Genomic DNA, 144,179 nt, shown 5'->3' with positions numbered 1-144,179 from the left:
TAATCCATATTTAAAAAAAATAAATCATCCCGTAGAGCCAACATCCTCTTTATTGTTATCCAACTGTCTTCATCATTCTGAAACTATACACATCAAATGTTGAGTCAGTCACTTAATCAGAGGTGTAAAACAGAGCTTTAACAATTTCAGAATGCTTCAGAATAGTTGCTGAATTCACACTGACCTAATATCCCATCTCAACTCCTCAACTCCTCTATCAATCACTTCCTCCCAACTCCTTAAATGCGCTCGAAGGAGTTGAGGAGAAAAGAGGCCAGTGCTGCCTTTGCAGAAGTGTTATTGCTACAGATGTATAAATGCTCCTCCTCCAGCTTCACAGCTGGTTCTGTCCAAGTTCTGTGCAAGTTATTGTCAGTGATTTATTTCATAAGGGTACACCAATTATTCAAGGCAGACAAAGACTGTCGGTGTACATATTTCGTTTAAAAGATGATGTCCTATGAAGCCGTTAAACAATCTGTAGCCGGCAATGAAATGTCCCTCCTGGGCTACTGTGGAGCTGGGTAGGCCTTAGCCCCTCCTACGTCCTGGTTCCCAATTTGTTTGTTCCACCATAAATAGCGATACCATGAGCTGCATCTTTCCCTCTCTCTGACCTCCAGGCTCTCGGTAGGTGTGAACTTTAGCTTTTTAAGTGAGACATATTTGCCGTGGGTTTCACCCTTGTCTTATGTTACCCTAGGTCCAGCTCCAGCTCCAAAGAGACTCCCACTTCCCCGTCAAACCTTCCAGATGGGTGTTGTGCAGTGAGCAGGCAGGAGACGTTGACTGCCACTGCTGTTTTGTTTGAATTATCAATTTAGCTGTATTCATGGTTTTGTTTTGCATGGTTTTGTGTTGCTTGGTTTTGTTTTACATGGTTCTTTTATTATAACCTGTGTCACGGGTATATTAGATATATTTTTAACATATTAAATTGTTTGTTGTAATAAATGTCTTCATCTTGGATTATGGGGTAATCCTTGGTCTCCATATATCATTCACTGCCACATGTACCCTAAAAGATAATCTGTGGTCTTTTTTAGTGGTTTGAGCCGGTATTAAAGGTGCAGTGCACGGTAAATTGCAAACCCAATCCGGGCCTTGCTGTGGCCCGTGGTCACATTCTTGCGTTGTTGGCAGGGTACAGTGGCGGTTTAGGTAGGCTTACGAGACAAGGATTTGTTTTTATATTTAGTTAGTCCAGTGTTTGTTTGCTTTCTTTTTTTTTTTTGTGTGGTTTAAAACAAAACAGCAGTGTGCACATCGAGGGACCGGCTGAGGCACCGGTGCTGCCTTTCCTTGGGTTCTTCCGACTAAGTTAGGGTGCTTCCATTGACTGTGCCTTTACTGACTCATCCTCATTTCAGCCATGGCCAGTGAGCTACAGGAATTGACAGATTTGGTCGAACAGCTGCGGGCTGAAAAGGAGCAGCTGCTGCAGGAGCGAGCAATAGTCCATTCACCCCAGTTGGATTCAGATCTTGGTAGCCCAGTTAGTTCACAACACTCTGTTCCCAATGAGCCTCTCCCTGTTGAACATTTGCTTTATATCCCTAAGGAACGAAAATGTCCAACCTTTAGGGGAACGTCTGGGATCCCAGTGGAGGATTGGGTTGAAGAGATGAGGGCCACTCTGAGAACCAGGCAGCTGAGACCCGTTGATCAAGCTTATTTTATATATGATCATCTGGAGGGGGAAGCCAAAGATGAGATTAGGTACCGGCCTAGAGCAGACAGGGAGGACCCCAAGAAAACATTTGCTATCCTCCAAGATTTGTATGGTTGTGCTAAATCTTATGTTTCTTTGCAGCAGAGTTTCTTTGCTAGGAAGCAGCAGGAAGGAGAATCATTGCAAGAATTTTCACATGCTTTGTACTGTCTCATGGAAAAGGTTGAACGTTGTGCTCCAAGAGGAATGAGCAGCGCCCCCACCCCCCTTAGAGATCAGTTTGTTGAACATGTTCTTGACTCTGATCTTCGCAGGGAGTTAAAACGAGCAGTACGGCAACATCCTCATTACACTCCTGGATGTAAGAGCAGAGGCCATTCGCTGGGAGCGGGAGGGTTCTGTGCTTGGACCACTCTTGTTCACCTTATATATGCTTCCTTTAGGCAATATTATCAGAAAACACTCTATAAACTTTCATTGTTATGCAGATGATACTCAATTATATATATCGATCAAACCAGATGAAACCAATCAGCTTGCTAAACTGCAAGCATGTCTTAAGGACATAAAAACCTGGATGACCTGCAACTTCCTGATGTTAAACTCAGACAAAACTGAAGTTATTCTACTAGGCCCAGAACACCTCCGAAATCAGTTATCTAATGATATAGTTTCTCTAGATGGCATTGCGCTGGCATCCAACAGCACCGTAAAGAATCTTGGAGTTTCCTTTGATCAGGATTTGTCTTTTAACTCTCAGATAAAACTAATTTCTAGGACCTGTTCTACACATGACATCTATTGCACTTCCTGTCCAGCCCCCTGTCCTGAGGTGATAAGAAAGTCTACCCGTGAGACAGCCGGTAAACACTCAAATCCTCACCATTTGCCAGTGGCAATAAGGAATAGTGCAAACGGGGCTACAAATTCCCAGATACTTGGCTTTAGTAGTTCTATTCCAGTTTTAAACATTAGTACCTTATTTCACATCTTTGTTTTAATCACCTGAGTCTCTTCCTTGCGTCCTAGCTCCGCCCCCATAATGCTATGTTAATTAAACACTACGAGCAACTAAACAGTCACGCGTCCTCAGCGCTTGTGGGCCGTAGTTATGTCGTTACATAGTGACTGGCTAACGGAATTGTTTTTAGATGGAACCGAACAGGGTGGAACAAAAACATATTTGGTTAAGGCTTCATATTTGGTTGAGCTGAAACAATTTAGTTTGTAGCGCGTCATGCCTGTTACACAGTGACAGTTTGTAGCTTCATGTCACCCTGTTTCTGTGTGGCTCATACATTGAACGCAGCATAAGACGTGAGGATGAGAATCGAGGACAGAGGAATCTTCAGTTGGAAACGGGACACTTCAGTTTTAAACGACATGTTTTACTCATGGCGTGTCCACAGCTGTATCACCTGTCAAATCACCCGTTCCTTTATAATAAACTGCTTTGCATCACAGTGGTGAAATGTATTTGTAAAGCCCTAGACGATTTGTGACCACAGCAAGGCCCGGATTGGGTTTGCAATTTACCGTGCACTGCACCTTTTAATACCGGCTCAAACCACTAAAAAAGCCCACAGATTATCTTTTAGGGTACATGTGGCGGTGAATGATATACGGAGACCAAGGATTACCCCAAGATGAAGACATTTATTACAACAAACAATTTAATATGTTAAAAACAATAAAAAAGGTATATATCTAATATACCCGTGACACAGGTTATAATAAAAGAGGCAAAACCATGTAAAACAAAACCAAGCAACACAAATCCATGAATACAACTAAATTGATAATTCAAACAAAACAGCAGTGGCAGTCAATGTCTCCTGCCTGCTCACTGCACAACACCCATCTGGAAGGCTTGACGGGGAAGTGGGAGTCTCTTTGGAGCTGGACCTAGGGTAACAGAAGACAAGGGTGAAACCCACGGCAAATATATCTCACTTAAAAAGCTAAAGTTCACACCTACCGAGAGCCTGGAGGTCAGAGAGAGGGAAAGACGCAGCTCATGGTATGGCTATTTATGGTGGAACAAACAAATTGGGAACCAGGAAGTAGGAGGGGCTAAGGCCTACCCAGCTCCACAGTAGCCCAGGAGGGACATTTCATTGCCGGCTACATTCTGCCCCAGTTTTTTTTAAATTGCAATAAATATTAATATGGATTTGATCACTTTGTGTTGTGTCTATTTGCCTGTTCTGTTCAGAAAATGTGTTTTGAGGCACTGCTGGCCTTTCAATGTCATTTATAAATGCTTTGTAAGGCATAAATAGTCCTCACTTTAGATGAGGTCACACAAAATACTTAATAAATGCTTTATAAGGCATAAATAGTCGTCACTTTAGATGAGGTCACATACAACACTTTACTAACGAGTAGTAACTACCTTAATAAATCATGAATTAATCATGAATTGCAGTATTAATATGCATTTATAAAGCATATATTAACATAGTCCCTAACCATTATATATATAAATGCATGAATAATGTACATCTAAATAAGTTATTAATCATTTACTAACACTTTATAAATTATCTTATTAATCATCTACAACTCCTTAATAATTGGTTTGTAAAATATATAATACTTCATTTACAAATGGGGAATCCATCATTTATAAAGTATGAAAACGCAATAATGAAACGCATAATAGACCAGCTTATTAATCAAGAGTAAAACATGTATAACTGTTATGAACTGCATACTAATGAATTATTAATGTAGGAACAATGCTTTATAAATAATGAATTAAGTGTTTACTCATACTTAACTAATGCTTCATAGTGTGTAGTTATTATAAAGTGTTACCAAAACATGTCATTTTCCCTGCCGAAAGGCAGAAAGAGAGGCTGTGAGATCAGACAGGGCCTTGAACATGAAAGTTAAAATGGCTTCAAAATGGCCAGAAGAAACACAGCAGAGTGTTTGCTGCAGTGTTTGGTCAACAACAAGTGGTATTACAGTCCGTCTTTCTTTTCAGTGCTGTAGTGAGCCATAATAAGGTCTTTTCTCTTCATCACACTTATTTTCCTCCTCTCCTCTGATTGTCTGAAGACAATTAGCATTTAGACTTCAGTTGTGTCCTGAGGTCCTGTTAACCTCACCCACCCATGGGTGTCCAGCACCTCAGGGTGGCAGCTCCTTTCCCGAGCGTCCCCCTTCCTGTGTGGGAGTATAATGGGTAAATTGTGTGAATCACAACACTGCTAAGTCAACAAAGCAGAAACTATGGATTTTTTTTAATTTGATTTACTTTTATATGTATTGGACAGTGTTGTCTTCCTGTCTTCAATTGTGTTTTATATTTATACTGTGGAGTACACTGAACCCCAAATTGCTCCCAAAGGCTGTGCCATCGGTGTATGAATGTGACTGCGAATTAGTTTAGATGGCACCTTGCATGTTAGCCCGTCATCATTGTATGAATGTGTGTGAACGATGATGTGTTAAACCGCTTTGAGTGGTCGGAAGACTAGAAAAGAGATACAAACACAAGTCCAGCAGACATTTTTTTTGGTCTTTCAAAATAATTGGCCTCCCTAGATGAGCCTTGTCACGACCTTGCTCTGAAGCCTTGACAAAGGAGAGGGAGACGCAGACTGAAGGCAAATAATCAGTAATTTATTACAAATAAAGTGGATGGCAATAAACCCCAAAACAACTAGGGAAACGATGGCATGTGATAATCAGTCAAATCAGTGGTGTAGGTGGATGTCTACGTGAGTGCTGAGTGTGGTGTGAGAAATAGATGTTGATGGGAACAAAACAATAATGCACGGGAGCGCAGAGGATCCCGCTGCCTGAAAGGCGGAGCTTTATACGCGGAGAGCACCGGGCCCAGGTGCCTCCAACTAGGCGATCAACACCTCCAGGTACCTGTTGCATTAAAGAGACACATACTGTATATGTACAAGTATACAAGCCAGGGGACCGTCATAGCCTAGTACCGAGCTACTAAATAACTGATCCATAACCATTCAACTTTAAGATAGATTGCACTTGTTACAACTACACTGCACCATATTTTTCTCACAAGCCAATCAGAGCAGACTGGGCTTTCTCAGGAGGGGGGGCTTAAAGAGACAGGCGCTAGAATGGAGTAATTTAGACAGACGGTGAATACAGGTATATTCAGGCAGACAGTATGAGGAAAATAAAGTGTTTTTCAAACATTGAAGCTTTTAATCATGTTATACTAGAAACCAAAAACACAAGTATGAACCTAAAAACGAGCATGATATGCCCCCTTTAAAACCTACAGGGACCAGCTGTTTTAGATAATTACTGAGCTTTTAAAAAAAATGAAATTAACTCAGTATTTGTTAGCTGTAAAGATGATGAGACACACTTACACAATGGAGTAACTCAGGACAATACCAGCATTAGTCTTTAAATATAGAAAAGGTAAACACCTTCGGTCTTGTGTCACTGTTGACTTTTTCAAAGTTGAACTCAGACAACGATCTTTTCCTTGAAACACAAAAGCCTTTATCCTGCTTTATTTGCATTATTATAAGTGGATATCTAGGGGAAGATACATGAAGTATGTTGTCAGTGAATGTTTTTCAGATACAGTCCATTCAGTTGGAACATTTTGAGATTTTGCAGATGCATTCATGAAAGATGATGTTGATTAAAACATATTTAGGTTTTGGGGACTGGAAGGAGGAAGGCTTTTTTAACATATGCAACATTCAGCATTTGAATGGACATGTTATATAATGTAATGACATGTATGCTGTGGCATGTGGTGACAAACTGTGCAGCCAGTTTTGCAATTTATTTTTTCCAAACACAACTCCGAGAACTGCTCAAATCTCTTTGCCTGAGTTGTATTGTTTCTCAGTGAGCCATCTGGATGTGAAAAGTTCTTTATCACAGCAAGACTTTCACAGTTCTTCTGCATTAGAAAGGAGACAAGGACAAAGTGCCACAGACCCTTTAAACTAGGAAAAAAGACAGAAACCATTACAAGGATAACACATGAAGGACACCATCTCCAGACGGAAGTGGAGGCAATAGAAAGCTAGTTTAGAGTTTATAACACTGGCCACATAATCTTTTTTTCTCGTATCCCCATTTTTCACTTGCCAAATGGTTTCTGAACTTATCATCTCCATCCCTGACAGTAAAGAGATATTCTACCAATTCAGAATTGACTTTGGGGCCAGATAATGTAATCCACTTTTGCTCTTAGTTTCTGCCTTCCATTCTCCCAAGTAGCTTTTTGGCATTGCTTGATAATTAGTTTGAGTGGAGTTAGTGTTTGGAAGGCAGCTGTCTGATAAGCGTTTTTCTCTGAGACATCTACAGTATGTGTAGTCTGAAATATTTGTTGCCAGTTTGTGGGTATTAGTTCTTGATGAAAATCAGACTAATCCTGCCCCACCTGTCTCTTCAGGGCTTTTCCTTTGAATGTGGACGATGCATATATACATCTTTTACATGTTTTTGTCATCTCCTCTAAACCAATAGCGTGAACGTTAACCCTGAATTATGATGCTGTGAAAATTCATTTCTATGACCACTCATCACCCTTTCATTTGATTTCTGTCTTCATGCTTCCTCTTCACAGCTGTAGGCAGGTATGAATTATCAAGGAGAGGAAATAGAAGGACGCCTCATTTTCTCTTTATAGCAGAACGAAACAATGACATCGTTGGCCTATCATCATCTTGCTGCTGTCTCTAAATATGATCGTCTCTCTACCTTCAGTACGTTCATGCTGCTGTTACGCAACCCTCCACCTCCCCATCTCCTCCCAGTCTTCATCATCTTCATCAACTCATCATTCTATCAGCCTCATCAGCCACCACCAGTGTCTGGACGCGACGGGGGGGGGGGGGGGGGGGGGGCGGGTCAGGGCAGACGCCCCTCCATTACAAATCTCCCTGTAGAGTCCAAGCGCCAAAGACTGTCAAGACTTTATCATCCCACATCATCCGTTAGTAATAAACAATTATCTTTTCTTTATCTGACTTCTCTCTCCTGATTGAAATCATGATGTTTTCACGAAAGTAGTTTTGTAGCGTTAATTGTTTTGCGTTATTTCAAATTACAGCGTTAACCACGTGTTGATGCGACTTTAATCCAGGAGAAAAACATTTCCATTGAAACTTAACTAAGAGTACAGTTTAGTTGTATGGGAACATCATTTTGTTGTTTAGAAATAGTGACATGAGTCTTTTGGAACAGTCAAATGGGAAAGCATAATAAACTCCTACAGCATGAGTGTTTCTAAAGGAGGACAACATGTTATGTCTGTACCCTTCAAAACAAATCACTGTTGATAAAATAAATGAGTTACTGGATCGAGAGAGGATGAGGGGCTGAGGCATTGATCCGTCAGAATGGTCACATCTTCTAGTGTCACACACAGAAATGGATGGAGTGTATCAGGCTAGAAACCGGGGATTTAGAAAACGTCATTCATGCTTTTATCACTTCATGCTTGACTACTTTAAAACCTGTCCACCTGCCTCAGTCAGTCTGCCCCAGCTCAGCTCCAACGGGTCCAGAAAGCTGCTTTTAACAAAGAGACAGTGATCACACACCGTTTTTAGTCTTACTTCATTGGTTCCTTTTACAGCTGAACTCTTCTTTGCTTGCCTGCAGTCAACCAACGAATAGCGGTCTTTGACGATGCTGTGAGCAGCAGTGCCAAGCTATCAGCCCGCTACAAACGGCTGCTAAACAGCTACTAAAGAGCCAAGTCCCGCACCTCAAACGTAGACTGGCTAATCATAGCGTAGCATTGGACAGCTCTGACCGGGATTGTGGAGGGTTGAATCTCCCCCACCGAGAGAAGGCCGGAGAGCACGCTCCACTGTTATTTTACAGTAGAGTTGCTTCTTAATAAATCTACCCTAAACTGGTTTACAATTAAAAGTATTTAATCCTACTGAAGCTAATACAATTACAGAATGAAGTACACTACTAACAAAATATATAATAATATGATCCGCGCGGAAAAGCTATTCACTCGCGACTCAGCCTGAAAACACAGATGCTTCCACGCTGAGAGCCGAGTAAGAAGAGAGTGAATACCTTTCCAGCACTTCCTCTTACAGTTTGAAATCCCCTCCCTTTTGTCCATCTTAATTCCTATTGGCTAATTTCGGTTGCCTCCTCCTGGCGTCAGGCTTCCGAAAACCCTCGCGCGGGCACAACCTGCAAATGTCTGTCTAGAAGTCTGACTTTCCCTTGGCTATTCTTCACAGTTTAATACATTCAATGACTGTCTTTTATGGCTTAACACTTCTTTGGTAAACATTCTATATAAAAGATTAGGATTTGCAACTTTTGGCAAAAACCTTCACAAGTTTCACAAGCAAATATTAAGGTGCTACAATTCTACTAAGATACACTTCTAACTACAAATTCTAAAACACTTCTAATTATGAATCTTCTAATTATGTATTCCAACATACTTCTAATTATGATTTCTTAATTATGAATCATTAAACACTTCTATTATAATTTCTTAAAACACACTTCTAAACCCCAAATTTCCTACAGGATCCTGGTCATGGTTAAACGTGTAATAGTGATACTTGTTACCCAGAGGTTGTAAGAGATATGCGTTTCTAAATGACCTGTTGAGCTAACATTAACAGAGTACGTTAGCATATCTAGCATGTCTATGCTACTCTAGCTACTGAAGATATAATAATTTTATACACATGCTGCTTTTGCTTTCTAATCATTGTAACAGTGAATAAAGACCTACCACGCTTAACAGGAACACTGTTCCTTCATTTCATTGTCTTCTGTCTCCATCACCAGGTGATGTGTGGTTCACTTTTACACTGATCTTTTTTAACCAGTTTTCTCTGCTGAACCAGTTTGACATCCTGGATGTATATCAAACGCATGTTGTAGACCCTTCTGACCTCGTTGAAATATAAGTTTGATGTTGGAAATCCTTCTTAACTCCTCAAAAATAAGCTGCAATGGACTGCAGTAGCCTTTGTGGTGAAGCTGGCTATAATTCCTAACTTTAAAAGGTTAAAAAGAAACAAGGATGGAAACAAGTCCAACTTGCCCAGTCGTAAGCGAAAATGTTGGCAGCGTACAATTCTGCAAACCACATATGTTGAATGCAGAGCAAGTGACGTAGTTTATTGATTGACCATTATTGAAAGTTGTGGTATGTTAACAAGTACAACAACTGAGAAAGCGTTAAAGTTATTACGTTATTATGTTACGCTTTATTTGAACACAAAGCACGATTTTCTTTCTATCCTCAATCGAGTAGTTTTGTTGCCAAAACCTAACCAATCTTTTCACAACGATAACCAGGTGGCATTCTGCATTCCTACAAGCGTGATACGAGGCTGAACCTTCTCTGTGAAACGTCTTTTTGGTTCAGAAACATCAACATTCAAGGTCGTAGTTTGCGACAGGATTGATTATACTGCACCCTAGCTGCCAATACTGTGTTTGGAAACACTTGAACACAGAAACTTTGATGCAACCGACTTCACTTCGTCCCTCTGTGACTACATGGGAGTACAATATCTCAGCTACCACTTCCTCCTCAGCTTCTGAGTTTCACATCCTGAGCTCTTGGGGATGAAAAGAAACGGCAGAGGAAACATCATCTGTGGAGAAGTAAAAAGGAGACGGAGAGTAGGGAGTGAAGTCATTTTTGATGGAAGGTCTGAGGTGTGATGAAAGAGAATTCTCATCAAGGGGAATGATATTGGATGCTGGATCATTCTTTTCTCCTTCAAGGACGACATTTCTTTGTAGTCTAAACAGCTTAAACAAGTAATGTCAGCTGTTAATGAATATGTCATTGTCATCAGAAGACCTTGTTTGACTGTAGGCATGTACAGTAGCTCCCCCTGTGGCAACCTCCAGTTCTGAAAAGTGGAGCAAATGCTGAAGTGTCTTATACATGCATTCTCTCTAATGTCCATCAGGGGGCGACTCCTCTGGTTATATAGAAGTCTATGAGAAAATTACTCTACTTCTCTCTTGATTTATTTGAGTTTATGGTCTCAATCTTTAGTTTGAAGTTTTCTTTAATACAGCATGATGTTCATTTCGTAAATGATGGTCCATTTAGAGTCAAATAGACACTAAAGCAGGGAATGCCTTAGGGTGGGGCTACCCTGTGATTGACAGGTTGCTACCAAGGTGTAGTCTGGTGTGGGAGAACTTCAACCCTTTCAAAGTGTGTTTTCAGTTCATGAAAGTTAATTGTAACATTATGGTTGCCTAACAATGTCTTGTACAGCATTTGTACTTAGCTTCATTCTCTTGCGTCACTTTTGGTTCCAAAAACCAAGATGGTAACGGCCAAAATGTTTCAGGACAGTAGTCAGCAAACCAATCGGTGACCTCACAGAGACTACGTCCACTTCTTATATACAGTCTATGCTCATAGCACAAACAATCATTGGTCCGTTTGAAAAGGGGGTCTCGGGTACGGTTCGCATCAAGTGTGACAACCAACTGTGCCAAAACACGGAAGTGGATTGTTATTTAATGCGAAAAGATCTTGGGCTTTATGTTATAATTTCCCAACCGGTGTTGCGGGGAGGATCTTATTTTGTTTTTGGAGGATTTATTTTGTTTCGTTTGCTTTCTCTCTTTTTACTAAACCACACGTACATATAGAACAGAATATACCTGAATGACTGATGCGTCTCTAAGAGTAAGTGGATCGCGTAGCGTGACGGTCTTTGGATTTATTATTATTTTGCTCGACAGAGTTCGAATCCAGGTTGTTGCGATCTTTCCATAAATATATTTTCTTCAATGTATTTCTCCATACGTGGCTGTGATGTAGTGCTCACTTATACAATCGTAATCCGCGTAATGAATATGAGATGTGGTTTATACATCTCCAGCAATACGTTTGTGAATGTTTGACGAATCTGGCGACAGAGACAGAAAACAGCTGCTGCGCACGGAGGAGAAACCAGTAGGTTCAAAAACCAGTCGGGACGTAACACCAGTCGCCGGCCGGTCGCGGTCGATTCGTCCTTGAGAAGGACTTCTTACTGGAACTGAAACAATGTACTGGGATTAAACTCTTTGACTCTTTAAGTGAACATTATTCGGTAAGTGACAAACTGCATTTTTTTTTTTTTACATCTGCAGTAACTGTTCATTTGTCTATCGTATCGTTTTTATGAATAATATGAATGGCTCGAGCGCTGCAGTGTTGCTGGATTGATTTGTCATGCTTGACATTTTATGTTGTCATATAAATATATGTGACTGGTTCTTGTGAGTTTGTTCTCGTCATTGTGTTAATTACATTGATTCTGACTTGTCCATTAATGACGAAGCATCCCGTCATCGCGGGGTTAGGTTCGAACATTTGATTCTCTGTTTGAATCAGTAGGGAACAGCTAACTGCTGTTGTTTCCCCGCCAAGCTAGTTTAGCTTAGCCTCCCTGAACACAGGTGCAGGGCCTCAGCTGTTTTTTGTTATTGTTCCGGGTTCAAAAGGTCACACATCCCGTTGTCTGTTACGTGAGTGCAGTCCACCGAAAACATTATATTTCCCACAATTTAAGCTTCTGCATTTTCCAAATGCACTAGTATTATTCAAACGTACTGTAAGCCTCGTACCGAATTGTTTAATACGAATACGTGTATTATTACACCAATAGAAACAAATAACAGTAGGACAGCACAGAAGGCCCAGGTATAAAATGCACGGCCCGCCACTGTGTGAAGACAGGCTCGCTTGGTGCAACCTATATTGTGACTCTGGGTGGCTGTCATTTACAGCGGAAAACCGTCTCTCATACGCATTCATATTTGTGAATACATGTTTTACAGTTTGAATAATTAAAACTGCTGGGCATTAATCTGCTTAAGAACCCCTAAAATGTTGCAATTTAGGCTTTCAGGGTCTCAAGGGTCAATCAAGGATTCAAGGGGTTTTGAGAAATCTGTCTATTTCTATATAGTTATTCTTAGTGCTGTAGGAAATTTGGGTTTAGAACTATGTTTTAAGAAATTATAATAGAAGTGTTTAATGATTCATAAATAAGAAATCATAATTAGAAGTGTTTTGGAATACATAATTAGAAGATTCATAATTGTAGAAGTGTTTTAGAATTTGTAGTACCTCTTAAGCCCGACGCCCCCAAATTTGGGGGCTCTCGGGCTCAGAACCCCTGAAAATCATATGCGGAAAATAGCCTGATTATTAGCCAGTAGTGTGGATGCGCCCAGTTATTTTTTTGGATGAAACAGCAACGTATGGGCAACACCATCATATAAGTCACTTCTTACACACTCCAAACACAACTATAGGCTACTCATATAAGCATATATAAATCGTGGCATAAAAGCATGAAATCCTGGCCAGAAATCGCCGTTATGAGTACCGCAAATCAATGTTTGCACCCTGATGCTAACGGCTACCAAGCCATGCAATGCATTTAATAGCATTAGCACACGTGGCCAAACACGTAACTAACTTCGGTTTTCCGATCCGTGTGAGCACTGGACAGCTGTGAGTGGTCAAACGTACCTTCGTGCTGCCCTCCGCCGGAAAAAATCGTAGGTATGTGGCCAAGTTTTATGAAAAATGAGTACAATAACATCGCAGATTTTCCATTTCAAAGCTGGAGTCATTGTTGCCAACTGCATACTGTTTACTTCCGACCTGTTTCCAGAATAAGAGCGGTCAAGCCAGCTTGGGCGAGTGGTCAGACTTCCTGCGAGCAGAAATTTAAGCCCGGGGACACGCGGCACTTCTTGTAACTTTATTGGTTGAAACTTCTGTCAATCAACACCAAATTCGAGAGAGGCCTTCCTGAGACTCTGACGCGTCGAAGGAGGGCTTATTTACTGAAATCGACCGAGGATAAGCTGAGATACAGCCACATACACACACATGAACTGAGAAAATCCTATAGATGACAGCCAAAAACAGGCTCTGATGATGTTATGAATCTCAAAATGATTCCTAACATCTGTATTTGGATGTATTGAATAATATGAGTGATAAAAAAAGTGAAATATATAGTTATATAGTATATAAAAGTACAATGTAAGAGCTGCAACAGCTGGTTCGAAAATGATGACCTCGCTTGACCGCTCTCTACTAAAGCCTCTTATTCTTGACTTTATTCCACTTTAACCTTTATTCAATAACTACTGATCAGTTGTGCTATGATTTGGGAAAGTTTTAGGGAGCTGTCTGCATTATTTCAATAACCTTTTATCAATGAAAGTGCTTTTTTTCCAGGTGAGCCTGATTATTTTCAATTTGAGCTGTGTAATGTCTTCATTTACTATATTAACCAGCAACATATACACAATATTACCTATCTAAACAATCTCACACATGTTGTGATCTGATTATATCAACAAAAATTATTAAAATCGACCTTGTAGTTACAGAACTATGGTCAGTTTTGTAGGGCTATGCCATTTTCGAGACCTACAAATAGGCTCCGAGCTTAAGAGGTTTTAAAGTGTATCTTAGTAGCACCTTTATATTTGCTTGTGAAACTTGTGAAGGTTTTTGCCAAAAGTTGCAAATCTTTATCTTTATATAGAATGTTTACCATAGAAGCCATAAAAGACAGTCATTGAATGTTTTAAACTGTAAAGAATAGTATGTTGGGAGTAAGGGACAGATAGATTTCTAGACAGGCAATTACAGGTCATACCCGTGCGAGGGTCCTGCGAGGAGGAGGAGCCAACTGGATTTAGCCAATAGGAACTACGGACATTATGGGATGTTTTTTGAACTATGTAAGGCGGGAGAGAAAGAAATTCCGGCCTCTTGCTCCTGTACCACTGGGTGGGTGGTAACGATATTTGGGGTGAGCAGGTCATATTCGGTGTAACTGTAAAGCATGAGATGTATTAAATGCTTTGTTTATAATTGAAACCGGTTCTCTTTGTGTAAGAGGCTGGATTACATGCGGTTTCCCCACAGTCTAGAGGTTCCTTGAACCTAACAGTGCTCATCATCACTGCTGCCACCGAGTCGGATTCCAGTGAAATCAAATGAAAACATGCAGGTTGATCAGAACCTCCTTCAGTTCAGACTTCAGAGGGGCCTCCAGTAGCAACTAGTCCACTGGACAGACCCAGATCCGGCTTCACTGCAGAGTTGGACCTGCAGTCCGAAGCTCTGGTGGAAGGCCGTATTGCTGGGCCCGCTCGCTGTAAGAAAAGGGAGGCATGGGAGAGCCAGAACCAGGACTGAGCGGGGCAGACTGTCAGACACCTGCTGCAGTAAAATGAGAGGTTTTCTAAAAGGGGATTGTGGAGTTTGTAAACACTACTTTCACTCCAGAATCAACGCAAAATAAAAGTTCCTTGTTGTTACTTTAGACCAGGGATTCCCAAAGTGTGGTCGCGCACCCCTGGGGGTGCGCGAGCTGCCTCTAGGGGGTGCGCGAGAGGAAAAATGTAATGGTGGTCTAATGGTGTAATAATTAATATTAAATATTAATATTATTAATTTAATATTAATAATATTAATATATTTTATTTTCACAAAATAAAAACATGAATGTAACAGACTGTCTCATGTTTGTCGTTCTGGTGTTGACGATGATATGTCCCTTGAGGGTTGCCGTAGCGAAGGCGCAACCCCCGCCTCTGGCCAAAGGAGAAAACAATAATAAAGAGAGTAGCCGTGGGCTGATACAAGATGTCTAATCTCCCGACTCGTTATTACTGTATGATAAGTGCCCTTATACACGAACCCAAGACGCTCGGTTACATGAATTATAAAAATTCCCTTTGTAAGATTTCAATTTAAAAACGTACAATTTAATAAATAAATGCACTTCAGCTCCTGCCGCCAGACTGTCTTTTACGTACACTAGCTAGCCTAGCTTGTGCAGCTAACGTCAGCTAACAGCTAACTTCATTCATTCAGCAACATTCATGCAAATATGCTAAACTGGCTGAAATCGGGGAAACTGTCAGGTGGGACATCTGAAGCTATCAGTCATAAAAGAGGAGAGAGAGAGAGAGAGAGAGAGAGAGAGAGAGAGAGAGAGAGAGAGAGAGAGAGAGAGAGAGAGAGAGAGAGAGAGAGAGAGAGAGAGAGAGAGAGAGAGAGAGAGAGAGAGAGAGAGAGAGAGAGAGAGAGAGAGAGAGAGAGAGAGAGAGAGAGAGAGAGAGAGAGAGAGAGAGAGAGAGAGAGAGAGAGAGAGAGAGAGAGAGAGAGAGAGAGAGAGAGAGAGAGGTGCGTTGGGGAGAGACCGGGAGAAGAAATCGAGCAGGAGTCAGAGAAAGATGAGACGGAGGAGACCGAAAAGGAGGAAGGGATTGCACAGACAAATGGGGAGCACATAGGCCCATCGCGGAGTCAGGGTGAAAAAAAAAAGAGGAAACGAGAGTGAGCATCAGACTGGGAAAAAAGAGAGGAAATGTGATGAAAAGTATCTGGGTCTGGCTTCACTTGGATTGGCAATGCAGATTGCCCAAAGCCACAGTGCGTGGTGTGCAGTGAGGTTCTGGCTAACAGCTGTCTGAAGCCCTCTTATTTACGTCGCCACCTGAACACCAAGCATGCCAGTGCAAGTCAAAAGCCCCTTACATTTTTTATATCGAAATTGGAGGAGTTACAAAACAGCCAAAAACAGTCTCATTCTATGTATGGTTAATTGTAAATGAAATGTGATGCAATCTGCCTCTGAGCCTGTGTGTGTCCTCGCCATCCTTATTGCTCTTTAAAAGTGACGCCTTGTGTAACTGAAAGTTATTGAAACTTTGTTGCAGTGTTTCAGGGCGTTTTCACACCTGATTCAGGGATTAATATGATACAATGTTGCAGTTGCCCCTTTGTTCGGTTTGTGTTCACAATGCAACATTTAACAGCGGACTAAATATTGTAAACAAACGCAACGAGCGAGCAAACTGTTCTCTCATTGGTCCGATTTCTATGCGGCTATAAATAGGCTCTGTTGCTTCTTTTTTTTTTAAGGTGTGGGGGATAGGGGGTACGTGAACCCAGTCGGGATGTAGAAGGGGGTGCGTGGCCTAAAAAGTTTGGGAACCGCTGCTTTAGACAACTGACTGCTGCACTGTGAAGTGTAGAATACTGATGGAATCATAGAACACTGGTTGCATCCGGCGGAAACATTTCCCTATTGCCTTATTGGTCCAATATGACATTTCATTTTGAAACACAGACTTTCAATACTGCTGCCCTAGTGAGGCAGAGCTTGTGTGTCCTTGTTGTTTTGAAGTCATCATGAAGGCCCTCTCGATTTAAGGAGTCAATATATGCCATCTTCATTAGAAATTTAAGAGGCAAACCAATAGTTAGTGCCACAATCAATTACCCGTCTGCTGTCAGGTATGTCTGAATCCATCCACTCATTTGAAGAATGAGAGTTTCTAACTAGCAGCTAATCCTGTTAGCTTCTTGACCCCTGCAAAGGATACCTCCCCAGGGAGGGTGGACCAACAAGGGTCCCTCTTTTACTTACAACAGAATGAACCGACCAATGAAATAGCTTATTTCCGTCTTCGTTCATATTTGTTTCATATATTTGCCATCGATTTGATTTGGAGAACATTTCCTTTGATTTATCTCAGGCCATTCTGTAAATACTGCAAACAAAACTTTTGTTACCAAAGAGATGATGCTGCAAAGACATTCAAAGCACTGCAGTCATATTTGTTTGAACGTCATTTGTCTTTGTGGCATCAGTCCCCCGCGGAGAGACTGAAATGTCAAATATTTATTCCATTCAAAGGCAGAAATAAATGGAGGCTGTTCTGAGTTGAAACACAAAGTTTGGATCTATAATGCAGCAATATGCTGCCACTCCTGCAGCACAGTTTACTGAATAAACATGGCTCATTTATTGAGATGGTCAACTGTTACAAAGCAGATCTGGAAAAAACAAAAACATGTTTTGAAGGTATAATATAAAATAAAATTGAATAAAAAGAAACACACAGATCCCTTGTGTCTATTGTCCAGCAAATGAGTATGAAAATGATGATGAATCTCAAACAATAATATTTGTTTTGGATGTCGGGAATGTTAAAAAAAACCCTCAATGGTGGCCTTTTGACTTTTTAAATATTGAATGACTCATGTTTCGCTAACCTTAACCCAGGTGCTTTAGTAGCCTTAAGCTAACAACATGTAGTCAGCAGGACTTAAACTCCATTCTCTGGTGTAAAGTCCTCAGCTTTGTACAACCATCACCAACCCTAAACTCCTCCTGTGAGGGCTTCACCCTACCTGCACTGGAAAATAACCAGCCTGGTCTCCGAAAAACACAGAACGTTCACCCAGGAGACTGCTGCTCTTGTCCCATGTGAAGCCAAAGGTCAACATTCACCTATTTTACATTACATCTGTAACTTAAATAACATAACAAATACACTTATTCTAAGCCAAACCATAATGTTTTTACTAAACATTAGTAGTAGTAAAATAAATTTTAGTTTTTTTACAACTGAATTGAACTGCAACTGTTATCCGGGAGGAAATATGTTCCATCAGTCAGGGATTATCATAAGATCATATAATAGTGCGGGACTCTTGCCCCAGAAATAAAACAGGTTTGTAGGATTTTATGTCAATAATCAGCATCCCACCCCCCCCCCCCCCCCCCCCCCGTCAGTCGTTCGAAACAAACCCAAAGTGACAGCAGCTGTAAAGAAACGTACGATGTGAATGATTAATAAAGATCACTTAAAGGCTCCACCCAATTAATAAAAGATGCTGCTTGTTTTAACTTCCACCCCCTGCTGTGCCTGTTCTCCTCCAGCCCCTCCATCCTGTCCCAGCTAGACAGCCAGCACACAGTCAAATCCCCAGCTGGGACTCAGTGTTTGGGCTGGGTGCTCTGTGAGGCACTGCTAGCCATGCGGCACTGAGGAGCCCGACAGAGGGATGGAGGAGAGGGTGGGAGTGGAGGGATTGTAAAGTAGGGAGGTACGGCAGAGCGGGATTGGGGGGGAGAACAGAAGGTAGTGATTTTACTTTCAGCAAAAACCTTCCACACCTCTGTGGCACTCAGCCCCTACATCCCACTGAAGATCTTTAAAAATAGATCACAAGTACATTTTATAAAAAAAAGTCTAATTTCCTAAAGCAGCTGGTCACTGTAGTTTTTATCAAAGTTTATGAAAACAGAAAAAAATAGTGCATTTGTTGGAACTATTTTCTGCTTCGGCTTAATCCACAGTGGCTTCTTTTTTGTGTATTTGTGGCAGCAGGACGGTGTGTGTGGGTTCAAATACAACACAGTGTGTGTCTTCATGGTAGTAAGGGAACATGCAAATTCCTCAAAAGCATACAAAACAGAAGAAGAATTCTGATCAATGACATTTTGGAAACTGGTTAACTGTGAACAGGTCCAGCCTCTACAACTGACAAGAAATTAGTTCACTTTGATGATTGGATAGTCACCACAAGACTAACAAGTTCCACCTTCAGATACAAGGAGTTGCTTTTGTTGTTCATTTGGGGTTCTGCACCTTTGGACAGAATAAAGAAAACTGAGTTCAACTGCTGATTTTAAATTTTACATTTTAGAGCGAAAACAATGAATTGAAAAATGTGTTTGATCAATAATGTTGAATATTGTTGCCGGGTTATTATTTTCCTAAGTATAGGACCTTTTGATTCATTTTGTTTTTCTCCAAAGCGACATCATTTTTGTTTCACACACAAGGGAAACAGTATGAGTGAGGAAACTTTGACAATGACAGGAGACGAGGATTGAAACACCAAACTCACCATTACTGGCTGATCCACTTTCAGCCTAAAACTACAGCCACGCCTCTTTGCCTTTTTTTTTTTTTTACATCTTATTGTTTTGTTTTCTATTTCATGTATTGTTTTGTAGCTATTAGTTATTTTTTGTAATGAATTGATTGATTCATCCAGTGATTCATTAATCAGCCGGTGAAGCATCTCTCCTACACAGTAACTGCTGTGTGCTGTGTGCTTAGATTGATAATGCTGAGGGCGTTACATTTCCATGGGTTGAACAATATAACTAGGATTCTGTTCTTGTTGAAAGGAAACCGCTCTGAAAATATTTTCATCTCTCCTTATCACACATTTGTTTTTCCCTCTGATAGAAACAAAACTTCAAAAACATAATTATACTGTGTAGTGTAGAAATATCTATGGTGGTGGAGTGACGATTACATTATACTCCAGCTGGGATCATTACGACTGAATTAAAGTGTTGTGAAACTTAATTATTTATCATTTATTTACTTATTTATCAGAACCTGGGGACTGCTTCCAGGGCCCCCGAAGGTCCACTGAGGCCACTTTATGTCTCACTGACGCACACCTGTTTTAAGATATACATTTTTTTTATTTTGAGCTCCATTTGATATCAATATGGATTCTAATTTTATTCTAGACCATCGTGAGGAAATAAAACTCAGCCATAGTTAAGCTGATGTTATCTCTTGATTAACAGCTTGTCAAAGATGAGGCAGGTTTTATAAAGCTTCACCAGATCTGTGCTTCATTGCTATTTCAGCTTATCCATTGTTCTCACACACTGACAGGGGGACGGAGGAGGGAGGGATGGGGTAATGGGGCTGAGTGATGTGGGTGAGGGAGGAGGGGTGTCCCTTCCCTCTCTGTGATATGAGCTAATGGCTCTCTGCTGGCATCTGGCTACTGTGTATACATGCAGCTCATTAAAGAGTCACTGTGTAACCCCCGAGAGAGAGCCAGAGGGATGAGGGAGGGAGGGGTATAATGCAGGCTGAGGCGTAACGCCACGCTGACAGCGACATCAAATTAGCTCTGTTTCCTTCTACAGTGGGACATCATCTTCCATTGATTTTTGTCACACTGCCTTTTCAGTGAGTACTGGTGCTCCCTGTGGTGCTGATTGGGGTTGTTTGTTGTTTTCTCGTGTAGCTGGAGACCCACAGGGCCAGACAAGTGCAGGCAGCACCGTGCCACCGGAATCATCACGGGCCTTTGCACCAGGGAATTATAACCAAGTATCTATAAATGATCGGCTTGTCAATGTGAGAGGCTCTTTTTGCCAGAGCTTAACAAGTAACAACTGACAATTACTAAACCACTAAACAGGTGTCATCATCAGATTAAGAAATAAATTAAAAGTAAAATTGCTTTCATTTTTGAACAAAAATACCCATCACTTAAAGCCACAAAACTAAAAGTTCCACAAATTATTTTTCGGAAAAGAAATAAGTCACTCTTTTTTCCATGTCCAGGCATTTTATATTTGTCATTTCTATTTCTTTTGTAAAATTCTGTATCCATAACGGTGGCTTTGAGAGGTAGAGGGATGTGTCAATTTCAACCCATTCTCACTTCAAACAGCTGCCTGATGAGTGGCCCTACTCTAAACTATGTACCACAGGTACTCCTCCAGCGTCAATTTACGCTACACATACACTGCAAACACTTGTCAAAATACATCAACTTGGTTAGGTTTAGGAAAAACAACTGCTTGGTTTGCTTTAGGACACGATTGTGGTTAGGATGAAAACAAGTATGTTTGTTAGTAACACAAGTTAAGTTGCACAATGTAAGCTAAGTTATGTAGCATAAAGTTAGTCAACAGTGACTCTTGGTTTCACATGGAACACAAACACCAGAATCAGAAACAGTTTTTCGCCCAGTACGTTACACATACAAGGAATTTGGCTATAGGGGATTTGGTGCGTAACAGCTAAACCCAATAGTATGACATCATTTAAAAATAGAAAATTTACATTAAAATATGAACAAACAAATAAAGAGTATGTTTAAACAAGTATATTATTAAAGTGTCAAGTATATTAAAAGAGAAAGTCTCTTGGGCGAGATTCCTGTGTTTTCTGAAACATCCATTAACCCCAACCTCTTCTCTCCACAGACTTTAAAGCTTTTCAAACTATAGGGTCTGCAGGGGTGGACAGCCATTAGGAAGTTCAGGAAGACTCTCGAATAGCCGATCCATTGCAGGCCAATCCAGCGTGTGCTTTTATTTTTGAAGTTTCTGATGTCAGTCCAGCTGTTGGACTGGGATAGAGGAAGCATTCTAGGTCCAATTGTTATAATGAACAAAAATAACCCCCTTTGTGCATGTTAATGTGCACGTACGATACATCAACCATGCATGAGGGACAGAAAATGTAAATGTAGAGAAAGCAGACAGAGGGAGATGGATGAAGAGTGGAAGAAAGAGAACAGATGGACAACGGACAGGACAACACTGCCACAACAGAAGGAGGACCTCAGCATCCATCTAGATTTATTTTTTTTTTCAATGTGAGGATAAGCAACGAGGAGACAATGACAGAGAAAGAGGTGTAGAGAGAGAGATGGATGAGCTGAAGATGATGGATGAGACAGAAATGGGACCTGCTGCCAAAAATAAAGTGATAAGATGGCTCATGATGCGTAGCGTCTTGGTGGGAGAGGTTAAGTGCAGGACTCTGGTGGAGCCACATGGTGACAGAGAGATGAAGTGGTTTACACTTAAGATTCAACAGTTGTCGCTCGCCTTAACTACATCAACATATGCGTCGACCAATATATTCAACAGTTTAACTGTTGAGTGGAATAACATGGAACCCAACAGTTGAATTGAGGGCTACACACAGCAGGAGGCTGAGCAGGAAATACAGAGTTGACAGTGCTGAGGAGTAGAAATTTCATTTTAATTTGCAGTTTTAATACTCGCTGGAGTAATTACCAGTGCGAAGCAATAAGCAAGACAACAGCACAAACATCAGATGTAAAACGGTGCTTTTATTACTCTTTGCAAAAACAGGGTAAACATAAAGGGCTGTTGGTCCTGGTGGCAGTCCCCTTGTTGAAAGGAACATTCACTAAAGGTTGAAATGGCCTGAGCAAAACTAAAAAGGCATATGTAGCATTTTTACAAACCGTTATATGTATTTTACAGGGCTCACACGTCCAAACACATCCATGACATCCAGCCTATAGGGCCACCAGAAAACCCTGACATGGGTCATTTTGCACTCTACAAACACCCTTTTTCTTAGTGAGCCTGGAGGATCCGTTGTCCTATCCTGGAGGTCTGTTTATCTTGTTGTGGTCCGTGGAGCCAAACAGCCACTAACTGGGCCTTCCTCACTTCCCAGGAGACTGTTCTCCCAAGAAAAAAACCAGCATCACTTGTTTTACCATATGTCTACCTGGAAGTGACAAAGCCCTCCAACAGCCATATCTTGACTCTTGAAGACAACCTGAAATTAAACGGCTATTCGTTCGACTTCAACACTGGTTTCTTTATGACAACAATCCTTCCCTAGCATGAACTACCATGCAACCATGGCCATGAAGGTCAACTAATCTTAACAAAAGTGAATTTGTTCCTGAACAAAGTTGTTTTTGTGCATTAAACTAATCAAAACTTAGCCATACTGATGTCAAACCCAGTGGCGGCTGGCCAATAGAGGGCAATGGGGCCTGGCCCCACCTTGAGCCACACAAAAAAAAAATTATAATAATCATAAATTATACAAATTGTCAATATTTTTGAACTATGGAATGTATCCAGTAATATGTGTAAAATATGATATCTGCGCAAAATATATGCTTTTCCTGCTCGTCCTCTCCGCCTGTGTGCTCGTCTGCTCGTGCTCTCCGCCTGTGTACATGACACGTCTCAGAACGCGCAGCTAGGGGGGCAAAATCGTTTTGGCCCAAAAGAGGCGGGTCTATGAAGCAGTTTAGCCAATTGCTGATTAAAGATATGAGTGACATACAATTTAGCCAATCAGCACCCTCAAATAGATTCAGCGTGGGGCCAAAACGATTTGGCCCCCCTAGCTGCACGTTCTCGTCAGGACTAGTCTCTACCAGTGTTGCCAACTTGGCGACTTTCTCGCAAAATCTGGACGACTTTCCAAACCCTCATGGCGACTTTTTTTGTCAAAAGCTACTAGCGACAAATCTAGCTACTTTTTCTGGTGTTGGAGACTTTTCTGGTGTTTTGACTCTGACGTGAAAGCACGTACCGTTCGGCACGCGGGAGCTGCCGTGAGCTCCTCCGCCGCCCCAAAGCACTCAAAGGCAGTTAGTCTCGTGCAGCAGTCCCAGCTGCAGAAAGAGGAGACCCACACTCTCCGTGTCCAGACTGCAAATGAATCGCGCATTCGCAAAGCCGCCGCTGTTCCCGCCTCTCTCCTACAGCGCTCATTACAATTATGCAAATTAGGCGATGACGTCATTTACCGACTTCTAGCGACTTTTAGGACAGCCAATAGCTATTTTCCTTACTGAGGAGTTGGCAACACTGGTCTCTACAGGCGAGCGCCAGCGCGAGCACTACTCCTCCAAGTCTCGTTTGAGAGGAAAACTTTGGCGGAGATTCTGCAGGCCAAAGAGCTGATCCCAGATCAGCCTGACCCCACAATCAGACAGCAGACTAGCGGGAAAGGGAAGCAGTACATGCGAAGCTTCTGTACTAGCTGTACACCAGACAGGTTTGGCTAGCTGAATGACGTCATGCTAATAACTTATTTAGCTTTAAAACAACGGGGACAGATCCAGCACGGACAGTTAGGGAGTGAGGAATGAGGAGGTAAGGAAACATGAGAACACCAGGACACACATGGAGAACTCTGTCAAGCTACATATTAGGCAAAGTGAACATCTTTTCTTCTACATAGTTGTCCTCAGTCTCATCTGCTTAACTTGGTCATGGAGGCATCAACATTTAATTGAGATGGTAAATTTACAGTAAAAACTAATCATAGCTTAATTTAACATCAGTATTCATAATTACACTTCATGTTTACTTCTCCTGATCTTTACCTCCTATAACAAGGTCCATAGGGGCATCTCAATAAACAAACATGTTATATTATATTATATAAGTGTTATTTACTGCTTTTTTTCGTGTTGGAATAAATGTTAAATATTTAACTGCAAAGTAGTAATGCGTGTTTGATACTTTAATTTGTTTGCATTAAATCATACTGGGATGTTTGCTGAAATTGATAGGATGGCCCTACCTAGAACATGTTCCACAAGCCGCCACTGGTCAAACCATGAAATATGTTTCAACAGGTCTGGAAGGCACTTCTCGTTAGTATCAGATTAGAACAAGAGCAGAGGCGTTTATTGAATTGCCACTACAATCAGTCACAGCAAACTGAAGTTATTAACTGTTAACTCCTCCCAATGCACAATAGTTTTATGCACTACATATGTTAGCGAATGCACTATTCTGCTACCTAATGCTCTAATTTTCTTACCCTAATGCATTATATTTATTTCCTACTGTAAATATTCTGTTCCCATATGCACTATATAAGTTACTTAATGTGCTATATTCGTTCCCTGGTGCACTATATATATATATATATACATATATACATATACATATATATACATATATACATATATACACATATATACATATATACATATATACATATATACACATATATACATATATACACACACGTGCTGGTCATATAATTAGAATATCATCAAAAAGTTGATACATATACATATACATATATATACATATATATATATATATATACATATATACATATATATATATATATACATATATACATATACATATACATATATACATATACATATACATATATATATATATATACATATACATATATATATACATATACATATACATATATATATATATATACATATATATATATATATACATATACATATATACATATATATACATATACATATATACATATACATATATATATATATATATATACATATACATATATACATATACATATATATATATATATACATATACATATATATACATATACATATATATATATATATACATATACATATATACATATACATATATACATATACATATATATATATACATATACATATATATATATATATATATATATATACATATATATATATATATATATATATATACATATACATATATATATACATATACATATATATATACATATACATATACATATATATACATATACATATATGTTACCTAATGTACAATTTCACTCCCTAATGCACTATATTTCTTACTTAATGCACTATACTTGTTACCTAATCCACCAGATTTGCAGTAATTATTATGGCATGATTACTGTAGAAATGTCTTAGACCCGAGTGAAGATGCTGTGTCCTTTCACATCTGTCCCCTAAAAATAAGTATGGTATAATTGACATTTGACTGGGACCTAAATTAATTTGTATTTACTGTATAGCGCACTATATTTACTGTTTGCCATTGTATTTGTCCAAAGTGTCCAAATTCTCAGTGTGAATTGTGTTTACTGTGTTGCTCCCTCATAAATTCACACAGTTGAATGGAAAACATGTCTATGGCATGTACTGTAGCGTAGGGTTTTCTCTCAATTATTCAAAGTAGAAGTTGGGCTCCAGACGGGAGAATAATAGAAATTCTACCCTGTCAATTGTTAGATTCAAGAACCTCTCGCAACTGTGGGGGAGACCGCATGTGGTCCAGCCTCTGCCAAAAAGTCAGCCGGTTTCAATTATAATCAAAAGTATTTAATACTACAGAAGCTAAAACGATTGCAAAGTGAAGTACATTATTTACAGAATATATAGAAATATGATCCGCGCGGAAAAGCATTCACCCGCGCTTCAACCTGAAAGCGTAACAACCCACAAGATGAAACGTGAGCAAAGAAACCGAATTCTTCCTCTGCCTTTGCTTTCATAGTTCGAAAACCGTCCCATAATGTCCGTCCTAGTTTCTATTGGCTAAATCCAGCTGGCTCCTCCTCCTCGCATCAGCCAGCCAGAAAGACCCTGAGCGCGGGTGTGACGTATCCTTCGGCGTGTCCCTGTAAATGCCTATCTGAAAATCCCTGTCTAACCCTTGACTATTCTTTACAGTTTAATACATTCAATCACTGTCTTTTATGGCTCAACACCTCTATGATAAATATACTGTAAACATACTATACATTCGATTAGGATTTGTAACTCTTGGCAAAAACTTCACAAGCATAAATGGTATAGCCCAAGTACTTGCTAACATTTCACTATCCACCTCTAAAGTGCTACAAATTCTACTAAGAAACACTTCTAACAATGAATCTTAAAACACACCTCTAATTATGAATCCTAAAACACTTCTAATTATAAATCTTAAAACACCCTTCTAAACCTAAATTTCCTACACAATTTAATAAAATATTACTTCGAACAGTTGGAGAGCTAACCCGACTACAAAATGCAACGTAAGTAAAACCCAAACAATTAATCAAGTTTTTCATTGAAGCCAATTGTATTTTACGCAAACATCAGAAATCAAATCCAAAACGGATGGTTTCTTTTTAAATACAGCATTAAACACAAAAGGTTCATTAAATCAAATAAACCACATTACCGAGTATACAAATCAAACATCCATTGGATAATCTCAAATTAAATGACTCCAGGTAAATGTCAATTGTTTATGTGCAAGTGGTACGGTGTGAGTGGCATGCGTGTGCGAGTGTGTGTGGGGTTGTAGGTCTGTTCCAAAGCTAAAGGAATATATTGCAGTTCACCGTTTGTAGTATGAAGGAAGGCAGTTCATTTCAGTCCCGTTCAGTTCATTTCATTTCAGGGTGTGTAGGTGTTTTAGGGAGAAAGGAAGGAGAAGCCTGGAGAGTTGCATTTAAAGGGACTTATGTTGATGAATCCCCGAAGTTAAGGAGGCCCAAGCTGGTCCAAGCTGTAGCGGAACATGATTCCTTTTCAACCACCTGCTCCCGGGATCGGCACACCTCCAGTAAACCTTGTCCTCCAAGAATGCTCCGTGTATCCAGCCGGGTCATGGATAGCTTGTTGCTCCGATTTAGTTTAGTCTACGTCAACTAAATGTTTGACTAAATGTACGTCAACTTACTTAGTTTGAGCATAACAGGTACAGAAACTGAATAATAATTGCAGTAGCTCCATTAGCCACTCTCACTCCTCTCTTTGTTCTCCTCCATGCAGCTTTGGTTAGTTGATTGGTTTCCCCCCTTCCCCCAGCTCACAGGTGTGTCTAATGTATAGCCTCTCTTTCCCCACCTTCTTTTCCTGTCAGGTTGGAAAAGGGCTATTCCATGTATTTTTGTTCTGCTACAGTACACGCTTTTTTCTGCCAACAATCCCAAAATGCAATGCATCACATTTTATAGCCAAAATGACCATTGTGTAACTGTCAAAGATTGTACAAAAAGATTATTATTATTATTATTATTATCTTATTTTACCACTGACTTTAGAGTGAAATATCACATATTATGAGTGTAGTGAGTGAGTGAGACAGCCAAGGTTAAATAACAGGCTTTACGTTCCGCAATGGGTGGTTAGACCGTCCTTCCAGGTACACAAGGCCTAAAGGACAAAGACTGCAGACAGGCAGATGGCCATATCACAGAGAAACTGTCAAATCTTGAGGAGCAGAACCAGGTTACAGGGTTCAAGAAGCAATTCTACCTGGAACACAACAGCACAGTAAAGCAGCAGTGGGGACAGGGACACTGGCTAGTATACGTACACTGGGGTTTAATGAGAGAACAGGGGACAGGTGCGGTTCAAAGAGAAAAGGAGGGGCAGGTGTGCAGGAAGGAACATGGTTGGGTGATTGGCAGGAGCGGGAAACTCTAAAGGGGGTGGGTTTAAGGAGAGACAGGTGTCACCATGACAGCTCATAGTTGTACTGCTTTCTCACCGATGTGAATGTGGGATTAACAATTTTGCTTTTGCTGAAGAAGGTTGTGTAAAATGAAAATCTAAATTCTATCAAGAAAGCTGAGATCTTCATGCTCACTCTATTTATTTACTTTGTCTCCCATGGTCCCAACTCAGTCAGCTGACTGGGTGTTCACTCTTTCAGTTAAACCAATCTGATTTCTCCACAAAACTGTGTCAGACTGGTGCAACTCTCCTCCACTTTATTCACAAATAAGGGACAGTCATAATGAATCAGTGATAATGTCTCCTGCACATCTATGTATTACATTATTGTTGAGTTTGCCTGGAGAAATGCAACACCTTCATTATATCAGTGAGGAGTCACTTTAACTGGGTGGCTGCTCTAAATAGCTGAGAAGAAATAGGCAACTACCTCGAAACCTTTTCCTTTACTCTCCAGGCTTGTAAGGAGTCTGCCGACTCACTGGGGATCAACATTATAGATGCTAATGAATGCTACAGACATTACAATCACAATTACAGCAGCACTGCCAGTTAAACCGAGGCAGACTGACTGCAGCTTTAGTGCAGGAGGGAAGCAGAATGTTTAACTGGATCATGCCTGCTCAATCAGTTTCCCTCCCTGTCTGACTGATTCTACTGTCTTCTCTCTCATCCTCCCATCTGTGTCTGGCTCCATCTACTAATTCACACTTGCCTTCAGTTTGGAGTGAATTAAACTTCAATCCATCACATCGGAGGAAATGCTGCTGCAGCAAAGCAGCAGATACAACGGTGACTGCCATACAAATAAAACGACAGCTGGATTCTCACAATGTCACAAGATCACGATAGAATCGCGGAATCACATATCACACTAAAATCCATCTTTGCAGTTTTCAAGTAATGCGTTTGTGTGAGCCAGAGCACGGACCAGTCAGCAACCAATCAGGAGCTAGTGGCAACTACTTACTTGATTTAGGTGTGTGTGAGGACACAGAGAGGAGACTGTTTGAACAACAATAGCGACTCCCAAAGAGGTTAGTGTAGAAGCTGCAATAGCATCAGTTCTATCACAATTTGACAGTATTCATTCATTAAAAGAAGAGCAAAGAACGACACTGAAGGCTTTCCATCATGGAAAAGAAGTTTTGCGCATTCCTCCTGACTGGCTTGGTGAGAGTTTGATTGACAGCTGGTTCATCTAATCACCTGCCAAGTAGTTTTTGAAAGAGATCATATTACTCCTGTATTAGCTTCTCTTCACTGGCTCCCTGTAAAATCTAAAATCGAATTAAAAATCCTTCTCCTCACCTACCAAGCCCTAATTGGTGAGGTACCATCATATCTTAAGGAGCTTATAGTACCATTTTACCCCACTAGAGAGCTGCGCTCCCTAAATTCAGGGTTACTTGTGGTTCCTATAGTGTCTTAAAAAGTAGGATGGAAGCCAGAGCCTTCAGTTATCAAGCACCTCTTTTGTGGAACCTGCTTCTCGTTTCAGTCCGGGGGGCAGACACACTCACTACATTTCAGAGTAGGCTTAAGACTTTCCTCTTTGTTAACTCTTATAGTTAGGGCTGGTTCAGGTTTATAGTTAGAGCTGGCTCAGGTTTATAGTTAGGGCTGACTCAGGTTTATAGTTAGGGCTGACTCAGGTTTATAGTTAGGGCTGACTCAGGTTAATAGTTAGGGCTGGTTCAGGTTTATAGTTAGGGCTGGTTCAGGTTTATAGTTAGGGCTGGTTCGGGTTTATAGTTAGGGCTGGCTCGGGTTTATAGTTAGGGCTGGCTCGGGTTTATAGTTAGGGCTGGTTCGGGTTTATAGTTAGGGCTGGTTCGGGTTTATAGTTAGGGCTGGCTCGGGTTTATAGTTAGGGCTGGTTCGGGTTTATAGTTAGGGCTGGCTCGGGTTTATAGTTAGGGCTGGTCCGGGTTTATAGTTAGGGCTGGTTCGGGTTTATAGTTAGGGCTGGTTCAGGTTACAGTTAGGGCTGGTTTAGGTTTATAGTTAGGGCTGACTCGGGTTTATAGTGAGGGCTGGTTCAGGTTTATAGTTAGGGCTGGTTCAGGTTTGCCTTGGACCAACCCCTACATAAGACTGACAGGGGACTTCCTAGGATACACTAAGCTCCTCTCTCCACTTCTATCTGTATCTGTGTGAATTCATGTCCCATTAATTCACATTACTAACTTTGCTTCTTCCCTGGAGTCTTTGTGCTTTCTCGCCTCGCAGGTTTCCGTGGATCCTGGTTATATCTGGACCCTGGTCCTTCCTCCTGCCGTGGTTCAGTCATATGCATTGAATGTGTTGTAACTCTGTTATGTTGTTCATTCTGTACACATGACATCTATCACACTTCTGTCCATCCTGATAGAGGGATCCCTCCTCTGTTGCTCTCCCTAAACCAGGGGTCACCAACCTTTTTGAAACTGAGAGCTACTTCAAGGGTACCGAGTAGTATGAAGGGCTACTTGTTTGATACAAACTTCCTGAATAACAAAGTTGCACAGATCACCTTTTAATAATAATAATAATAATAATATATGTGAAGAGACTGTCTGATCACATGTCAATGTTAACTATTCCTCACAATAATTATTAACAATGATTTCCACAACATGATGGTAGGAAACACAGATATATTTAAACATTTATTTCTGTTCTTCTGTTTCAACATTTGAAGGTCAGAGGTGTCGCATCTCTGATATTTTAGTAAATATCTTTCTTGACAGTTTTGTATGAATAAGCACATTTGTAGCATTTGGTTCAAAATCACACCTGTTATATTTTTGTAAAAATGATCACTTCTAACATTTTTTATGAAATCATTAACTGTCATATCTTCAAATCATGTCTCGTTTGTACTAACCACTTTTGTAACATTTTTGAACAAATCATGATCAACAAATCAACTCCGTCCCATGTTTATACAAATGATCAGTTATGAATATCCTGTGTTGTTTGGCTTTGGATCGGATGACATTTATGATCTTCACGACAGGAGTCATCACATGATCAAAGCCGGTTACTTTTGCACACAGCGCCTGCTAGTGAATGATGCAGTGGCAATGTAGACATTTTGGGAAGTCTGGATCGCCTTTACATTGCGCAATGAAGCCTACATGCGGCCCGTCATGGCGGGAGCCCCGTTTGTTGTCACCGACACCATTTCTAATGGTACCTTTTTCTCCACGAAGAAACTAGTATCTTCGGGCGCCCGCGTTCAAACCTCTAGTCTGGGCCTATTCAGTCGGATTGCGTTGCCTCGCTTCTACCTCTGCCACCCAAGACTTGTTGCTCCGCGGCCTGTTCCGAGGACTGACGGACCTGACGACTGGGTGCGCTCGCGGCGCGCGTCCGGTGCCAACGGGAAGTGCCCGCCATTCGGAACCTGAAAACCTAGTGCGGTACGGCAGCCTCTTCCTGGCTGTCCGCCGTGCGCCTCCGGGTACCCAACTCTCTTATGACAAGAAATATTGTCATTTTAAAATCTACACTAATGCAAGCGTTTTTGATTAAAAATGAACAGCAACTACAATATTTAGACGGAGCTCCATGGTGACTTGTGCTATTTTTAGAACATGCCTTGCGGGCGACTGACGTGGTCCCTGCGGGCGACCAGGTGCCCGCGGGCACCGTATTGGCTACCTCTGCCCTAAGGTCTCTTCCTCTTTTCTCCCCGTTAAAGGTTTTTTGGGGGAGTTTGTCCTGTTCTGATGTGAGGGTTCTGGGACAGAGGATGTCGTATGTGTACAGATTGTAAAGCCCTCTGAGGCTAATTTGTGATTTGTGATTTTGAGCTCGTAAGAAGATTGTAGAAAAGAATGAAATCATAAAACTGTAACTGTTAATATAACCTGTTTTGTTTCATGATATAAGTGATGAAACATATAAATTGCATAGACGCTTTATGTAAAATAGTTACTCAAACATTATGTAATCCTTCCTGTTCAAAACAGGATCAAACCAGTTACATTTTGTGTCTGACCTAAAAACAGGAGGACTCATGTGTGAGTGAAGCATGAAATCAGGGCGGTTCCAGCGTCAGGCGAGCGTAAAAGCAGCAGTAAAACTGAGAGAGATAGCGGTTTTCCAGCATAGAGTCTGGACTAAACTTTTAATAAAAAGACTAGGCTTAAAGGTCTTACACCCTTAGGGGTGACTAGAAGACACTTCTGCTACCAGAAGACTCGGCTTAAAGGTCTTACACCCTTAGGGGTGACTAGAAGACACCTCTGCTACCAGAAGACTAGGCTTAAAGGTCTTACACCCTTAGGGGTGACTAGAAGACACTTCTGCTACCAGAAGACTCGGCTTAAAGGTCTTACACCCTTAGAGGGGATTGGAAGACTGCACTTCTGCTCCCAGAAGACTCGGCTTAAAGGTCTTACACCCTTAGAGAGGATTGGAAGACTGCACTTCTGCTATCAGAAGACAGTATGAAAAAAAAGGAAGAAAAAAAACTCACAGCGAAAGCTGACTGAGAGCCCTGTTAAATCAGGACTGATAGTGTTAGCTAAAGACTCTGGTTTTTAGATTAATTTAACCCTCTTCCCCTGTCCCTAAAACGTGTGGTACAGATGTGACGAATGACTATGAGGAGCTTAAGGTAAGTTCCCTGGGTGAAGACTTGGCAGTGTTAGTCAAAAAGGGTGAGAAACTTAAAATAGGCAATAGTAAAGTATAGACGATCTACATAACTATTCATACTGGGTGTTAGGCTTACATCCTACCGAGAGCACCTAGGGCGTAGCCGTAGAAGACTCTCAGAAAGACAATAATTCCGAAATTCTAACAGTTGAGCTACGAGGTTAGATAAAAGGCCGAATGTATTTTCCTGACATCTCTGTGGGACACTAAACCCACAAAAGTTGGTTTTAGATTACTGACGGAGTTACCACCGTGTTAGGTGCGAGCCTGCCCTGCTTTTCCCGGTACATTTCACGCTACAGGCTATACAAAATAAATTGAATTGAACTGAATTGAAAGTGCCTGCCCTTTTCCAAACTGTTTCCAATGACGGCTTCTCAGACGATTCTGTGTAACAAATCATCAGGCGAGTCAGTTTATCAGACATGTTCCACTTGTGGCCCTAATCCTCCTCTATACATATCTAAGTCACTACATCACACTGTCAAAATATACCCAAAAGAAAGAAAACTATGGCAACAACGTTGTCGCATGCTACTTGCAGTGCGTTTCTGTATTTGGTTGTGTTGTCTCTATTTTTCTAAATGCTGCACATGTTGTCAAGTTGGTGACGGATGTTTTGTAAATTTACTGAGGTCCATCATAAAGGTCAGACTATGGATGGAAAATACAAAGAGACATAGTTGATTAAAGAAGAAGCCCAAGATTCCATGTTTGTTACTGCACAATTCCAACCAATGAGAACATACTGAATGTCAAGTCTGATGCGCTTTTCTCCGGAATTCAGCCTGACATCCACCACGATTTTAAAACACAGTTCTGTGGCTTTGAAGAGTTTAAAGGCAGAATTTACTTTGGAATGTAAATTGGCAGACATGCAGTACAGTGAGTTTTTACCGCCTGGCCTGTCTCAACTCTCTCTCTGTCTGCGACCAGACGTCTTAAGCAACATGAATAATTTAGTCCTGACAGACTGAGCCTGTGGCGGCTCAGTGACTTGTAAGCCCTGCGAGGGCTGCCATCGAACCACCTTTAAATAGCTCCCCCAATGACAAATGAACATTAATGGCATTACATGCTGTGCCATTAGACATTTTATTATTCTCCCTGTGACTAATGAACACCACATGACAAATAACCCAGATTGATGGCTAAAAGGTGGGCAGAGGCATTCATAACCAGGACGGAGGTTGAGTCCTCCTAATCAAGTTCCCTAAAGCATGATGAAGTGTCTCATTGGACCAGGATGGACAGAGACATAGTGGACTTTAAACAAATGCATGACACAAGCCAGCTGATTGACTGATAGAAATTAAACACAGATAGATCTGCTCTGTGGACTGATATTAATAGAAATATTTCACAGATTAAAGAAGTGACAGGAGATCATGCAGGGAAACAGGATAGACAGCAGGGTGCACTGAAGAGGAGGAGGAAGTCTTCTTTTCAAAACCCTATTAATGCCTTTACAAACAATCAACAAAGACACAGTGCCGGCATAGGGAGCTAAATAAATCATGATGAAGCTGGATTTGAGACACAAACATGTTGTTTTGGTCATCATACTGCTGCATTCTTCAGCATGGCAGAGCACCATTTTTTTAACTGACTTTTATCCATCAATATAGTGCGCTGCCACAGAGCTGCTCCCAGGACAACAAGACGAGACCGACGTATCAGATTGTAGGTCCACTCTTTATGCAAACCCTCCTATCTGAAAGAAGTTATTGATGTCTGTGAAACATTTACAAGTAATAACTCCTTGTATTAGATAGATACACTTTATTTCAGACTCAGGGTCGAGATAGACAAATACATAAAATGACAGACACAAACATAGGCCTAGCAATGCCTTACAAAGAGACAGCTGTACCAATGTCGCCACAGCTGGGACTGGTAGCGTGTGGTACTAAACCTTATGTTTGTTAAAACCAATATGTTCTCATTTTCAGAGTCATTAACAAGGACAAATTGATCATTTCTAGTAAAGAGGTGCAAACTTTATTAAGCAGCCTAGCTGGGATGAGGTCTAGAGACAGGTTGATGGCTTAGATGAAGAAATCCTGTGCTGTCTGCCTCCCTGCCAAACAGACACAAACACAAACCATTATGCTCCTCACTTACATAAAACAACCATTTGCATCTCCAACATGTTCCTGAGCTACACGAAAAACACGACTATATGCTTATACTTCCTGACACTGCTGTATTGAGCTTACCCACCATTACATTACATTGCAGACGCTTTTATCCAAAGCGACTTACAATAAGTGTATTCAACATCGGTTTTCGAGAGAACTAGTCACCAGAAGTCATAAGTGCATCTCCTTTCTTCAAACAAGCATCTAAGAGCATAAACCAGAGCCAACGTACAGTGCAGAAACAAACGAATGCAATAAGTGCCACAAACTAATAGGAATACAATAAGTGCAATAAGCTAGTATGAATACAATAGATGCTAAGTAAGTGCTAAGTGGAAGTCTAATTGTAGTACTTCATGAAGAGGTGAGTTTTGAGCCTGCGCCGAAAGATGAGCAGTGACTCTGCTGTCCTAACGTCAGTGGGGAGTTCATTCCACCACTGTGGGGCCAGGACAGAAAAAAGCCGTGACCGGGTCGATCAGCTGCAGGGACCTCTGAGCGACGGGGCAACCAATCGCCCCGAGGCAGCAGAGCGAAGTGGTCGGGTGGGGGTGTAGGGCTTGACCATGTCCTGGAGATAGGAAGGAGCTGTTCCTTTCACTGCCCTGTAGGCTAGCACCAGAATCTTAAACTGGATGCGAGCTCTTACAGGTAGCCAGTGTAGAGAACGGAGAAGGGAAGTTGTGTGGGAGAACTTGGGGCGATTGAACACCAGGCGAGCTGCAGCTTTCTGGACAAGCTCCAGAGGTCTGATGGCCGACGCCGGGGGTCCGGCAAGTAGTGAGTTGCAGTAGTCCAGGCGGGAGATGACAAGAGCCTGGATTAGCACCTGCGCCGTCTCATCAGTGAGGAAGGGCCGAATCCTCCTGATGTTGTAGAGCAGGAATCTGCAGGAGCGTGTAACCGATTCAATGTTTGCTGAGAATGACAGTTGATCATTCAGGGTCACACCCAGATTCCTCGCAGTCCGAGTTAGCATCACCACGGTATCATCAATGGTGATGGACAGGTCTCGGTGCGGGCAACACTTCCCCGGGAGGAACAGTAGCTCGGTTTTGTCCAGGTTGAGCTTGAGGTGGTGTGTCGTCATCCACTTCGAGATGTCAGCCAAGCACGCAGCGATGCGTGCCTCCACTTGAGTGTCACCGGGGGGAAATGACAAGACCAGCTGGGTGTCATCGGCTTAACAATGGTAAGAGAAGTCATGCGAGCGAATAACAGAACCCAGAGATGTTGTGTAGAGCGAGAAGTGAAGGGGGCCCAGGACTGAGCCTTGTGGAACCCCTGTAGTCAGCATGCGTGGTTCCGATACGGCCCCCCTCCATGTCACCTGGTAGGATCGACCTGTCTGTTAGGATGCAAACAGGGAGACTGCAGAGCCTGAGACACCCATCCCCTCGAGGGTGGAGAGGAGGATCTGGTGGTTCACAGTGTCAAACGCCGCAGACAGGTCCAGGAGAATCAGGACAGAGAAGAGAGAGTTAGCTCTCGCTGTGTGAAGCGACTCCGTCACCGCAAGGAGGGCTGTCTCAGTCGAGTGACCCACTTTGAACCCGGACTGGTTGGGGTCCAAGAGGTTGTTTTGGTGGAGATAGGAAGACAGTTGAGTAAAGACAGCACGTTCAAGTGTTTTGGAAAGAAAGGGTAGAAGAGAAACCGGTCTGAAGTTCTTGACATCAGAGGGGCCAAGTGATGGTTTTTTCAGAAGGGGGGTGACTCTGGCAGTCTTGAAAGCCGTGGGAAAGCATCCTGAAACGAGGGATTTGTTGATGAGGTGGATGAGGAAAGGAAGGAGTTCAATCGCAATAGACTGAAAAAGAGGGGAGGGGATCGGGTCAAGGGAGCACGTGGTGGGGCGGTTAGATGTATCAAGGTTGAGGACCTCGTTAGGGGAGAGGGGAGCAAGATAGGGTAAGATGGGGCATGGAGAGGGGAGGGAGAGGATGGACAGGGACCGGGGGGCTGAGAGAAGGAGCACCTGATATCGTTTACCTTATTGTCAAAGAAGTTGGCGAAATCATCAGGGAGAAGGGAGGAAGTAGGAGGAGGGGGTGGGGGTTGGAGGAATGAAGAGAAAGTTTCGAAGAGTTTTTTACGATTGGAAGCAGAGGGTTTTTGGAGGATTTTGGAATGGAAGAAAGCAGCTTTAGCAGTAGAAAGAGCGGTGGAAAAAGTGGAAAGAAGAGCTTGGAAGTTAAGAAGGTCCCCCGGGAGTTTGCCTTTTCTCCATTTTCGCTCAGCCTCTCTTAGCCTCTTGAACACGAGCCCTATTTTTAGGCCTCTGCTCGAAAATTGCATACCCATACTAAAGAGAGTGTATTTCTGCAACTACAAGGTTTATTTTAATAATTTTTTGATTGTATAATACAGGTAACACTTGTGAGATGTGCTGATATGTGTAAATATTGTGTATATGTTACTGGTTAATAACAAATACACATATGGCACAGCTCAAATTGAAAAAGTTTCAGGTTCGCCTGAAAAAAAGCACTTGTGTCTAAAATATTACTTGAAATAAGGCCTAAAAATGTTAATGGCATAGCCACAGTCATAGCACAACAGGTTTTACAGTCTCTAAAACTGATTTGACTTCTCCTCCGCGAATCGCCACCTTATCGTGGTGGAGGAGTTTGAGTGGCTCAGTGATCCTGGGAGCTATGTTGTCCGGGGCATTAGCCCCTGGTAGGGTCTCCCAAGGCAAACAGGTTTCAGGGGAGAGCCCAGACTAAGAGCGGTTCAAAACGACCCTAATGATAAGCAGCCCACGGGCTAAAGTCACCTCGCCCGGACCAGGGAAACCGGGGCACCCTCCCGGAGCCAGACCCAGGAGGGGAGCTCGTAGGCGAGCGTCTGGTGGCCGGGCCTTTGCCCATGGGGCCCGGTCGGGCTCAGCCCGAATAAACACCATGGAGCAGCCACCCTGTGGACCCACCACCCGCAGGGACACGCATCGGGGTTGGGTGCTATGCAGACCGGGCAGTAGGTCGGGCGGGAGGCCCGGGCATGCCGATCGCCGGCGACATAGACTAGCTCTAGGGACGTGGAACGTCACCTCGCTAGCGGGGAAAGAGCCGGAGCTGGTGCAGGAGGTGGAGCGATACCAGCTAGAAATAGTTGGACTCACCTCCACACACAGCGTTGGCTCTGGAACCAAGCTCCTGGAGAGGGGTTGGACTTTGTCCTTTTCCGGAGTTGCCCAGGGTGAGAGGCGCCGGGCGGGAGTGGGGATACTCACGAGCCCCCGGCTGAGCGCCGCTGTGTTGGAGTTCTCCCCGGAGAGCGAGAGGGTCGCCTCCATGCGCCTACGGGTTGCGGGGAGCAAGGCTCTGACTGTGGTTTGTGCTTATGCACCAAACAGCAGTTCGGAGTATCCGGCCTTCTTGGAGTCGGTGGGAGGGGTCCTGGAAAGGGCGCCGCCTACCGACTCCATAGTTCTCCTGGGGGACTTCAACGCTCACGTGGGCAATGACGGAGAAACCTGGCGGGGGGTGATTGGGAGGAATGGCTTTCCCGATCTGAACCCGAATGGTGTTTCGTTATTGGACTTCTGTGCTTGCCACGGTTTGGCCATAACGAACACTATGTTCGAACATAAGGTGGCTCATAAGTGTACCTGGTACCAGAACACCTTAGGCCGGAGATCAATGATCGACTTTGTAATCATATCATTTGATTTGCGGCCGTATGTCTTGGACACTCGGGTGAAGAGAGGAGCAGAGCTGTCAACTGATCACCACCTGGTGGTGAGTTGGATCAGATGGCAGGGGAACCGGTTGGAAAGACCCGGTAAACCCAAACGTGTAGTGAGGGTAAACTGGGAACGTCTGGCGGAGGACCCTGTCCGGGAGGTCTTTAACTCCCACCTCCGGAAGAACTTCTCACACATCCCGAGGGAGGTTGGGGACACGGAATCCGAGTGGACCATGTTCAAAGCCTCTATTGTGGACGCGGCCGCTAGGAGCTGTGGCCGGAAGGTCATCGGTGCCTATTGTGGCGGCAACCCGAGAACCCGGTGGTGGCCACCGGAGGTGAGGGAAGCCGTCAAGCTGAAGAAGGAGACCTTCAAGGCCTGGTTGGCCCAGGGGTCTCCTGAAGCAGCTGACAGGTATCGGCAGGCCAGAAGGGCTGCAGCTGCGGTGGTCGCGAATGCTAAAACTCGGGCATGGGAGGAGTTCGGGGAGGCCATGGAGAAGGACTTTCGGTTGGCCTCAAGGAGGTTCTGGCAAACCATCCGACGGCTCAGGAAGGGAAAGCAGGGCTTACGCCAGGCTGTTCTCAGCAGGGGGGGGAACTGCTAACCCGGACGGAGGACATCATCGGGCGGTGGAAAGAGCACTTTGAGGAACTCCTAAACCTGACCAACATGTCCTCTGCAGAGGAGGCAGCGCCTGAGGTCCTAGGGGGAGGCTCACCCATATCCCTGGCAGAGGTCGCTGAGGTAGTTAAAAAGCTCCTTGGTGGCAAGGTGCCGGGGGTGGATGAGATCCGCCCTGAGATGCTGAAGGCGCTGGACATAGTTGGGCTGTCCTGGCTGACACGCCTCTTCAATGTCGCATGGGGGTCGGGATCAGTGCCCATGGAATGGCAGACCGGGGTGGTGGTTCCCATCTTCAAAAAGGGGGACCGGAGAGTGTGCTCGAATTACCGGGGTATCACACTACTCAGCCTCCCGGGGAAGGCTTATGCCAGGGTGCTGGAAAGGAGGCTCCGACCATTTGTCGAACCTCAGATTCAAGAGGAGCAATGCGGATTCCGTCCCGGCCATGGAACAGTGGACCAGCTCTTTACCCTCGCAAGACTACTGGAGGGGTTCTGGGAGTTTGCCCAACCAGTCTACATGTGCTTTGTGGACTTGGAGAAGGCTTTCGACCGGGTCCCTCGGGGGTTCTTGTGGGGGGTGCTGCGGGAGTATGGGGTGCCGGACCCATTACAACGGGCGATCCGGTCTCTGTACGACTGCAGTAGGAGCTGTGTCCGCATTCTCGGCAATAAGTCAGACACGTTCCCGGTGGGTGTTGGCCTCCGCCAGGGCTGCCCTTTGTCACCGGTCCTGTTCGTGATTTTCATGGACAGGATATCTAGGCGCAGCCTGGGGGCGGAGAACGTCAGTTTTGGGGGTCTCGGGATCGCCTCTCTGCTATTTGCAGATGATGTGGTCCTGTTAGCCTCCTCGGATCGTGACCTCCAGCATTCACTGGGACGGGTTGCAGCCGAGTGTGAAGCGGTGGGGATGAGAGTTAGCACCTCCAAATCTGAGGCCATGGTGCTCTGCCGGAAACCGGTGGATTGCTCCCTCCAGGTGGGGACGGAGTGCCTACCTCAAGCGAAGGAGTTCAAGTATCTCGGGGTCTTGTTCACGAGTGAGGGTAAGATGGAGCGGGAGATCGACAGACGGATCGGTGCAGCTGCAGCAGTAAAGCAGGCGCTGCACCGGACCTTCTTGGTGAAGAGGGAGCTGAGCCGGAAGGCAAAGCTCTCAATCTACCACTCGGTCTACGTTCCTACCCTCACCTATGGTCACGAACTCTGGGTCGTGACCGAAAGGACAAGGTCGCGGCTACAAGCGGCCGAAATGAGTTTCCTCCGTAGGGTGGCCGGGCTCAGCCTTAGAGATAGGGTAAGGAGCTCGTCATCAGGAGGGAGCTTGGAGTCGAGCCGCTACTCCTTCGCGTCGAAAGGAGTCAGCTGAGGTGGTTCGGGCATCTAATTAGGATGCCTCCTGGACGCCTCCCACTGGAGGTTTTCCAGGCACGTCCAACTGGGAAGAGACCCCGGGGAAGACCCAGAACACGCTGGAGAGATTACATCTCCCAGCTGGCCTGGGAACGCCTCGGGATCCCCCAGAATGAGCTGGAACATGTTGCCGGTGAGAGGGAGGTCTGGGTCGGCCTGCTTGACCTGCTGCCACCGCGACCCGACCCCGGATAAGCGGTGAAAAATGGATGGATGGATGGATGAGTGAAGCAGGCCAGCATAAACCAAGCAAAGGCATGCAAAATTCTCATTTTTGGAAGGAGCAGTTGCATTGCTGTATTCTAATTTTATATACTATATAACTAAATATTAACTATATATTCACTTCTCTTATCTTAAGAGTGTTCAATAATATGATGTGTCATATCTGTCATTCATAACAATAAATGGCTCATAATGTGTGTATGTGACCCTGGTAAGGCCTGTGATCGGCAGATTTACAAGTGTGAGACCATTTTAGATGTGGGACAGTCCAACGGGAGCCATGCGGGGGTGTTTGAGAATCTCCGTTTCTCTTTACTGACTAAAAATCGCAAAATGCAGGGCAAACACCCCTCTCTACATGGATTGGTCCACCTCACAGAATCGGCTGCCATTTTGCCATTCATTCCGCCCGCGCATTGATACCAGTCACAGTCATGCAGCACAGGATGGAGGACACATGAGCGCCGAAATCCGTTGGAATAAATCCGTTTTACATCGCCAAAACCGTCAAAACGTAAGTTTCTTTACCCAATTTATTTTCTCGTGACCAGTGGCTGATGTTGGCATGTATACCCATAACTTTTGAACGGTTTGAAAGAGAGTAATTTCGACGCCGCTGCTCGTTTCCGGGTCGAATCACGAGCCTGCTAGATGTGCTCATCCGCCATGTGCGATCCGTGCTTCGTGATGAGAGATCATACAAAGAGCACAGTTCGTCGATTTTTGGCCAAAATTGTGGCAAATCTTTTAGATATCTTCCAGATATGATCTTAATTCATGTATAATTGTGTTTTGCAGTGTGTAAAATGGCTCCCATGGTTGTTTCGCCCAGAATCTCTTTGTTACACAGGTATTTTTTATTTTTTATTTTATTCCTTTCGCAAAAGTGAATTGTACACATATACACCACCCCCTCGCCCCCCTCTAGCCCCCTTTAAAGGGGGCTCTCGTGTACAAGAAGTTGTAAAGGCTCTGTCTGTCAGTACGCACTGAGTCCGACAGCCATGGGCAGGTGGGGTTGGCCGTGCAGGCCTGGAGGTGAAGGGACAGATGTTGTCCAAAGAAGAGGAAAGGGTGGAGAGGAGAAGGTCAGTAGCAGCATCAGGGGATAGGAGAGAGAAGGATTCTGGGTCAGGGAGAGCAGAGGTAACAGAAGAGGAAAGATCAGCCGGGGAGAGGGATCGAAGATGACTACGGGTAGAAACCATGTGAGTAGGTGGTGGAAGTACGGGGGGAGAGGAGAGGGAGAGGGAGTAAGACATGAAATAGTGGTCAGAGAGCCGGAGGGGAGTGACAGAGAGGTTAGCAGTATAACAGTGTCTAGTGAAGATGAGATCCAGCTGGTTGCCGGCCTTGTGGGTAGGAGGAGAAGAGGAGTGGTAAAGGTCAAAGGAGGAGAGGAAGGAAAGAAGAGGTTCTGACTTAACAGTCTGGATGTTAAAGTCGCCCAGCAGGATGAGTGCTGAGCCATCGTCATGGAAGTGCGAGACTAATGTGTCGAGATCTTCCAAGAACTCACCAAGAGGCCCTGGTGGGCGATACACAACAGCAATGGTGAGCTTGACTGGATAAGTGACAGTAACCGCATGAAATTCAAAAGAGGACGGGGAGAACTAAGGAACCGAGACAAGAGTGTATTTCCATTTTGGGGAGAGTAGCAGGCCAGTACCACCACCCCACCTCGCAGCTCTGGGAGTGTGTTCCCATGCTGTTCCCAAAGTTATTTATGTCTAGGATAAGGGCTAGCATAATAATTTACAATATAATATATATCTGTATATGTCACGCTTTCCACCTGATGGTCTAAATAAGTTGCTAGATTTGTCACAGTCTAAAAAGCTGCCAGGTTGGCAGCAGTGTGTGTGTGTGTGTGTGTGTGTGTGTGTGTGTGTGTGTGTGTGTGTGTGTGTGTGTGTGTGTGTGTGTGTGTGTGTGTGTGTGTGTGTGTGTGTGTCAGGTGCCCTCGTGTGAGAGAGGAGGGTGGGGATAGCTTTGTTTGCAAAGCAAGATTCAGTAGTTGTGTAATTTTACATGCATTCAGTCTGTTTCATTTCACTGTGTTTCTAGCACCTCCTATATGCCATTTATATTATACAGCCTATTCCGGTTACTTTAGACATTTAGACACTATTCCCATTGTTTGTTCAGAGTCACATGATCTGTTCAGAGGTTAGCGGCCATTTTAGTGTCAAGCAAGCCAGAGAACAGCATTAATTAAGACTTTCCCGCTTCTCCTGTGTGCCTTAGAGAAGCTTTGTTTGTGAGCAGATTCGTTCACTTGTGTTTACAGAAATGATCTCTGCTCATACTTAATTATTTCATAGACTTTTATACTGTTTATTTAAAGTTTCACGCCACTATTACTGCTACCATAAACAGCCCATGAAGTTGTGCATCTGAGTGCAGTTTCTGTGTCTGATTGCAATTACCCACGTGGCAAAGTCTGAATGTAGCTTTTGTGAAAGAACACAGTAGGCAGAACCATGTCAATGAGAACATGATAAATGACATTCTATTTGGAATAATATTTCTGGGCGTGATAACCTTTATGAATGCGCTTCAGTTACCACCAACTCTCTGAAGAAGCTGTAATAATTTCAATGTAACTGCTTGTGGGTATTAGCGCTAATCTTTGTGAATTGGACTATTTTTGCAATGGAGCTCATTCCAATTTTGCGCCTAATGTCGGCCTATTACAAATTTAAACACGTGCATATAGCACAGAAGCACTGAGACACTGTTTGCTTAGCAGTGCAGTTAGGGGTGCATTTCACCCTTTGTGGATGCTTTGAGAATGACATGGTTTCTTTTGTCCACTTTATGCAGTTATAGTGGCTAAAAAAGGCACAAAATGTGTCTTTAGCTTTACTCTGGCAAGCAGGTTTGCATTTAGTAGCATTGAATATGCAGTATTATGGCCTCTAGAGGCTGGCTTCAAATATCAGCCATCAGGTAATCGTATGCAACTGTCAATCAACTTCAGTTTCATTGTTAGACAACTCGCAAGTGTTGGCAAAGATTTCATTTGGATTCGGCAAGCCATGTGAAAGATTCTGTATTTTTACCAGGTGCTTTAATTTCCCATGTTGTTGATTCGTGGAGCTTTTTTTTTTCTTGCCAGTGGACAGGTCAGTGATTCAGGTCAGCATGCATCATGGGCTGGTTTCAAAATGAATGGAAAACAACACCCTGTCAACACAAACGAACTTGCACGAAAGGCTTTAACATATTTCAAATGCTGTATATACAGTATCACTCCCCAAGACCAAGACAGAGTAAATAACTTACAATTTAATTGACAGGTGTCTCAACCCATTACATGGTGTTACAGATTGCTTTTCCCACCTCAACGATCGATCCAGACTTTGCCCAAAATTAGGATTCATGACCTCAAGTGACATCACAGACATATAGTCCATGTTTAACTGCTGTGTGTGTGTGTGTGTCAACCTCTCTCTAGCATGGATACTATACTGATGCATTATACATGATCTGCCCACATCTTCCCCAGTATAAATCAATGATAATACCTCTATGACCTGCTCCAACAGACATCCCTGTTCCGTGTGTCACGGTTAGGCTTTGCCTCTTGTGTCTGTGTGTGTGTGTGTGTGTTTCTCCTGATTGTTCTCATTCACTTCACCTGTTCTGAATCACCTGCCCCTGGCTTTTCCCTCTGCCAACTCCACACTGCACTCATTCAACTCACCTGCCTGCAATCTACTCATCACCCCACACATATACTCCCCTGCTTTCCCTGTTCTGGTTGTCAGATTGTCTTTGTTCTTCCCCCTGTGTGCTTCATGTTCCGGCTTTGTTCATCCCCTTGTGCTCATCGTGTTTCCAGTGCTAATCCCTCGTTCCTGCATCGTGTCTCCAGAGTTTTCCCTCGTGTTTGACTTGGACTGGCAGAGAGGAGTGTACTGAGGCAGCCGTGGCCTGGCGTCGCAGTGTTGGGTAATTATTACATCTTCCTCAGGTTTCTGCAGCAACCGTGCCAAAGGTTGAGAAAATAAATTGAGATTTCTCTGTGATCAGAGTTGACAATGGAGAGCAGGGGTGCGTAGTCTGTGTTGCTACATATTGTGTGTGTTTTTGCTTCAAGTTTCTTAGTTTAGTAATAAGACTCCTTTAATGAAATTCAGAGTAAATGTCAAGTTAAATATGAATTTTGTTATCTCCTGCTGGATGACCAAACCATTATTCAGCCTTGGGCTCAGACGCTGGCAGCATTCTCCATTTCTATCCGCTGCATCTGCTGTTGAGTTAAGATTTGATAAAGATGCCAACTGGGGTCTGCATCATGAATGTGAAGATGAATATTCTTACAAAGCAAAGTATTCTACTACTACTAAAAATCTACATTGGACTCGAGAAGACTACAAAGATCTCTCCAGAGCATTTTGCAGTCCAATGGGTTACTTGGGCTCTCTTTACAGGCCCCTGGCCCCATGGGCCCCAGTGCTACCTAGGTTGACCAGATCCATAACACCAAAAAGGAGGACACTCTGCAGTATTTAGTGAAGCTGTGAATAATTGCATAGGACTCTGGTGTGCTCTCCTCTACAATACAACTTTGTGTGATTGCTACATGATGTATGTGTAACAGAATAGGAAAAAATAGTCTTAAAGAGTCAAAAAGTGTTTGTTCACAGTATTTGTTATTCAATACATTGTGGTGTTCAAAAACTGACCACTGTGCTGAATGCCACAAAGCATAACATTTTTGGACTTAAAATGTACAAATTAAATCACAGGTCACATAAATAATAAACAGATAAATGAATGTTTTAAAAGCATAAAGAATACCAAACAAATTTGGTTAACATTTAACGGCTCAAAAAGTAAAGAATTTCTAAAGTGATTCAGTCTATTGGGGACTTGTGTGCAGTGTCTTCATCCGTGTATGTGTGCAGCAGTCCACTTGTATTCAAGCAAACTCCACCTTCACCCTCAGCAGAAGCTCAACAGCACCCCGGTCATCATGGTCGCCAAGCCCCCACCGCGCCTGGGCCTGTTCATCTCCTGCAGGGACACATAATAACATAGCAACAATACTGTTATCAGCATTCCAAAATCTGTATTGTTTCAAATCCAATGAATATTCATATTACATATATGTAGCCCATTCATAAAATCAAATGCTGCATTAGAAATCAATTTGGCTTAAGAGCTTCCTACAGGAAATTAGTAGCCTATATTTGCTCAATTAAATACACAGCAAACGATGGGCGATTGTGGCTAAGTGGATAGCAGGGCCGTCTTTCAATCAGAGGGTCGGCGGTTCGAACCCCGGCTCCGTCTCCGCTAGTCGCATATCGATGTGTCCTTGAGCAAGACACTTAACCCCAAAATTGCTCCCATAGCTGTGCCTACGGTGTAGAAATGTGATAGACTCTGAATTGTAAGTCGCTTTGGATAAAAGCGTCTGCTAAACGACTGTAATGTATAATGTAAAGCAAACAAACTGCATCATATCAAGTGGATGCCACTGACACAACATCATCATAGTGTATGTCTGGTTGGGAAATAAAACATAAGACTAGTGTACTCACCAAATAGTTGATTCTCTATTTGCAATACTTCAGATTTTTCCTGGCTGCATCCAAGAGTTTTTTTGTCTCCAAGGAACTTCTTGTACACGTCTGTGCAGGGAAAGGTGAAATTGACACAAACTTGCAGCTCAGCCTTGACACTGTCCACCTCCAGCCGATTCCTCTAGTTTCTCCATGCAGATGTCATCATTGAAAAGATTTGATCTGTTTCCCTAAATAACTTGTATTATGTAATTAAAATCATAGAGCTGGAGAGAGGAAACACTTTTTACAACATGTAATGAAGAGAAACCATAATCATTGTGGGTTATTTGATAATGACATCACAATCAGAATTTAAAAACATACCGACGTAAATAATTAATAAATAAGACGCATTCCGCCGGTAGAAACAATGCTGCGCGTATAAGCAGGACACAGAACACAGTATAAATACACACACTGTGTATAAATACCACACACGTATAAAAATACTCAATGCAGTTTGTTTAACAGGTAACAGACTACAGAGAAAACATCTCCACTCTGACAGTGATGATAACTGTCTTTATTAATATAAGTAGTAATTTAACACCATTAAATCAACTGAAAACATACAATCTTTTTTTTAATCAATATTTAAAGTGCATTTTTATTGGAATGTTCGCTGAAAACGGCCCTGACCAGAAAACAACTCTGTACAGTGATCATGTACAGACACAAATGGAGAGGAGAGAAGACACGAGGAGATATGTTTTAACAGACATGAGACGTCCTTTCCTCTGAAGCGTCACGTGAAGCGACGTCGGTTTCTGATGATTGAGGTCAGTCGGCCTCAGTGCGTAGATATGACGTAGCCAGCACACGGAGCCTTGTTTATGTTTTTAACCAATGATATAGGGCTAGAACCTAACCTAAGCCTATCAGATATTTATTTGACAACGCTTTTAACCAATCATTTGTTGGACTGCGTTCCAGCAAAATATTCTATTACGCGGCTCTTTAGGCCCAGTGGAACTCCAAAAAGGAGGACAAATACGCGGACAGGGCATTGAAAATCCGAACTGTCTGGTCACCCTAGTGCTACCACACTGCTTGAACTGTCTATATGTACGCCCCTGGTGCCTTGGTTTACAAGTTTGGTAAACACTGGTCAAAAGTAGCTCTGCTCCATTGGAGATCTTGATACATGAAATAAGATCAAATGAAAAGTGTTGGGTGTCCTGAAGGATAAGGTTGATGTAATTCTGCATACATTCGTTATGGTCAACCAATCCAATGAAGAGAACAAAACCAACAATGTTAGCCCGTCTCTTAGTATTTTCTGACTTCCCAATCCTGTCTGTTGCACTTATCCCCAAGGTGATTGTTTGACTTATTATTAGTGCTGGGCAAGTTAACGCGATATTAACGCGTTAACGCATTCCTTCATTAACGCCGACAATTATTTTATCACGCGTTAACAGTTTTTATTTATTATTAAGCGGACATTTTTAACACAAGAACCGGGCAGCGAGCGGTGAACAGCTATGTTTGTGTGGCGTCTCTCCCTTCTCTTCCTGCTGCCGCACCCCCCCCCCCCCCCTTCACTCCGTCACCATAGGTCCCTCCTGTCTCACACACCGCTGTGCCGTGAGAGATCGCCAGGTGTGCCGTGGGAAAATGTCCAATTTCACTTAATGAGTCCAAATAAATATTATTTAGTTGTTGCAAATACTTTGCCATTGTTGAGTGTCTGAGTTGCAATATAGTGGCTGGCTGAGTAATACATGCTCTTCCATGCCAGTGGGTGACAGTAGGTAGCGCAGTAATGACCTTGTTAATTTAGGAGAGTAGAATGAAATGACGCGCGGGAGAGGTTGAGGTGACAAGACGACCAGCGATGGAGAAATATTTGAAGTAAAAATGCAGACTCTGAACTGGGCCCTGGACAACATTCTAACCCAGATGAAAAGCCTAGTAAGGATCAACACACTTAGAGACTTGTCATTAAATTGTCAGCATATATCCGGCCCTCGGTACAACGGCCCGCCAGAAAATATATGTTTATCATAACTGGCCCGCCACACCACAGAGCCCCGGAATGAAAAGTGGCGATGTGAGCTGGCTTTATGTGCAACACAACGAAGCATCTCACTGCGCTAAACCTCCAGCTTCAGGGACGGGGACGTATGATCACAGACATGTGTGATGCAGTAAAAGTCTCCACCGCTGTGTTCCCGACTGCGCATTTTGCTGATAAACTGGGCGCACATTTAAATTTGAACTGCTCAGCAATCCGTTTGCAGTTGATGTGGAAAGAGCACCTGTGGAGCTGTTAGACCTCCAGTGTAATGACACTCAAGGCAAAGTATGACTCTGAGGGCGCTGCACAGTTTACAAGCTTCACCCCCGAAACGATGCCTCAACTCCGCCTCCATGCTGCTCAAATGCTCTGCATGTTTGGAAGCACATACCTGTGTGAGCAGCTTTTCTCTGTGATGAAGATGAACACAAACCCACACAGGAGTCGTCTCACTGATGCACCTTCACTCCATCTTGAGGGTTTCCACAGAACCTAACTCCAGATATTAATGAACTGGCAGCCAAGAAAAGATGCCAGACATCTGGCTCTGGTACGTATGCATAAAATAATGTAGCCTACCTAAACATGTATTCTTTTTGCACTTTGTCCAATATCCCTTCTATCCTGTTTATTACATGGTGGCTCAGAAAAGGTTGAAAAACACTGCGTTACAGGATCAAACGTGACAATATCAAAATACATATTGTCATGTTTTTAAATAAACATATAAGCACGTGAGAACAAACTGCTCTTAACTGCAACTCTTTATTAGCATAACTTCCTCATGCAGGTTACTGCCACGGTACAAACTACATGTTCTCTTGCTTCACCTACATTCCCCTGGGTCCTAGTCCCTCCAGGTACAGCTTCTTATCACCCTCTATGTACCAACGTACATTTATAACATATGCAGTTTTCAAGGTGTATATTTCAGATATTCGCGATTAAAAATTGTAATCGTTGCCCAGCACTAATTATTATATATATTTATTATATAAAAACAACTCACAAATACATACTTTTATTTTTAAAAAGGCTCAGTAACTTCCTTAAACAGCTGGTCACTGTAGTTCTTATTGTAGACGTTACTCAAATAAGAGGAAATAGTGCATTTGTTGGGTACTATTTTTCAGCGGCGGATTAATCCACCTTTGGTGCTCCAGTTGGTATTTGTGGCAGCAGGACGGTGTATTGTTGAGTCAAAATAAACTACATTGTGTTCATAGTAATGAAGGAACATGTCACCCATGGAGCTCTATGGCACAGAGGAAGAATATCAGGCTGTGATAAACACATAATACTTGTTTGTCGATAGCGCATTCATTGTTGGTTTTGGGTTTGCACATGGGATTTGTTTACCAACCTCTTATTTTAATGTGATTTCCAAGCTATGAAAGAGGCCCACGACCTTTGTCTCTCTAACCGTCCTTCATGGCTGTCTCTTTATTTTACAGTAATCTAATAAAGGTGAATAATCTCAAAAAAATATCTCTCATAAGAATGAATGGACTTCTGGTGTTCTGTAATGTTACACAGACTCTGACGTAAAACAATGTGTTGGACAAACACTTTTGCCCTTGTGGTCACAGATGCTGTTGGCGTCTCCACTGGGAAATGTTTTCATAAACACAGACAGATGCGCTGCAGTCAGCAGAAGGCTCATGCCAGTTATCCAATCAAATCAGCTACCTGTCCTGGGACCACACACACTCTCACACGAACACAACTGGCAGGAACTCTGATTTCATCTGGTGAAGTGCTGAGGTCGACTCCCCGGTTTCCTTCCAGATATGAATCTCTTTAAAACAGAATCTCGTTGAGTCATCGGATTAGGAGGAGAGGTCATTCCCAGAAATGTCCCCCCACGCGTCATCTCTCTGTCCTGAAAGTATTATTTATGCCCTGACCTGCTAATTTTGCAAATGCATCCTCCCTGGCACACATCTGTATCCCACACTGAGGACCATATTGAGAATGAATGAGCTCACCCCGTCCATTGTCATTGGATTGAATGGACTCTGTGGGGAGAAGAAAATCACGTTCAGGCTTTTTTTTTTACAGGCCATTTTTATATATATATATAAATATATATAAAAATATATATGTAACATAATAGGAGATGTGAATGAGTGATAGGAAGGGTGTAAACTACAGGCAGAGTGGTAGAAGCAGCAATAAATCATTTGAACGTGATCCTCCACAGTCTCTGCCTATCCTTAGAACTTGCTGCTCCTAGTAGTCAATGACGGAGCCAGCAGCTCTGCCCAGCATCATTTATCGCTGCTTCAACTCTTTCAAAAGCAAGATGGTTTGTTGTGTGAAAGGGACAATTTTAGAATTTAGAATTAAAAGGTTAAACAATGGACTTAACATACTTGTATCGTGACCTCCAGCATTCACTGGGGCGGTTTACAGCCGAGTGTGAAGCGGCGGGGATGAAAGTTAGCGCCTCCAAATCTGAGGCCATAGTGCTCTGCCGGAAACCGGTGGATTGCCCCCACCAGGTGGGGACGGAGTGCCTACCTTAAGCGAAGGAGTTCAAGTATCTCGGGGTCTTGTTCACGAGTGAGGGTAAGATGGAGCGGGAGATCGACAGGCGGATCGGTGCGGCTGCAGCAGTAAAGCAGGCGCTGCACCGGACCGTCTTGGTGAAGAGGGGGCTGAGCTGGAAGGCAAAGCTCTCAATTTACTGGTCGGTCTACGTTCCTACCCTCACCTATGGTCACGAACTCTGGGTCGTGACCGAAAGGACAAGGTCGCGGCTACAAGCGTCCAAAATGAGTTTCGTCTGTAGGGTTGTTGGGCTCAGCCTTAGAGATAGGGTAAGGAGCTCGGTCATCAGGAGGGAACTTGGAATCGAGCCGCTACTCCTTTGCGTCGAAAGGAGTCAGCTGAGGTGGTTCGGGCATCTAATTAGGATGCCCGAACCACCTCCCACTGGAGGTTTTCTAGGCACGTCCAACTGGGAGGAGACCCTGGGGAAGACTCAGAACACGCTGGAGGGATTATATCTCCCAGCTGGCCTGGGAACGCCTCGGGATCCCCCAGTATGAGCTGGAAAATGTTGCGGGGGAGAGGGAAGTCTGGGTCAGCCTGCTTGGCCTGCTTCCACCGTGACCCGACCCCGGATAAGCGGAGGAAAATGGATGGATGGATGGATACTTGTATGCCAACTACAGGAAGGAGTTGTAAACAGTGTTGTGCATATTTCCATCTATCAAATGACTGTGCGACCAACATTGCTATTTTTAGGACCCAAAAGATAATGCTGTATTGTGAAAAGTGGAAGAAAGATGGCAGACGTTGCACGTCGAGGCTCCTGCTTTTAACCGGTCTCGAATGAAATCTGAGATTTACAAGACTGTTGACGGCAAAGTTATTGTGGTGGATGAGTTGCTTAACTTTCTCGCCGTGAAAATTAAGACATTAAGCCAGGACGAGATCGTCCTGTTGGCTGTGAACACGTATGAATCCGAGTGGATAGAGTCCTCGGAAAAAGTTTTGTTTGAACTTTGCCCTACTACACAGCGGAGCGTTTCCCATAAAGGGGCACAGAAAGACATAAACAACATTAAGAGTTCCCTTAAAGTACTGAATGAGTGCAGGGACAACACTCCCAGATTTGTCTCTCATTACCTGGATGAATTGCCTCCGGTGACATTTTCCAACATGGGCGTTTCGAAACTACTTAGGAAAATGGAGCAGCTGTACACTGAGGTCTGCTCAATGAAGCAGTCAATGCAGCTACAGGCTGATGTAAGCGAAGATTTCCGTGCCATCACTGTGGAAATTGATCGCCGACTGTGAGCACTGGAGAGTCCCACTGACCTGACTCCGGGCGGTGGCACAGGTGTGTCAGCGGTGCTGGACGGAGGCACTGTGTGCGCGAAGGCTGGGACCACTGGCTCTGACGATGCAGGGCTCAGGGTTACCCTGGCGGAGGCCTCGGACTTTGATTCCGGAGAAGGGGCTGAGGCGGGGCCCTGCGATCTGGACAAAGAGAGGGCTGCGGCTGCAACTGCAAGAAGTTCCGATTGTTTAATATCTTTGTCACGCTCCCCCATGTCATGTCGTGAAAAAAGGCTGACGGCTAACGCATGTTCCAGAGAACGCTGCTGCTCAGTCGGGATCGCGTACTGTTGCCCCCGGACAGAAAAAGAGACCCGGCAACATTAAGCCTGTTGTTGGGACCAGAGCTGTGGGCAGCATCAAAATGGTCAAGACCAAGCTGGTGAGTGTCTTTGCTACAAGGTTCTCACCAGATCTAGACGCTGAAACGTTATCTGTGTATCTTAAGGAAAAACTTGGCCGTGAGGTCAACTGTCAAAAGATCGACACTGTCCACAGAAGATTCAGCTCATTTAAAGTATCTGCTGAATGCAACGAGGTTGATGAAATCTACATTCCGGAGCTCTGGCCAGAAGGGGCATTTGTCGCAGGGCGGGAGTTATCGGGTCTAACCCTGAACTTGCTGTGGGGGGAATAAGTGTGCCTACTGGTGCTATGGGCACTCACTTGCCTTGTTTATCCGGGTTTTGTTGTACAACTGTCGTGGCCTGCGTGTGGGCCAGAGCGTTGGGGATAAAGCTCGCCGCATGGTTGTTGACAACCTTTTGGAGAATTGTGACATACTATGTTTACAAGAGACATTCTTACCAAAGCAAGACTTGGAAAAACTGAACTCTCTCAATGATAACTTTCATGGTGCTGGGGAGTCTACAACTGACATTGACATGGGAATAGTCAGAGGAAGGATACCAGGGGGTGTGGCTGTTCTCTGGAATAAGAAGCCAAATTCCTTGTATGTTCAACATACCATGGCAATAAACGGTTCTAATCTGATCTGATCTTGACTCATTGATAAATGTGGTCAGGCTTGGTGTTGACTGGTGTATTGCAATACAGTTTACTCAAGATGATAAGGAATTCATTATCCTAAATGTCTATACACCCTATGAGTGCAATCACAATGAGGATGAATATCTAAATAGGCTTGCCTTCATCAATTCCTTCATTGAAGTTAATACCTCTTCTAGTATATATGTCATTGGGGATATGAATGCAGATATCTCAGACACAAGCTCAGTATTTGCCATTCACATGGCTCAGTTTTGTAAAGACAATACTTTTATATTGTCAAGCGAAGTGCTTTTACCTACAGATAGCTATACATACATTAGTGAGGCCTGGCACACTACATCATGGCTGGACCATTGTATTAGTACAGCTGATGCACATGCTTCATTGGGATGTATAGGCATTCTTTATGGAGCAGCAACAACTGATCATATACCTTTTGCTATGTCTACCGGCACTATCTACTCTCACTGAAGAGGACATCTTAGTCTATTCTGCTTGTACAGACCAATCCTTCAGTAATATTCATCTACCTAGAGATGCAGCTATGTGTATTGACGTTAACTGTAAGGATGTGGTGCATATGAGAGATCTCTGCTTCATGTACAATGATATAGTAAAAGTGATTTGTATAAGGTGGACCATTTTGAGAGTAATGAGTCAATGGCAATTACGTCATATGAGGTGCACCAAGCTATAAATAAACGGTCCGAAGGCAAAGCAAGTGGTTTAGACCATATTACTGCTGAATACCTTAAAGATGCTAGTCCGAGGTTAGCTCCTCTCCTCGCTATTTGTTTTACTGGCTTCATGAATCACGGCTTGTTACCAGACTCAATGCTGTCTGTTCTTTTAGTGCCAGTCATTAAAAACAAAGCTGGTAAAGTATGTAGCCTAGAGAATTACAGGCCCATTGCTTTGGCAAGCGTACTGTCAAAAGTCCTAGAAAGAATCCTGCTGGACAGAATATATGACTTTCTCACCTCCACAGATAACCAGTTCGGCTTTGTTGGGATCTGACCCTGCTCTCCTGGCTGGCTGAGACCTTCACACGTGCTTTTCAAACAAAGGAGCAGCCATGTTCCTTCCTTTCACCAAAACGCCTGACCTGGAGTATGCAAGAAACCTCATGCCGGATGACCACACCCCCCAGCTCCAGCAGAAACCTGATGCTGGTCCCTCATTGGCCAAGAAAGGGCCCCCCACTGATTGTGCCACCTGGTTTATAAGCCTGAGCACAGCTAGAATTCTTCCTCTTCCGTCCAGACACCGCTGGTGTAAGGAGATCCACAAGGCTCTCTTCACTCCGGACACGCGCTGATGTGAGGAGGTCCACAAGGCCTCTTCCCTCCGGACCTCGTCCTGGCAACAAGAAGATTCACAAGGAACCGCGGCCTCATCAAATCCTATCAGGTCACATGTAACATTCGCTGGTCGAACAGACTGTGTTTTATTTTGAGTTTTAGATCCTGTAGTGCGAGAACGGATAACTCCTATGCCCCGTTCTCCCACCCTTTTTGTGTACACACCGCCGGCAGAAGGTAACAATCTTTCCTCGCCGAAGATTTCCGGGAAGGACGACCCAAACCTCGTACCTCAGCCGAAGTTAAAAAGCCCCTCTCTGCAGCGAGGAGGCCGAGTCTGTGCCAGCCAGCCCCGAGGCCGCGCCACCGAGAGCCAGCGGCTACTCGAGGACCGAGTGATCCCTACTACTGGAAACAGACCCTACCGAACGAAGCTTCTCAAAGTAAGAGTTACTGGTATCTGGGCCTAGCTTAGCTTAGCTTAGCATTAGCTTAATTTAGCCTATTCGTTATGTCGTTGTTATTCCTGTATCTTGTTACGTTAAGTTACTGTCGTGTTATAACGTGTTATTGCGCAAGCATCGCGGACCACGGAGTCCCGTTATATTGTGTATTTCCTGCTGTAACTGTTTGCATTAGATCCGTCGCTGCTAGTGGATGTGGAGGTTGTGATTTTATCACTTGAAAGACCAAAACCACGGTGGCAGAGCCTGGTCTCGCCGACCGAGTTTCGGGGTGATAAGAGAGCAATACTCGCATCTCACCGCAGTGATAAAGATCTGTTTTGTTTGGGGATTATTTTTATTTTGTTTGGTTTTATTCTCTCTTATTTAAATCGGCTCTCTGTGAGTGAGATCTAGAACCGCAACTATCACCGTACAAGCGTGACCGGTCGGTTCAGAATCCGACCGCAGAGTTTAGAGTGATCAGCTGTTCCTCACATTCTCACTGCAGCGCCACCGCGCTCAGAGCTCCTCTCTCTCACTCTCTCTCTCTACCTCTCTTCCTACTAACCCGCATACACATAGTTAGATTCACTGATTTTGGGTGAACCTCTCAGACACGTGGTCGCGTAATCTATTGCCCCAACCCACATTGTGCGCCGTCCCACGTGGTTACACTTAGCCACCTCTCAGCTATCTTGTCGCGGGTCAATAGACTCCGCCATCTTTGCTTGTAGGCTCACACGCCCCTTTTTAGGTTACGTACCATCACTGTTTGAGTAGGCAAATTTTTCATGGGCGCATCCCACATACTCAGCTGTGCTGCTCATCCCAGAAATGCATGTTCCTTACAAATGGGGCACTGTTTGAAAGGTAACTAAACAGGCTTTCCAACGGTATAAAATGCATTGCCAAGAAGCATTGTTACAACAGAGAAATAATCTACCAAACACTAATTTCCGAACTTTTTGTTCGATGTTTAGTAATTTGTTTTTCAAACTGAGCCAAAGAGGTGTCCCCACATACATTGTGAGAATTCTGGCTTACTGGTATGCGCACCAGACTATGCAAGTAAAATGGGGTAAAAGTGTCTCAGCCCTATTTCGGGTTAGCAATGGTGTCCGACAAGTTATGTTTAATCTATATATTGATGATCTGTCCAAGCAATGTAATACTGTAATTACAGTAGCCTGTAATACTGGGTGCATGATTGGTAATACTCTGGTCAACCATATCATGTATGCAGATGATCTGGTGATTTTTAGTCCATGTAGCGCTGGTCTTCAACAGCTCCTCACTATATGTACTGTGTATGGTGTGGAACATGACATCAAATATAATGCCAGTTATCTTGATCTGTAGAACCAAAGAGGACAAATGTCTAAACTTCCCTGACTTCAAATTGTCTGACAAAAATCTTGGTGTCTGTGGTGAAGTAAAATATCTTGGTCATTTTATAACAGAACACATGACCGATGATAAAGACATTTCTAGGCAATGTCGTAGGATGTATGCACAAGCAAACAGTCTTTCACGTTAGTTTGGTATGTGTACAGATGGAGTGAAGATGTCTCTGTTCAGAGCATATTATACAGCACTCTACACTGCACACTTGTGGTCAAACTACAAAAAAAAGCTGACAGACTTCAAGTCTTCTAATGACGCCATGAGAATACTGCTAAAGAGACCGAGATGGAGTAGTGCTCGTGAAATGTTTGTGGCTGCACGAGTCAATACTTTCCAAACTGTTTTAAGAAACTTGTGTATAAATTCATTTGTCGACTTAATAGGTAGCTGTAATCAAAAGTCTTATAGGCCACTCTCAATTCAGAGGTTTTGGCTAATAGACCTATATCAGTTGTGTGACAGGATTTAGAAAGCATCATAGCACAGAGACAGCTCTGGTGAAAATGACTATAATGACCTTCTAATTGCACCAGACAAAGGACTCTGTACTTGTCTTGTTAGATCTTAGTGATGCGTTCGACACCATTGGTAGTCACATCCTATTACAGAGACTTGAATATTTGATTGGTATTAAAGGAACCTTATCTATGCTTCCTTCTGGCAATATTGTCAGAAAATAATACATTAACTTAATTGTTATGCAGATGATACCTAATTATAACTATCGATCAAGCCATACAAAACTAACCAGTTCTGTAAACGTCAAGCATGCCTTGAAGACATAAAAACCTGGATGAACTGCTACTTCCTATGTTAAGCTCACTAGGCCCAGAACACCTCCGAAATGAATTATCTAATGATATAGTTTCTCTAGTTGGCATTGCCCTGGTATCCAGCACTATCGTAAAGAATCTCGGAGTTATCTTTGATCAGTATATGTCCTTTAACTCACAGATAAAACAAATTTCAATTCCTAGGAACTGCCTACGTAACATTGCAAAATCAGGCACATCCTGTCTCAAAGCGATGCAGAAAAATTAGTTCACGCATTTGGTACTTTGTTACTAAAGTAATTCCTTTTTATCAGGCTGCTCCAATAAGTTTGTTAAGACGTGTACTGACAAAAACTAGGAAAAAAGATCATTAAACTCCTGTATTACCATTTTTTCACTGGCTCCCTTTAAAATCTAGAATATAATTTTAAATCCTTTTCCTCGCTTACAGAGCCATAATTGATCAGGCACCACCATATCTTAAATAGATACGCTCACAGAATGCAGGGTTACTTGTGGTTCCTAGAGTCTCCAAAGGTAGGATGGGAGCCAGAGCCTTCAGCTATCAAGCACCTCTCCTGTGTAACCAGCTCCTAGTTTCAGTCCAGGTGGCAGACACACTCACCCCATTTAGGAGTGAGATTTTCCTCTTTGATAACTCTTAATGTTAGGGCTGGCTCACATTAATAGTTAGGGCTGGCTCAGACTTGCCTTGGACCAGACCCTAGATATGCTGCTATCTCTCCTCTCCCTTTTATTCATTAATGCATGTTACTCACTTGGGACATCATTGTGCTGTCTTGTCTCACTGGTTGCCATGCGTAATGGCTGCGCATGGATCCTTGATCGTGGCAGCAATTGTTGCTGGGGTTCTGCTTATTACCCACTGCTCCTGTTATTATTAGTCATATTTCTATTATTTTTCTAGTTATTGTCATGTTGCTATGTATCTCTCTCTCAACCCAACCGTTCGAAGCAGATGGCCGCCCACCCAGAACTTGGTTCTACTCAAGGGTTCTACCGGTTAAAGGAGTTTTTTCTTGGCACTGTGGACCCAGTGCTTGCTCTTTGGGAAATGTTGGGTATGTAAATTTTAAGAGTACAGTCATGACATATGAAAAGTGTCATGAGATAGCTTCTAGTAAGGGTCGTAGAGAACAGGGTAAGGTGTAGAGAACAGGGTAGGGTGGTAGAGAACAGGGTAGGGTGGTAGAGAACAGGGCAGGGTGGTAGAGAACAGGGTAGGGTGGTAGAGAACAGGGTAGGGTGGTAGAGAACAGGGTAGAGTGGTAGAGAGCAAGGTAGGGTGGTAGAGAACAGGGTAGAGTGGTAGAGAACAAGGTAGGGTGGTAGAGAACAGGGTAGGGGGGTAGAGAACAGGGTAGGGTGTAGAGAACAGGGTAGGGTGGTAGAGAACAGGGTAGAGTGGTAGAGAGCAAGGTAGGGTGGTAGAGAACAGGGTAGAGTGGTAGAGAACAAGGTAGGGTGGTAGAGAACAGGGTAGGGGGGTAGAGAACAGGGTAGGGTGTAGAGAACAGGGTAGGGTGTAGAGAACAGGGTAGGGTGTAGAGAACAGGGTAGGGTGTAGAGAACAGGGTAGGGTGTAGAGAACAGGGTAGGGTGGTAGAGAACAGGGTAGGGTGTAGAGAACAGGGTAGGGTGTAGAGTGGTAGAATGATTAGCTGATAACTGGTCAATCTTGCTTTGCTTTATGCTGACAATTTGGCAAGTTCTCAAATAGGTCTAATAGGTTGGCTGATTAAGTTCACGTTAAAACTTGGAAAATAATATGAATATTTGTAAAGAACATAAGAAATAGACATACACGAAAAAAAGTTGAAATTAAATCAAATCCAGCATAGTTTTTCAATCAAATAATGTTTATATATAGCACTGTACGTGATTAGTCATTTCTTATAAAATGGCATTTGTTAGGCCTATTCACTGGATTTTATTTATTCCAGGTGAGAGAATTCAAGATAACATTGGCTAATTCATTAATTAATTCCAAAAAAGGTTTACAGAGCACCTTCTCTCTTCAGGGCTCGATAGGCCCCTGCTTAACCGAGAGATGGGCAGTAAACCGGTGAAGGTGAAAAGCACTGTGAAAGGAGTTGCTAAACCCTGGGGCCTCACTAGAGAACATGTGTTCTTCTTGTTTTGTCAGAGTTTCTTTCAGGTGCTCTAGTTTCTTCTGAACACTGGAAAGTCTAAATAGCCCACACAGTAGGTCGGACATCGCAATGGACCTGTCAAGGGTTTTACCCCGCCTGCCCCCTGCCCCTACCATGGTGGATGAATAATACTACTTCAAGGCAATTTAGCAATGGCGTCAGCATTTGGAAATGGCAGTGGTTGCTAGACGGCAAGACAGTGATAGCTGGCTGATGAGCTCAATCTGGCATCTGAAGACAGTCAGGTGTATCTGTGATGAAACAATCAACACATAACTTATTCAGGTCTGAGAATCACAATTGTCAATTGATGACTTCAATAGCTGCTAAAGATTGCATGACATTACCTGAGGGGCCTAGTATTTCTTCAGCTTTTCCACAATGCAAAAGGTCAGACAAACCAAAATCTGTTCTTTGTGTTTTTTTTCTTTTCTTGTTTAGTTTCTTTAAAGCTACAGCAAAATGTTTCGACAACATGACAAAAGCTCCGATATGAACAGAAAGACCAGCAGTCGGGAGGTAGAGAAAAGGAGATAGCTTTACTATAAAGAAGGCGTCGCTAGCAGAAGTTGCAACATCTCATCATACACGCATACATGGTGAATATATTTATGCCATTTTCTGTTGAGTATGTACCTTACAAAAGCTGTTATTTTGCGTGTTGAAGCGAGACTTTGACGAGCTGCTCTGATACATATGGTAAAAACAAGAAGACGCTAACATGATAATTCATATAAAAAAAAGCCTGTGATCAATCGTTAAAAAGAAAGCCATTTGCAAATCTCGTGTGTGCATCAGTAAAATTCTACACATTGCAGCATTTTGAAATTAAGAAAAACACAAAGCTGCACATTGACATCTTCTTTTCCCCCATTAAAGGTCAGTAACAGTAGAAAGAGAGTCGGCTTGCATGAATAAAAGGACAAGAAAAAAAGCACTGTTCATGAGCAAATATGCATAATTCTCTTTTCTTTGTTATATAGCCAGTTTACAACATTTCACCACTGTGATCCACTTGAGGGGGGGCAGGCCATGTGGGAAAAGGGGGTGCAGGTTTCCAGATCTGGAAGAAAACAAGTCCGGTGAGAGAGTTCGGACCTATATGTTCCATGTTTGATCCCTCAGTGCTTTTTCTTTCTGTTTTCTTCTATTTCAGCAGCGGTCTCCTGTTTTTGTCAAAATGTCTGTGCTCGGTGCCTCAAACTAACAACCCGCTGTGGTCACAGCAACATATGATGGCATCTGAGAAAACACCCAGCTGATTAAAACTCAGAGGATATTGCTTTGAGTTTCTGCAACGACACAGAAGGGAACATGAGTTTTTGGAAGAGGGGATTACTGACAGAGAGGTCGTGTTTTTGTTTTAAAAAGGGGTGAGAAATACCAGGTCAGGACTCTTTTCAAAATGGTTTATATGTTGTGTTTGATTTTAGGGGCCTCCTCCTTCAAAGTCTGCAAATTGAAAATATTATAACAGATCAGCGAGGTCTGTCCTAATTAGAAGGCTCCTCCAAATGAGCAAGGAATTAAAGCCTTCTTTTTCTCAAATTTGGTCAATCCATTGTGGGCCAGTCACATGTTTAATTGTACATTTAGGCAATCCTTTTCAACTTGTAATTATGTCAGATAAAGCTGACTAATGTAAAGCAGGATGTGAATAGTGACTGTTGGGAGTAAAATCCAGTTTGTTCTGGTTTGCAGACTGTTGGCATTACAGATTTATACTAACTTATTTGCCCTTTTAACCTGCTTCACTGTCAGGTGTCAACTAGTGAACTTACCCAAATTTATCACAGTATTTAACACTTCTACCCTTTTTCTGATAACATATCATAATGTGTTGCAACTGTTCTGTACTCGACAGTCTCATTTGTAGAGGAGGAGCAGACTCGACCCGCACACGGTTCCACTACAATTGAGGGCCTGCATCGGTCTGGCGTTCCAAGCATGCGCATTTCCCGATCCACACTCCATTCCATTTGGTAGCTGTAACGCCATTTGACTGTCTTTGTGTTCCTTTATAGACAAATTATTCAATCTCTTTGCACAACCTCTCTTCAAAAGCATCCTCTTTGTTATCTTCTTCTTCTTGGCAAACCAGCTAGATGAGCATACGCCACCAAATGGACCGGAGTCTGGAACGAAACTGGAGCATGTGCCGTCGCCGTACAGTTACAAATTTTGAGCTGCATGCCCCGAAAGTATGAATTGGTCCCGTAAGGAGGCCCATGAAATGAGACTAGCTATGCAACAATAGGCATGTTAGGTGAAGGAGTCTATGCAGGTAAAAGGAGAGGAGTTTGTTCCAATACCTCTGTGAATGCATGTTCTTTTAGGCCTACTAGCAGTCTGTGTGCGACAATGCTACAAACAGAATATTGCAGAAGCACTTACGTCTTATTTACATCATAGAGCATCTAACTTGTTCCTCTTTCACAATATAGAATCCAAACTATCATCAAACAAGTGACCACATATCACAATGCCAAAGCAAAGGGCAACATAGAGTGAAGGATGATTCTCGTTATTTTTTCAGAGTGCAAATGTTAGACAAAGCTACATTACAAAGGTGCACGACAGACTAAAGATGCACCCGTCAAATGTTGCTTGGTGGATACAGAATTGTGACTTTTTGTCTCCTCTGATAAAGCATTTTTCTGGGGGAATCGACTTTGAAATATTTACAAATATAAGAGGTTTTTTTCAGGACCTACATGTACAGAATATATGTCAAATGAATAATAAGCAACAATATTAATTTTCTGTGAGGCGGAAAGGTTATGTTACATGAATCTGAATAACAACACAGAGTAACTGTAATACGATATGAGTACGAGAAGAGCAGCACAACGGACAGATAAACATGACAAGTATGTTGTTGTTTTGTTTACAGCAGAAAAGCCAGCTGCTACAAATATCACAAATATCTGGAACATATTGTGTTTAATGCCTCTCGTGATGAACAATGACAGATTCTGGAGACTTTATTTCTGGCTTAATTCTGGCGTGAATCAACAAAATGAGTTGGTCAAAAGTGTGTATACAACAATTATTAAATTAAGTACTAATATTAATACTATTCACATAATGAAATAAATAGAAATATAAAATAAATATTTGAAATACAATGTGAACTTCAGTCGCTAACTGCAGTAAAGATTTTTCGAATTTAGCAGTGGAGGTTTTAATAGTGCTGTTGAGTAGCAGGTAACTACAGCACGAGTACCAAAATGATGCTGTGAACCGAATGTGAACATCGAGTACAAAATAAAGAAACACGGTCAGTCCATCAGTCTGCTTACAGAACAATGACGTGACAAATATGGTTGTGGGACAAGTGGAATGCTGAGCTTACATTAGTTTCTAAAAAGTTCTGTTACTCAAACAGTTTTCTTTTTTCTTTCTTCTTCTGCAAAAAAACTAGTTGATACGTTTCATTTCAAAGGTGGCCGTGAATTTGATGTATATATCTTCATGCTGTAAATCTGGTCATTTAATTCAAGTGTTCTATGCGGCCCTAACGCTGTCTTTTTTCATCTGTAATGATCAACTCACTAACTGCATTTATAAAAACTAGAGGGAGGGACAGAGGTGTAGATCCTTCTGTAAAGGTGGTTTCAGACTAAACACCAAGAAAATGCTGTGATTGCACATAAAGTTAATGCACAAATGAATTAAAGATGAGTTGAGCCAAAGATGTGTCCATGCTGACGCTCGAGCAAAACTTTGTGGCTATTCCGAGGCATATGGCTCCAATTCATGAAAATACGAAAACAAGAGAAGAGAGCAGTCTGGAGGGGAGTGACTGACAGAACTGTATGCTAGTTAGCTAGCGGACAGCTAACGTCTCTATATTGATTGTTTAGGTCCCGGTCAGACAGAGCACATTTTAGCAGCTTTTTCTAACTGTTTTCAATGAGAGTGAAGCTTTTTGCCCGCTGCTTTTGCTGAGCACTCACTTTTGCCTCTCGTTTTAACAGAAGTGCCTGTGAATTTTTTTTTTTACAAATGTGAAGGAAGATTAGTGCATTCTTTGACATTTCAGGGAAGTAGTTTTCATGAATTAAAAACTTTACTGTCAACTACCAAGTTTGTGGTTTGTGTTAAGCTAATGTTAGCACTCATTTGGTGGTTGACAACAATGAAAAAAAGACAAAAACGTTTTGTGGGCAAAATGAAAGGCATTGATAGTCTGAACACACCCTTAGGATCCTAGCCTCTCATGCTGCATTCATGTCCCATGGGAGAGAACGTGGACATTTCCAACTTGAAATGATTACACATCTCAACTTTCAGGAGCTAAACATTTTTTGGGAAGTTTGGGGTTGGGACCCCAAACCTCCAAAATTCTGGTGTCACAATTGAAAAAAATACATGCAGGTAAGTTTTAGAGGAATATATATCCATTATAAAACCCCTTTTTCCTGTCATGATAAGCCATTATGTGATCACCATGTTGGATTGACATAGCAATGTCTGGTTTGGTATAAAACGTACTTTCAAAAGTACCACGTGTAACAATTAAGAAACCAAAGTCAAAAGAAAAACAGAAACATCTGTCAACATGTTCGCTGTCAACCAACAGCTGTTCCCATTTGACATGAATGCAGCATTAGCCTGCATGCTAACTAGGCAATTCACTGGGTTGTGGTCTACTGGTGTTTCTCAAGCGAAGCTAACGTTCCTCTCTGTTGCTTTCCATTTGTCTTGCACTAAGTTACTACCATGCTCCAAAATAATATTAGTCATTAATAACATACTGTAGCAGAGCTTGGTGCTTGTGGCAGAAACAGCCTTTCTTGTGGCGGCCATTTTGAACATCTGCACTACAAGATTGGAGTAGAGGTAAGAAAAACATGTCCACCACATTGTACAAGGCAGAGTGAATAAAAGCATGTGATTTAGCCTGCGAGTGGTAAAAAAGAAACCCGAAACGTGTACTTTTACTAACCAGGTTAAACCCAGAATGCTATGGAGGAGGTGATAGTGCATAGTTTTGCAGGGCACTAAAATGTGTGCCAGGACTGAATACAGCACTCTTTAAGATTCAATGACTCATCTGCTAGCTGTGGAAAAACTAAAATCTTTCATTGCGTAAATATCAATATGATAAACATATCTGCCGGCATCCTGTTGAGTTTGATGGTTAGAAGCTGATATGTTACAGGACGGGCCAGTGTGTGTGTGTACGGGACCTCTTCTGTGTACTTTACCGGGACGCTACAGAGGTATGAGGGGCGCATCGGGAGGGAGAGCGGGGACACTGGAAATGTTCGGAGCAGAAACTAACCAAAGAAAAATCTCTAGAGAACTCCTCCAAGTGCTGAAAGCTGCCCCGAAGGCACACTTCAAGTCTGTGTAAGGGCAGGCAGAGAGCCGAGGAAGACGAGCACTGTCCTCTTTGTCCAAACGCCACCTCCAATGGGCCAATTTCTGTGAGCTGGAAACTAAAATAAAGGCTTGTGGTCTAATTCCACCCCCGTGTTCCCGTGACTTCATCTGCAGAGGGAAACCTATGCAGTCTCCAGACAGGCCCTGCTGCGTTCCTTCTGTTTCATATAGTAATATATTCATGTGTGTGTGTTTGTGTCTGGTGTATGGTGCTGTGGTTTGTCGTAACGCCCTCAGGCCAGAGGGGGGCCACCGGCGCAATGGCGCTAGGCCAGCGAGTAGATGGCGTTGACGGGCGAGGTGGCCTCAGAGCTCTCGTTGCCCTCCGTCTCGTCCTTGTCCTTCTTCACCGTGTACTGGCCGATGAAAGAGCCGTCCTCGTTGAACTGGCCGTCGCCACCTTCGCCGTAGTCAACCAGACTGTCGTCGCTTTCCTTCACGTTGCCGTCCAGCGACGTCTGGCTGCCCTGGAGAGGCTTGTTGTCCTCGTCGCTGCTGCAAAGGTGGATGGAGAGCAGAGTTGAAGGTTAAAACGGCAGCAGGTTTCGGCAGGAGTTTAGGACCCTGTTGTCCCCATCGGCACGGGTTAAAAGGGGGAAGTGAAAGGTTATGCGGATTGAAGGTAAAGAAATGTTAATCATAATTATTTTCAGCTACTCTTGGTGACTGAATGTTGAGGTCACTCAGGTTTTATTAGACTAGAATTTAGACTTTTATGAGTCATTTATTTTCCATTTTTCCAGGATTGGTTTGAATAATATGAATACAGTACTCACATGCTATATGTCATTTGAAAGAGTTCTCTCTATTTATTGCTCCTATACTATACTCCCCATGAAGCAATTCCTCCGTAGAGCGACTAGACTGTGAGTGAAGGGGACTAAATCCACAGTTATGTTCTATGAATGTGAATTCTTAAGTTCAGCCAAAGCTCATGTGAGGCTTCAGCCAACTCAAGTGGATATTCTCTTCCTGGTAGTTGTGTACAGGATCATTACTAGTGTTTTGTCCAAGCAACAGGATGTATCCCTCCACATCAAGGAAACATTGTCCGTGGAAATGCACTGTAGAGATAATATTATCATAATAAAAAGAAGATACCCACTCAATTTGGCTAAAGCTCAAATGACAGTTTCCATGTGCACATAACTGCAAAGGTCCGTGTGACATAATAGTCATCTGTCCATATCGTGGATGTCCACAAAGAGTCCACGTCGACACTTTACAGATGTCTGTGTGACTACACGATCTGTATGTGTGGAGGATATGCAGAACAGAGTAGTCGGATTGGGTGTTTTCCTTCTAATCGGTTACTTTTTATTTAAGTGTGTGGGTTACGGTAATTTGAGCTGCTTTCTGTACCTTTTGGGCTGTATCCACCAATACAAAGTTAGGATATATTCCCATAAATCTATTTTATCGGAAAAAAATGACCTGGATTAAGATTGAATCTATCTGCAAACTATTCACTGCTAATACAAAATGTTACCACTGAATGAATCTGAAACGATCACTGTCAACAACATCTCTAATCCCTACAGCTAACAACACATGGGATGCACAGGATACGCTTGAATTATCTGTGATTACCTTGCTTTCTGGTACAGTATAAGAACATCACACTTCCTGGACTGGGACAAAAATACTCCCAGTGGAATTATTACGAATATAGATTTAAGTAGGTATAGAGTATTTGGTAGGAGACAGGGGTGACTAAAAGATAAATACTGTCGTCAAAAATTCATATGAGACATTTGCATACACATGCTAAATGGTGGCCATATTCTGACCTGAGATCTAAGCATGAGAACTCCAGTGCACCTCATTTGTGGAGCTGTGCTTGATCTTAGTTCAGAGCATGGCTGCATGTCTCCCTACTCTGATTTTAGGGGGAAGAGAACGTCATGCACAGAAGAAAGAGCTACAGAATAGCATTAGCTTTCTTATCTCAGATCAAGCCAGCAGCATAACAGCAGGAGGTGCACTCGAAGGATGCAAAGGTGTTTGATATCTTTTCTCTGCTCAGGTCTGTGTATCGCATTTCAAGGTTATCAAACATTATGTATTCCGATTTACTCGGCGAGGACAAAATCTACACCATAGCTTCTCAGAATCATCATGCTCCATGCTGAAACACTTTGGGAACCACAGACTTGATACATGTTAGAAACCAGACATGTTAATAATTAAGAATACACGGCAGATGCAGCGCAAATCCAGCAAATGTGACTGTGATCGAAACCCAAAATCCAGTCTTCATTATATCAATCCACAAAAAGAATCGTACAGAGTAGAGCGAGAGACAGTTAGAGAAGCAGAGATAATGAAACATTGGACGCTTTCAGAACACATGCTGACATGTAACAAGGAGAAGAAGAGAGTAGGAGTTGAGCATAAAGTGGGTAAATGCGAGAGCATGGTCGTCATGTTTTAATCGATTAGAATATTAACTAGTCAAGCAGACCAGTCGCCAGGAGAAGATGTCGGCACTGTACGTTTCTGAAAACACCGGCTACGTTGAATACGGATGTTTTTGCATTCGTCAAAGCAAGTGACAATGTATATATGGAGCGAAAGTTACACTGTATAAAAGTTATAAGTATAACAATTAAGGGCTGGTGGGACGGGTAGTTGATGGATCAAACAAACACAGGACTTTCACCCAGGAGACTGATGTTAGTGTCTCGTGTGAAACCAAAAGTAAACTTTGACTTTACGCTTGTTACGTAACGTTATGTAATAAAGTAGTTGATTATTCACACTAGTTACATTGTTACGTTATTACTTTAACACAAAGCATGATATTTTTTCTAAAGCGAACAAATTGTTTCACAGAGTTAACCACGTGGCGTTGTACAATTAAACATATCTATGAAAGTTATTTATGCTTTAGAAGCATCCTGATTGTGTGTATCCCGTGGTTTGTAGAAACGTACAATGCCAACATTCATTGAGTCAAGAATATCTCCGTTTTCTCAGCAGCCTGTATGTTAACAAGTCAGGTCACAAAAATGACAAAGCTGCATACAGAGCCAACAAAGAAAAGATGTCACTTTCCAAATACTTACAGATTGCAGCACGTGTATTTATTTCGAAAGAATTAAGTAAGTTGTGAATTCAGGTGTGGATGACGTCATAGCTGATGAATGCATTTTGCATTCATCAGCTTGGATATGCTTGGAATGTGCCAGCAGCAGATCAGACGGACATCTCTCTATGCACCAGTGCCACTGAAGCGCTTAGAAATTTCATCTCTTACAGCTAATTAAATAAACGTGGCCAAGAGGCAGAGCCTTTCTCAAACCGTCTGCCCCGGTCACATTTGCCAAAGCTTGCTTTCATCTGTTGACCGTACGCACCAGCAGCTTCAGTGACCCGGGGAGAGAGCCTTTTATTTCTGTGACTTCAAGATGTCTTCAGAAGGAAAGAGGGCAGAGTCGGGAATGATTCAATTATCTGATTAGGTGATACGTTTTTTACTAGAAGAGCAAAAGGTTGGGGAAGTTACTTAGAGGATGGAAGTGAGTTTCAGATAACCTTTCTTGCAAAAAAAGAACTTGCCAATCTGCAGCATCAGATTAACATGACTATAGAGTCAGGAAGTCAACTCGCTGTGTTTTTTGTTTTGTGTTTTACTTCTGTTTAACTTCATAGATTTGTATTGGGGATATGCAATATTGGATTAACTATGCTTAGAAATGCTGTTATTTGTTGGATAAAACTCAATAGGATGTTAACAAAGTGGAATGACTCCAACAGACATTAATCAATTAAAATGCACCGCAAACGAGCAATAGTAGAAGAGGTTTTCTTCGAGCAGGATTAAGAGGACTCTTCTCCTTTCATACAGTACCTTTCAAGAGACCTTTTGGACCAATGAGGAAAATAAATCCCAAAAAGAGACAAAGGACACAGACATAAAGTGGGGAGGGTAGAACACAAAGACAGTCATGACACAGATGGACAACCAGACATGCATAAATACACAGATACTGAAAAGACAGATGAGGACAACATAACAACATTTATATTTATATATATATATATAAATATATAAATATATATATATATAAATATATAAATATATATATATATTTATATATATAAATATAAATATATATATATATATATAAATATAAATATATAAATATAAATATATATATATAAATATATATATATATATATATATATATATATATATATATATATATATATATAAATATATATATATATATATATATATATATAAATATAAATATATATAAATATAAATATATATATATATATATATATATAAATATATTTATATATATATAAATATAAATATATATAAATATATATATATATATATATAAATATATATATTTATATATATATATTTATATTTATATATATATATTTATATTTATATTTATATATATATAAATATAAATATAAATATATATATATATAAATATAAATATATATATATATATATATATATATTAAGGGTGGAGGTTAATACATTTAAATCATCATAACCCTAATTGCATGACAGATGTTTGAGTTTTGATTAAAATAATAATAGTAGGGTAATGATATTTTTGTCTGTATGAGAAAAGGGCAGCATCGCATGTGTATCATCTAATTCGAGCTTGTTACAACTTGGGCCTTGTTTTAGTGGGGGGGTTTTGGCCATCATTCCTATTAGCACAGCAGTGATGTCACCAGTTGCTGAGAAATGGGAACACGGGGACTTCACTACTACAAAGCTTAATGGGGCAACAAACACAAGCAGTCAATCAGTATATTATTATTATTTGTCACAGCCCGGTATCTGATTACTACACATCTGATCATTCCACACCTCATGATGTTTGGATCCAATCGTACAATACCGATGCTGTTATCAAGCAAACAGTTTGTCCAAACCACTTTATGTGGAGGTAAAACTGGTGACCCTTCATTACATGGGAAAACTGTGTGTGCAGAACTAATGAGTTGAAACAGGAAGTGGATCTGTAAAATGTGATGAAAATTCTCACTGTTCACCTTTGCTTTTTTTCTAAATAAATGACCTGGAGGTTTGTTTACAACCTGCATGATGGTGTGATGCTTGTGTTTCTTGACCCATCTGACTTTGAAGTGATGTTGCTGCATTCACAGATCTCAGCAATTTATAAAATGCTAATGGCCAACTATGTAAATGAAGACCACGGTCGTAATAAATTAGATTTATGCTTTAGCTACACTATAAAATCTCGTGTTTTTCATGCAAGTAAAACTGTTTTTGCTGTTTCATTCTTGTCCTACACACTAAAATAGTGAAGAACCTCAGAAAGAAGACAGAACGCAAAACCAGATGGAGCCAACAGGAGAAGAAATAGTCCATCATTCCTGATGCTTTTACTTCTAAGTACCCTTTCTATGAAGCCCATGTCTATTAGGTATTATTAACATACTTATAGTGTGTTATAATCTGTTCATAGCACTGTTATTATAGGTCATAATGATTTATAACAATTATAACACAGTATAAAGCATTTTATAATGACTTATATGGTCAACTATCATAATACTTCATATTTGTTGGTCGCTCACTGAAATGTTTTTTATGCAATGATCATAGTGTACAACTCCAATAGTAGTAATACATTATAAACATTCTATAATACATTATAATCACCGTTATAATGCATTTTAATGTAGTTTGCTATAATTAAAGTGAAAAAATATCATTCAATGTATGCAAGAGAAACACAAAACATTGTAAAGATTTTTCTTTACTTAAAGCAAACAGTGACTACTTAGAGTAACTTATTATCACAATTGAATGCATTATTGAATGATCATATTGCTTTAGAAAAAGATTATTCTGTGTTACAACTATTGGAGTTACAACAAACTATGATCCTTGCAATAAATGTCAATCAGTGACCAGCAATTATGAAGTATTATGATACTCGACCTTTTAAGTCATTATTAAATTCGTTATAATGTGTTATGATTATTGTTATAAAGCATTATGAATATTTATGAGTGCTTATACGTATAATTCAACAGTGCAAAAGCAGATTTTAACGCATACAAATTGATGTTTATAAATCATTATAGACATGGTCATCAAAGAAAGTGTTACCGTATTTGCTACGATTCATAGATCTAAGGTCACAACATTTGTTTGTTCAATCTTTTGTCCTACGAGATTGTTCTCCAGTTCTTTGTTGCCTAAACCAGTTTCCTGAAGGGTGTCAAATCGTCCCAAACATAGATCATCCTGCCTCTCTGCCCTCACTACAACACAGATTGATTTCACTCTCCATCTCTCACCCTGTGCACCTGGTGGCGGATGCTTTTTAAATGTCAGCCGGTGGAAGAAAAAACAATGCAATTAACCTCTAGAAGGGTGAAAAACATGTTAGTGCCTTTGGCTGGAACAAAAAAAAAAAAAAGGACAAGACCTCCCGTACTGTTCTCTCTGGCTGCTTTCTGGGATCACGTCCCCTCGTTCTGCTGGAACAGCTGATCCATGAAGAGCCTTTTACAGCTCCAGACAAGCTCTTTCTCTATGACTGATCCATGTGCAACTCAGGGTAACGGAAATGCACAGGCAATATCCCATTAAGATGAATGGACTTGTGTAATAATGCTCCAATACTGAGCTCTGTAAAGAGCAGCTTCGAGCCATACAATAAAAGAATATATGGAACTTTTGACTGTGCTGCAGGGGGCCATAGTCTGTGTGTTTTAATTGAGCTTTGGCTGCTAATGTGCTCTTTCCATGTGATTCTATGAGAGACTTGGGCTGAACCACGGCTGTGATTAAGCACAGGCATTTTATATCTAGTTCTGAACATTAATACAGCCTCAGCAGCATATTTTATGAGTGCAATAAACATAGATACTGACCAAACCTCGGCTTTGTCCGTCTGTCTTTGCCCTGTCTGTGTCACTTGTCATGTGACCATCATGGAACCAGAATGCTGCAGAGCCAGGGGGCCCTGGCCTAAGATGAAATAGTTTGGTTGACAGTTTGACACCCATAAAGGAACCAAAGCCTGGCACTAACTGAATCTTGTTCATCTCTGCTAATTATATTCAATCACTCTGGCTAAGTCATGTCTGTCACATTGTTCAAGCAGTGCTTTAAAAGCCAGTTGGACTACTGCTGATTACGTCTTCAATGAAGGCTGTTTGCAGACTGACCAAAGAGCCAGCCCTGCATTGATCAGGCACATTATCCTGTTTGGTCTCCTTAAATCAGCTACACCTTATCCAGCCCACGTTCTCCCCAGCTCAGGGGAAACACCTGCTCCCCCCCGACATGCACAGGCCAAGAGAGATGCCGTGCTGAAAACCAAAGTACCTGTTCTCGTTTTCGTTCCTGTCAGGGACAGACGACCCATTTCAGCGTGGGGGAGAGAGAGGGACGAGACGTGAGGACACAGGGGAGACAGCGAGAGAGAGAAGGGGGTGCAGAGAGAGAAAGAGGAGAGGAGGAGGACAACCTCCACATGATACATGCATGTAAATCCTCACATGCACACACACACACACACACACACAAAGAGCTGAGTGGAGTCTGGGTCAGAATCAGAGCAAAGCAATGACCTTGACTGTAAGAGAAGGGTTGGTATTAGAGTAACGTTAGACTCGTTATTGATTAAAGAGCTAAACAGGATCTCACACACTGGAGATAAAATGAATCACACGGTATTATGCACAGCAGGTGATAATAAATGCTGATCGCGTCTCTTTGGAGGCATTCATACTGTGATCCAAAGTCAATAACAACATTCAGAGGCCCTTTCTCATTCCTGTCTACAGTTAGAGAGAAAAGTGTTAGTGCCACTCTCACACAGCGGAGTTACAACATGACATGTGCAGCTTGGATTTAGAAAGCAGGTTAAATTCAACATCTTTTTAGTCAAAGCGGACGGACACAGAACAGACGAACTCATTCTTCATTAAGAGGAATGAAGCCACAGAGATCAGTGGGACCTGGAGGGAGCAAAAGACACATCACTTACTAACACATACTGCACATGACATCCTCGCCCTACTGTATATGTTATTCTCATAGAAGACCACTGCACAACACACAAATGAGCTTTCTGTCATAAGGAAAAGGTTTAAGACCTTTCGTCCAGATTTACAACGGTGGTGTTAGGATGGCGAGCAGGACGACATGGTGCCTCAGTTCTTTGAGCTAGACAGCTATTCAATACTATTCAAACAGTCGTTTTTTAAAAGCTAGCCATCCATAGAAACGCCAGAAGGTCAACAGGTTGACAACAACATTGCTGTCGAATGGTACTTGATGTTGGATAACGTTGGCTAGATAATAATAAGAGGTTCTATCTGCCTTCTGTTGCCTTCCACTTTCTCTCTGATCCCTTTTTTATTGTTTCACTTCAGCCAATTACACAACACAGGGGTTATCACAGGTCATAAAAGCTACGAGCTAATTAAGGCTAACAGCTGTGTTAAGAACTTGTGTATGCTTAGTCATCATACTGAAAGATGTGATAATAACAACAGCTGTTGCTTTTTAGTGGGTTCTGTAATCAGTAGAACATGAAACGTGTCCATAGAGCCGTTTTGAAAAGCTTCACTCTGAGGAGAAAAGCAGCAGCTTGGAGAGAACTAGATATGTTTTCAAATGTGCCTGCATTGATGTTGGAAGGAGCCCTATTCACCATGATTCATTAACAATCATGAGTAAAAATGATGATGCCATTACCAGTGCTAGTACCCTTAGCTCTACAAATACCAATAAGAGTACTTCATTTGATACCCATCATGTGAATGGAAGGTCTGTGTCCCACTGGCTAGCTAATCGCCGTCGCTCTGCACTGCACCAACTCATGGTGGCGTAGCACCCACCCTGCGGTTCCTCCACTGACTGGAGAAGTTTAAATTCTACGAGGTCCTGGGTTATTTGTCGATACCTAGCCCTAATGGTTAGCACACCTATAGGACAAATGGATCAAGGCTGCGCCTCCATGCCCTAAAACTCCTATATAATTGAAGCATTGTCTCTGAACTGAAATGATTTCTAGCATGAAAACCCTCCTCTGTGCTTCCATAACTTGCTTGTGACAATGCTGGATCTGTCTCTTTGCCATCTTTCTAAAGTTCTCATATCCACTACAAGGAGCTGGAAATGGACGCCATGCCAATTTGAATATTCAGAACAAGGATTTTTTTCTTCAACAAGAGCTCTAAGCTTTCCTGCAGTGCCGATAAATAGCAGGTCTTTGTGATTCTGCTGTTTTAAGAATATAATGTTTTAAAGGTCCAGTGTGTCGGATCTGGTGGTGTCTAGCAGTGAGGATGCAGATTGCAACCAACTGAAACTTCTCTCGTGTGTGAAGCCCGTAGGAGAACTGCAGTGGCTGATGGGAAAACGTGAAAACACCAATGGCCCTGTCTAGAGCCAGTGTTTGGTTTGTCTGTTCTGTTTCTGTAAAAACGAGGCAGTATGTAGAAAAAAACAACTCCTTCTAAGGTAACGAAAACCCAAGAATTCTTATTTTCAGACGATTATACACTAAAGAAAACATACTTAATAATATTATATTCCATTTCTGACAAAAGATCCCCCAAAATGTTACACACTGGCCCTTTAAAGTAAGCTAAGCTATGTACCCCATCATTGTGGGTGCTGCTGAGATGACATATTTTTTGTCGGCCAATCCCAAAAGTAAAAAAACAAAACATGGTCACATGTCAAGGCTGTGAAAGCAATTTAGTCTGTGATAACGCTTTGCAGAGGAAGTTGTTTAGCCAGATGTTAGCAACCGCCTTTTTTAAGACAAATACAAGCTGCAAAATTATTTCATAGAAAATAAAATCTCTGAACCACAGACATTATTTCAGGTATCTAACCTAAAACACATTTAAAAAACCCATTGACTTGGAGATTAGGGAACCCTCAATTCTGTGTTTTAGGACTCATTCCTGCAGCACTCTATTGTATACAAGATGAGACAATACTACTTAGCTGTTATACAACCTGATCCAATTCCCTTGATCACTAGAAACTTAAAACAAACGAGCTTCAAATGATTTCAAAGGTCAGCGTTCAGTGTTCAAACAAAGTGTGCTCACACTGTGGTATATACTTACTGGTAATCGAAGGATCCGTCCTGGTCTTTCTGATCTACTGGGTCCAAGGGGAGATCTTTTTTGTCACGGACTAAGGAAGGAAGAACAACAATGTTCAGCATTTTGCTGTTGTGGTTACATTTGACATTAAAAACCATCCACGTGTTAAGGGCTTCCTGGAGTTAGTTTGAAGAGAAATTATGTTAATCCTGATCTGGTAATACAGTTCCATGTCTTTGTCTTCAGTATTTTCTCTGGGATTAAGGTTGCAGTGTCAAACATGTGGTTAAAAAGTACTTAGTTAGGTTTTGTAAAAGCGTTTCACTTAAAGGCCTGTTTGTTACGTTACTTAAGATACAGTTCTGTACATATGAAACTTTAAACATTTAACGCAAGGTTTTCATTTCACACAGGACTTGTACAGCGGCCTTCTGTGTGAAAGTCCTGTGGGACATATACGTCATTAAGATGTGAATACATAAGTGACGTGAACATAGGCTCAAATACATGTGACACGTGTTTGTGACACGTTGAAAACAAACAAGTATGCACTTTAGTTTAATGTGAGCGCATTGTTTAGGAACCAGGCTGCATATAAACTGATGCTATAAAGCAAACAGATGTGGACTGTGCTCTATGTTGCCACAAGAAATGAATGAACTCGACCAACAGGACATGATAGATGTTTGCTAAAAGACTTTAATTAAATTGCTGAAAAAGTGAAACTGTGTTTCCATTCTTTCGTGACTATGTTTGTATTGTTTTCTGCCTCAGTAATTCAAGTATTCAGTAGTATGCATTAGGAACACAGTGCACCTTTGAAGAGACTTGCAAGCCTGTTTTAGTAGCAGTTATAGAATATTGGGTTGGATTTGTAAGGTGTGTCAGTGCTTCAAACACGTTTTACTCATGTGACATCTCCTCTCATTAGTCACTTTTCCGTTATCATTCTTAGTATTAGGTGTTAGTTCTTCACTTTTACATTACCTACCCAGATATTTTGCGAAACCAGTCACGCAACCACCACCTAGACATTATAGAAACTGCAAAACATTAACACGATTCTAACTTCTGCTGTTCCAAAGCATTGAATCATCACATATTGTAGATCAGCATCAATGTCGCATGACGACTATTTAGGAAAATACAGTTGTTTTTATTTTTTGTTTGTTTGGGGGCAAAAATAATAATATTGAGTATCAGATCAAATATTCAACACTGTTACACTGGAATCAGTTAAACATCCTGTTTGTCATGTATGTGCATCTTGACCTGGTAAATAGCAGCCAGTTGTGTTGTTGTGCTGTTTGCTCTGTGATGACTTGTGCTTTTATTTTTTTGTGCCAGCTTATTAAAAGCGGGTGCTGACATTTTGACTATTGGTCTGTTGTTTTCCCCCTAATACACCTAGCACAATAACATTTCAAAACAGTTCATGAACTTAACTTCTCTCAGTAACCAATCAAATGCAGCAGTCACATGGATTGCATGTATTAGATTGGCTTGTAATGGAACAAAGTAGGTAACATATATCTTCACAACAAGAGACTAAAACCTAGATATCCCACCAGATATAAAAAGCCATATTTCAAAATGAGTGCCATCATTTGGTGGTTTTTCTCTGGGAGCGGTGGATTCTTGCAAATGTCATTAGGAGCAAAGGATTATCTTATCTACCTCTGATAGTGACAGTTTGAGCAGATATGATGCTGAAGTCATTTTTATTAAAGTTACCAGCTGAAGCTTTAAGTTTAAAAGTGCGAAGGTTCAAATATCTGACATCTCAATTCAGTAATCACTTCAGCGCCAACTACTGAGTTTGTTAAGAAACGTCCAATCAGAAGATTTCAAATGCTGTTGCTATGTTGGTTATTGCAGACAGCACTTAGAGTCTGATTAGTAAATTTAATTAACTCACTGTTTTAGCAATCATTTTTGAACAATTCAGCGAATAGAATGGGATGTTTTGTTCCTGGATTACTGCTAGACTTCTAGCAATCAGAGGAATTTAATCTCCCAAATTGTCAAAACAATCTCATTTCTGAGGAATAAAATTGAAATGCAGTATTTATATTCATCGCCATTACACCACCTAATAATATTGTTAAATTACCCAGGAGGTTTACAATGGGCAGAATACTGACTCCATCCCATTTGCTCGGTATTGATGTAGCTTCAATCCATCCTGTGGACCTTTTTCAGACGACTCTGTGGGGTTAACGTTGGTCTTCTAGTGGGTGTCAAAGCCTCAGTGTGGGGCCTTACCTGGGTATTTGCCCCCGCGACTCCTCTTGATGAAGCAGACGATGAGGAGGATCAGTATGATGAGGGCGATGGCACACATCAGGCCAATGAACCAGCCTTGAGTGGCTATGTCTACCTGGTCTATGTAGGCTGGAGGCACATATACACACAGGGGAAAAGAAAGAAGAGGGGAATCACAGTGAGTGCTTTTCAGGACCACAATGAGTCCGAAGCTAACACATCAGACAAGCTGTTTTCATCGCAGAGTGCTCGGCAGAAGTCAACAACTCAGAACCAACATCTCATTATTGGCCCTGAGCTCATATCCAGTATCTCCAGCAATAATGTGTTTGTCTTCTTTCCCATTACAGTGTGTGGATTTGAGGTGGGGTACAAGGGTTTGTGGTGTGAAAATAATTGTTCCCAGAAAGAATTTCAGTACAACCTAAAAGAACACACATTCTTTGACAGCTGCCAGACATTCTAACTCTGAAATGTTACAGATATTTAGATCTTACGGTGCACATCAGTATATTCAGCTTATACTTGTTATTTTACTCATTACGTCCATGGAAACTAATCAAAGAGGAACCTGGAGGTACATTTGTGAACAATATGAGCATTTACCTGTCAGAAGAGAACATGTGAGTTGTGATAATTCACAAAGTTCCATCTCACAGGAACGCTACTTTTACTTCCACTCGTGCATTAGATACTGCTCATAAACACAACCAAGTCAAAGTTGATGACATCCAAAAATAGAAGTCTTATCCTGACTCACTTGAGTTTACCTTTAGGAGAACATGCATGGAAACAAAAAAAACAAACATAATAACTCACCCAGCTTTGACTGAGTTACCGTAGAAACGACTACTGTAAGACTTGCACCCAGAGTAGCCCACCTGGCTGGAACCCCGGTTCCACCTGGCCAGATGGGGCCTCACCTGGTTTGGTCTTAAAGATGAACGATTTGCTGCTGATGCTGTTGAGCTCATGGGAGTAAACCCTCAGTTGGTACTTGGCGCCTGCGATCAGATCCGCCACTGAAACGGGGGGCTGCTGTTTCACCGGTACAACTTTCACCGACTTGTCGCCTTGAAGACACAAGAAAGGGGCCAATCACACTCGAGGGGGTGTGGCCTTCGTTCCACAGTAAAGGCTGCGCTGACTAGCAAAAGTCATGGCATCACGATGCTATGCTGGGAGACTGGTTTCAGTCAGAGCAGGGTCACTGAAGTGAATTGAGACTGATAACAATGCAGTGCCCATCCCCATCATTAAGATCTGACTCTTTACAGTTTAGAAGCGTACCCATGGTGTGGTTTATTACGTCTAGCCATTATGTATGAGGTGGAACTCTTTGAAGCTCAGTGCTGCTGACACATTCTGGTTCAATTTACTCTTTTATGGCTATATTTTCGCTCAAGGGCAAAGTTCTCCAGAAATCTGAAAATGAGAAGGGAAGAATAGAGGCTCAAGGAGCAGGTGTTCCTCCAGGCAAACCCACTACACTGTGGACTTCAGAGTCTCACACAACCAAACCGGGTAGAATTGAAATTCTCCATTCACCATCTTGGGTAATGTGAGGGTCGAAGGTGGCAAAGCATTGTTTTGTCTCAATCATTTACAGGCCCACACTTATCTCCATGAGGACAAAACAAAAACAACAGCAACCTGCATCTTTCCTGTGGAAAGATGTGTCGGCCATGACATGGCTGAGCTATGAGCATGACTCTGAGGTTGCAGTGAGAGGAAGGGGCAGCACGAGGTGGTGACGTCATGCACCATGCTGTCAACCATTCGTCAAGGTTGACGTCATCTAACAGAACTCATTCCAAAGCCATGCTGTTATCACCAGCCCTAAAACCAGCCAAGCAAAACGTCTAATGCAGACACCAGAGAAGACATGCCAGTCCTTTTTTACATACTTATTCAATGTAGTGCTATGAGTGACGCCAAGGCTGAGGCTTTGTATTACAAACACAGCATGGTGATCTTTCTGTTTTTAATTGAAAGCAAAAATGATTCAAATGTCTTTTTTGAGTGACCATTACTGAAAGTTACATTGTTCTAAAACTTTAGTGGTATAATAACGAGTAATAGAAGCAAGAAAGTCCACGAAGGGTGGGTGGGAGTGGTAGGACAAATGAGACTTTACTAGACTGCTTAGCTACTGTCAATACAACTCAAAACTGTCTGCAGATGTTTAAGATGAAAAGCGCAACAGGAACAGGACGGGTTATGCCCTTTGAGCAGCTGGAAGGATTTCAATGTGAAATATATACATGCAGCAAAAGTGGGCATAATTTCAGTTTCATTTATGGTAGCTTGAAAAAAACTGTTGTCATACCCATGGATTAGGCTGTGAAATGTCCTTCATCCTGAATTTATTAAGAAACAGCCAAACGTGGAGGATGTGTTCAACAGATCAGCGACTTAAATAAGTTTAAATATATTGATAAAACAGGGGAAATTAGAAATATGTGAAATGCCAGTGATATCTAGCTTGTTTCAGATAACGCACGGTTCTCTATGTAGTTCAAATAAAATAATAAACAAATGCTGCGGCCACTAGGCCTTTATTTATTCACTGAGCCACTGTGGCTCAGTAGTAGAGCAGGGTCGTCCTTCAATCAGAGGATCGGTGGTTTGATCCCCGGCTCCACTAGTCCATGTCCATGTGTGCTTGGGCAAGACACTCAACCCCGAATCGCTCCCGTAGCTGTTCCTACGGTGTATGAATGTGTATGAATGTTAGAGTCCTGATGGTCAGGAATGGGTGTGAATGGGTGAATGATGACATGTAGTGTTAAAGTGGTCGGAAGACTAGAAAAGCGCTTGGTTAAATCAAACGTTAAATGAACTTTGGTCACACTTGGGATTCAATTCAAGAAGCTCACTTTTACTGCGTAAAGACAGTTTTTTGAAAATATCAAAGTTAGAATATAAATATGTAGCGGCCTATACATGGACACAGTTTTCTGTTTTATGCCACCGAAGCATCATCCTAAACCCTCCTCTGACAGACATGCAGAGACTTCTGCATCACAGTCAGGGAGACGGGGAGGATGAGGAGATGATGATGGGAGGTGGGGGAGTGTCACAGGCCTTCTGCAACTCTTCACTTAGAGTCAAAGCTTTCAGATTTGACCTTGGAGAGCAGGGGATGGGTGGGAGGGGTGGGGACCATTAGATCAGTCTCATCATCCCCCTCTCCTCCCTCCCTCTCTTTCTCTTTCTATTCACATTCAGACATCATTAAGAATTAAAGCCGCTCCCCAAGTACATGAAAAATACATCCTCCCTTGTTTCCATTCTTAATCAAAGATCACAGACTGTTGAATTGGTAGAGAGCAATAACAGAGAGTGATGGACCATCCAATCTCAACCAGTCCTGGGATTCCAGAAATGGAGGGATGATGTGTTTTAAAAAAGCAAGACTTCAAGAGTGCTCAACACCCAATCCAAAGCAAAAAGCAAGTGATTATGGAAGCGTGGATGGCCAAAGAAGTGATACATTCAAACAGCATTTCAGACAAAGCAAGCCGAGCAACTCATTCACAGGGCACAGGAGCCATTGGAAGCCAGGCAGCGTGTTGAAAGAAACCATTGTGATGGAGCACTGCACAGGAAGGTAGTAGTGACATGATGATGATCAACATTTCCCAACATATAAAGACCAGACAGAGATAGAAAGAGAGAAAGACACACAGAAACACAGACTGTGGTATGTTGTGGCTTCTGCTTTTTTAAACAGATCGAAACATCAGCCTTTTAAAGTGCAAACATCACATCCTTCAATAAAAAGTAAAACAACAGGCCAACGGAGCAGCAGCTGCTGCTGCTGTTAAAGGCCATCTCTGGTGACATTCTTTGGGCGTGAATGGGCGTTATCAGCGGCTACCGCTACTGTTGTAATGCTGCAGACGAACCAAACTGTCACCACGATGTGAAAGTGAAAATTAACATTTTGAGTTGAAACAAAACAACTTTGGGTTTAGGCAATAAAACTTCTTGGTTAGGTTTAGGAAAAGATCGTGGTTTTGGTTCAAATAAATACTTCGGAATTTATGAAAAAAAACTACAGTATAATAACAGGCCGACTTTTGGTTTAACATGGGACACGTACCGCAGTTTCCTGGGTGAAAGTCCTGTATTGGCCCTCACCTGACATCGCCCTCGTCTTCTTGTATCAGTGATCAACCATGTGAATCGATGATAATGGTCTTCTGAATCTACTTGTAGGTGTAGCAGGTCTAAACCATATTTCTATGAGGCTGACCACCAATAACGCCAATTGTGATGACATTGGAAGCAGGTGTCCTTTGTTTCCTCTGAATGCTCTGGCCTCATCACTTGCTTGTCTTGTCAGCAAAAAGAGCTCTCCATTAAGGTTGCTTTGGTAAGACAAGGACACATTTCAGCAAAACCCCCAGAGCAAGGAATTTTGGGGTAACAAAAACCTGCCATTGAGGTGTAATAGAAGTCTGTACGAAAAAAATAAGGCATCAATTATTTAATGAGAAGGCCTCTGAATCATTCTTTAGTTTTTCCATTATTTCATATTGTAATCGTAATCAAAATTCTGCTGCTAACAGGATTGAATTTTATTCAAGAGGGAATGGGGCCAGATGATGACATTTCTGTCTAGTGGGGATTTCTGTGAATAAAGTTGAACTGAGACAGTGGGCTCGAGTGCTGCTGTAGATCAAGGTGTCTTTCACATCCTGTCACTTCTCTAATCCCCAGCAATGAAAAAGATTAAACAAATCTAGTTTTTGTCAAACACTGGATTTTGTTAGTCGCTAAAAGTGAAATTATAAATGATCAGCTCTTTCAAAGCTGCATTAATCAGGTTGGGTTTATTTGCCACTTTGGGACAGAACCCCAAAACAAGCTAAAGATCACGCAAATTTGGCATATTGTGGTCTTGTAAAGTTGACATGGCTAACGTGTGCAGCAAAGACTTTTTACACACCCCGGAAACAACCGTGAGAATAAACCAAACAGTAAAGTTGAGGGCCTGACTACCAAAGCAGTCGGTTGAAAGGTGCTAAAATGCTCTATAGCTGATGGGAACTGAAGAGTTGGGTTCATTACTACAACCAGAAAAACACCATCATACACAGTCATTTGGCCCATTGTTGATATAAAAGATGTTGATAGTGCGGCTTTAAAATGAGAGCTGGTCAAGTCTAAAACCTACCAAAACTAGTAGATTCTCATTAGTGTCCCGATCTTTTCATAAATTTGAGATCTGTTTTGCCTGATCTTTGAAATATTGTCCTTTGTCTGCTCCTGCTCCTTTTGACTTTTTATCTCACTACCCTGTCTCTTTTAGCCTTTAATAAAGAAGTTCAGATCTAGCTCTTGCTTTAGCTCAATGTAGGCTTGGTCTGGTTTCTTACTGTCCAGTGTGAACTCTAGCACAAACTCGCTGCTGCCGGCCGGGAAGTTGTGTCTCCAGCTGACGTTAGTGTAGTTACTGTTAGACTCCACCGTCACATTCCAGATCTCCCGCCCACGGCCCACTACACAAGGGGGAGGGGTCAGGGGTAAAGGGTTAAAGGTCAGGGGCAAAGGGCAGAGATTGCACAGTTACAACAACCATAAACAGGGCTCTATTTAGACCTATGCATGGTGCTAGCACTAAGGGAGTCTATCTACAAGAATGATCGTCCAGATCATGGTCTTCTCAAAACCCAAGTAAATGTTATATGTTCATGGACAGAAAATTCCCCCATGAGAAAATTCCAGAGGATTTTTCAGTTCATGAAACATTTAATTGCTATGCTTACTTCTGGTTCAGAGTGGAGTAAAAACTAAAAAGAAAAAGATGAGCTCTGCCAATATCACAACCCTCATCACTCTAAAGTGCTGAAGGGTACTTTCTCCAAGACCTTTACACTTATCAACATCCATTCAATCATAAAGAAAAGTTTGGATTCTCACTTCCTGACCAGGAGGATAGTTGCTGGCTACATCCCAATATTCTGAAGTAATTCCCCACTCTTTGTACGGTAGGTACAGCACAGCTTATCGGAATGCAGCCCTGATGTAGTCTCCTGTTTGGTCAGGTGGGAGAAGACAATTGTCTTTTGATATCCATGAAGCCATTCATGGTCAACTAAAAACATTAGAAAGACAATAGAAACGATAGTGGGACAACAGCATGTACCAAACACATTCTGATCGGTACGCTTGAAGGTGACCAGCTCAGGAGTTGTGGTGGTTGTGGTCGCCTCGGTTGTAGTGGCAGTAGTGGTAGAAGGAGTAGTAGTAGCAGTAGTAGTAGTAGAAGTCGAAGTGGCAGAAGTTGAGGTACTAATGGTTGTAGGAGCGATGGTAGTCGGAGTAGGAGGAGCAAGAGGAGAAGGAGTAGGAGAGAAAGCTGAAGCCACGGACGCATCCGTAAGCTCGACTACAATGGAGGAGGAGGGAGAGAGCAGAGGGTTAAAGACAAGACAGCAGGAACATCAAACAGGCACACACACACAGTGACACACGAGAGGGAGTCCACACAAGCAGCATCACACGCTTCACTAAGGCACCATGAGTCAATAAATGATCACAGTATTCACATGAGTGTTTCCCACTTCATCTCTGCTGGGATCCACACACACTTCATCACTGTCCTGCAGGGACCTAGCATCCACTGCCACCAAGAGGACAGATGCTGATATTACAACATATCGCTGGGTTTCCTTGAAGGAGCATACTGTATTTAATAAGAGCTGGTTTGGAGAATGCCAAACTGTTTCATCAAGTATTTGTGTTGCATTTAAAGGGGCCCCCCACTGGTGAATTATATATATGTCAGTTTACTCATTATGGGAAGTACTACTCAGCCTGAGACAGAGAGAGTTGGTTAGATCTCTGGAGAAGCCACAAGAACTTGACTAGAATCGACTGGACTTTGTAATATCTGAGAGAACAACCCCTGATGATGTCATCGGGGTTTGCCTCGGTGCTGATGATGTCATCTGGGGTTACCTCAACTTGGACTTTAAGACTATGTTGGGAGTTGGGGAAAGTGTCAGATATCGAAAATGGCACTAACTCAGGTCTTTTTTACTTGCTGTCTGATTAAATAGTAACCAATTTAACTTGTGATTTTCATAAATTGAAGACAAAAAAGAATGCATCCAGCCCTGGTCTTATCTATCTTGTGACTTTTGTGACACTATGGTGCACTCTTGTGGGGGTCAGGCTCCGCTCAGGTTGGGAACCAGCACATCCTTTTCCACTTTAAGTGCTGTTCACTCCTACAGTACCGTGAAGTTGAGGTCATCTCCAGCCAGTTAAAGGGCCCATTACTGATCTGATGGCCCCAACCCCAACATTTCCATCATATATCAGCCTCAAACACCCGGCCAGCATGCTTGTATCACCAAGCCGGATGCCAAGCATGACCTCAGACCGCCATGCGATGGAAAGAGAAAGTATGACGGGATGATGGGAACATCAGCATGTGCAGGAGCCGTTACAGCCCCGTGAGGTAAGCCTATTCAGCCCAAAGCTCCAAACAGCCTTACCTGTAATCCTCAGTACTGGATGTAGAAACGGACCAAATGAACAGTAGCAGTGGACAAAGATGGCAGAGTGACGTGACTTTTGAGAAAAGCTCAGAAGCGAGGTGATCAAGCCGGTGAGTGAGGGCACAACCAACTGCTGATGTTTTGTTTGTGCCCAGCACACTCAACAAGTCACATCATTCCTCAAAATGTGACATGTTGATGCATCCTCCCATCCACACACACGCACACTCCCTAAACAGCAGTGTCATCATGACATTGTATGACAATGACGATGACTGAAGAACAAAACGCATTAGCCGCTACACAGGGCTAAGTTGCGTGTCATGGCAGACAGGAAGAGGGCGTCGAGAGATAGCATTGTACAGGTGCGCCATCAGGGATCGGTTCAGGAAGGTTAACGGTCAACATAAATACAAATGGCTCGAGGCAGGATTCTACAGCAGGTATCAGGGGGATTATATAATAGAATATGATGCCAAAGATTTGTGAAATATGTGTTGTGATGGTTCTGATATGTTTCATTTTCAAAAAACTAACTGTGTGCATCATAGAGGGAAACCTGAGCATGTTGAGTGTTCTTCAATCCCTGACAGCACACAGCAGCAGGTAACCAGCAGCTTTACACACAGGGGGAGGATGGAGAGGTGATGAAGATGAAAGGAAGAAAATGGAGCGTAGACAGCAGTTCAGTCCAATAGCAACAACACATATCATTTTTGATTTGCGTTTTGATTTTGAGTTGCTTAAACAGACCCAGAAATGCATACCTTATTATTATTTTTGACTTTTTAAAGTGTGTTTGAACTAATCTAAATCGGAAACAATACATTGATAAACTATAAAATAACTATTAGATGTGATTGAGTCATTTTTGACATCAACCTCTACAAGTACATGTCTACCGATCACCCAATCAGTTCGCAATCTTGAATTGGAAATAGTTTGAGAACCAACTAAAGGTCCAGCACTCATCTGAGCATCTGTTGTATAACTGTTTAACTAGTGAGCCTGCACGTCAACATATCTATATCCATAACTCAGTCTAGTTTGTCGAACATTTTACAATTTCAGAAAATCCTTCATTACTTATTTTGTAAATTTGGTCGTCGTAGTGTTAATCCTCATTTAAGAACATTTGTCACTCAATAAAGTGATGGCCGGATGATTGATTGTGCCTTCATGCTTTCATTGTTAACGTTAATGGTGAATGAAAAAGCCAATATCCAGTCATGGAATAGCTTCCTGTAGGGTACCATACACAGGCCTTGCATAGAAAAAATAAAAAAACAATATATATGATTATGTAAAAGTAGTTAAGTTCTCCCTCTGTTGCCCACCAGAGTGAGCTGCAGGGTAGTGCACTTCAGTGGATAATAGAAGGTGAAGGTGGACTGCACTGCTGCTCAGTGTTAAGATGGACAGATAGAGATATGGAGGGTGGGGGAAAGGTGGCAGGCACACTGCACTTCTCATTCATTACCTAGAGCTGTAGGATCAGTAAGGTTTTCTGCCAACAAAAAGAGAGGTGGAAACAGGAGACAGGGGAGAGGTGTAAGAAAGACACAGAGGGACAAGCACAAGACAGCAGCTGGAAGGTTCTCATTCACCACTGATGGTAGTCTGTTAAGGTTCACAGTGTATGCCTCTGTCAGACTTCTGTTTGGAACTATACTTTCTACTGAAGAAACAGTTCTGATCAAAATTGCTCACAGTAACGTCTAATTAATGATGTGCTAACGTACTCTGCTAATGTTAGCTTCACAGGTTTTTAGTTAGAAAAGTACCTCTCCGGGTAACAAATACTAGTATTACACCAATGTCTCCAAAATGTATTCTATTGTTGCTCACACCAAAGAACAAGCTTTAATTTCTAAGTGATCTAATTGGTTACAGATGTTTTCACAGGTGCATTCGAGGTGCAGGTGATTGATAATCAATTGATTGATAAGTGTGGTATTTCAATGTTTAGCAGACAACACACAAAGGCTTTTAGTTTTGAGTAAGTCTAATGTATAACCGCGTGTAGATATTTTCAAGTCAAACTTAGTGTAAAGCAGACATTGTGCTTATAGTTAAACACGGCTGGTCCATAGAGAGGTTACATGAGTTAGTGCTTTCTATAATAGTGCTTTCTATAATTGTGCCACAAGTACCATTTTCTGTGTCTTGGCAATTGCAAAAAGCTGTGAAACAACCTTTCAGGTGATTCATTCATGACTAAAATGTTTGCAAATGTTGGTAACTCCTCTGATCCAGCTGTGTCTCAATGTGTGTGTATGTATGTGAGTCACACTGATAATGTCATCCATCAAAGAAAGAGCAGTTATCTCTCCATCTGATACCCTAACAAAGAGGCCTGTGTTCAAGGGCAACGATCTCATTTTCTTTCTACTCCTATGCCTCCGTCTCTCTTACACACAGTGATTCTCACTATATAGACGCACTATGGAAGACCGACCTGGTTTCTATGCAGAGAAAAAGGGCTAGTAATTGTGTAATTACACAGTAAAAGACACAATGCAGCAGAGTGAAGGTTCAGAGTTAGGAGACAACGTTGGACACACTGTGTTGAAGGGACAATTCCAGTAAGTGGTAAACAGGGTCAGACATGATCTTGTTGAACTTCTAAATATCTAAATCTATTATCTAGTTCAAGGCCAATTTCAACTTGATGAGTGTAGTGAAACGTGTTCAAGGATATGCATTAAATGTGTTGTAACTCTGTTGTGCTTTTCGTTCTGTACACTCTCTCTAAGGTTTTTTCCTTTTTTTCCTCCCCGTTAAAGGTTTTTTTGGAGAGTTTTTCCTGTTCCGGTGTGAGGGTCCTGGGACAGGGGATGTCGTATGTGTACAGATTGTAAAGCCCTCTGAAGTAAATTTGCGATTTGGGATTTTGGGCTAACAAACATAAATTGAATTGAATTGAATATGATTTGATTCTTACTGCCTCTCATCACCGTCCAACTTCCCTACTCTGTCTGTAGCTTTCAACCCCCATTGGTTCCTTCTGAAGACATTTTTTTTCTTTAACTCACAAATGCATAGTTTCATTTTTACAAAGGACTCAGTCCTTTTCTAAGACAGCTGGACACGATGGAGTTCTCCATGTGAACGATGGAGTTCTATGACTGTGAATTAGATATATCTGGCTTTGGCCATTCATTATTGGTTTGGGTCTTTTCATGGGATTTGTCGACAATAAGAAAAATATAGATCACTGCCTCATCCTCATCATTTAAAATCAATGGCTAAAATATATACAGTAAGAAAAGTGGTGGGCTGATCGACTATTAAATGTGAGGTGATATTTTCTGTCACTGGCTATAATGTAAACATTGGTGAATTTTGGTGATTATGATGCCTCACCACCCTCAACAAGATTTTTCAATTTTTCTTTGGGATGCGCTGAATGTGAGATCTTTTTGGCAAATAAATTGTCAAATTGTCAAATGTAGAAAGACTCACCTTCATTGGCGAAGTGAGGGGACTCCTCAGCATAGACCTCCCCTGCTCCCACCTGGGTGAACGCTGACAGGTAGAATTTGTAGCGGGTGGATCGGTCCGGCAGGCGGAGGGTGAACTCTGTCACATTAGGGGGGAGAGTCTCCAACTGGGCACGACCCACTTTGGAGCCATTGACTGCACACACACACACACACACACACACACACACAGAGAGGGACAGATGGGTTGGCTTGCTATCACAATTACTCCCAATTAATCTGGAGGAGTCTTGTACTGCTGCAACTATAGACTTCCTCCTTACAGAAATTCCATCTGACTGGCAACATATGAGCAGCACTTTCACAATGCAGTGGCTGAATACAACAGACATTTTGAGTGCATTCACCTTCATTGGCAACAGGGTTAAACTGGTTTGGTTCAAGCCTTTCTGATTGTATTGTGTTGCAGAGCTGCGTGGTGCAAATACAATTTACTCAAATAAAAACTATAAAACAAAGCAAATCCCTCAAAAGAGATATGAGCCCTAGATAACTAGGGCTCATATCTCTTTTGAGGGATTTGCTTTGTTTATTTATAGTAGTTCTGTTTATATAGTTCTGTGTAGATTGCTATCCTACCACTTTTAGTGTTGGGGCAATGCGTGTGATCACAACAAATTGGTGCAACGCGGATGTCCGAGCACTGAATCTTCACGTACACCCTCTGATGACTACATTTAATCACCTGGATCCTAAAGGACCCTCATGGAACTTCGCACACTCACAAGTATAACATAGGCATTACAGGTCATAATGTTCAAGCAAATCATCACCAAGTGGAAGCACCAAGTTAACAAATGCTTTCTGTCTGAAGGTTTGAAAGGTACCCTTGTGTGAATAGCTTTGGTTTGAGAGGATCAGAGCAGCTCACCTGTCTGGTACTTGAGCTGGTATCCAATCAGAATGCCGTTGGGCTCCAGAGGTTTGTCCCATTCAAGGTGGATGGTGTCAAAAGTTCTCCGGTTAATCGTGAAAAACTTCGGAGCATCTGGCACTACAAACACACGAAACAGTTTTACTGTTGATTGTTCAACAACATGAATAGATATTAGAGATGAATTATGAACTGTTTAACTTCCTAACAATAGCTCTAAGGAGCTTATAACACATCAGTAAGACTACTAATGAATTTGAATTGAGTGTTTTATGCAGATAACCAATATATTTCTTGAACAAAGTAGAAGGATAATATTTAGAATTGTTGACGGTTTACATTGACTTCGGGGCAGTTGAAATTATTTCTTGGGATGGTGGTGCTAAAACATAGTCTGGAGGCGTTGTAGACCAGCTGCTGAATAAAACAAAACTACAAAAACAATAATCGGCACACCTCTAAAAATTACAATCTGAACCATGATTCTTGTGAGCCATTGCACCCCTACTCTTAGGTATATTAGTTTACGAGGGCCTTGTCCTCACCTCCCTCCTTGGTGGTGACCTCCACCGTGTTGCTGGGTGGACCCTCAAAGAGGTTGTTGGCCACAACCAGGAACATCTTGTATTTCGAGTAGGACACCAGGTCGCTGAGGATGCTTGACGGCTCGGCCACGATGCTGTAGAAACCTTTGGTCTTCTTCTCCTTACTAACCACCAGACCCGGAACCAGACTGGACTCACGCCAGTAGTACAGCTGAAAAGGAGAAGGATGAGAAAGTGGTCAGTGGGAAAACAGTGCAGAAGAGGGTGACGAGATTAATTAAACCGGAGAAATAGTCAGCAAACTGAGGATCTATTTTCAGAATAACTCTGCAGTAACTTCATTATCATTACAAAAAGTACACAGCCAGTCTCACTCTGTACTCCTTGAACTCTCCCTGCACAGAGCTCAGGTCCACGGGCTTCCAGTGCAAGTTGGCCTTGGTGCTGTCAACCTTTGACACCCTCAGCTCAGTGGGAGCGTCGGTGGGCTCTGAGCACACAAAAAGGGACAAAGTACGTGTGAATAGTCGGAAAGGTTAAGCTCTGTTTATGCAGGAAGAAGAACAAATGACTTTCAAATCAAAGTGAAAAGATTCACTGATGACATTGTGAGAGGTTTAATCTGGTACTGTCTTTCCCAAACAAATACCCATTGTGTCTCTACTCACTGTCCTCTCCAGAGTATCCAACGACCACATTAGACTCAGGTCCTTGTCCAAACTCATTCCTGGCCTGGACTTTGATCTCGTAAGGCACGTAGGTCTCTGTGTTGTGGACGACATGTTTGGACCCAAACGTGGACATGTTACTCCACGCCTCTCCCAAATCCTTCCGTCTCCACCACACGCTGTAGTGCAGGTTTGGCCCGTTCCTCTCCAGATCAAGCAGAGGCTGGAAAAAACAAGACAAGAAGCTGACTGTGAAACGTACACTGACTGAAAGTAAGATTTACTTTGGGTTTGTTTTGACTTGTAAGACATGAAAAGAACATAACGCCCAACCACTCAATCCAAACGGCTGCTCTTCTCACTTACAAAATACTACTATTTGAACTACCGGTACTTGGTTTTATAAACAGTTCCATCTACGATCATGATTGATGTATTCATGAATTCAACAGGAATCTCACAAGTTGTAATGTCCTGCCTTGTACATGTCTTACCTCCCAGGTGATCTCCATATTGTCCTTCTTGGATCCCCATCCTCGTAGACCTCTGGGGATGGCATCTGGGGCTGGATGTAACATAATGAAATTCACTGAGATTGAACAACATCAACTGCAACTAATCCCATGTCCTCAGGCACAGAGTTGTGTTAACACCACCTGACAAACCTGAAGCTTACTGGCCAGTTGTCTTTAACTGCTACTTTTACTTTAAAGCAAGGGGCTACAAACTACACATCCAGCCCATGTGACAATCTCATAGGGCCCTCCCATGGGTTTAGAATGTATTCTTTCATTAAGTCGACAATTTAATACTTGGTTTTTTTGTTCCTATTTTGATTGTCCCTTAAGTATTTCCGATAAGATAAGATAAAATATGATACGATGCGATGCGATAAAATAAGGTATGATGAGATAAGCCTTTATTGATTGGTGTCGCAACAGCACAAGGACAGAAATAGCACAGATAATTAAAGAAAGGTTTAAAAGTAAAAAGTAAAAAGGATAGTACAGTATATGAAGTATAAACAATATTAAATCAAAATACAAACTATAAATGAGCAATTACACTGAACATTATAAGGCAAACAATCATTATATGTATCATACCCAGACCAGAGTTGTAAACTCTTAAATTAACAGTGAAATATCGTCTCGAGGTAGGTAACTTAGTGGTGTGGTTAGTTGCAGCAAAGTCAGCAAAAAAAAATAAAATATATATATATATATATATATATATATATATATATATATATATATATATATATATATATATATATATATATATATATATATATATATATATATATATATATATATATATATATATATATATATATATATATATATATGCTAGGAGACAACAACCTGGCCCCCAGGTCATTTGAGTCCTACAGGCTGAACAGTTCCACTACGTCTAATCAAATGTTTTCTTACAAGATGTAGGTAGGTTGTCGTGACCTGAAGACAGTCCTTCAGTCAACAAAGTCATCATTTTTAAGTAAAGTACCTGAAATGTTCTTGATGCGGTGGTACATAAACTACACTTGTGAGTGTGTGTGGTGCTCCTCACCAGCTCCACTGGTCTTGTACCGTGGCGAGGGCCGGCTGGGCTGACTCTGGCCCACTGCGTTGATGGCGATGACCCTGAACTGGTAATTGACAAAGGGGGCGAGCTGCAGGATGACAGAGTTGAGGTCCCCGGGGTATGTGGACAGGTCCTGCCACCTGCCCGGCTCCCAGCGGTCCTCCTCAAACTGGACCAGGAATTCTGCCGAGATAACACAACTGGCGTGAGGATCGACAGACCACTTATTGTTAAGGCAGAGGAGATCGTGGGGGTTACATGTAGTCCTTGAAGGCGTTCAGCAGGTAGGAAGGTCGGTAGGGTCTCCTGCAGCTTCTAGTTTAATGACCCTGTTACATTCATTTTACAACCCTCTATTTCTGCATGCCTTCATTATCATTTCTTTCCTGAGCTTGGAGACCTGGGACGAACGCTTTCACATAAACAAATCAGGCCTGTGTATGAAAAATTTAGAGAGAAATGTGAGGATGCAAGAGTAATACAATCCCCTTCCAGGATGTCCAGGAAAACGAGAAGTGAGTGTGTGTATATACTGACCCGTGACTGGGCTCCGGTGGTCGTTTCCGGGGATCCAGGTGAGGCGAACGCTGCGGGCTGCGGGGTCTGAAAGATCCAGATCCATGGGAGGGTCTGAGCGGTCTGCAGAGAAACAGGGAATAACCTGACCTTAGACATGGAAAAAAGACATACAAACACACATACACACAACCATAGGCATGCAGCAACACTCATACTGTACAATGTCATCTATCCTGGTCATCAGTCAGTCAATTTTAATTTAAGATACACTTTATTTAGATTGACAAACTACTTTATAACACCCAATAGCACCTTCAAATCTCCTCCCAGTTCACTGTCTGAAAGTTTCAGGAAATGGTAAATACATCGCCCAGTGAAATGAGGACAAATGAGAAAAACTACTCTTCTAATAATTTCCACAAACAACTTAGAATGAGTGGGAATGTGGTTCCAAACTGGACAAAACATTGTCAGACTCACTATGAGATTAAATGACTTGATGGGATGTTTTGTGGTGCATGTATGTAAAAATCCATTCGGTATTAAAGACTCCTCTAACACACACACACAGAGACAGAATCATCATTGGCACATAATGAAATAATATCCATTATAACAGTGTTTTAATATAAATAGTGTCATACAGCAGAGGCACACGTTTAGATGAGGAAGAGGACAAAAAGTAAAAGAATAAGAAGACAAGAAAAAGAGAGAATTCCACTCGCGCCGTGTGTTACCTGGAGGCAAGGCACTAGAGACTGAGGGGTTGAGGGAGGCTTCCTCTGTGGGGCGAGGTCAAGGACCAGGAAGTGGGTATAAGGGTTAGAGTATGCATGTTAGTCTACCAGCCAGTCAACAGCAGGGGAGCACAATGGTTAACAAGTAATTTAGTACTCACTGTATTAATATAAGTCAGCTTCACTAAGCTTCAGTTTGTATGACGCCATATTAAAGGTCCTTGTTGGTAAAAATAAAAAAAGTAATCACGGAGCCAGGGGAGGGAGGTAATATTCTCAGAGAAAACTCTGAATTTTCAAGATTAAAGTGGCAGATTTCTGAGGGGGAAAAATAAAAAATGCTTGTTTTTGTGTCTGTATGCGTTGCAGATGTCCTCAACTCAAATGCATCAGTCATTGTAAGGATTCCAAATCGAGCGGTATTTTCTTTTGAATTTTAAGGGAGACATTCGTTATACTTCTGGTGAATATAATGTCATTAATCTTATTTCCATATATGTATTATATGCCCTTTGTTCACACTTTAATTTAAAAAACGGCTGTTTGAATGCATTTACCATACATGCCTTGTAAAGTCAAGCGATAGGGTTATTTCACAAATAAAACAATGAGTTTTTTCCTCATAAAGGTGTGGTATTAATCTCAGAGAATTTCTGAGTATTTGTCTTGTAAATTTATGTCTTTAATCTCAGAATGTTTTAATTGTCAGAGTATTGTCCCCCTCCCCTGGCTCCGTTTTTTCTTTTTCTTTTTTGTCCTTCAATGGTCAATGACAATCATGTTATCCTCATATTTACATTTGAGACTTTTGTATTCACAATTAGATTTGAGAATTAGCTAAGAAAATAGATTGAACCAGGAGGTCATTCAACAAAAATAGTGGAGTTTTGAGCCATTTGTCAATTGTGTCTGTTTCTTGACTCAAACAAAATGTACTGCTCAGAAGAGGAAATACTTTTTCAGAAGATAGGATGAGGCTTTGAAGATTACAAAACATGCCTTAAAAAATGGTCAAAAACAGAGGCGACTGTGACTTACTGACATTAATGAAAAGTCTCAAATGTCAAAACAGGATGTTCAAACTGAGTCCACAATATAGCTTCACTACAGCACTTTCTACACAGCACCATACAGGATCATCTCCATACGCTGCATGCAAACTGTTGAATCAGTGGGAGTGAGTAGAGTTAAAGCTTAGTAAACTGTTGCAACAATAAAACATGCATGATTTCCATTTGAAGACAGAGCTGAAAAATAGTAGTGTCAAGAGAAGACATTTACAGAAAATATCTACTGAGAAAATATAAAAAGCATTAATACAAAGCAAAAGTAAAAGCATAATAGTGTGTGTGTGTGTGTGTGTGTGTGTGTGTGTGTGTGTGTGTGTGTGTGAGACTGTGCGTGTCTGTGCGTGTGTCTAAGAGGTAAATAACTATAATTATGAAGTGCCGGTACTTGACAATTTTGAGAGACTGCCTTCTTCTCTTTCACTATATTTCAACAACACAGTCACCAGGATGTGGTCATTGTACGTCTAGAACTGCAAACCATCAATACCGTCCCTCAGAGCAAGTGGCGTGATATACCAAGCAACTGTTACTGAAAGTTGGTATAAAAGTTCCGTGGTTAAATAATGAATAAAACAGGTAAACGAGTCCACTAGGAGCGGCAGGGACGGATGATGGAGAGGGCTGTTAGTGCCCTTTGTGAAACCAAAAGCAAACAATGGCTTTACCCTTGTTACATTACTTTTTCACGCTTGTTACACAATGTTACGTAAGAAAGTCTGCTAAGGTTGGTTATTTAGTTATGCTAGTTACTACGCTTGTCATGAAGCATTGTTGTGTTGTAATTGGAACACACACCATGTTATGTTTTCTAACCTTGAACATGTAGGCTAAACCTTTGTCCTTTGTCTTTTGCCTAAACCTAACAAATCATTTCACAATGTTAACCAGGTGGCATTGTGCATTTCTGCGTGAGCGATACGAGGCTGATATGAAATGTGTTCATGAAACATATTTTTGTGTTCTACGAATCTCTTGCAGAAATGTACAATGTCAACATTTTTCTTGGCAGATGTAGTTAGTAGTTTCTTTACACAAAATGGTTTTACATGCAAAATACATAAACTGATACGGTGTCATAGATTATCTATAATTAAATAAGTACTGTGTTTTATTTGGGCTCAAAGAATATCGTATTTTTTAAATAAAACTCCTTTTGAAAATTCAATCTGAATATGCCATTTTCTCCAGGTCCGTTCTATATGTAAGTGTACCTAACACCGTGAGGCGGGCTGAGGCTGAGTCCTGGTCTATCTCAGATTTGACAGTGCAGGTGTAGGTTCCCTCGTCCCCCTCGTTCACATTGGGGATGGTCAGTGACTCCTCGTCTTTCCTGAGCCTGGGAGACAAACACAGGGAAGAATTCAAGTTTTTACTTGAGCTGACATCTGTATAAAATCAATCAGTCGTTCAATTCTAAAATCAAATAACTGACAAAAAAAATGGTATTTCTCATTGTATGACACGATTTTAGCTCTATTTCCTCTCCGAGACAAGTTATAGGTGTGTGTCATAACTCTGAGAACTACCCTGTCTCATACAAAATTACATTCCATACAACTAAACTGAATGACTTATTTTTCACTTAATAACACATAAACCACAGACCAATGATCCATTGCTGTCCATTTCTTTTCAGAGGAAATGATAAACATTTACTGTTGTTAAATGATAGCTTAGCTTGGATTATTTTCAGTGTTTTGGCTTTACAGGTGCAGGATAGGGGCACCAGAGATGTCTTTGTGTGCCGTTACCTCCAGCCCAGGTAGAGAGGCTTGTCGTCCTTGGTCCAGGCCACAGTGATGGGCAGGCTGGGATCAGACTTCACTTTACAGTCAAAGTGAGCCGTGGAGCCCCTGACGGCCGACCGGCGCTCCGGGGCTCGAACAATACGAGTCGGCTCTGAGCGGGAGTGAGGTTGAAGGGGAGCGCATACACACACGCACATTCTTTGTTAACTCGGACACTCAGATGCATCCAGGAAAAATCAGTGACAGGTGTGTGTGATTGCTTGTCAGAGTTGGATGGAACACACTCTTTTCCAAAACGCTCACACAAATATGACTGCAAGGCCACTTTCAACATCTGTTATTCTACCACAGCACCTAAAACTTTCTTTTTTCTGTTGAACAAATCTGCCCCGAGTGTACTTTCAGCAACTCGCATTTGCATGCCTCCCACCAACCAATCAGTTTACATCCATGTCTGTCCAAAATGTCATCAATTCATCATTATATCCTGTTAGACACTTGTGTGAAATTGTCATGATTCGGATATGAATTCTTGAGTAGTGGCCCAAAACGTGTTTCGTGACCTTTCGAATCAGTTCTTCCTTGTGTACAGGTTGACTTTTGTGCCAAATTTGAAGAAATTCCCTCTGGGCATTCCTGAGATATCGCGTCCACGAGAATGGACCGGACAGTACGCATGGCTGGACGGACGTACAAATAAGTTTTGTTTGAATGGATGTCATTATGCCTCCTGCCACTGCTGTCAACGGTGCAGAGATATGATGACATCCATATACAACTTCTTTGCATTGGCGAATCCGTTTTGTAGTAAATGGGTTAGGGTTAGCTTGTACGTCCATCCATCCACCCTCCATGTACCTCCTCTATACAACGGCTGTGCAGAATAAGAACATCACAGTTCCTGGACCGGGGAAATTGAACGTAATCTCGGCAGCAGATTCTTCAAACACATAATGAACTAACGGATGCTTTCTAAAGATGAGGATCTCTACTTGCCATTGTACTTGACAAAACATACTGACGAATGAAAATGTATCTCACTGCCTTGGCAGATGAATGCACCTGTTTAAATTGTTTTCAGTTCAGCTCTACCCTGAATGCTAGCATGGGAATACATATGCAGTTTGAATACAAATGTAACTGTTAGTAGGCAGAAGTTGAATTAAAGCCATGATCCAACAGTGCAGGCTGTTTGGCACAAGGAAAATAAATCATTTCACATCTTCCACACACATAGTGACATGCAATGGGAGCCCATGTACAACGTCATAAACCCTGTTGGAGCTGATTGTTGCACAATGTATGCTGCACATGATGTAATAACAACTCATTTGGAGTTGAAACATTACTTTAAGTTTCAGTTTCGCTGTGAGTCTTAACAGCACACCCTGTACAACAGAGATGTAATGACTGACCTTTGACCTCAAGGCGGACCTGGTTCTCGGCCGTGCCCAGCATGCTGTTGGCCACACAGGTGTAGGTGCCCTCGTCCTCTGCTCGGGCCCGTTTGATCTCCAGGGTGCCGTTGATGTAAACGCGGTACTGACCTCCGTCCAGCCCACTGCCCTGTCCGTTCTTAAACCTGCAAGCACGGACAGCATAGGGGAATATGAATGATAAAGTATAGCTGCATGAATGTTGTGCTCAAGAATACACAGATGTGGGTTTACAGAGGTTGATGCCAAAACCAGTATTAGAGCTGTCGATGCTCACCATCGTAGGTCCGGCAGAGGAGAACCGAAGAAGGGACAGTCGAGGAAGGTGCGGTTGTTCTCGATGACTTTGATCAGCTGGTTTTTAGGGCCCAGCATCCTCGGAGGCATGTCTGCAAGAAGAGGGACAGAGGATGACGCCTTCACCACTACATCACTTACCAGGACTCTGCACGAGTCACAGAGTTTTTAATATTTGTGACAGTGTGACAGTCAGCTAGTGTGCACATAACTGGTACTGAAGCAGCTATATTGAATTCAGCCTTCTCATTTTATTAACTGTCTGCAACATGTTTAAATATCCTCTGTGTAAAAGGCTTACTAGATTAGAATTCATTTGTAATCAATTAAAAATAAAGTTGAAGTTGAATAGCAGTGTATTCACATACTTTAGAATAAGCATGTTTGCTTTTTTTTTCACAGTAATATTCATTATTAGTAGAAATTGAATCTACTGAGTCCATGATGTGTTTAGCCTAGTTTAGCATAAAATGTACACATGGAAGACTGCTAGATCAATCAAACCCTGATTATACAGAATGTAAACAGTGTCAAGAGGCTATGAAAATGTGTGTGGATGACTATCGACTTTTGTTCATTCTAATCATTGAAGGAAAACATGCACAGGTTCAGTGGTGATGGAAATATTCTTAAACCAAATGGCCTTGCATTAATATTTCCACAGATAATTCAGGGCTGTAGAGCAAGGCGAGGGCTAAGGCTTACAGACAGATAGGCGACACACCCACTGCTCTGTATACATTTTTGAAATCGACTTCCTCCTCCGTGTCTCACCGAGGACGCTGACGAAGGCGTTGGCCAACAGGTAGCCGTGCTGGTTGGAGGCGTTGCACTGGTAGACAGCGCTGCTTCCCATCTGCACCAAGCGGAACATGATGGTGTCACCGAGCACCTGTCTGCTGGGGCTGTGGGGAGTGCCTGAGGTCAGGGGAGAGGAAAGAAACACATAGCAATAATAGGGAAAGTTACAGAATTCATTTTACACGGATGTCTAGTGAAGACAATATTTGAATTTAAATTGATTTGATTTGAGTGGTTACTTTTGTAGTCTGCTACAGACTTCAGTAAATAAGATCAGAACAGAACCAGGTCCTCATTGTCCTTTTCATTTACTGAAATCTGGCCATTCAGAACAGATTGGTCAGAAAAGCTGGTTGACAGAATATGTACTTTCTATAGGCAGTCCATTGACCAGCCACTGGATGTTGGGTTTGGGGTTGCCGTTGGCCCGACACACCAGAGGGCCGTTCTCCTCCGGAGCGAGCACCAGGTTGAAGGGTTTGTCGAGCCAATAAGGAGCCGCTGTGGAACGCAGGGAGTCAGATGAGCATGATGGACTCAAACACAAACATACATCTGTAGAAACACATAACCAGTGTCACCTCCTCACCTTTGACCTGGACAAAGATGGAGTGGCGTATGCTGCCTAGATGGTTGTTAGCCATGCATACATACTCCCCAGCATCCTCCTCTGACACGTTGATGATCTTCAGGGTCTTGTTGTAGTTGTCAAACTTCACCTTTCTCCCTGGCAGGTCCCCACCCTTCTTAAACCATTTGATAGTGGGCGTCGGACTGTATTGGGACAAAGAGGGAAATCCTCACTGTCATTTATTATTATTATTATTAAAAGGTTGGTCTCGCACTATTGGAACTTGATCAGCTGACAAATTACAGCTCAAACCTCTTCAGTCCAACTACTGAGTAGACTGCAGAGGGACCAAAGGAACACATACTAACTCAATATTTAGAGCCCAGTTGCACTGTTGGGGTTCTATAATGATCGAGGGTCACTGGTGCTGGACAGGAAGAACACATTCAGCATCCAAGTTCTCAGATTATTCTCCTGTCATGCATCACAGAGGGGACATGGACTACATGGAGATTTGAATTATTTCATTCTTCTTCTATTTCAAATGTAAATCAAACATCTGGTGTCTGAATTATGCAGTTTTTATCTCTATGTGTGTGTGTGTGTGTGTGTGTGTGTGTGTGAGAGAGAGAGCTCACAGTCCAGCAGCGATACACTCCAGCAGCAGTTGCTCGTCCCGTAGCACCATCTTGGAGCTCTCTGTCCCTGAGGGTGAGAGGAAGGTCGGCGTGGACTCGGCTACTTTACGGCCTGCGGACGAGGAATGAGGGCGGGGTTAACACACACACAAACAAACACACATTACAGTTTATCTTTGTACCAGGAGCTGAACATCCTGTTTGCAGGTACTGCCACATGAACCTAGCACTACAAGTCTGATCGTTTCCATGTGGCTGCGCTCCATCTCCACCAGGCTTCAGCTCTCCCTGCAGTCTGTCGTGAGGCCAAGGCGGCCTGTAAACGGGTTTAACGCCCTCTGGCTTCTCTCACAGGATTTACTGATCTTGCTTTGTGTTTGCCAAGAGAACAGAGATGGCAAAGATTGGCATTGAAAGCTTAAATAAAGCAGCTGATAAAACGTTCTTCTGCTGTGATGAGATGACTTCAACGTGAAGCTGAAGAATATTAAAGTCATGTAGTCGTTATATAACCCCATGTTGAACCTTCCAGCAGGGCTTGGCTAAAGCAAGGAGCAGCATTGGACAGGAACTAGAGCCTTTAGAACAGAACCTTGGTATTGTTTGGAGTTGGCTTTTAGGTTGTGAGGCCTTTAATAATCCACACACACAGTACAGTGACTGCGAGGATCAAATCTATCTTAAACCTCTGATTTCCATTAAATAATCGAGGGTTAGTTTGGCATCAGTGTTGCTTCAGCTTGTTTCTTTTCAACACAAATTGTGAACAAACCATTTGAGCATTAATTAATCAAACAGTCAGTTCAGCTAAGCAGTGTGGGACGTGAGTAAACTGCTAAGTGCTGTCTTTGTTTACTTCAACAACCAAACGCATGTAGCACTTTAATCAGGCACGTAGTTTAGCGTGAACTCACCTTTCACATAAACTACACTCGTGACAAAACTAAGTGTGTCAAATATTATGTCACCTATCGTTTCATTGTTATACTCTGTATGTGGGTGTGCCACACGAGTGCATTTATTTCAACTGTTTTATATTCAGCTCTTCGTTAAACTACTTTAAGTGTTACAATTTACAAACTGATAATTCAACTGTCCAAAGGGCTTGAAGGTCAGCTGCTTTCAGCTCAAACACTTCAACTGACACTTAGATTGTTTCAAATAAACTCTCTTCAACTGCTTTCAGTGCTTCACCTTTCACATGGAAACAGTTAACATGTTTTAAACTGTAAACCCTTATATTATCTGCAGATGTCATTTTCAGCAAGCCCACCAAGAGAATTTAGTCTCATCTCTGTATTGTTGTAGATGTAGCTTATTATTGCACTGCATATTTAAATAATTCAAAGTTAATTTTGCGAAATGGAACTAAAACTGTAAAGCCTTTCTTTTACTTTCTTACACTTAATCTGGAGGTCAAACTGAGAGTGAAAGTTGATGTAGCAAGTGGCTCTGTAAACTGTGATGGCTATTACAACAGATAGTTTAGGTAATAACTCCACATATCACTGCCTGACTGCCAGTGTTTATTCCCTTGTGAAAATAAGATCCAAGTTGTAATAAAACAGAATAATTAATTCTGTACAGGAATACTAGTTTAAATTGCATGAGTTTAGAGTTACACTTTGGTTTGGACACATTTGTGAGGATGACAATGTGCTTAGTGCTCCTAAAGTCTCAGGCCGACCTTGTATTACATCCACTGTATGCAGCATTGGTAATGTTGATTGACTGGTAATTATTTGAAACTACACCACGGAATAAACCAATTCAAAAAACTGCTGCTTTTTAAATCTTATTACACAGACTGATTTGTCTGGCTCTTTGATCATTACTTAAGAGTTCTAGAGAGCACATTTCCAGTCAGATCCAATCCCAACACAAATGCTGCCAACAGTGTGGACATAGGATCCAGCCAGCACAGAGCTGCAGCATGCTAAAAAGTGTGTGGGATTAAATTAGCATTAGCCTCCTTTGTGATGCAGATCTGTGTGGGATTAAAACATCTGTTAGCGGTTAGCTTGTCCAGTGGCTGGCGGAGGAGGATCTGCTATTGTTAGTGAAACTGGGAGGAGAAGAATAAGAAGAGGAGGAAACATACAGAAGACGGTTAGTGGTAACAAAAGCCAAGGTGATTATGTGTCAATAATAATAGCTACATAGCTACGGCAATGCAGTGAGCTACCTGGAGATGTGGCTAACATGGCTATCACCCTGCTGAGGAGAATGGCAGGCAATGCTTCCCAGGATGCACTGCAGCTTTAGACTCAATCCCACTCACAAAAAAATTTGAGTTATGTTTTTGCATCTGTAGGAGATTACAAATAAAATAGCTAGCATGTGTGCATGAGCGTGTGTGATAACGGCCTCGTGTGAGTGTTTTCGACAGCTGTTACAGACTCCGCACTCCCCCACACTCACTCAGAAATGTGTCTTGAATGCAGACCTACTGCCATACATATATGATTATTAATGACCACAGCGTGAATCTGGACTGAATATTCATCATGTGACCTAATCCCTCTCTGAGCTGGAGCCTCTTCGGAGTCTTCGGTCCCGCTGGGGCCTCGGAGCCGCCGGCCTGGTCTGTCACTGGGAGCATCTTCTCCCCTTAGGGACATATCACCCCCCAGTTCAGCCACTGACACATATGTTGTCACTTTGGCTGATCTCTTCCCTCCAGCTATGGGCTCATTCAATACATGTATAGCATAATGAATATACTGTATGTGCAATACATATGAATTAAGGGTAATTTGTGTGTTAATTAATATATGTTTATTCATTACATGTAATCGTTTAACGCTGATTGAAAGATGGAATAGACTAATTATGGACTAAATGACATGAATACTTATTTCTACTGTGTGAGTGCATATTAGGGTCAGAAGGATGTTGATAAGTCTTCTATTGGAAGTCACATCTGGCCCAGTCGCTCATTCTCCTCGCCGACGTTGAATTTGGTTTGATTCTTCATTTAATGAGCAGCTGACAAACACTACACCGATTGAACAGGAGCAATTTTATTCTGCTGCAACATATTGCATTAATTCATCTCTGTCAGTTATATAAGGAGTTTCAGTGGAAAGTTGGCAAGTGGCAAGATGTGCAAAGGGGATTAACATATTTTATTCTCATGGAAACAACAATTAAAACCAAAACATGTTTGATCTCGGAGGACTTTTGGGGGGGGGGGGCGTACTGCATCTAGACATAAATAGCAGAAGTTTCAATCTAAAACATATCTTAAAAACACAGTGTAAACTATGTCTTGAGAGGTCAGACTGTTTACCTCACTAGATTTTGAGATTGAAATGTGAAGAACATCGACTGCTACAAGGTTTAATTAAATTATGGTCAATGCTTAGATAATAGCATGACTCAACATGTCTTTAAAGTACTGAAGCTCAATTATTGCAACACTGGTTTTACTGTAGTTTCAGCACAAATTCAACAATGTTTTCAGAGCTACCACTATGTTTTTCTTGTTTGAAAATGGGAAGGAAAATCCATTAAAGTTCCAATGACTGGTAAATGTGTTCAATCAGTTTAGTCCTGTCTCTTACAATGTGCATTCCCGTACAACAAAACTGCATTCTCAATAATGTTTAGAGAGAAACCTATTTTTTAAACAGCCGATAAAATACCTACGCTTTTTTTTTAACGTAGCTCAAATACATTTCTAATCAAGTCTGAAAAGGGTCAAACAAACATGGGACTTTCACCCAGTAGCCGCTGTTTGTGTTCCGAATAAAACCAAAAGTCAACATTAAATTATTTAAATTTATGTCCGTAATTTCAATAACGAAACTAACCTACTTATTTTAAGCCAAACCGGGATGTTTGTGATAAACTCAAACAAGTAGTTCTGTTGAGTTTTTTGTTTTGTTTCAATTTACAATGTTAATTACGAGTAAAGAACTGCCACTATGATTTGGGAGAAAATACGTTTCCCTCAAAACATAATTGAGAATGCAGTTCACTTGTATGAGGACGTATTTTCGGAGACAGGGTTGCAGAGTTGATATGTATGTAATGGTAAAACTGACAATAATATATTATGGAGCCTACGTATAATAACATTTCAGTGACATTAAAACCAATGCTTACCAAGCCTCAAATATCGCTAAAAATAAACTTTCAGTTTTTAACTCACAATGGATAACAGAACAGAAAGAAGCAGTGGCAGATGATCCGTCTCAAAAACTGACATCTGTAAATTAAGTCAGCCAAACTTTCCAGGATATACTGTATGAATCCTATGGCCCCCAGACTGACCTGAGAACATTTGATTCATATGTAAGAAGCAACAATTCAAGAACGTTCTAATATTGTTGCTCACAAGTCTCATATTCCAGTCTCCTGTCTAGGTTATGTGATCTTTGTTAGATGTAATAAGGGAAATAGTTGTTTTGTTAATTTTTTTGAATGATCTAAATGTGGTTGAATTCACGTAGATGTTGTGATTTTTCTCTATTGATAAGGATCCAATTAAAAAATATATGATATCGGCAGCATAAGATCCAGTTATACCTTAAAGAAGCACACCAACCAACACTCACTTCTCCTCCTGCAGCCAGTCGGTGAATTCTACACATGTAGAGAGCAGTTAGGAGGTTAAATGTGTGTCGAAGGTCAGGCTGAGTAATGACTTGAGCTTCACTGAGCTAGCAGGTTAGTGTGCTAGCCGTGTTACTGTGGGACTTGACTAAGGAGGTGGACAGGAAGTGACTCACCACCGTAGGGGTCAGTGGCATTGTAAGACGTGTCATTATACGGCTCCTCTGAAAACACACACACACACACACACAGTGGCTCATCAGTCCACACATGGGACACACTCACAGAACCTGAAGACACACGGTCACATCTGAAGAAAAATATTTCACATTATATCAGATAACCCAACATTTCATTGTCTTCTCTTCTCTGCAGCAACCTGAAAAACTCTCATTAAAGGTTATGATTGAATGCTTCTCATGTCATGTCATGACATCACCTCTAGATGGGGACATGTCATACTCCATTGGTTGGATTGGTGTGTGATCAGAACACTCACAGCAGACAGTGAGAGAGAACAGAGAGAATAAATGACTACATTAACTCAAAGTCAGTACGGGATCTGCAAGTGTGTGTGTGTGTGTGTGTGTTGTCGACTCACTAGTCAGGACTTTAAGTGTGAAGGGGTTCTTCTGCTGGATGGTGTGTGTGAAGAGGAAGCGAGCGTTGCAGCTGTAGTCGGTGTGAGCGTCTTTGGTCAAGACGTTGGAGAAGTATAGGTCTCCGTTCAGACCCATGGACACCCTCTTATCCTGAGGGATCGGAGTCATCGCTGGAAGACAGAGGAGGTGACCAGAGGGACGGACAGAGGGAAACGGAAAGAGAGAGAGAATGAAACCACATGAACAAGTTGATCTGATAGAATATTCAGCGTAAGTAGCTGCTAGTAGTCGCATGTTAGCATTAACACTGAGGTGAAGACATGAGGATTTGCAGTTTTAATGTTAAACTTAAATATAAAGTTGAAGACTCTTCACCTTGGATAAGTAATGAAACAAGACTTCAGGACTAACACATTATTGTTGGGAAAATCATAGATTGTCGTTAATTGTTTAATATATTGTTGAATATATATTGTTTTCTGATGAGAACACATGTGATACATTGGCTATTTTCTATCAATTTGCATTTCATTCTGAATATTTTGGATTTAATAATTTGCCATTTTGTAATCATATTTGGAAATGTGTAATTTGCAATACACATGTAATATTGTGCAAACAGTCCAGCGCCTCTTAAATCACCCTTTTTTATGGATATAGTTAGTGTAATTCATTTGCCAAAAAGAGACAAGAAGCACAATAAAAAAAGTTAAAGATGAATTTGACTGACATTATTATAATAATCTTTTACTCAAATCTCAATATTGTGAATATATATTTATACACAACTTATGGGTTGAACTACAAATTTCAATTTGGGTTCATGGAGTTTGAAAGAGAGGGGTGTTCAGCAGGCATGCAGGGTCTGATGAAAAAAGTCAATTGCATTATGGGAAATGCAGCATCCAGTGTTTTTGTAGATTGATCCATACTATGAACTACAAGTCTGGTGTCTCTGCCACTACTGCTTTGATTTTGATCTGCCTATTTCAAGTCCCACAACTTATACTAAAAAGTTCTTCATGAAGGCCTATATCAACTATAGCTGTTTGTCAAGAAATCAAATACTACCATCACCATCTATCTCCCACATCCTGTATCAAAGAATCCAACCACTAGCCTGTAGATTGTTAGATGCATATATCTTTTTTCACATACAGTATAACTCAGTTCAGTGTCTGTCCTGGTGAGCTGATGTGTCATCCTACAGTAGCTACAGGCAAACGTTAACGTGCGGCCCACAAACACAGACGTCCAGACGGACCGTCATCCACACTCTAACTGCTCCAGCTGACGTGAGCCGTATGGTCGTCAAGAAAATGCCCCGGGACCAATCAGCAGCCGGGCCAGCAGTCCTCAACAGGCGTTGGCTTGTTAAAGTGTCTGGGCTGCATGACATGCTGATGAACTGTGGATGATATGAGACACCAACAGCTGCACTATCTACATCTGTAACTAGGGAGGAAATCTTTATTGTATTAAAAATAGTTGTGTAGCAATGTTCTTCTCAAACAGTTTCCAGGTATTTTAGTATTTTCAAGTCATTCAGTTAATGTAATGGTTGTTGGACTACGGTGCTTTTTGCAGTGTTTCTGTTTGGCTGTAAAATGGCTTCTGGCTGGACATGGAGGTCTGCACACACACACAATCAGCAGTACTGCGGCGTGACCCACTTAGGAGAAGGACCGTACAGTGCAAAGAAGAGAGGTGAGGAAAGGATGCCAGACTGGCTCCAGACTATGAAATCTCCCTCCAACTGCTGAAAGAGTGAAACAGAGAGGAGGAATAAAAGCCCAAATTAAAGCAGTACGCTCAGAGGTCACTGGAGACACACTGCTATGAAAAGAGGGACATCAAGCCTGTCTCTAGATGACCTGATAGACCTCTAGCCTTTCACAATTTAAAGGGACTGCAACCAAAACCAAAATGCACTTTTCAGCAACTAGGTTGAACATTACTCATTGCATGAGCCGAACAGCGTGCTGGTGGCCAGCGGCAGCGTTGAGCCTAACGGTCCCTTGGCCTCACAACCTGCTGCTCTGGGGAAGGACAAGCTACCTAGCAAACTAGCCACCCATTCCTTTCCAGGGCTGTTCAGAGAGAGCAAGCTGTTCTTTACGGCTCCACTGTGTGTGTAATCACCATAACAATGAACAATAATCACTATTTTCTTTGTACTAGTGAAATGACCACGGATAACAGTTCTACTCCTATTCTATTTCCAACATCAGCAACACACAGCTAAAACACACTACATATAGAGAAATACACTCAGTGTACTTGTGTGTATACTTGTGTGTAATTGTTGCTCACCGCTGTTCATCCAGAAGGTGAAAGGAGGAGGCAGGCCTGGTGGAGGGTTGCAGGCTAGAACCAGCAGGGTGCCTTCAGTCACCACTACCGGCTCCAGCACCTCTTTAGGCCACAGAGGAGCCTCTGGAGGACGGGGACAGGGGGGATGGGAGTAGGTGGGGGAGGGAAAGGTGAGGAAGAAAAAGAGACAGAGATGTGAGAAATGATACATGACAAGAATTTCAGTCAAACTAAGCTGAGGGAGGAATAATAGGATATTGTCCATCAGACTAAGTCTGCAAACTCTCCTAGGAACTGTTGCTGTTCTTCACAAATGATTGTATTGTATTGTAGGGCAGTTTTGCTGGTTCTAATTGTGGTCACCAGTTTATTTCAAGCAAGCACAGTCACATTGAAACAAGCATTTAATCAAACTTTGCTGTTGCATTTCTTCTTTTTTATGTGAGACACCATAATGCTTTATTTGTCGCCTATGATATGTTAATGTATGCATTATGTCCAAATATTGTGTAATGACGTGTGTGTGTTCTTGTGTATTCTTACTGGAGACCCTGAGCAGGATTTTGTTTGACAGAGCCACTCCGAGGTCATTAGTGGCAAAACACTGGTACTCCCCCTCATAGTCCTCTGGTCGTCCTCCGCTACGGAAACCAATCTCCAGAGTTCCCGAGCGTTTTCGCATTGTCACCCTGGGATCTTTCCCGATGTTGAAAAACTTCCCATTCCTTCGCCATGAGAACCTGAGCCAGAAGACAACGGATCAAAGGGTTGGCGTTGTAACATTGTTGATCCCTGGAACTGAAGTTCATTCTACTGATGTCCTCTTTATGTGATGCTCATTTTGACTTTGATACAGTCTTTCTGGTGACAACCAACTTTTATTCCCTTGTCATCACTCTTCTTACCCTAAAACCCATTGTAGTCACAGGACATTTATAAGAGTCAGCAAACACTCCTGAAAGCTAACCCAATGGAAACTATCCACACCTTCTATTGCATTACAACCAACCATCCAACTCCTATAAATATCTAAAAAAGGTTAAATAAGACTGGAGAAGTTCGTATTGGTTGAGTGAGTTAAGTGTTCTCAAGCAGGGAAAGGTGATAAAAACATTTCCTTCATGCAACTATACTCTCAAGCAAAAATAACTGACATCATACCAACCCGTTCTCACCCCCAACCCATCGAAACACCAATGCTTGGTCAGTTCCCCTCGGCATCTGATACCAAAGTCACAATTGACTTATCTTACTGTACATTGTTACACAACTTACATACTAAACCAACGGCAATAACCTCATCAAGTAGTTTTGAAGCATAGTGCCACACCAAGTGTCAATATTTGGTGAGTTGGGAGTGAAAATATGTGGATTATACAGTTATTTCACATTTAAACCCTTCCAGCAGCTCAATCGTTCCTGGCAGGGTTTTAAAGCTGCAGGAAAAGTTTTAACGCAGCAGAGTAGAAAAAGCTCAAATTAATGGGTGAATGATAACAGTTTCTGTTAAAAAGAAATTCAGGGTAGTGTAGCATATGATAGGACTCTGTGATGATGACTGATGGAATAAATCAATAATAAGGTGTGTGTAGTTTTATGTTTTATACATAAACAAACACCAGTTCACTTGTTTAGGAGGAGACCATTAAGGAAGGGGAAACATGGAAAAAGTTATCTAAGCATGAGGTACACCCGCTGGGCTACCACCAGCTTAACATGGACTCTTAATTGTTTTAACAACCGGTAAATATGAAAGTCCTTTGCTTGTCGTGTGGTTTACTCAACTGCCCCATGACAGCAGCAGCACAACAATCCGCCATACCACACGCTCTCCATGTGCTTGTACTGTAGCTTAATCCTGCTCCATGTGGTGTTTCCAGAGGGCTCCCTGATTAGTGAGGAATACTGATATATGCTTACATAACCCGCCGCTATTTTTAGTAATAAGCGAGGATTTACAGAAGATGCTTCCTGTCCACTTCCAGTGGAGCTGGGCCTGTTTGAGGTGCAGCACAGCACTAAGCCTGAACAATGGGCCACTATTGAAGGTCTGGAGACCAGAGCTGTGTGTATGTGTGTGTGTGTGTGTGTGTGCATGTGTCGTGGCATGTGTTGTGTAGTGAGAGATGAGTGAATAAGTGAACGATCCCTTACGCTGAATGTTTCATGAGCATGAATAGTCAACTGAGTGCATTATTGGAGCACAAAGCCTGTCCTGGGAAGGGGAGAGCCAGTGTGTGTGCATGGGAGAGAGAGTGCCTTATTGTGAGGTTGTGTAAGTGTGTGTGTGTGTGTGTGTGTGTCTTACGTAAAGCCAATCTGTCTCCAAATAAACAATGTACCACTGTCCTGAGCTGGTCATACCCCCAGTGATGTAACCACTGGCGACCCAGTGTGTGTGTGTGTGTGTGTGTGTGTGTGTGTGTGTGTGTGTGTGTGTGTGTGTGTGTGTGTGTGTGAGATTTGAATGTACATCATAAAAATACCATTAACATACCACATTTGTCTCAGATGTGAAAGTACTTTGATGCCAGGTGTGTATGGAGAGAGAAAAAACATTGTATCAGACCACTTGAGACTTGGTGTCAACTGTGTTTGGATGACCACATTTTAACATTTAGTTAAAAGTTAAATTTAGCCTACAAGGGCAGATAAGACTGTAGGAAAGAGAGAAGAGAGAAAACACAGCACATAGTTTTCCAGAAAACAACCACAAAAGAAAGTACGGTATGACAGAGAGAGCTGCTGGTACGTGGAGGCCTGACAGAGTGATGGAGGTAATGGAAGGACTATAGAAAGGGAATAGGATGGTCAGAGCAGCGGCCATTTTATGTGTATTGTCGCAATTGCAACCGTGGTAACGTGTGGACTTGTGTATAAACATCCATTTAATAAACCATAGCTGTATATATAATATGTACAAAGTCACCATGACGTCACCCATTGGTCTGTGAACTATGGTTTTGAAGCCTTGAGTTTGGCATTTTGGCTGTCGCCATCTTGTTTTTTGGAACCAGATGTGATTGGAGAGGGTGGAGCTAAGAACACTGAATGAGACATTTTTAGGAGACCAAAATGTTACAATTTACTTTGATGAAGTGAAAACACACTGTGAAAGGGTTCAATGTGTAAGACGCAAACATGGACAACGGAAAAATAGGTCTCTACCATGGAAAACACTGTGGTAGAGACCTGTCAATTACAAGGTAGCCCCGCCCTAAAGCATACTCTACTTTATGGTCTATTTGACTCTAAATGGACCATCATTTACAAAATGAACATCATGCTGTTTGGTTTAGCATAGAGAGACAGAGCAGCAACAAGCACAACAGACCACTTGTCAGGTTGAGGCTGTGGAGGGCAGGCAGACAGGTGTCACACTGAGTTTAAAGGGTTGTTAGAGGGCAAGAAAAGAGCTTTGGGGTACGACACCATTCAACTGAAGCGGAAGAGCGTCAGTGAAAAAGAGAGGGTTGGCTAACGTGAAAGTGTGTTATTGTGTGTGTGTATGACAGATGGACAGACAGGGAGGAAGGGCAGAGTGGCACATGTGAGTTGCACTTTGCATAACTCTCACTGGCAGAGAGACACAGGGCTGGATGGAGAGGGCAAGGAGACACCAAGGGCAGACCAGACCGGGGTGACAAAAAGCAGCAGAGAAGACAATAAAAGAGAGAACTGAGAAAGACAATGAGCCCGTGAGAAAGGACTGACTGGATAGACAGTGGGAAGTAGAGGAAGAGGAGGGTCGAGGAATGTTTCATGTTCGGCATCACGTGAATCCTCCCTGGACCGCTCTGTACTAGGCTGTGCTGCTTTTTCCCTGATTCCTCTCCAGCTGCGTCTGACTGGTGCACACAGTCACTTCGGCAAGTTGACGCGTCAATCTCACTGTTTTCTGAGTTACCTGCAAGCTTTTTCTAGCTGTCTCACCAGCTATTCTACGCCTGTTAACTTCAGCCTCTCTATTTCGATTTCATTTCCATGAAACGGTGCCCCACCGATTCTACACCTGGGGAATTATGGGGACACTTTTTTAGGACAGAGGCTTTTAATTTTCTTTTTTAATGTCAAATTTACCTTAATTCACCTCCATTGTATTAGAGGTGAATATTAATGTTCAGACTATGCAGTCTTGTAGTAAATTGAATCTTTATTCAAAAATACATTTTAACTATGTTTTTTACCTCCTTCTACTTATTATCTGCTTGTGGCTCTACAACTGATGTATTTCATAAAACTCCAAACAAAGAGCAGAGGACACATGTGTGTGAGCGTGTTGTGAGGGCAGTGTGTGTGTGGGTGGTGTGTGTGTGTGTGTGTGTACTGCTTACGTTGGCACTGGGTTGCCCTTGGCCTCACACTCGATGATGATGTTATCTCTGGGGTCGACAATGTAGTCCTTCACTGACTGTTTGACTATGGTAGGGGGCTGCTTCACTGTGGGGGGAGGGGACAGGCAGAGAGAAGGTTACAGTGATAATAAGGCTGTGCACAGATAATACACACACACACACACACACACACACACACACACACACACACACACACACACACACACACACACACACACACACACACACACACACACACACACACACACACACACACACACACAGCGTTGTGTGCTCTTTAGACAACATGGGTTTTTAATAGTTCGATATAACGATTTAGAGGAAGCTTTCCTAGAGATCAATATACCAATTTCTTGTGTTACAGTATTACAACTCAAGAGGAAGGGAGGCCACTAGCATACCTCTTGAAACCCAGCTCATGTAAGCTGACAAAGCCATAAAAAATGGATTTAGTTTCCAATATGTCCAGTAGCAGCCATGAAAAACATGATATCTTTGGTTTGTGTGTAAGTCATCATACACTGTAGCTTCAATGAAACATTTGTGTCAGTAAAGCTGTCTCACCGTGTAGAGACAATGTTTTACTAACTTTAAAGTGACATAAGAGAAAATGTAAGGTTCAAGAGTTTATGGGAAATTAGCTCAACATTAACCCAGATGCACCTTATCATCCATCCTCCTACATGTCATTACATACTGCTCTTAAATGAACATTTCACCAACCACAGTGACAGGGAAATAGTGACTCTTATGTGTGTTTATACATACAAACAGAATCAGATACATCTGTGATTCGCCAAAAACAAAGCCATTCCCTCCAATTACAGTGGAGTTTAAGACATTTCAGTCATTTTTATGATCCCCAGTATTTACAGCAAACACTGCAATCAGAGATCCCTGAGTCCACACAAGGATGCTGATTGGCTAAAGACTCATAGGTAGTAAAAAATACAAGAAAACGTTTATTACATCTTCTATTTGAAGCTCTGGCAATTGGTTCAGTCAGCTGTGATAACCTTATGACCTTATGAATAGTGAGATTACTAAAATGCGTCCAATGTGGAGACACAAGCAGTCAGATGATCGGATAGATTGTACACAGACTTATTTGGAAGTGATAAAAAAGGCAAACAGTAAAACTGTCCCTGAGCATCCATCAGAGCATCCATCAGAGCTGACTTCCTGGATCAACCAGTGCAGGTACAGTTGATTATCTCAGCATTTACCATGGTGAGTAAATATCCTCATAACTAATACAATAAATGGTAACAACTACCCCAGTTGTGATAAACTGCTGCTTTGCTTTATCCCGCTATGTTTATTCATCAGTTATAAACTGATATTTGAATATGTGTGTTTTAAACCAATGATCAACATTACCATTTTCAAATGTAAAAAGCTACTTAATATTGAGCCATTTACCCAGAATCCTTTTTTTGCTCTGAAGCAGGATAAAACTGGTGTTATTCTATAGTTTTCTTAATGTCAAAACAATGGATCACTATGAATAATTGTTGAAACACAATCTTAAAAAGAGGGTTCAGTAATTTTCTTAAACAGCGAGAAATACTGCTTTTTGGGGGACTATGTTTAGTGGCGGATTAATACACATTTGTTGTTATGGTGAATATTTGTGTATTTCAGGACGGTGTCAATCTCACATTGATACACACAACTATTTTTCTTTTCATGGGATTTGTTGACGTTAGAGAAGTTATGGAATATGATCTTACCTAATCTTAACATTTTAATCTTCAATAATTTATCTTTTTGATTTATATATCTTTCATATATCAATTTGAACCTACTTTCCGTTCTCATAAAATAAATAAACAGATGATAGTTTCCACCTCCCCAACTGTGTTCAGTCTACTATACATATTTAACGACTCATCAAACCCCTCAACATTACAGACACACCACGCAGCCAACATTTTTCTGCCCTTTTGCATTTCCAGCTCACTGAGCCCTGCAAGGCTGTGTCTCTAACTGTACACAAGTACATACACACACACACACTGACACTGTACACACAACACAAGATAACAAGCTCTTCAGAGGGCCAGCCGCCTGCTGGATTAAAGGAGGGGCTTGATGCTCTGAAAGAAGGCTCTGTGGCTGATACACCAATGAATTCCTTTCTAACAGAAAGGACAGAGATCTGTAATTGAAGCTATTCCAACTAATCTCATCCACAACTGAAAAAGGACTATATCCCTCATGCTGCTATGGCAACCATAAGAGTATTTTCATAGTATGCTTGGTAGTGATAAAAGCCGGGCTATGAGAGATAATTGGTATGGAAATTACTCCTCAGCATCATAAGACTCACATTCTTTAAACCACCTCTGAGTTATGAATGCTGTACTGCTTTTAAATAATACTAGTGTTCCCTTAGTGTATTTCAAATGCACATTATTTACTGTTTCCTCCAACCAAGGAACTGTTCGACTATTTCAATCCATCATTCACTCTCATTCATTAACAAATGTTGGGGATTTGAAAGCATTTTTTTTTTAAATCACAAATGGAAAGTATGTGTTTACCAAAAAATAGATTAGGAGTAGAAGGTGCTTTCTCATTCAAATCAATGTAGCAGGATGGTCGGAGCGGCGGCCATTTATATGTGTACTGTTGCCATTGTGATAGTTGTAGCCAGCTAACTTTCGTTTAAAGTAAACCAAGTTTTTGGTTGAGGTTTTGCAGTAACGACTAAAACGAGCATTGGAGTAGAAAACTTACGAAGCACAGAGAGCAAGAGTTAATGAGTAAAATAAACGTAATGCCTCATTTAAACACTGTTGCTACAGGAAAGCACATTGCTATTGCCATATTAGTTACAACTTTGTTTGGCTCATTTCCTGAAACCAACTAACTAGCTGACTAGTTAGCTAGCTTGCTAGCTCCACCATGCTTTAGTGCTACGCTGGTTATAGAAAATGAGCTAAACAGCAGGCTGATGGACATTGTTGCAGTTAGCTAACTAGCCAGCCATCTGTCTCCGGAGCTACGTCCGCTCTCTTACCGGCTAGCTGCGACAACACTTCCTCTGACGTGTGTTGTCACCATAACAACAAACAACAGAAGACATTTTCTTTTGTATTAGTCAAAGGACCAAAAACTGTTTAATGTCCATTCTACCCCTATTCTTTTTCTATGAGTGTGTTTTACCTCTAGCAAGATAAAAAAGAAACTGTTGCAAGCTAGGAGCGACAAGCTAGGAGCTGGTGGGACAGAAACATTAGCAATGTTAAAAAGAAACACTTACGGTCTTGCAGGATCTTTGCTGTTAGTCCAATGTAAAGCCAAAGAGAGACAGAGAGAAGCATGGACAAATAGTAATGTGATTGTTAATCGTATTAGAGACATATTAACATTTATAGTACTATGTTATAACATATTTTTCATGTTATGTTATGTTCAACTCAGTGGTTCCCAGCTGGCACAGGTGCATTCTGAGTAAGCCGGTGGTGCAACTTTGTCAAAGAAATTTAGTGAATTTTCTAAAAGTGAATTTATTTTTAAATACCGTTTCTGTCCTCCTGGACTGCTAACCAACTTTACAGTACAGGTGAACACCAGTATGACACAGTATATACTCAACTTAGTTTTACCTACACTGAACACAAATGGAAAAAGAGTATTATAAAGTGAAGTACTGGCCTGAGTTGAAACCCAGCCGGAAAACCACTTTTCTTTTATCAGACCTATTCAAATATGTTGGAAAAAATATCTAGTAGACCGAAGAAGTTGTTTTTATCTTGTGATATCATACCTAATGGTTAGCATTGGATGGATGGAAATAAACAGAGTGGGTATTACGTTGGCCTACTGTGACCTGATGGTTGAACCCTTAGGCTGGACCAGTTGAGAACCACTGTTTCAGTTTACAGTTATGCCGTGTAGAGTTAATGCTATAAAATCATTAGAGAGAGAACTGTGATCTGCAGAATGAAACACAGAAATGATCACTCACCTGTAAGGCGTTCCCGTATTAGCAAAGGGAGAGCAGTAAGGAGGAGACAGACAACACACAAGTTATGATTTAGATTATAACGCAGTGTCATAACTGTGTATTTCATTGAAAATAACGGATTAGTAACAGAATGGAAGCATAACCATAACTGCATATAAAGCTGCTGTATTCAGGAGGCCAGCACATGTAGTCTTTAAAGGTCTGCACTGTACGTAGTTTTTACTGATGTAGTTGTGGAAGGATTTGCAGACACTGTTGACATGATTGACAGGGAACGGTTCCTTTAAGGCAGCCCACTCATGTTTTCTAACTTAACAAAATAAAAGTCACAGGAGAGACTACAGATGTCCTGCTTACTGCTGGTGACGAGGCAGTTTGTTTCCTTCCGACTTTCATTTCATTTCATCACAGTGAGTGGGGCCATGACACGTTTTTCTTAGGCAGCCAGATTCTGTACGTGATTACAATGTGTTTTGGTTTCTGCGTCGCAGTGGTGAGCCGTCAGCCCACTGTTTCCGTAACGCCAGCCGGTGTTTCAGTCGCCGGCCGGCGGATTGATTTGTCAAGCTTGACAATTTTATGTGACTGGTTCTTGTCATTGTGTTAATTACATTGATTCCGACTTGTCCGTTAATGAAGAAGCATCCCGCCATCGCGGGGTTATTTCGGTTTTTTGTTAATGTTCCGGGTTCAAAAGGTCACACATCCCGTTGTATGTTTCGTGAGCGCAGTCCATCGAAAACATTATATTTCCAAATGCACTAACGTTAGTATTATTCAAACGTATTGTTCGGTTCGTAAGCCTCGTACCGAACGTTTTAAAACGAATACGTGTATTATTACACCAATAGAAATAAATAACTGTAGCTCTGTAGGACAGCACAGAAGGCCCAGGTATAAAATGCATGGCCCGCCACTGCTGCATCGCCAATGAAAGTGAGGAGTATACAGTGAGGTGTGTTGCACCCAATAATGGGATCATTTCCTGAAAATGTAATATAATTGACACCTAACCTGATCGAAAATGCAATGTTACCCAATGCAATGATTTGAGAAATAACATAATAAAATTTCCTGACTGAACTGATGATGTAAGAACTTTGACAGACGATGTAATAATGTAAAAAGTGATGCTTTTTTCTCGGAAATGTAAAGTGTGCAAATATAGAAAATGTATAATACTGTTAATGTCATGTTTACTACTGAAAACATTGATTTAATGGTTGACATTGTGAACTCTAGGCTTTAAATTTGAAAATTACAACAGATTGCAAACGTTGTTATCATGGAAAAATGCATTAAACTAAAACCCCTGTCATTGTTAAAGAAGGCAAAACAGTCAATTCAATCTCTATGAAATGTTCTTTTCCATCTGAGTCAACAGGGATTCTTATTGAATGAAGTGTCTCCTCTTCCTCGCCTGATCTTATGAAATGTCTGCTTTCAAATCCATTTTGAAATGATGAAAAAGGTTGACCTTAATCCTTAAATTTAGTACAAATTTATTGACTTCTACTTTAGTCCACCCTCATGGATTATGATGGGGGGGAATGAAATCATATATTTAGTTAGTTTTAAGGGGGCCTTCACCAAGAAAGCTTGAGAACCACTGCTTTAACTTATAATAAAAGTATAACGTTGATTTTCTAGCTACTTTTTACACTCCTGGTGATTTATTTCCTGACTAGGCAAAGTTAGCATCACTTTGTGTTGAGAATGGTTCACAATAACGTAATAAGGTATAACATTATTGATAAAAACGTTATTACAACATCAGTCAGGACATTTTATCCTCTATTGGTTGAGTTATTGGGTTTTATTACATTTTCGAACCATATTCAATTTGTAGGAAAGTGATACATTACTGGGTGCTACGAGGTGGTAACTGTGGTAAAGTGGATTCAATGTGTCAGAAAAGACTTTGAGTAATGTGGTATCATTTTGTCCCATTTGCTATATACCAGTGGCGGTCCGTGCATTTTATAACTGGGCCTTCACTGTTGTCCTGCAGCTGAAATACCACCTTATAACCACATGATGACGCCACAGTTATCAGTTTCTAAGGCTGTCACTATGTACGTATTAAATGTACGTACATTTGTACATGTATTAAATGTACATACCTATGTACGTAACGTTCGGTACGAGTATTGAATAGTAGTAGAGCATCTGGAAAATGCAGAAGCTTATATTCATGAAAATATAATGTTTTCTGCGCTCATGGAGGACAGTGGTTCTCAGCTGGTCTGGCTGTGGGACCCTCCCATCCCTCCTTAATGACAAGCCGAAGCCCAAAGAGATCATTTTAGGATTTTACTTTCAGAACTTGAACGTACTGCTCTGCAATGTCTTTCCTCGTCTCAGCCCCCTGTGTCATGGTGTGTGGTAATCTCACTCAGTCAGAATGCCCATATTTGATTGGCTGAGCTGCATCACGTGATGTGATTCACTACCCGACAGCCTCTGCTGTTTCGTTTCAGGATAGTCACGTGCTCGCCCACTGACCAATCACAGCATACTCTGCACTCGCGGCAGAGCTGCATGGACACTGAGCGGCATGTTATGCTGACGTCATTATAGGCTGGCTCGCAGGCGCTGACACGTCAAAGAATACGCCCAACATGTCAAACTAAAGATCTGATTGGTTGAAGAATATGACAATCAACAATATCGTCTCCATTTACTTTAATCTGCACTGGCTGCAGGTGAGAGTCTGCAGGCCTCTGCTCTTACCTAGAGACACAGAGGTGAAATCTGATTGGATAAAAGCTCTACTTAAAACAAGCTGCACTGGAAGCAGAGCAACTGAGGAAGACAGTAGCTGTGCAATGAGAACATAAGATAATGGGTAAATATTTTTATAAATTATAATACATGTAGTGTATTTAAGAAAAATTATTAAATTATAAAATAGATATAGCTTTGTGATTCTGTTTAGGCCAGCAGAGAAGGCCTTGCAGGCCCTGACAGCCCGCCACTGCTATATACATAAGTACATACTGTATATAAAGTATAAATCTAGTTCATCCAGTCATATTGTAATGAATGCTGGAAATGCTGACTTTTTTAAATAAAGTGTTGTGCTGACGGACAGCCACAGTCAGCTAAAAAGACAGGGAACTTACTCAGGGATCTTAGTGTGTAACAGGACTTTTTGTTGTAAGTAATGTAATGCAACACTAATTATTCAACTGGAGCCAAAGATCATAAGAATTTAAAAGAACATTTGACTAATTGCTGTAAATGTACTAAATACCTCTTTGTGTAGATATATATTTGTTATTATGTTTGCCTGACTGGTCTGCTTTTGATTTCTCCACTGACACACAGGAACACACACACAAAGATGAAGCGACCCCTAGCCTGACCTTGTGTTACAGATGAGCCCCGATAGAAGGGGTGTGCTGTGTGCGCACTAATGCATGCTCACATCCATGCTGCTATTCACTATTATGTCTTTGTCTTGTATATCTGATCCAGTTAATAATGATGACTGTGTTCTGTCCACTACAATAGAACATTTTACTGAACTTAAATAGCACTCATCAATAGCCCTTTAGATATTATCATGTGTAAATGGAGTGTGTGTTAACGTGTGTTGATGTGCAGAAAGCTCTCATCAATAAAGGTCAGGAGTGCAGTTTACTGTGAAGCCGATAAGGAGGCATAAGGAACAGAGGGGGATGGGGCTGCTCATCCTGTCTACTGAATGAAACCATCAACACTCTGTGGAGCATGTGGTGCCGTAGTTAGCTCTGACAGAAAGCCACAAGGGAAGAGCCATTAGGGGTTTGACATGCCATATAGCATCATTTGGAAATAGAGAAACATGATGAGGTGCATTGCAAAGCTGAAAAATGGATCGCTGGTGGTTTTTGATATACGTTCAACGCCTAATCGTGCAATCAGAAGACCCATTTTAACATTGTTCTTGCTGCTGTGTATATCCAGAGCTACTGGAAAGCCATGAACCAAGTCACACTCCTTGTCCACTATGTGTAAACATGCTTGATCTGAATATTTATTGCCATTCTACATTGGGTCGCACAAAGAAGTGTATTTTATGAGGGAGTACGGAGGAGAGAAGCTGCTCTGTAGTCCGGTGATATGACAGCAGATACCTCTGTGTCGCTTCTGGTTCTGATTCTGCTGCTTGAAATCGTGGACCAGAACTTTAAAACCTGTCTAGTGATGATGTTTAAACTGAAGTATTTTGAAAAAAAGGTTAGTTACCTGAAGCACAGGCTTATACATAAAGCTTTTAATAAAGTACAGCAATAGGCACTTTGAAAAAAAAAAACAGCACTTTATAAAACTATATTAGTTGCCACACCCTACTATAAGCTTGACTAATAACCTTTTTTTCCAGACTTATCGTCTTTGTCTGATCTGTTATTCTATGTGTATTTTTTTCATCTAAGCGATTCCGTCATCTCCATTTTGCACCGAAGCCTATTATAAAAACATAACTAAGAAGGTGTTCAACTCCAACAGTGTGTTTGCACATGCAATATCACACAGCAGGTCATGCAGCAAACATGAACACTGTATCATACTGAATTATGAATCTATGTAGAAGTGACCAATTGATTCTGTTTATTGTCATAAATAAATAAAATCCCTGACTGTCAGTTTATCACAGTGTGGAGAATACATTAAGGAGAGGTCACTGGGTCATAATGGTATTATCCAAACGGTCTCTGTTGGGCAGGGTATTTGCATGTGCGTGTGTGTGTATCAGATCAATAGGCCATCAGAAGTCCACAGTTGAATGGTCAGGCTTATAAGAAAAACAGAGAGAGAGATGGCGCCATAGGGGGGCAGAGGACTAGAAGACAAAGCAGCTGACTGCTGCGAGTGTGTCAGCATGCAGTTGTGTATGCAACATATAGGCCAGGTGTCCTTGGGGCTTTCAGTATCAAATCATTTATCATCACACAATTGTGAAACATTCATCTTCGCTGGGTGTGTGTGTGTGTGTGTGTGTGTGTGTGTGTGTGTGTGTGTGTGTGGTGAGAGGAAGAAAAGGCACGACTCCTCCCTTTCTCCTTTGTGCTTTTGTTCCCAACTCCCCTCAGGATTCCATTTAACAGCTGAATCCAGTCAGGCTCTTTTCACGAGTCATAATGGACAGGTATGAGAGTATGTGTGACTGCATGTGTCTGTGTCGGGACTGTAGCTGTATAATATATTAATATCTGTGCCTTGGAACCAAAGAAAACCTAGGAACTTTTGAATTTGGGAGCCACCCAAAGTGATACGCTATCACCTAGGGATCTGAAGCAGTCTATTCTCATGATAATCAAATGTTAATGGGATCACTAGGGCTCCAGCAGCACACTTATGGTTTATATTTTTAATAATAAATGCAAAGATATTTTAAAACCTTTGTGGGAGTTAATTTATTTATATATTTATTCCTCTAAATCATGTCAACATATTCGAGATTTTTATTGTGTGATAAGAAAACTGGTTTGAAAAAATGTCATTAATTTGGTTTCTTTGGAGAAAACAAAGAAGTTAACTCTTTGAAAGAGGCCTTAGAGCAAACAGCTAATACCCACTGTTTCATTATTTAAAGGGCCCATCCAAACCCAGCGGTATCATGTGATAGCCAACAGGTTGGTGATGATAGAATTGTGATTCTAAGGTTAAAGAAACATTTACCAAGATGACGTTAAGGAGTTGCTCCTGTGAGTTGGTGGACTTAAAAGAAACACAAAATCAATGTAGCAGAGATCACAATATCTTGACTTTTAGCCCCTGGTATAGGTCGAGCTCCAGAAACACTGGATCCTAGACTTCCCAAAATACAACTTGACAGTGTCCTTCCATGCCTGTCAAAACTCCACAGACTTGTTCAGTGTTTAATTGAGGCCTCACACACTGCACGTCGCACCACAATCGAGGAAACCAATTTGAGGCTATAATGGGGCTTGATCCCTTCATATCAGTGTCTGTCTGGTTTAAGGATATGGTATTCATTGGGATTAACAATGCTGATGCTGGTTTGAGTTTCCTGCAGTATCCTGCAGAGCTCCACTGACAACTGTGTTGCATAGAGGGCTGGCCCTCAATATTCGACTATTCGGATATTCGTTCGCTGTATAGGTTCTCCAATTTTGGGATTCTGTTTCGTTTTTTGTCAACGTGTAAAATGGGTTGCTAAATATACCTGGACGACCTTTAATATACCTGGGTGGCCCACTAAAGTAAAGCCTGTGTGTGGGAAGCACAGTATGCTCAGAATACTGGCTGTTGATTAATGCCTAAGCTCTAAAGCCCGAAAAATGATATTTTGAACACCCAAGCTGCATTTTCTATTTATTTCACATGGTGTTGGATTCATCTGATTCAGCTGACATTTTAAAGGTTTAAAGTCTCTCAACTGCACACTGACAGAAAAAGCTGCCACAGCATGACGATGCATTTATCACTGGGCCTTGTCAAAATAAAGGTCAGGTTCAAAAACATTTGTTGAATTTGTTACAAGCGGTGTAAATCTGGGAATCCTGGTGGTCTAGTAGTCTAAAACACAGTGTAGTATGTTGTGTTCCCCTCTCTCCACCATGTTTCCTATCTTCACTTTAAGCTCACAATGCCAACAAAAACATGATCCAATGGACTTGCAAAACACCTCTCAAAGGGCAAGAAGCACCAACTTTCAATGTGACAGAGCAAACTAACTAACATCTCCATTGTTCTGTGTCAGCTTCTGTCAGCAGTTTGAAGAGTTTGTAAAATGTGAGCTAAAAATGCTTTGCAGAATCTGACACCAAATGGAATAATCAGTACTACCATTCTTGTTTGTTCAAAGTGCTGTTTTCCAGACAGCAGGTCAATGGGGCGGCAGCAGTCCTAGCAGCATTGAGCGCCTTTGTGAATGGTCATAGGTTTTGATCACCATCTGCTGTACCATATTGTGTTAAAACAGATCTGATGATTGCTGAATGACTTACGGTCTTGTGGGACTTCAATAGGTGCTGCTTCGCGACACAGTAACAGCACTAATGACATGACAGCCAGGGCAACGTGGCCCCCTTGCCCCAACATCTCTCCCCCTCCGATTGGCCGGCCTCGTCCCTCACCTCTCCTGACTGGCAAGATGGTTCTCCTGACAGCAGAGGACCTGAGAGTACAGACAGAGACAGAGACAGATGGTTAGGATGACGACCGTATATCTACAGTATAAACCCTCTGTGTGTGTAGATGTGTACTGTACGCATCCTGGCATGAAAGTGTGTGTTGACTCTGGCCTACATTCACAGCTGAGTCCTTGTGTGGCTCCCTAGAGAGAGCAGCCTAGAAACAATGCCAAGGAGAAGCTCTGTATCTTAACGTAGGATCAGGCTCCAATCACAAGCTGTTTCACAGTCAAATCTATAACAGTTTCAATTCAATTCAACCCAGAAATGATGCTGGAGAACAGATTATTGGAATTACATCAATTCATTTGCTACAATGTTATTATCTTTTAAGTTGAAGTTACAAAAAGGTATTAAAATACTTCATAGGGCTGGGAAATAGCTCTATATTACCATTTATCATCACCATTGTGCAGTGGCGGGCCGTGCATTTTATACCTGGGCCTTCTGTGCTGTCCTACTACAGTTGAACAGCTACGGTGCAGATACATGAATCCGTGCATGACGGAACGCTGCGTCATTAACGGACAATGCATAGTCAAATCAACGTAATTAACACAATGACAACAACAAAGTCATAAGAACCAGTCACATATATTCATATGACAACAAAGCATGACACAACAATCCAGCAACACTGCAGCGGATCCACGCATTCCACCACACAAGAGCACGAGCCATTCAAATAGTATTCATAAAAATGACACGATAGACAAATGAACAGTAGTAACGTTACTGCAGATGTAAAAAAACAAACTCAGTTTGTCACTTACCGAATGCTGTTCCACTTAAAGACAAAGTCCATCCTCCTTTCTTTGTTGACAAAGAGTTTAATCCCAGTACATCGTTTCAGTTCCAGTAAGAAGTCCTTCTCGATTCATGCCAGTGACACCAGTGACAGTCGAGCCTCCCCAATTGTATTTTGCAGCGGGGCCGGGATACCACCTCCGCCGGCCCGCGGACCAACCGCGGGCGGACCACGGTTGTGGAGCTCCGTTTCCCTGCGAAAGTGTTCGTTGATCTGTAGATCCACTCGGGTTTCTCCAAAAGTTTTCAAAAGCACTGTAGTGTCCTGCCGTGCTATGGCGTCCTCAGGTTAGCATAGCGTAGCTCCAAACACCAAGACGCTCAGTTAAAATGAAACACATTCAGCCATAAAATGTGCGACGCTGTCAGCCAGGAACACCGTTCATACAAATAAATAAACTACACCAAGCAAAACCCTAAAAAATGTATAATTTCTTCCATAACTTTCAAGTTGAAGTCTTACTACTCCAACTAACTTCTGCCAGCTTCCTTAAATTTCACATTAGTCACGCGCTCGCCCACTGACCAATCACGGCGCACGTTAATGCTGACGTACTTAGCAGGCTACCTCGGTGCCACTGGCACGTCAAAGAATACGCCCAACATGTCAAACTAAAGATCTGATTGGTTGAAGACTATGACAATCAACAATATCGTCCCCATTTACTTAAACTACAAAGTCTACCTAGAGGGCCTCTGGCCTCTCTTCTATAGAGACATAGGGGCTGAATCTGATTGGATAAAAGCTCTCCTTAAAACAAGCTGTGCTGGAAGCAGGGCTGCAGGCTGGAAGCAGAGCAACAGAGGAAGACAGTAGCTGTGCAATGAGAAAATGATAAGCATAAGTATGAAAAATTATTAAATTATAAAATAGCTATAACTTTGTGATTCTGTTTAGGCCAGCAGAGAAGGCTTAGCTGGGCCTGACGGCCCACCACTGCCATTGTGACAACATATTTAGGCTCAAAGGTCTTATCTACCGTATTTTCCGCACTATAAAGCGCACCGGATTATAAGGCGCACCTTCAATGAATGGCCTATTTTAGAACTGTTTTTATATATAGGGCGCACCGGATTATAAGGCGCATAGAATAGAATAGCGTCGTAAGCGTGTCTCTTGAAAGGTGCCATTTTGGGGTCTTTATACACACAAGTGGTGTTGGACTAGGAGTAAGCACAGTACCGGTGTTTACCGCGGTGCGGCTTTGTAGTTTACCAGTCGTACTGAAACATTTTGACAGAGCGCCGTGTACAACCAGTATGGATCAACCAATTAACCAATTGATCCATATATAAGGCGCTCCGGATTACAAGGCGCACTGTCGTTTTTTGAGAAAATTAAAGGCTTTTAAGTGCGCCTTATAGTGCGGAAAATACGGTATATGAAAATTCACACAGGCAAAATGTAATTCTACAAAAACAAATACTACCGTTTGAACAAAAGTTATAAAGATGTGTTTGTTCCATCATTCGATTTTGAACACTTAGCTGTAGCTAGTGGGGCACACATACTGGGACTCACATGCACTAACATGCACTAAAGGCACACTCAACTTGGTGGTAACAGCACAGCACTATAACTTCTTGAGTGATCTTGTCAATTTGCTGCTGTCAAACTAGAGGCCACAGATTGTATTAGGAATAAGGGGACATATTCTTGGTAGAGTTTTTTCCACAGGTCAGGGTTTCAAAAGTGACTTGTGTGTTGTTATCACATCATCTAAAATGAGCTTTTCATTTAGGGTTTGAGAGATTCTGTGTTTTGGAGTGTGTTTATTTGATTACAAGCATCACACTCACCTGTCGTGGTAGCTTCTTGTTTGTGCTATCTCAACTACACCCATGGCCTTTTGCCCAGTTTCTGGCCTCAGTACCTGGCAAAGATGGCCACGATTCATAAACCTGTATTGGAGCTTTAGAATGACCCTGATAACACAGACACTACGTCCATGTTCTAAACTCTTCTTCCTGCCACGTTATTCAGCAGCCAGCCCACAAGCCAGAGATTTCTAATTTACTCCCCACCACCTCCACATGACAGCCAGGTCTGTGTACTGGCAGCAATAGCAGGACCACCTGCCCACTGTTAATCCCTGTCCCCCATGCTGCCATCTCCCACCAGGATCAATCCTTCACTCTGTTTCACATCACACCAGCACTCAAAGCTATGACAACAGGATACATTCAAAAAAGAGATCAGGTGGGAGTGTGGGGGTGGGTATTTACCGTGAGGTTGCCATTTCAAATATCCAGGAAAATATGGGAAAATGAGGGCGGAGATTGTGACATAACACAAAGGACTGTTGAGGAGCTGTGGAGGACTATGACTGTTATTGAGTCAACTGTATGAATAAACAATAAATCAAAATGAAAATAAACAAAGTAATGTGAGCTGATGTAATAATGTTTAGAGAGCATTGCTGTAAAGAGTCTCTTTGTTGACTTCGTTCAACTTTTTTCCACCCCTGCTACTGTCACACTGACAATCAGCCTTCTAAGCGAACATGCATGTAAGCTCTGTGGATAATAGTGTATTATGGTAGCTGTGAAAAGACAAACTGAGTTCACAACAGAAGGGACACAACAGCTCTTTGGCCTGAGGGCAGTAGTCAGATTTCATCTTAAAACCTGCAAACACCTCCCGTGCACACACACACATTATGCACAAACCATCTGGGGGTATGTCAGTCCAACACTATCCAAATAAATAGCTAATCTGCCCCTGGGGAGCTAATACACCCGGCTGGCATGATGTGCCAATCACACACTCAAAATGCAGGGATGCAGATGCACAGGGATGTACAGCACATGGTGACACATGGAGACACACCCCTACACACTCATTCCACTCAGCATTCACACACACACACACACACACACACACACACACACACACACATGTATACATAAAGCACATATATCTCTGTAGTATCACCCCATCTCTGTTTATTACTGAAATCTTTAGAACACACACACACACACACACACACACACACACCAGAGAGGAAGAACAGCAGAGGGAAGGGATTAAGAGAAGAGCATGCCACACAGTCCAATATGAGCCTTAAAACAGAAATCTGCTTTGAATTGCAGATTTATTCCCAGAGAGAAATCAAGATAAGGAGAAGAGAAAGAGACAGAGAGGAGAGAGAGAATGACAATGAAAGCTCTGAAATAGGTCAGTGTTTCTTCCCACACGTGGAAGCCTCTACACACCGCAGTGCATTATAAATGACAGCACACAGTGATACACTGAGGCTAAGCACATGATAGGCAAGAAATAGGGTCAGTGAACGTCACATGCTACATACTACACATTACCACACATGGAACCTCACAGCTGGAACACAGCAGCTATATCGCAGGCTGCAAAAAACCTGGGGCCCATTTTTCAAAACTATTTTTACACTCTGATGTTGTTGGCACAAATCTTTACCACATGAATATTGCTATTATTTTTTTAACCCCTAGAGCAGAGGTCTTCAACAGGGGGTACTGCAGGGGGGTCGTGAAAGTTTTGGTTGATTAGACAATTTTTCATATTTGTTTTATAAAAATGTTTCCCCAAACATGAATCTGTCCATTATTTTAATAGTTCAGTATTGTATGCAAGATAACAGGTATGTTTATGCATGGCAGTGGCACATTTCCACATTTGTTTGAAATAAAAACGTCACTTTGAATAGCTTGTATGCATGATTATCATGCAATTGACAGACAATGTTGATATTGACATTGGTATCAGCTGACAAGGTATGTTTATAAATGGCAGTGGCACGGCCTCCCTACTCACTGTGCCTTGCACATGCACATGTTTAAAATAAAAACATGAATATATGAACCTGTATATTATTTGAATAGCTTAGTATTGAATGCACAATAAAGAGGCATGTTTATACATGGCACTAGGCCCAGTTTAATATAAAACACAATTTTATACAATATACAGTATATAGTCGGGGGTCCCTGCTCCATCTCTCTATCAGTTTGGGGGTCCTTGGCCTGAAAAACTTTGAAGACCCCTGCCCCAGAGTTTAGACTACACATTTCCTTTCAAGCTAGGGTTGATAATGTTCTTCAAAAACTATTTTGTTAGGGTTTGTTGAAATTCACTTTAAATTCCGACAGCAATCCACAAATCAAAAACCCTCACAAATAATAATCTGGTATTATCTATGGCTGTTTTAGGACTTCAAGTACTGCTCGTCCAATCATTTCATTCAGCCTGACTGAAGCTGAGAAGAAACCGTTGTCAAAAGTAATCTTACATAGAACGTGAAGATAAAAGTAGAAAATTTTACACTTTTTAGGACAGCTTGCATTCAAACATGCGCGTATTGTAGGGAGACACCACTGCAGTAATGGTGGCTTGTTTACTTTCTGCATGACTGTATAAACTAAAATGTTGTAGTTTATGGTGGGAATCTCAGAGACGATTTACCACCACAACTGAACTGATCCTTGCAACAAGTATTCTTGACAGAGAAGTATTTTACAACAGCAAAGCATTCTTTTAGGGTCCTGTACTGATGGAATAATCCTATATCATCTGCGTAAAGACTGATTTGGGTGAAGTGTTTATTGATCTTATTCAATAATTAAATGGTTTGCAAAACCCACATTTTAGTTGGTTAGGAAGTGACTGCTTTTCTGGTATTTTCCAGGATTAAGTGACAGAATCAAGGTGTTTGATTATTGGAGTGTTGAAAACTGCATTTCGAACAAAAAAAAAAAAAGCTAGAAAATACCAAACTGTCCATTGTAGGTCGTTTCACATTTTCTAGCTGATATAGTTTGGTTTACACCCCCCCCCCACACACACACACACACACACACACACACAAGGTGACCTAATAGATTAGCCAAAACTCAACCAGGTCAGAGTTACCTCAGTTCAGCCTGAGGTTCACAACCTCAGGCACACATTATCATCACCCACACAAACACACGCTGAGTACTTCTCCCAACATTACATCAACGGGTGCATCGTAGAAGCCATTAGACAAATGGATTCAATTCCGTCTGGTCTCTCCCTTCTGCGTCTTCTGCTACAGGCTCTAACAAAAACAGATTGGCCTGTTGCAGGCCATTTCTAAAATGACCATGTTAATTTGTACTGTGTACAGTATATTGTGTGTCAGTGAGCCCTGCTTAGTGACCTTCCATGAGTTTTGCCAGAAGCACGCTCAAAGTGCAAATCATGACACAGAATGATAAAAATGTTAACCTACAAGCTGCATTCATTTGCTAAATGAGGCTGTTAAGAAAAGCCTTCTTTAAATATCATATGACTTCATCCATTAGAAGTCACAGGAAATTACATTTCCCAGTCTTGGTAGGCCATGTGTAGAATGTATCAATCCACCTAAAGATTCATTTTCTTATCATAGCCTTTACGTTTTCAATTTCTTAAGAGAGGGAACTTAAAATACCAGAGCTAATCAATTGCTAATCATCAAATGAACTGCGAAGGCAAGCATTTTAAAGATTTGGCTTACACTACAGTGAGAACACTACAGTGCTGGAAATGTAGAATGTCTTCAAACACCATTTTACAAATGGGTTTTATTGTATTATTTTATTGTCGTCTTTTCCCTGAGCCATGTGCAATTACATTCATATCATTGTTGTGCTTCCTCTTTGTACATGCAGAGAAGCATTCATATTCAACACATCCCCAACCCAGCACACACAAACGCTCACATAGTCTTTGTCCCAACTGTCACATTGCCATTGTTCTAGTGACTGTGAGATTCCATTTTGGATGATGCTGAGTGCTAATGGTGCTTTTCTGGCACAAACATAGAGTGGGGAAAGGGCTGAGGAGGTGAAATGACACTGTATTCATGTAGATTTTCAGTGTGCATTTGTTTCTATATGTGTAAACATGTCCCAAAACTGGGAAAATCCTTCCTTTGTGAGTAATTGTGCTTGGAGAGTCCACTTGAAGAGCAGGTCTGTATCTTTATGTATGCATTAATGCTTGTGCTTGTGTGTGCATAACTTTGCTTTGCTACTACTATGTCCTAAATGCAGTTTCCAACTCTCCAAAAATCAAACACTTTGATTCTGTCACTTAAAACTACAAAAAATTAAGCAAATTAGTCAAATCCTTACCAACTAAACTATGCATTTTGCAAATCATTTATTTATTGGATAAGAGCACGATACACTTCATCCAAATCACTCTTTAGTCAGATGATGTGTGATTACTCCTAGAGGACCCTCACTTATCCCTGAAATAATGCTTTACTGTTATAAAATACTGTCAAGAATACTTGACACAAGGATCAATTCATTTGTGGTGATGATTCGTCTCTGAGATTCCCACCATTGGATTCAAAATGTGACAAAGTTTTCTCTCTATACAGGAATCCAAGGAAGTACCAGAAGTACATAAGTTGCCATTGCTGCTCCCCACAATTTGCGCAGCTGTCCTAAGAAATGCACAATGTTCTACCTTTACCTTTATGTTCTATGTAAAGTTACATTTGACGACAGGCAGTTGTAAGCTGCCTAAGTTAGCTTAACATTGTGGAACAAGTAACTTCAGCTAAGTTAACACTGCTTTACTAGCATAGCTAGCATTAGTGGACTAAGACACTGTCTAGGGGCTGTGTTGGTCCCACAGAATAAATTAACTCAACTTAACTTGTCTTGTAGTGACGGCAGCTGTGTACTTGTAAAATACATCAATTAATCTTGCTCAAATACATACCCATCTGTGTTTATTATCTACTCCAACCATTGACGTAAGTTGCTATGAGAAACTACGGAAGCATTCGGCTGAAAGTCATCTGTTAACACTGTTATAATGGCGGCACCGCTAGATGGCGGAACACGCAGGATTTTCATGAAAAAAATGATTCCTGGAACAGCATGGCAGTGGTAGAGATTTGCATAATTAACAACAAATCCACCTTTTAATGTGACTTTCATTACATTTAATCCCACTTCTTATACATGATATATTCACTGCATATACTATTTGAAGTGAATGTAGGTCATACAGATCTATACTACTCTAGGTTAGAATGATGAAAAGGAGGCAGATAAAAAGTAAGTCTGTAAGTCTGCTTTCCCCTTAACCCTCTTTCCCTCTTCCTGAAAAAGCTTTGCTCTAAATACAAATCCTGTCCATTTCTTCCCTTGTTTTATCTCTCTGAGACAGTGGCAAAGCTGGAGGCATTAACACATTATCTGCCCCCTCAACCATTTCTCTGACCTCCATATATATTCCCAACACAGCATTACCAAATCTGTTCTTCAAGTAGCCCAAAAATATCCCAACCATCACACACAATTACCCTCAGCCTCACAGCACTCTCATGGCTACTGCACACCCAGATAAATACTGTATGTACCAGCAAGCCAGCCGTCAAGGTAAATCCCCCACTGGTACAAAAGCAACCGCAGCAATATGCACATAGAATAACGTCCTGTTATTTATGATGTCATTTTTAGGTGGTCTGGTTTTTGAAAAGATTCTTTTCTGATAAGTCAGAAGTTCTGTTGCAAGATTGGGTTGTTTCCACCCAGATGGGCTACTTTTGTTTTAATTGGGCGGGTCACAGCTGTTACAGTCCTGGCCATGTTTGGTATGGCTGTTTTGTGTGAGAGTGTGTGCTCTGTCCTGTGTGGATCTTTGTTCTCAACCTATATAGTAGGTGCCTGTCTCTGGCTCAATTCCAGTTGGCCCCTACACCCTCTCTATACCCACTTCCGTTGGCATTAAATGGCATCTCAAAGCCATTAATGGGGAGTGGAAGTGAGTTATAAAACCCTCCAAAAGTGAGTCTACATTGATGCTGACAACACCAGCTGACCTTACTGATCATGCACAACACTGTTTTGTGTTCGTCATAGAAGAAGCTCATAAAAATGGTTCCGTGCGACTACCTGTAAAAACATTTACATGTAAACTGATCAAAACTAACAAAGATGCTGATACGAAACCATTGTTACGAAGAGTTCTTCTTTCCACCATAGAGAGGGAAGTTGTAGCTGTACTCCAGACCTGAGTGCAGTTCTCTGTATGATAAAAATGTGAGGTTTTGGCCTAGTGGCCAAAACCTCACCCTTGGCCTAACCCTAACCCTTGATTTGTGAGTAACTTTGTAACTAAACCCTTTTTCTTGTAAATAGCACTGAATCTGTAGGAGTGAACTGCCATTTGCGTTGTACTGTGTCCTCCTGTTTCTGCTCTATCCTTGAAGGTCAGGTTTAGTCAAGGACCTTTTGTTGAATAGATTATTTTGCTTCAGTTTATTGTAAAACTTCACTGTTTTGTAGAAACCAATTATTTTCCTTTAACTGCAATACAGTGTTCAGACTTTGTACAGATTTTGGTTTGGAGGTTGTGGAGGGAACAACCATGCTAACTCTAATTAGCTCCACTCCTACTCCACTATAATGAGGGTTGTAATAGTTTGGGCTACTTTTTATATGCTGTGGGCCGTTTCCACTAACGAATTGTTAGGATATATTCCCATAAATCTGAGTAGTATGATTGAGATTGAGAGGCCACTTTGTTCAGTAGGCTCAACTTGACAAGCAATGTCTGATAACTGTGGCCGACAAAACCAAATGTCATATCAGTTTATTGCAACTACGTTGAAACTTTTTTTCATATTTCCAATTATTATTTTATGTGTTCATAAAAGCAGTTCATACGTGTGAAAACATTGAATGTAACATTATCTAAGATACTTTTGTTCCTAATATTTATCAGTAGAATTGGTTTGCCTAATTACAATGATAAAGACCAACTTGTGTATACGTATATAGTTTATGTAGATATACATATACAAAACCATTCCCAAATGAGAAATTGGGAAGCTTTTCAAGTAGTAGTCTATTCTTGTGAATTCTCATGTCTAACATGCAGCACAGATAGAACAGAAACCAGACTTACGTTCACTGATGTGGACACTTATCGTCCGTCTGTCCACACTCTGCTGTGACCTGTTAACAGACCTGGTGAGACACAAAGACAACAAATAAACAATACAACAACCTCTAGAAGCCTCTTGAGCAGACGTACAGTACATAAGTTTAAACAGAAAGAATCACAGCAGAGTTCAGCAGATATGGGAGCATTGTCCGCTATTCTTACCCCAAACAAAAAATACATGTGGTCACTCTTGTGGACCACATGTCCACATGTTGGACCCCTTGACAGGCTGTGGTGTAATGCTGAATGGGTTGGGTGTGAGAGACAGTTTGCAATAAAATAAGTCTAAGGAGAAGACTCCAATGAGCTGTGCTGCTCATTAGCCTGTGTAAGTCTGAGTACAGGAAGAAGCAGAAATACAGTAAAGCAGACAGCAGCACGCACACACACACACACGCCTCAGGACTGTGTGCAGCGTGTTGTTTCTTCAACTATGTTTGTGCTTTCAAGTAGCTCGTCTCTACGCCAGCCGCAGGATCACAGGATGCTCTTTCCCTCTTTCTTTTTGTCCTTGTCTGTGTTGCTGCTTCTGCAAACACTCACACATACACAGAGACACACACTAACCCACAGTCTGCAAACACTCACACATACACAAAGACACACACTAACCCACAGTCTGCCTGGAGGTCTGCGTAAAAGCCTCAATGGGAATATTGAACACACAAACACAGTGTATCTCCAATACAGTTTGTGCTGAAGTGATTCTTCAATGAAACCATACGTTACTGTGCAAACTACACTTTTCACACACAACAGCTGATTGCAGACTGCTAGCAGTAGCTCACTTCTTTATATCTCCACACCACATATTTTTGTAGTCTTTCGTAGCCCCAACTGAGTCAAGTGACACCACTTAAGGCAGTGGTTCTCAAACTTTTTCTGTCGCGCCCCACTTTGGAGGAAGAAAAATGTTCATGCCCCACCGCCCCAACAAAATTGTAACAAAATGGTCTATGTTGAACTTTTATTGAAATAACATTTTGTGACTCCTCCGTCTGTGCTTTTTCAAATAATAGAATAAAGAAAATTGCAATTACTTTTAAGTAAACTAGATTGCTCCATCAGACAAAAACAAATAAAATGTGCAATCACTTTGTTAGAACAATGCAAATAAAGTTATATCTGTGCAAAAAATAACTACAATTTGGCAAAAAAAATAGCTTATTGCAATTGGCTGCAATTAACCTGTTTTGCACTAAACATCTTTTCAAGATAACAATAAAGTGCAACCTGTGAAAAACTAAACAAAACAACTTACTATCCGCAGCTAGAGTTTTCAGACATAAAACACAGACTGGTCTCTCCTCATCTCCTACCGCGTTCACTGTGAAACCCAGAGCAAGATAGGCGTCATCATATTTTCTTCTTGGCTGCTTGCTGTTTGTCTCGGATGCATCGTTTGCGGTTGCTTTTCTGTTCCCGCCTGCTAAATGTCTCTTCATTTGGAACACTAAGCCACACATGTGAGTCGCCAAGGATCATGGCCGTCGCACATGCGCAAGCGTAACCTGTTAACAGCGTAACGTAAACATTTACACGAAAGTACAGGCATTTCGTCATGTATTTATTAATTACTTAAAAAAAAAAAAAAAATTAAAAAAAAAAAATTAAATAAAAAAATAAATCTGCATTTCCCCCTGCGCCCCACCTGTAATACCACCGCGTCCCACTAGAGGGGCGCGCCCCACAGTTTGAGAAACACTGACTTAAGGGAACGACTTTGCACAGCTTCCTCTGCACCCCCCCCCCCCAAGTCCTTTAAACAGAATTTGATGTGTGAAATTTACAGAGCAACCAATTTCGAATGTTATCAGCAGGTATCAGAGGTTACCATTACCATTGACAAATTTCCCCTTGGGGATGAATAAAGTATATTTCTATTCTTCTATTCTATTCTATTGTCGGGCTTCAGATGGTCCAAACTGCCCTACCATGTTGTGAGGTTAGGTTTAATAAAAAATGTAATTGGCATTGATGGATATGTGTAGTTTTTTTTAACTCACCCCACTCTTCTCAGCTACATGCATCCTTTCTAATCCCCCAACATGCCTTTCTTTGCTTTATGCCATGAAAGAAAAAAACTAAATACTGTATCAGGTTGCTGTAAAATTGAGCAGATAACAGCTGATTTCAGTCCCCAAGATTTCAGTCCCCAACACTGCACATCTACTGGATGTAACAATTACACATAGTGTTTTTTTAGGTTTTTAAAGTGTCACTAAGTGGGTCACAAACTCTACCAGTCAGCTCGGTTGTTATCATGCAGACTAGTGCTGCTGCTGAACTTCTATCTCATTGGCTACATTTCTCAACCTTTAGTTCTCTCACTAACACAAGTTTAGATGTTACTGAACAAGACAGCAGCAGAATTGTCTCTGCTTATATCCATTGAGGGCTATTTGGGATCTATCTCAGTAACCTTATGTAATGAAGACTTTACACATATGCCACTGCTTTGATGTGGATATGCTTAAAAATGACTTAATTTGCGATTCAATTATTGATATGGTATGAATGCATCTACCATTCTACTCTGCTACATTATAAAAAAGTATATTTAGAGTGGTTAAACTTTTTAAAATATAAATATGTACAAGCTACAGCTAAGTTACATCATCCTAACTCTTATGTGATAACTAAAGAGTTCATCAAATATGTGTATAAGCAGTACACCCCCCTCTGAATACAGTATGTCACATATTGAACATCTGGGGGAGAAATGTTGAACTGGGTTAAGTGCGTTGCCAAAGGCTACAGTAGTAGTATGCCCTACTTGAGGAGACTGTGTAAGTGAGTAAGGCTGCAGTGCTGTGTAATACTACTGACATGCACAGCAGAGACCCTCCTTGTCATCTTAATCGGCTGCAGCACTGTCTTAGCTGGCTTGGGAACACACCTGAAGTTCTGAACCTGACCCTACGTCACCCCCACAACATTGTTGTGCCACATGCCAATCATGAGTTAAGCTTGAAGCTCTCAGTGAATCAATGTACAATATCAAATTAAGGGATACAAATTATCCCTTAGAGGTACATATTGTCTTACAACCCTAACATTCTTTGCAAATGGAATGTTGTCATCATGGATGCTGTATTCTGCACTCATCTCCAAAAGACATAAACATCACAAAGTTGCAGACTGTGGGCATGAAATCAAAGGTCTTGTCTTGTTTGTTACAAAACCATGAAAGTTTCTGACACGCAACAATCCATAGTTTTGATTTTAAAAGTTTTCAAATGTTACATTTTGGAATATAATGAGGTTTTTCTTCAATATTGTGTGTTCATTTTCCACATTATGTTCTACACGTTACATTTCCAGGCATTTTCTGTATATAGTTCAGTGGTGGGCCGTCAGGGCCAGCTAAGCCTTCTCTGCTGGCCTAAACAGAATCACAAAGTTATAGCTATATTATAATTTAATAATTTTTCACAAATACACTACATGTATTATAATTATTTTTTCCCATTAGCTTATTTTCTCATTGCACAGCTCCTGTCTTCCTCCATTTTTAGCGTTTTGCTTGGTGTAGATTCTTCTTTTTTTTTACCTAGCTGTGTTTTTAACACTCAATGTCTGAAGGAGGAGAAATGGATTTCTCAAGACCAGAAAAACTGGACATTGTATCAAAGGGTCGGTCAACCCCACAGCTAGCATAGAAAAGGACTAATGGTATTTCTGGCTGACAGCTGCGGAGAAGCGTTGCACATTTTATGGCTAAGAATGAAACTTTTGCTGAGACTTGAGTGGATTTACAACTCATCGGACACGTTCGCAGGAGGACCTCTGACTGGAACTGAACTGAACCGATGTTCTGAACAACCGCGGTATTAAACTCTTTGTTAACAAAGAAAGGAGGATGGACTTTGTCTTTAAGTGAACAGCAGCTGTGGTAAGTGAAGTGCTTTTGTGTTTTTACATCTGCAATAGCGTTTCTACTGTTATATTTTCTATCATGTCATTTTTATGATATGGTTAATATTGTTCCCTCTGATGTGAATAATAGTCGAATGGCTCGTGCTCTTCAGTGTGCGGCGGAATACGCGTGTTAGCGCTGCAGTGTTGCTGGATTGATTTGTCATGCTTTGTTGTCATATAAATATATGTGACTGGTTCATGTGAGTTTCTTCTTGTTATTGTGTTAATTACATTGATTCTAACTTGTCCGTTAATGACGAAGCATCCCGTCATCGCGAGGTTTGCCGCGGTTGTTTTCTCGTTAAGCTAGTTTAGCATAGCCTCAGCTGTTTTTTGTTTTGATTTTTTTTGTTCTGGGTTCAAAGGTCACAAAGTCCGTCGTCTCCTACGTGAGCGCAGTCAACCGAAAACATTATATTTCCCACAATTTAAGCTTCTGCATTTTCCAAATGCACAAGTATTATTCAAACGTATTGTTCGGTTCGTAAGCCTCGTACCAAACGGTTTAATACGAATACGTGTATTATTACACCCCTAGAAACAAATAATAACCGTAACTGTGGCTCATAATTAGGTTATTCAACTGTAGTAGGACAGCACAGAAGGCCCAAGTATAAAATGCACGGCCCGCCACTAGTTAAAGGTATTGTATTTTGGCACAAATGAGCGATATAAGCCAGTAAATTATATTTATAAAACCCTCACCTCTATGCTTTATTTCCCTTTAGAATGTTCAGGCTCGATCCAGCATTGAAGACTGTCCCCTCCCACTATCCCATTATCTATAGACATTTATGGACACATTATGTATGTATGTGTGAAATGAACCCTACTTTCCTCGACAAAACACTGCTCAATTAACCCTCCGTCCCTCTATGGAAGCAGAGCAGGGACAAAACACAGCAGTGTCAGATTGCAAACCCAGCCCTCTGCACCGAGCGCCACCCCCAGGGAAGGTAAGATGGAGGGAATGAGGATGGAGGATGAGGGGAGGGTGCGGGGTGAGCGTGTGGTTGCCAGGCGATAATGTGTGTATATGAGGATGTCATGCTCGGCAGGAGCTGTGACTCGATGTTGCAGAATGACCTACTTTTAATCGACAGAGAAAGAGCGGATGGAAAGAGACAGTGTGGGTGAGGAGACAAAGTGGGGATGCAGCGGGAGGACGAGCACGTTCACTGGTTTTGGACAGAAATGAAAAGAGCAGGAGGGGAAGACAGGGATGGACAGAGAGAAAGACTGGTGATAAAGAATTAAAAGGATGTCCCAGAGGGTCAAGCAAGAGAGGAGAGATGAAAACAAAGAAACAGCGGAGGAGGGAAGTCGTAAAAGGGAGAGGACGGGTTGATTGACTGGTCAAATATAGGGACTGAAGCTAATATTTGTGCTTTAATCAAAATATTGACAGGTTGTTTTTTTTCTGTCGAGGTGGAAAAAGTAAAAAAGGACATTACCATCAGTATCATAATGATACTTCTTTACTCTACAAAGAGCGTGGACATGCCGCATTTGGGGGCATCGATTGGTTACAGATCACTAATGTGTAAAAGGATTACTTGCAGTCATTCCAATAATAATGAATCTACACAAAGTCTCAAAACACTACAATACCAGCCATACCAGACATACAGACCATTTATGGACATATGATGATTGACGCACAAGCAGACATCTTATCTCTCAACCAGCAGCTGTCTGACTGAACTAGACCACATAGAGTTCCTTTGCAACGAGTCATCAACAGGGGCTCTCCATAACCTGCACTTTCAGGAACCATGTTCGAACCAGTAACCGGGCTTTGATACAAGAATGTAGTATCACTTCCACTGTGTGTAATAGTGAAATAACCACCCTGTCTCCTAGAATTAACATTTATATAACAAGAAAATATCACCTTCAACACAGGAGATCTCTGTCCATTTCCCTGTGGTTTCTGTTTCCCTGACCTTATTTTAACTCAGATCTTTCCCTAAACCTAAGCAAACCCTAACCGTAGAGTTGTCCCACCATAAAGCAGATTTACTTAACAGTGATTTGTAACAGTTTGCTTTTCTTTAATCTGGAGGACTCTGGAGACTGCTGCTAAATGGAGAGCAATGGTTAAGTTAACGAGCAAACCTTTCTCCCAACGGACATTTTGACCTGTTAAACACAGGTGTAATTATTACTGACACTCCTCGTGGCAGCATTGCATTCAGGTGTTTCACTTCCGGGGCTGTGCTACTCTTCATGCTGGATCACCGACGATGGTTTCTGGTCTCACAGAGCCCTCATTAATGCTGTTTGTCACACCTGTGCTCATCTCGCTGTGACAAGTCAAAGTGTCCCGATTACAAACACCACAGGGGTGTGAGGCATTTAAGGACAGTCTGAAATGAAACTCGAATCAAATCAGTCATATGCATCTTATCAGATGCCATTTAAAAATAAAAAAGACCAATACGAACTACGTATGTGTTTTCCATGATGCTAACAAGGTAAAGTAGGTTTATGAGAATGTACAGAGAAAAACAAATAATGTCCAGCCATCCAAAGCCTCTGCAGCTCCTCACACTGTCTGAACAGGAAATACGAGAGGCGGGGCCACCCCAATCAGTTTGTTGCCCCTTGTCAGTTTCTACCCATCACACCCGCAAAGACAGGATAGGGGCAGGCAGAGAGGGGGGGGTGGCTGGAGGAGGAGAGACGAGAGGGAGATCAGCAGATAAGCCCAGAGAATAGAAACAGAGAGACAGAGAAGAGAGGAAGAGGAGAGGAGGAAGAAAGAAAGATAAATGATTGCAGATCTGACATCTATTACAGTAGTTCAATACCACTGAATCAATTAAAACAACATAACATATTCCATTTGACAAAAATGATACATATAACACATATAATTGTCCCAGTTTAAGACTAAGGCCAGAGCCTTAGTCTTAGTCATTGAGGGCCCCTCATGTCTGAGGCTGCAGAATCAGACATCTTTTAAAATCGCTTCTTAAAACACATCTTTCTAAAAGGATGTTTTATTAATATCAGTCTGTGTTTTAATGTTTGCATCTTCTTTTCTTCTTATTATTACTAAACTCAAGATGTGTACAGTATGTATTTCAGAATTCCATTTCCTCCAAAAAACAATGAAAAAAAGCTAATATATGAGACAGAAGTCATCATGAAATCACACCGTTCTCCCACACACTGACTATATGATGTTTGCTGGCTTGTATCTCACTGTTCTTGTCGTCCTCTTGTTGTTATGTTTATGTATTGTCTCTTGTCTTGCAATAAAATAAAAATAAAATAAAAAAAGAAGTCATCACAGTGAATTAAGTTCTCCACAACATCTCTGATTTTGCTTCTCACTTGTCCTCACATCAAAGCAGAAAGAGTGCAACGTGTCATACTGTAAAACAATCGCCCCACAATTTGCAGCTAAGGGCTGAAACACTAACGAAATTACTAATCTGAAAACATCAAATGTCAGCATGTCAAAGGATTATTTAGCACCCGATGTCTACCAGGGGTGCAGCTGATAACTGAAATGATGATTAGGGCTATTCAACCTCAAGTCAATCTGAACGAGGAATAATTCAACAAGAACCGTAATGATGTCAGAGAACCTGGCCGCAGACACACTAACAGCAAGTGTAATGTTACATCATGTAAACAAACCACGTAGCTGTCAGCTGTGAGCTCTAGATCAGACCGATTAGCCGTCCATTGTGACGCTTTCAAAGCGAGCAACAGGAATAAATAAAGATGGGGCGTCCGACAAAAGTTCAGTTCAAAACCTTGCCCTGTGCGGAGCTGTGTCACTCGCAAGGACACGATGTTATAGACATAATGTGCAAAAAATTGTGTGAGTGCTCTTGTGTGAGTACTTAAAAATTCTTGAGACTATTCAACAGTTAGGTCTATTCATGTCAAACTTCATGACTTCCCCGACTGCCGTTTTGAAGCCTCGAGTTTGATCATTTTGACGTCGCCATCTTGGTTTTTTCCCCGCAACCAATGAACGGAAGTTGCCATATTTGGAATGCGGAGGAGTGATGTAGAGACGCCGGATACAGTTCTGGTAGCAGCAGCGACCTGTCAATCACAGTAGCCCCACCTAAAGCATACTCCTCTTTAAGGTCTATTTGACTCTAAATGTACCATAATTTACTAAATGAACATCATGCTGTATTGAAGAAGACTTGAAACTAGAGATTGAGACCATAAACTCATGTTTACAATGTTTACTGAGGTAATAAATCAAGAGAGAAGTAGAGTCATTTATTTTCTCATAGACTTCTATACAAACCTGCTGGTCAGTAGAGAGAATGCAAGTTTTAAGACACTTTCGCATTGGCTTCACTTGGCAGAATCTGAGGTTGCCCCGCCTGGCTCAAATGCAATAAAAGACTATAACCACCATGAGCTGTTTGCAGCCAGGCTTTCTGACAGTTTTCTTTTTTTGGTGTGTCTCTACAGGACTTAACAAAGAACCCTCATCCACACGTGGTCTGAAATATTGAAGAGCTCCCGCTGACATCCAAATCACACTAAAACTCTCACCTTTGTCACGACATCACGTATTCAAGACATACAAAGAGGCTATTTAGTGATCCCTGCAGGCACAATGTTTTCCAGTCAAAAGCCACGCCCACCCACTGGGAGCTGACAGCCACCCAAATATGTTCAGCGGCACTGTAAAAGGCTTCCCTATATAGGATACAAAACTAGGAACCAAAAGTCTACCTCTCTGTTCTGATTTGTACTTACTTGAATCATGTGTTTATGTGCTGTTGTAATCATATTTCTGTGTTACTTTAATGTGACCATTAACATGTTTATTTTTCCATATGCAATGATGCTCTTTGTATTGTCCAGTATTTAGCTTTGAATCCACACAACCAGGCCATCAGACAGTGAATCAGTGAGCATGCAGTGATGAGAGGGCTGCAGCCAGCTGGAGGTTAAATAAATGTTAGGCGGCTCTGAGGGCTCAGCCAGAGGCTCATGACAGGACTGCTGCAGCTCTGCTCCACTGGAAATGGCTTATTAAGGCTGAATCCTCACCGCAGCCTGCCTACCTATGTGTGCGTGTGTGTGTGTGTGTGTGTGTGTGTGTGTGTGTGTGTGTGTGTGTGCGTGTGTGTGCTTCCTGCTGCTTTCTGCTGAGGAGTCAAAAACAGAGAGGAAACAATTGTCCATGCCCAACCAGGACACCACTGCACACTGCATGTATAGGCTGACACTGATATTGCCTGACAAATGATTTCTATGATCATGGTGAGTCTGGACTGGTCTGTGCTAAACAGAGCAGGTCAGCGTAAATAAAATGTCGCAATGAATAACATCATATTGTAGCACACAGGAGTTTAGATATTTTGCCACACATGTTTACAACTGGAATTCTGATCTGATCACAGTCCTGTAGTTTGTTTCCAACTGAAACCTGGATGTATTTTCTACTTTGATATTATTCTACAAAACTCTGGATCACGTTCAGTGACAACCTTCATGAACATTCAATGCCAACGTTGTTTCTATTTATGTCTACACAAATTCCTTCATAGCAGCTATAGTGTAGTTAGTATTTGGTTAAGGGTATAAGATCATGGTCAGGGGTCGGCAACCTGCAGCTCTTCAGCCCCTCTGTTGCGGCTCCCTAAGTCTACATCAGGGGTCCCCAACTGGCTGACCGGATCCGGACCAAGGACCTAAATCCGATAGATCATTTGGAATTATACATATTAGGCACCGAGTTTAAACTTTAACCTCTTATTCAGCCGTTACGGCACTTGTTCGGCGGTGCAGGAAACACACTGACCAATGCATTGCAAATCACATCAGGTGATGCAGCTCAGCCAATCAAATATGGGTATTCTGACAAGTTTCCTGACTCAAGCGAGGTTTACACACACCGTGACACACGGGGCTGAGACGAGGAAATAGAAAGAAGAGCAGGGAAATTGCGCTAATCGAAGAAGATATCTCACATGACGTTCTCCAAAAAGAGAAACGTGTTCAGAGAGAATATAATTTATAAGCAAGAATGAACAGAATCTTATATGTTAATTATTCCCACAGGCAGTTAAATCCTCTACCCCTGTCAAGCGCTTTTCCCTGCAGTTGGCTAATCATGATTTTCAGACCCCCGCCCTCTGTAAACTATCCATGGATAAATCCAAAGAAAGAAAATTCACGGAGGAAAATAGAGAGTTTAACTCTGCGTGGACGTCTTCATTTGCTTTCACTGCCAACGATGCTGACTTACCTCTATGCTTCCAGAACAAGCACACAGCATGTGCTGAAAAGTGTCACGCTGGAGATGAGCGACAAAGAGAGATTTCTCAGCTGCTGCAGCAAACTCTCCTCTTCATAAGAGTTTGATATTGTTATAACAGGTAAAATTGCAAAAATATGTCAAGAATTGTCTTTATTCTTGTTCTATATTTTCATAAATACAACAAACTATAGTATATATAATACTCTATAATATATATAATATCTCTATATATACAACTTTATAAGCTGTGATATCAAATAGCTTTTGCGGCTCCAGACACATTTTATTTGGTGGAAAATAGGGCAAAATGGCTCTTTGGATAGAAAAGGTTGCCGACCCCTGATCATGGTTATCACTTTCAGTTCTGTTTGTTAAGTTAGGGGAAAATAAAGGCAACATTACTTGTTGGTCTCAGATGGAACAGCTGCTCCTGTCTCTGGTGCGAAAGTCAAATTAATCATAATAATAAATAATTAATGTCAAATGTGCTAAATGCCCATCTACACAGTAAATTCCCCAGTGTCAAATATGCATTGTCAAAGTATATGGACTCTTTTAGAGTTATTACAACAACGGCAAGAGTAATTACTACCAATTTATCGGCCAGTGTTGGTGAAAATAATCAGAGTTAAACTTTTCAGTGTATAATATACAGTGTCAAAGTGCATTGACTATTTCAGAGTTATTACAACAACAGCAAGAGTAAAACGTCCCCCAGTGCTGATGTCATTGTTCACTGCGACAAGTGTACTCTGGAAAGTACTCTGTACTCTGGTAAGCTCCGCCCCCCTCCTTCTCCTTTCAAACGGATCAGGAGTTTCACCGTGCCGCCATTATGCACTTCTCGACAGACTGTGGTAAGTTTCTCTAAATCACGTATGAAACCAAATTTTGGCATTTCAGCAGAAAAGAATAATTCGAATAACTTAATATTGTTGTTCAACATATACTCCAGTTGTTTTTGTGTCTTGAAATACCGAATAGCAGAGGGCTAACCTGACTGAGTTGAAAGCAAACGTTAGCTCAAATGTGCTCGTACATTAAGTTAGCTAGGCTAACTAGCTAACATCAAACTCCACAATGTGGGCAAGAGAGGTCAATGTGGAGGACTGACAGTGTTGTATTGTTTTCAATGTCCATAGATGACAGTAAAATAGCAAATACTGCATGTGTGGGGAGTTGTGATATTATCTGGGACAAACCTTCCCTTTGAGTGCATGGGCCCTCCTACAAGGATTCACTTTAAAGCCAATTAGTTTAATTTAATAGTTTATTTTTTGTCTGTTAAACTGAATAAGGACTTTTCAAAGTAACGTGAGCGTTATATTGCTGTCTACATTTATATTCAGTCATTTTTAATGTGTGTTTGACAAAAGCTAGTTAGTGTTAAATTTAACTTCAGTGTTGTCTCAGAATGAATTGTGTTGTAGG

At 41.7% G+C, this 144,179-nt stretch overlaps 1 protein-coding gene across 1 annotated transcript; it reads right to left on the bottom strand.

The window, feature by feature from the left end:
• Nucleotides 1–60,130: 60,130 nt before the first annotated feature.
• On the bottom strand, nucleotides 60,131–124,109 carry nfasca (neurofascin homolog (chicken) a). The gene is made up of 32 exons (XM_076096921.1): nucleotides 123,588–124,109; nucleotides 122,629–122,798; nucleotides 114,962–114,979; nucleotides 111,673–111,778; nucleotides 107,882–108,078; nucleotides 107,339–107,461; nucleotides 105,025–105,195; nucleotides 104,600–104,647; nucleotides 99,864–99,975; nucleotides 99,244–99,428; nucleotides 99,024–99,155; nucleotides 98,628–98,771; nucleotides 97,834–97,945; nucleotides 97,536–97,702; nucleotides 96,124–96,271; nucleotides 95,584–95,708; nucleotides 92,584–92,685; nucleotides 92,032–92,229; nucleotides 90,957–91,027; nucleotides 90,463–90,685; nucleotides 90,169–90,284; nucleotides 89,795–90,005; nucleotides 89,247–89,369; nucleotides 88,338–88,511; nucleotides 86,353–86,379; nucleotides 83,513–83,755; nucleotides 82,743–82,865; nucleotides 78,279–78,428; nucleotides 77,356–77,484; nucleotides 76,082–76,117; nucleotides 75,112–75,181; nucleotides 60,131–65,496 (listed from the first exon to the last, which is right to left on the bottom strand). Exons 1-32 carry the CDS (start codon nucleotides 123,617–123,619, stop codon nucleotides 65,268–65,270), a joined length of 4,215 nt encoding a protein of 1,404 aa, XP_075953036.1. The 5' UTR covers nucleotides 123,620–124,109; the 3' UTR covers nucleotides 60,131–65,267.
• Nucleotides 124,110–144,179: the final 20,070 nt, after the last annotated feature.

The sequence above is a fragment of the Anarhichas minor genome, unplaced genomic scaffold (assembly GCF_050575085.1).
Source record: "Anarhichas minor isolate MPS153535 unplaced genomic scaffold, ASM5057508v1 ptg000023l, whole genome shotgun sequence".
NCBI classification, from domain to species: Eukaryota; Metazoa; Chordata; class Actinopteri; order Perciformes; family Anarhichadidae; genus Anarhichas; species Anarhichas minor.
The sequence above is the reverse complement of the archived record's forward strand: the minus strand, read 5'-3'. Positions and strand labels throughout refer to the sequence as shown.

What these genes read in the sequence shown, in the direction of transcription:
- nfasca (XM_076096921.1), bottom strand. Translation starts at nt 123,619, where the DNA reads ATGGACTTTGTCTTTAAGTGGAACAGCATTCG. An exon ending in AATCCTGCTCAGGGTCTCCA is followed by an intron (nt 107,462 to 107,881) that starts GTAAGAATACAC and finishes CCCGTCCTCCAG; the next exon opens with AGGCTCCTCTGTGGCCTAAA. An exon ending in CATCTTTAAGACCAAACCAG is followed by an intron (nt 77,485 to 78,278) that starts GTGAGGCCCCAT and finishes ATGTGCCTCCAG; the next exon opens with CCTACATAGACCAGGTAGAC.